At 37.2% G+C, this 122,949-nt stretch overlaps 2 protein-coding genes and 1 pseudogene across 2 annotated transcripts in view; 2 read left to right on the top strand and 1 right to left on the bottom strand.

The window, feature by feature from the left end:
* Positions 1-14,801: 14,801 nt before the first annotated feature.
* Positions 14,802-16,071, bottom strand: LOC128590374 (MORN repeat-containing protein 4-like; annotated as a pseudogene).
* A 17,635-nt stretch (positions 16,072-33,706) lies between these two features.
* FAP (fibroblast activation protein alpha) lies at positions 33,707-94,925 on the top strand. Its single transcript, XM_053597807.1, has 26 exons — positions 33,707-33,931; positions 34,260-34,344; positions 42,081-42,179; positions 43,050-43,144; positions 44,095-44,169; positions 44,951-45,003; positions 48,084-48,156; positions 48,840-48,960; positions 49,856-50,010; positions 52,661-52,764; positions 54,569-54,704; positions 58,598-58,642; positions 63,154-63,258; positions 63,357-63,427; positions 65,573-65,626; positions 67,302-67,426; positions 71,474-71,521; positions 76,592-76,690; positions 77,173-77,242; positions 77,989-78,183; positions 82,906-82,960; positions 90,670-90,769; positions 91,794-91,858; positions 92,391-92,463; positions 92,732-92,805; positions 94,534-94,925. Exons 1-26 carry the CDS (start codon positions 33,926-33,928, stop codon positions 94,633-94,635), a joined length of 2,283 nt encoding a protein of 760 aa, XP_053453782.1. The 5' UTR covers positions 33,707-33,925; the 3' UTR covers positions 94,636-94,925.
* A 19,830-nt stretch (positions 94,926-114,755) lies between these two features.
* Positions 114,756-122,949, top strand: part of GCG (glucagon) — a 10,540-nt gene continuing 2,346 nt past the window's right edge. Inside the window, exons 1-4 of the mRNA XM_053597332.1 lie at positions 114,756-114,989; positions 117,951-118,051; positions 119,993-120,154; positions 121,850-121,987. Coding sequence (XP_053453307.1) covers positions 114,756-114,989; positions 117,951-118,051; positions 119,993-120,154; positions 121,850-121,987 — 635 coding nt within the window. The remainder of the gene's footprint in view (positions 114,990-117,950; positions 118,052-119,992; positions 120,155-121,849; positions 121,988-122,949) is intronic.

Here is a 122,949-nt window from a genome sequence, read left to right as displayed (position 1 = left end):
AAATTATATATTGCTTTGGGCAGTATGGACATTTTAACAATGTTGATTCTTCCCAGCCATGAGCATGGTATGTTTTTCCATCTGTTAACATCTTTGGCTATTTCTTTTCTTAGAGTTTCATAGTTCTCTTTGTAGAGATCTTTCACGTCCTTTGTTAGGTATACTCCCAAATATTTCATCTTCTTTGGCACTACTGTGAAAGGAATAGAGTCGTTGACTGTTTGTTCGGCTTGGTTATTGTTGGTATATATAAAGGCTACAGATTTATGGGTGTTGATTTTGTAGCCTGAGACATTGCTATATTCCTTGATCACTTCTAAAAGTTTTGTAGTAGAATCCCTAGTGTTTTCCAGATATACGATCATATCGTCTGCGAAGAGTGAAAGTTTGATCTCTTCTGACCCTATGTGGATACCCTTGATCACCTTTTCTTCCCTAATTGCAATGGATAATACTTCCATTACAATGTTAAAGAGCAATGTAGACAATGGGCAACCTTGCCTCGTTCCTGATCTAAGTGGAAATGATTTCAGTTTAACTCCATTCAATACGATATTGGCTGTGGGTTTGCCATAGATGGCCTCTATTAGTTTAAAAAATGTCCCTTCTATACCACTTTTCTTAAGTGCTCTGATTATGAAGGGATGCTGGATATTATCAAAAGCTTTTTTTGCATCAATTGAAAGAATCATATGGTCTTTATTTTTAAGTTTGTTTATGTGTTGAATTACATTTATAGATTTACGTATGTTGAACCAGCCTTGAGACCCTGGGATAAATCCGACTTGGTCATGGTGTATAATTTTTTTGATGTGTTGTTGGATTCTGTTTGTTAGGATCTTATTGAGTATTTTAGCATCAATATTCATTAGTGATATTGGTCTATAATTTTCTTTTCTTGTTGGGTCTTTCCCTGGTTTGGGGATCAAGGTGGTATTTGCTTCATAGAATGTGCTGGGTAATATTCCTTCTTTTTCTATATTTTGGAAGAGGTTTAGTAGTATAGGTACTAGTTCTTCTTTAAATATTTGGTAGAATTCTGATGTAAAGCCATCTGGTCCTGGGCTTTTCTTTTTAGGGAGATTTTGTATAGTTGATGCTATTTCAGTACTTGATATAGGCCTGTTCAACATTTCCACTTCATTCTGGCTAAGTCGTGGTAGGTGGCGTGCTTCCAGGTATTGGTCGATTTCTTTCAGATTTTCATATTTGTGAGAGTGGAGTTTCTTGTAGTATTCGTTAAGGATTTTTTGAATTTCTGAGAGGTCTGTTGTTATTTCCTCCTAAACTTTTCTGATTGATGAAATTAGAGATTTTACTCTTTTTTTCCTGGTTAGATTGGCCAATGGTTTATCTTTTCAAAAAACCAGCTTTTGGATTTATTGATCTGTTGTATAATTCTTTTGTTTAAAATTTCATTTAATTCTGCTCTGATTTTGGTTATTTCTTTTCTTCTGCTGTGTTTGGGGTTAAAATGTTCTTCTTTCTCCAGTTGCTTGAGATGTTCCATTAAGTTATTGACTTCCTCTCTTTCTGTTTTCTTGTGGAAGGCTTTCCCTCTTAGGACTGCCTTTGCAGTATCCCAGAGGTTCTGGTAATTCATGTCTTGATTGTTGTTTTGTTCCAAAAATATGGTGATTTCCTTCTTAATCTCGTCTATAACCCATGTATACTTCAGCATAAGGTTGTTTAGCTTCCATGTTTTTGTATGGGTATGCAGGTATTGTTGTTATTGAGTTCAACCTTTATTCCATGATGGCCTGAGAAGATGCAAGGAATAATTTCTATTTCTTTAAATTTGCTGAAGTTAGATTTGTGGCCTAGGATGGGGTCGATTTTGGAGTATGTTCCGTGGGCTGATGAGAAGAATGTGTATTCAGTTTTGGGGGGATGAAATGTTCTGTGGATGTCTGTTAAGTCCAGATGTTGAATGGTTGAGTTTAAATCTAAAATTTCTTTGCTTAGCTTCTTTTTGAAGGATCTATCCAGCACTGCTAAAGGGGTGTTAAAATCTCCAACTACTATGGAACTGGAGGAAATCAAGTTGCTCATGTCTGTTAGAGTTTCTCTTATAAATTGAGGTGTGTTGTGGTTGGGTGCATAAATATTAATAATTGAGATCTCATCATATTGAGTATTACCTTTAACAAATATGAAGTGTCCATCCTTATCCTTAATTATTTTGGTTGGTTTAAAGCCTATTGCGTCTGCGAACAGGATTGCAACGCCTGCTTTTTTCTGCTTTCCATTTGCCTGGAATATAGATGACCATCCCTTCACCTTGAGTCTATATCTGTCTTTTAATGTAAGATGCGATTCTTGGATGCAGCAGATATCTGGCTTGAGTTTTTGTATCCAGTCCACCAACCTATGCCTCTTTAGAGGACAATTTAAACCATTCACATTAATTGAGAGTATTGATAAGCCTTTCGAGAGACCAGTGGACATTTTTAATCCTTTTGCGACTGTGGAAGTTGGAATTTGATCAAAAATGTTTTGGGCAGGTTTACTTTTGTGGTGGAGAATTACGCTGGTCTTTATGGAGTATAGGTCTAACAATGTCCTGGAGAGCTGGTTTAGTTGTGGCAAATTTCTTCACCATGTGAATGTTATTGAAGTATTTAATTTCTCCATCATAAATGAAGCTCAGTTTAGCTGGGTACAGGATCCTGGGTTGAAAGTTATTTTGTTTTAGGAGATTAAAAGTCGATGACCATTCTCTTCTAGCTTGAAAGGTTTCGGCAGAGAGATCTGCAGTTATTCTGATATTCTTCCCCTTGTAGGTAATGGTTTTCTTTTGTCTGGCAGCTTTCAGAATTTTCTCCTTCCTATTAACTTTAGTGAAATTGATTATGATGTGTCTGGGGGATGTCTTATTTGGGTTGAGTCGTGCTGGAGTTCTGAAACTGTCTGCTATCTGAATTTCGGAATCTCTTGGCATGTCTGGAAAGTTCTCCTTCATAATCTCATGGAGAAGAGACTCTGTGCCTTGTGAAGCTACTTCGTCACTTTTGGGGATCCCTATAAGACGAATATTGGTTTTCTTCAAATTATCCAAGAACTCTCTGAGAGAGTGGTCTGTTTTTGCTCTCCATTTCTCTTCTTCTTTGAGGGTTTGGGAGCATTTAAAAGCTTTGTCTTCAATGTCAGAAATCCTTTCTTCTGCTTGCTCCATTCTGTTACTGAGGGATTCTACTGTGTTTCTCAGATCTTTGAGGGCTGCAACTTCTTGTCTCAATGGAATTCAAATTCGATCTTATTTGCTATCCAGATTCTGAATTCGATTTCTGACATCTCAGCTATTTGTTGGTGCATGGGATCTTGTGCTGTGTCTGCCCCATTGATCCTTGGGGGAGTTGATCTACTGTGATTATTCATATTGCCAGAGTTTTTCTGTTGATTTTGCCTCATGCTTGTTTTTCACCGTTGCCTCTGGCTGTCCTCAGAGTTGGGGAGTGTCTCTCCAAGATTAGACCCCAGCGGGGTCACTCTTTTGTTGCTGGATCTTTGTAGGGAGTGATGCTGTGTAGTTCCTCTGGGGAGTTCTGGTTGTGGAAGCAGCTCTGGAGTGTGACACACCCAGATCCAGTAACAGGGTGGGAGGTGGTACGCATGGTTCTGGGATTGCCTGGCGCCCAGTGACTTTGGCACAGAGAGCCCAAGGCTCCAGCAGTCTCTGGCCAGGAGAAGGGCTCTGCGCAGAGGCAGGGAGGGCTTCGGAGGGCATGTGGCTACCAGAGTCCCTGGCCAGACGAGCTGGCCAGTGAGGAGGCAGGGAGGGTATAGGAGGGAGGACGCAGGGTTGCGTGGCTCCCGCAGTTCCTGTCAGGGTATGCGGATGTAGGCTGCTCAGTCACTAGGTTACTAGCTCCCACCTGATCCTTGCTCTGGGACCCTGAGGGCGGAGCTTGCCAGGACAGTTCTCTCACAATGGCTCCCTGCGGCCCAGAGCTGAACACTATTACCTGTGTCCTTCTCAGTGGCTCAGTCTGGGCCCCTAGACAATGCCCAAAGTTCTCTGCACTCCTGCTCACGCTCTTCCTAAGGCTGTTCAACTGAGTGCCAAGTCCAAAAACACTGAATCAGTTCACAGGTAAGGCCTTTCCGGTTTGTAGTCTCAGTGCTGCTTGTACTTATGGCTGCTGGTGGGATTAGGTCGATTAAACACATGCAACCACTTGCCAGTTTTCCACTATTTTTGTCCTCCTCTTGGGGTCCAGTGGTCACTTGTTGACTCCCTGTATCCTCAAAGGGATGATTATAGGCAGATCCCACCGTCCAGAGATGCCTGGAGTCTTATCTCCCCAGACTCACAGTGCCCAGTTGCAGGGAAGCTGTTACTCAGCCGCCATCTTGCTCCGCCTCTGAGATTTTTGATAAATGTCATTCTCACTGGAGTTAGGTGATACCTCATTGGGGTTTTGATTTGCATTTCCTTGGTGATTAGAGACTTTGAACATTTTTTTATATGTTTATTAGCCATTAAGTCTATCTTCTTTTGAAAAGCTTCTATTCATTTTTATGGGGTTGATTTTTTTATGCTAATTTGCATAAATTCTTTACAGATTCTGGTTATCAGCCCTTTATTGGATGTATAGCATGCAAATATTTTTCTCTCATTCTGTAGGTTGTCTATTCATTCTTTAATCATTTCCTTGGCTATGCAGAAACTTTTTAATTTTATCAGGTCCAATTTGTTATTTTTGTTGTTGCTGTGATTTCCTTTGGGGTCTTCTTCACAAATTCTTTGCCTAGGCTAGGCCAAAGTTTTTCTAACATTTTCTTCTAGGATTCTTATAGTGTCATACCTTAGGTTTAAGTCTGTTTTCCATCATGAATTAACTTATGTGAGTGGTGAGAGGTATAGATCCTGTTTCAACCTTCTACGTGTGACTATACAATTTTCCAAATACCAGGGATTGGGATTCTTATCCCAGTGTATGTTATTGTCTACTTTGTCAAAGATCAGATGGCAATATGAGGATGGTTTTGTATCTGGGTGTTCTGTGCTGATGCATTGGTTTATATTTCTGTTCTGATGCCAGTATCATGCTGTTTTGGTTATTATAGGCTGGTAGCAAAGCTTGAAATCTGTTAAAGTGATGCCTACTAATTTTTTCTTTAAGGTGGCTTTGGCTATTTGGGCTCTTTTCTGGTTCCAAAGGAAGCATAAAATTATACCAGATGTTTTCATAGTTGAATTTTAAAGACCTACAAAGAAGAACTGATACCTACATTGCAGAAAAAATTTCATAACATGGAGAAGGAAGGAATTCTCCCCAACTTGTTGAACAAAGCCATATCACCTTTATGCCAAAGCCATGAAAGAAATAAAAAAAAATACTACAGACCAATATTTCTATGAATATAGATGCAAAAATTATCAGTAAAAGTGTAGCAAACTGAGTTCAGAAAACATCAAGTGGGCTTCATCCTAGGGATGCAAAGATAGTTCAACATATGCAAATCTATAATGTGATTTACCATTTCAACAGAAGAAAACTAAAGATCATATGATCATCTCAATAGATGCAGAGAAAGCATTTGACAAAATCTAGCACCCTTTAATGATAAGAACTCTTAACAAAATAGGCATAGATGGAATATACCTCAAAATTATAAAAGCCATATACAACAAACCCATAGCCAACATCATTCTGAATGGGGAAAAATTGAAAGCATTAATGCTTAGATTTGGAACTAGACAAGTTTATCCACTCTCACCACTTCTCTTCAACATAGAGCTGAAAGTTCTACCCAGAGCAATCAGATAAGAAATGGGAATCAAGGATACCCAAAGGGAGACAGAAGAGGTCAAACTATTGCTTTTTGCTGATAATATGAACTTATATGTAGAAAAATCCAAGGATTATGCCAAGAGACTCGTGGAATTGATAAATAAATTCAGCAGAGTCTCAGGTTACAAAATTAGTGTACATAAATCAATATCATTCCTATATAATAATGACAGTCAAGCTGAGAATCAAATCAAAGACTCAATACCTTTCACAATAGCAGCACAGAAAATAAAATACCTAGGAATATATTCAACCAAAGAGGTAAAAGACTGGGAGAACTACAAGTGATTGTGGAAGGAAATCACAGAAGATGCCAACAAATGAAAAATATATCACGCTCATGGATTGGCAGAATCAACATTGTTAAAATGTCTATACTTGCCTTTGTAATTTTGTTCTTTTGCATGCCAGAAATAAATATTTAAACTAGTTTTTAATTAATTTAGATGCTCATGTTTAGTTTCCTCTAAATGCAACCCTCTGCTGACAGGCCATAAGGTGGCTTGCCTTCATTATACTAGCCATAATACTTTAAAGCTTTTCAGGTATATAAATAATATATAACTTAATCTAATAGCATGCACTTAAGTATTTATTAAATCAATGGCTCTGCATTTATTATTTCCAGTTCTATTGGGCCAAATAACAGCATGTCAATCTACATATCAGTTTCTGAATAGTCATTTTTGCATTCATCAAAGTAGGTTTAAAAACCTTTACTATTTTCCTCATGTCCCCATGCCTATCCTCAAATCTAAAGCCCCCTTCTGGGCAGATAGCTTTGTGTCTGAAAGGTTATTTATACTAATATCAGTCATTCATCTTTACTTTTCTCCTGTGTTAGTAGTAGTAGCAGCAGTAGCTACCCTTCTGTTGAACCTTAGTCTATTCCTGTGTTCTTGTTTTTATCCTTTTCTATTCCCCAGGCATCTTGCCTCAACAGTTATGCCCTCATCCCTCTCTCAACTTCTCAACCTATAAATAATCTTAAAACTTTAGATCCCCTTGCAAAATTTTATCTTGGATTTGGAACTAGACAAGTTTACCCACTTTTTAACAATGTCCCTTAAAAGGGCATCTATGATTATTAAGTCCATTTTCTCACTTCTTCTTTGATGAAGAGAAGGTCACTTTTCTTTAGCTCAATCATAGTTAATTAAAGTGGGCATTCATTATAAGGCACATTAAAAACATTTGTAAAGTGTCATAAGACACTGATCATTGGATGTTGTGAACAAAGATATACCTGGTACAACTCCATGCATTGCTCCATCTGCCACCTGAGGCAGAGCAAATTCTGACTGGGCATTCTTTTTTTCACAATGGTTATGAGTAATGATCTTACCTGGGCCAGAGGTAAGATCATGAATCTGGCCTGTTTTTAAGCTCTTTATCTAGGAGAACATGAGAAAATAGGGAAAGCCTCAGGACATCTTCTTAACAGGATGGATATGATCAGGGCTCAGGCATCTCACTGTTTTCCTCCCACCTCCAGCTGCATTCAGAGAATCCTGATGCTCCCATGACTGTTGCATCAGAAGTTACCATTCTCTTTTATTAGCTTACTTCCTCTCAGGGGTCCTCAAACTTTTTTTTTTATTGTTGGGGATTCATTGAGGGTACAATAAGCCAGGTTACACTGATTGCAATTGTTAGGCAAAGTCCCTCTTGCAATCATGTCTTTCCCCTTGACACACACCAAGGCCCCACACCCCTGGTCCTCAAACTTTTTAAACAGGGGGCCAGTTCACTGTCCCTCAGACCGCTGGAGAGCTGGACTATAGTTTAAAAAAAAAAAACTATGAACAAATTCCTATGCACATGGCACATATCTTATTTTGAAGTAAAAAAAAAAAAAAAAAACGGGAACAAATACAATCGCACCGCCTCATGTGGCCCGTGGGCCGTAGTTTGAGGCCCCCTGACTGAGTGTTGAATCTTATGGATATTGTTTTGACCACTGTATAATTACTTAGGCAAATACATTTTAGTAATACTTTTTAAATCATCCCATGTGTATACAATGAGACACCTTAGTGTATATTGACAGGAGAAGACAGGGTTTTAAAGAGACATTTAAGTTGAAAAAAAACAGTAATCTTCAGTTCATTATTACTATTTTATGTAGGCAATTGAATTAATCACTTAAAATTTTCTCCTTAAGTATGAAAATAATGTCCATTTTTGAAATTAGTATGTAAAACATTAATACAGCTCATCAAATATTATTCAGCTTAAGCCATAGCCTAAATGTACTCTAAAAACTGCATGGTTAAATATTTACTTCCTAAAAACAGTGGTCTGCTTCCCATTGCCCCACCCAGAATATGGGCTTTAGCTTGGAATTTAAAATTATGAACTGGAGAGATTAAAGATGGCGGCTAAGTAACAGCTTCCCTGCAACTGGGAACAGCGAGTCTGGGGAGAAAAGACTCCAGGCATCTCTGGCCGGTGGGATCTGCCTATAATCATCCCTTTGAGGATACAGGGAGCCAACAAGGGACTTCTGGACCCCAAGAGGAGGACAAAAACAGTGGAAAACTGGCAAGTGGTTGCATGTTTTCAATCGACCTAATCACGCCGGCAGCCATAAGTACAAGCAGCAGTGAGACTGCAAACCGGAAAGGCCTTGGCACTCAGTTGAACTGCCTTGGGGAGAGCTTGAGCAGGAGTGTGGAGAACTTTGGGCATTGTCTGGGGCCCCAGACTGAGCCACTGAGCTGGGCGCAGGAAGCCATTGTGAAAGAACTGCCCCGGCAAGCTCCGCCCTCAGGGTCTCAGAGCAAGGATTGGGCGGGTCAAAGTAACCTACTGACTGAGCAGCCTAAAGGTGGGGGCTCAGTTGCCTTACAGCCTTAATCCTTAGGGGCAGAGTGAGATGGTTTTGGCACACTGGAGCCTTGGGCTGTTGCCCTGGGTAGAGTGCCGTGACATCACAGCTCATAGCAACCTCAAACTCCTGGGCTTGGCGCTGCCCAGACCTCCATAGAGCTGTGCAGCGACCCCCGACCAGTGACCTGCACCCACCGGGCCTCCACATTCCCTGACCAGGAACTACAGGAGCCACACAACCCTGCATCCTCCCTCCTGTGTCCTCCCAGCTTCCACACTAGCCCATTCATCTGGACAGGGACTCTGGTAGCTGCGTGCCCTTTGGAGCCCTCCCTGCCTCTGCACAGAGCTCTTCTCCTGGCCAGAGACTGCTGGAGCCTTGGGCTCTCTGTGCCAAAGTCACTGGGCACCTGGCACTCCCAGAACCATGCGCACCACCACCAGCCCTGTTGCTGGATCCGGGTGTGTCACAACCGGAGCTGCTTCCACAACCAGAACTCCCTAGCTAGAGCAGCCCCAGAGGAACTACACAGGGTCACTCCCTACAAAGATCCAGCAACAATAGAGTGATCCCGCTGGGGTCTAATCTTGGAGAGACACCTCCCCAACTCTGAGGACAGCCAGAGGCAACGGTGAAAAACGATCATGAGGCAAAATCAACAGAAAAACGCTGGCACTATGAATAATCAGAGTAGATCAACTCCCCCAAGTATCAATGGGGTAGAAACAGCACAAGACCCCATGCACAAACAAATAGCTGAGATGTCAGAAATTAAATTCAGGATCTGGATAGTAAATAAGATCGAATTAGAATTCCAAAAGTTATCTCAAGAATTCAACGGATTCAAAGACCAAATGATATCTCTGCTGAAACCTTTCAAGCTAAAAGAGGATAGTCATTGATTTTTAATCTCCTAAAACAAAATAACTTTCAACCCAGGATACTGTACCCAGCTAAACTGAGTTTCATTTATGATGGAGAAATTAAATACTTCAATAACATTCACATGGTGAAGAAATTTGCCATAACTAAACCAGCTCTCCAGGATATTCTCAGACCTATCCTCCATAAAGACCAGCATAATTCTCCACCACAAAAATAAACCCAACCAGAAAATTTTGATCAAATTCCAACTTCCAAAGTTGCAAAAGGATTAAAAATGTCCACCAGACTCTCAAAAGACTTATCAATATTCTCAATTAATGTGAATGGTTTAAATTGTCCTCTAAAGAGGAGCAGGTTGGCTGACTGGATACAAAAACTCAAGCCAGATATATGCTGCATACAAGAATCACATCTTACATTAAAAGACAAATATAGACCCAAGGTGAAGGGATGGTCATCTATACTCCAGGCAAATGGAAAGCAGATAAAAGTGGGCGTTGCAATTCTATTCAAAGATGCAATAGGCTTTAAACCAACCAAAATAAGGTAGGATAAGGATGGACACTTCATATTTGTTAAAGGTAATACTCAATATGATGAGATTTCAATTAATAATATTTCTGTACCCAACCAGAACGCATCTCAATTTATAAGAGAAACTCTAACAGACATGAGCAACTTGATTTCCTCCGGTTCCATAGTAGTTGGAGATTTTAACACCCCTTTAGCAGTGCTGGATAGATCCTCCAAAAAGAAGCTAAGCAAAGAAATTTTAGATTTAAAATTAACTATTCAACACCTGGACTTAACAGACATCTATAGAATATTTCATCCCAACAAAACTAAATACACATTCTTTTCATCAGTCTACGGAACATACTCCAAATCGACCACATCCTGGGCCACAAATCTAACTTCACAAAATTTAAAATAATAGAAATTATTCCTTGTATCTTCTCAGACCATCATGGAATAAAAGTTGAACTCAATAAGAATAGGAACCTGCATACCCATACAAAAACATGGAAGCTAAACAACCTTATGCTGAAGGATAGATGGGTTATAGACGAGATTAAGAAGGAAATCACCAAATTTCTGGACCAAACAACAATTAAGACACAAATTATCAGAACCTGTGGGATACTACAAAGGCAGTCCTAAGAGGGAAATTTATAGCACTGCAAGCCTTCCGCAAGAAAATGGAAAGCAAGGAAGTTAATAACTTATTGGGGCATCTCAAGCAACTGGAGAAGGAAGAACACTTCAACCCCAAACCCAGCAGAAGAAAAGAAATAACCAAAATCAGAGCAGAATTAAATGAAATTGAAAACAAAAGAATTATGCAACAGATCAATAAATTCAAAAGTTGGTTTTTTGAAAAGATCAATAAAATAGATAAACCATTGGCCAACCTAACCAGAAAAAAAAGAGTAAAATCTCTAATTTCATCAATCAGAAATGGTAATGATAAAATAACAACAGACCCCTCAGAAACTCAAAAAATGCTTAAGGAATACTACAAGAAACTCTACTCTCAGAAATATGAAAATCTGAAAGAAATCGACCAATACCTGGAAGCACGCCACCTACCAAGACTTAGCCAGAATGAAGTGGAAATGTTGAACAGGCCTATATCAAGTTCTGAAATAGCATCAACTATACAAAATCTCCCTAAAAAGAAAAGCCCAGGACCAGATGGCTTTACATCAGAATTCTACCGAACCTTTAAAGAAGAACTAGTACCTATACTACTAAACCTCTTCCAAAATATAGAAAAAGAAGGAATGTTACCCAACACATTTTATGAAGCAAACATCACCTTGATCCCCAAACCAGGGAAAAACCCAACAAGAGAAGAAGATTATAGACCAATATCACTAATGAATATTGATGCTAAAATACTCAATAAGATCCTAACAAACAGAATCCAACAACACATCAAAAAAATTATATACCACGACCAAGTCGGATTTATCCCAGGGTCTCAAGGCTGGTTCAATATACGTAAATCTTTAAATGTAATTCAGCACATAAACAAACTAAAAAATAAGGACCATTCAGTGGGGAAAAGATTCCCTATTTAACAAATGGTGCTGGGTAAACTGGCTGGCAACCTGTAGAAGATTGAAACTGGACCCACACCTTTCACCATTAACTAAGATAGACTCTCACAGGATAAAAGATTTAAATTTAAGACATGAAACTATAAAAGTACTTGAAGAAAGTGCAGGGAAAACTCTTGAAGGAATCGGCCTGGGTGAATATTTTATGAGGAGGACTCCCCAGGCAATTGAAGCAGTATCAAAAATACACTACTGGGACCTGATCAAACTAAAAAGCTTCTGCACAGCCAAGAACATAGTAAGTAAAGCAAGCAGACGGCCCTCAGAATGGGAGAAAATATTTGCAGGTTATACCTCCAATAAAGGTTTAATAACCAGAATCCACAGAGAACTCAAACATATAAGCAAGAAAAGAACAAGTGATCCCATCTCAGGGTGGGCAAGGGACTTGAAGAGAAACTTCTCTAAAGAAGACAGACCCATGATCTATAAACACATGAAAAAAAGCTCATCATCCTTAATCATCAGAGAAATGCAAATCAAAACTACTTTGAGATATCACCTAACCCCAGTAAGAGTAGCCTACATAACAAAATCCCCAAACCAGAGATGTTGGCATGGATGTGGAGAAAAGGGCACATTTCTACACTGCTGGTGGGAATGCACACTAATACTTCCTTCTGGAAGGATGTTTGGAGAATACTTAGAGATCTAAAAATAGACCTGCCATTTGATCCTATAATTCCTTTACTAGGTTTATACCCAGAAGACCAAAATCACAATATAACAAAGACATCTGTACCACAATGTTTATTGCAGCTCAATTCATAATTGCTAAGTCATGGAAGAAGCCCAAGTGCCCATCGACCCACCAATGGACTAGCAAATTGGGGTACATGTATACCTCTCTATACATGTATACCATGGAATATTATGCAGCCTTACAGAATGATGGAGACTTTACCTCTTTCATGTTTACATGGATGGAGCTGGAACATATTCTTCTTAGCAAAGTATCTCAGGAATGGAAGAAAAATTATCCAATGTACTCAGCCCTACTATGAAGCTAAATTATAGCTTTCACATGAAGGCTGTAACCCAACTATAGCACAGGACTATGAGGAAAGGGCCAAGGAAGGAGAAGGGAGGGGGAAGTTAGGGTGGATGGAGGGTAATGGGTGGGGCCACACCTATGGTGCTTCTTAGAATGGGTACAGGCGAAACTTACTAAAAGCAGAATACAAATATCTGCATACAATAACTAAGAAAATGCCATGAAGGGTACATTGAACAGTTTGATCAGATTGTATATGAAACCAGCACATTGTACCCCTTGATTGCACTAATGTATACAGCCATGATTTAACAATAAAAAAATAAATAAATAAAAATAAAATAAATTTCTTGAGTCAACCAAAAAAAAAAAATCTCAAAACGACAGATTCTGGTGTGGCTCTGGAAAGAAAGGTATATTTATATACTGTTAGTGGGACTGCAAACTAGTATAGCCTCTGTGGAAAGTCATTTGGAGATACCTTGAAGAACTAATAGTAGACTGGTATTTGATCCAGCAATCCCAATGTTGGGTATTTATCCAAAGGTAAAAAAGTCATTTTATCAAAAATACATGTGCACTTAATGTTTATTAAAACACAGTCTCAAAGATGTAGAATCAATCTAAGTGCCTATCAGTACAAGAATGGATTAATAAAATTTGGTATATGCATACCATGGAGTACTATTCAGCCATAAAAAGATGGTGAACTAATATTTTTTATTTTTTATTTTATTTTATTTTTTTGGCTTTTTTATTTTATTTTGTTGCTTATTTTTTATTTCTTTACTTTTTTTTGTTGAGACAGGGTCCCACCCTATGCCCCTGAGCAAAGTGCAGTGGGTGTGGTAGCTCACCACAACCTCAGACTCAGGCTGCGGGCACCCCGCTGCCTCAGCCTCCGGAAGCCGCTGGGATTACAGGCGCTCGCCGCGGCGCCCGGCTGGGTTTTTCCATTTTTTTCATGAGTCGGGGTCTCACTGTCGCTTAGGCGAGTCGCGAACTCCTGAGCTCAAGCGATTCTCCCTCCTCAGCCTCCCACAGTGCTGGGATTACAGGCGTGAGCCACCGCGCCCAGCGAACTAATATTTTTTATAACAACCTGGATGGAACTCTAAGTAAAGTACTGCAAAAATGGAAAAAACAACATACGTACTTGGTATTGGTATTAAATTGCAACAAATCAATCAGCACCCATGTGCACATTTAGTAGTAAAATCAATGGAAAGTAAGCAGGTGGGAAGGGCTGAAGGGTAGTGGTTAATTCACACCTAATGGATACACTGCATGCTATCTAGGTAACAAGAACATTTATAACTTTGACTCAAACTTTACTGAAGCAATTCAGGTAACCAAAATATTTGTACCCCCAGAATATTCCAAAATTAAAAAATAAGATAAAATATTTAAAAAATTGCAAAAAGAAATTACATATTATGTAATTAGTAACTACTTTAATCCTTTTGACTCTGTGCTTACCAGGAAACCATTCAGTATAGTGTGAGAACTACCTTGCCACCTCTCTTATTCAAACTCCTCAAAATTATCTCCCTAAAATCATTTTGTATTGCTCTTTATCTCTCTGGCCCCTTCTACCTGGCTCTTTCTTTTATGATGTATATCAATACAGTTTTACTATGTTTCTTTCTTTCTTTTTTTGGCAGTTCTGGTGATTTGTTTATTCTTCAAATAAGAATACTTGTTTCTACAGTACAATTCAGAGAATAAATAGAGGCACACGGCTATAATTTCCACAAGAATCTGAGGAGACACTCAAGGTGAGGATGAGGGTCTGGGGGCCATGTTTGAGTGACAGGGTAACTGGGGGCCTCTGTGATGAACTGTGTAGGGATCCTGTCAGCCAAGGTTTGACCCCAGGCCTGACAGTCAAGCCTCATAGTAGAAGAGTTACAGTGCACCAAGTGCTCTTTTAGGTCCCCACATTCCAGGGGGTCCAATTCCACCGCAACCCCAGGGGCTGAGGTGAGTCTGATCTGCTGGTCCACTGAGAAGGAACTATGTCAGTCCAGGCCACCTTCACAGACGCAGTTCACTCCAGAAGTGACCCTAATATTCTCTTCCACCTGTGCCCTGGAGTGAGTCACAGATACAAGTTATAAAATTACTATTTATGTCATTTTCTTTCTTGTCCCACATCTAAGGAAGGAGAGAGGCACAAATAGGGATTATCTGCGTAACTCAGTGAAGGAAGACAGCTTATAAAGTCAAGGGAGAAGGAAACAGCACTTACGAAATCCTTCCCGGGGGAATAAGAAGAGACAAATGACAAAGTAGAAGCCTGGAGTCATGATTCCAACCAGCAGTGAATGCAGGGTATGGAAAACCTCTGGCCTTGACTTTCACAGGGCTACTATACTGTTTAAGTCACCCTTACCATTTTCCTTATTTCTCCATGGTAGTACAAGCACTGGTCCTAAGTTGGGGCTAGGATCAGCTACCCCAAATGTAGGCAGAATGAAGAAACCCCATATCACTTGGCAGAAAAGAAGGCATAAGGCCGCAGCAGATGCTGGCCATCCCAAGGAATTAGAGGGCTACAGAAGACACCGGGTAACCCGAGGTCTTAGAAACAGAGAATCAACAAGAAAAGGCAGCTCATCTATCTTCTATAGGGTCAGGGAAAGACACAGGTGGTAACAACTACCGCAGGGTCTATGGACCAGAACCCTCAAATCTCCTCCATGATCAAATTCCTGATTGGCAGGTGACAGAGGGCATCACAGGCTTCTGCTCCATGGCCACTGTCATCTCATCGCAGATCTGGTTCATTAGTTTATCTTGAATCAACAACAGGAGCGCTGGCTTTCCCTAGTACTTGTCAGCTGGTGCCCAGTCCCCATCAGGCGGAGAGGTTTCTGGCTGATTTGGAGGCCCTCTGGGCCTGCTGGACGACTGCGGAACACTTCTCATGCTGCAGCAGCTTGTTTTTCTCAAAGAGACCTTCATTGCGGGGTATTCCATGAGAGCCATCAGGGAAAGTCAGCAGGCCAAAACCATCTACTCTGCCATTTTAAAATTCCCCCTTAAAGGTCGTGTTGTCATGTCAAATGAAGACTCCAACGCCATTAAACTTGCCCTGGGCAAACTCCCCCTCATACCTTGAGCCATCTGAGAAGGTCAGTATCCCAAAGCCATTAAAGAGCCCATTCTCAAAATGACCCAGGTAAGTGCCACCATCTGCGAACAGCAGTTGACCAAAACCATGTCTGCGGCCCTCCTTCCACTCGCCATGATATTCCTCCCCCCTGGAGTAGGTGAAGGAACCTTTTGTCAGGGTCATGGTGACAGGTTACAGAAGAAAAGGATGAAAACTGGGCTTGACCTTTCGGGATGACTGTCACGCCCCGACACAGGGCTCCAGTGGCCCAGACCTTTACTCCGCGGGGTTCGCGTCTACCACCTTCCTCTCCACCATGTCCTCCAGTGCCAGCCTTTTTTTTTTTTTTAAGGCCTGCATGTAACAAAGTTAATTGAGGAAGAGAAAGGCAAGTTTACAGAACAAGACATAGGCTTACAGAACAGGATATGTTCACCAATGACAGTGAACGGGCCTCCATTGCCAGGGCAAGTAGGCAAAGAGGCCAAGAACCATGGTGTTTATTTCCTATCCTCTCTCTGTTCATTATCTCAAGCTTAATGGGTGCCTGAACCTCAAATGGTTTTTCAGTCTTAGGAGTGGGAATTAGAGGAGGAAGGAGGTGCTTTTTGTGAATAACTGTATGAATATTTTTAGTCTCTAGAATGTCAGAAAACAATGGTACCAGTTATCAATTTATTATCTCATCTCCAAATTCAACCTTTTTGTTTGCTCTCTAAAATGTATCTGGGCCCTTTAAATATTTTCACTTTTCTCCCTGGCATGACTTTAGGCTTTGCAAGCAGCCGGTGTTGGAGAGATACTGCAGGAAGAAATGGTTTTGTTTCTTGGTTCTTCTGTGATTGTTTAGCCAGCTTCTGCAATGTAGGTGAGTTCTCTGGCATCCACCTTCTACAGTCCATGTGGCTTTCTCCAGAGGCAAGCTCTGACAGTGCACTGCAGCCAGCAGTATTGGGTGGCCAGCAACTTTGCCTGCACCTACTCATGCAGTTTTGTGTATGGTGCCTCAAGTGAGACATCTCTTGTGAACAGCTTTTCCTGGGACCATAAAGGGCGTATTTTCAGCAAGTTCCAGTGGAACCACAGCAACTTCTTCACTATTCAGTGACCCACACCCACAATTGCTGTCTCTAGTAAAGTCTGGATCTTAGCCTTGCTTGTTCTCTTTCAGCTGTAGGGGTAGTGGTTGGTTCATATAACTGCTATTTCCATATTCTTTTAGAGTTCCTTTTACTTCTTATGAGTTAGTCCTCAGTTACTCCAATACTGTTAGTTAATGATCATTCATATTAAACTTAACTTGTTCAGATTACTATGCAGTTTCTCCCTCCAGACTAGACTCAGACTGATACAATAATAACTAAAGTAATATGAGAATTAGTTCATATAAAGTTATAATTTTCAAATATCCAATTACTCTTACTTATGAGCGTATTTCACATAGGAAATGACTCAAGCACATCTGACCGATTCTCTAACCAAATAATTTAGAAATAGGACAGGATGTATTTTACAGCTAGATAGCTTCATTTCCTTAATCCAAATAACCAGTTTCATAATACTACAAACCGAACCCAAAATTTCTATCTTATATTAAAGACAATGTTACTTAACTTCCATACCTAGGCCTGTGCTTCCACTGCTCCTCTGTGTTCAAAACATCCAAGTTACCACTTATAAAGGTAAAATAAAACTGTAGAGAATATTGAATCATCAAAACATGATTGATGGAAAGGAAATCAATATCTATTTAATGTAGCATTTGTGCTAGTTGCCATCATTTGTTTTGTACACAAATTATTTATTTAAAGATTTTTTATTTTTACCCCAAGACATATAAATGGTCCCTTGAGAATCCCAAAGCAAACAAAACTCTGTTCTCTTACAAAGAATCACTATGTTCTGGTTCTGTGCACAGAAATCCTCAAGGGAGTGATTTGTCCAAAATAGCCAATTCTTAAAAATAACGCTTTTTTTCTTATAAAATCTGCATATTTACATGCAGTAGAAGTACTTAGAATCTAATGGCCTAAGTTAGAAAATGTAGCTTTAAAAAAAAAAAAAAAGCATATTTTTTTTTAAGAAGCCACCAGAACAAGTATTTGTAAATAAAATTGTCTTTTTAGGAGGCTGCATTCTAATTCTAGTTATACTGCACGTCCTTACAAAGTCTTTGGATCTCTTTGATTGTAAGACCTTCAGAGAATACCAAGGTTAATGTACAAAATGTACAGATTGGTGGACATAAATAGATAATTGATTGATGGATGATAGAAAAATATATGAAAGGTAGATAGACATAGGTGAAGATGTATATCATGGAAGTGAGATGTTACATTTGGCTTTAGATATTAACAACAGATATTAATAACAGATTATTACTATTTCATTCACTGGGTTTGGCTCTAGATGACATCAGCTTATTTTCAAATCCAAAAGAGAAAATATCTGTTAGGCTATTCCAAGAAAAATAATATGTATTGCACTCTGCAGGCCATTTCACAGGAAACATTTCAAAAAGTTTTGAACAAAAACAGCAGTATTAGACTATGTAATTTCTACTACACTTAAAAAACTCAATCATTAACATAAATTTACAATTCTTATATGAACATGTCACTTCCTGGGTCCATCGCAAACTGACCACATATAGTTATTATTATTACTCTGCCCCATCAGGTTAGATTTCTTACCATTTCCTTCTGTGCATAATAATTTCTGCCAATTAAAAATCATGCAGTATTTCACAGTAAAGTCTCACCATCTCTAAGAAGTAGTCTCTGATTAAACCCCTGTGTTAATCTTCCCTTCTTCATTTCGGTTTCCTTCACACATCATGCTTTTAATCTTTACACACTGGCGAACATTTTTTACATATTACCTTAGAATTATTTCAGTAGTTTTAGATATTTTATGTTTTGTGTCTCTGATACATCTATCATTTTGTCTGTTCTCCTCCTCAACATTCCTCTATTTCATATGCTCATTCCCCAATGGATCTACTCAACATTTATTTATTCACCAATAGTTAATACAGAAAATAGACATGGCATAGCACAGAATAAAAAGTTTAAGGAGGAACTCTAAATAGAAGTGACATTTTAGGGGGTGACTTTCAACACAAGAAGATCTTAAAGAGTGGAGGAAAAAGGCTTCCCAGACAAAAAAACAACATAGGCTGAGTCTCAAATGAAGAAAGGTTTGTCTACTCAAGGAACTGAGAAAAGGCCAGGGTGGTTGAAGTATGACGAGTTAGGAGAATGACCTAAAATGAGGTTAGAAAGAAGGGTGGGGCCAAGTCACACAGGGCTTTGTTGGCACTGTCTTGAGTTGAATTTTAGTCTGAAGGGAATCAGAAGCCTTTGATGATTTTCATCAGGAAAGATACAAAAATTTATTCACTCTCCAGCTACTCTGATGAAGTTGTTAAAAGGGACAAAATAGAAGCAGAGAGAGCAATTAGATGGTACTAGGTAGTCTGTTGGTATGGATTAAGGTGATGGAAATGGAATGAATTAGAAAGGAATATAACTGGTGGCATATTTGTTGATAGAATGGATAAGGGGGAATCAAAAAAAAGGGAAATAAAGGATGAATCTGATAAAAGGATGGGCCTACCCTTTGTTATCTCAGTGAATTTAATATATACAATTAAATTACCTTAAGTACTTCTTAGGGAAGACAAGTGACGATACTCAGGGATGAGAATAATGCTCTCCTAAACAAAGCCAAGGATGGAACATGATGTTCCAGTGGACAGAGAAAGGATTTCAGTCGCATTGCTCACCATCTTCATGACCACAGAAAATCACCTAACCTCTTAAATATGTTTCCTTTTTTTATGGGAGAGTTACAGCAACATCAGGGGTTTGGGTACTGAGATCAGACTGCCGAGGCTTTATTCTGTCTCTTTACAGAATAAAGATTCTGTAAATAAAGATTCTTATCCTTTTAGACAAAATACTTACCTTTACTCCTATTCTGTAAATCTACATCATAATAATAACAATCCCCTCTTATGTGTTTATAGTGTAGGTTAAATGAGATATTATAGTTAATGCATTTAGAGCAGTGTCTGGTGCATAGTTAACATTCAATAAATGTTCATGGCTAGCTGCTCTGAAATGGATTGTTGAGAGGATTAAATGAGAAAATGTGTGTACAGCAGAGAAAAACATTACAGTATGAATTTCAGAAAACTGTATTTGTCTTAGAAACAAGCGTGTGCAAACACACACACATAGAACTGCTTTGTTTTAGAAACTTCCTAATGGGTGTGTTTATTTGTTAAGATGAAGTTTTTCTATGACTCATTAGAAATGAATCAAAGAAATAACTAAACTGTTTTTGCATAAAATAGGATAGTTAGAAGGAGCTAGAGGGCAGACAGAGAAAATATTGAAGAAACAGGGAGTCCGGGAGCAAAGCAGGAGGCCACAGCCCAAGTAGAAGAAATGACTAGTGGAAATTCCACCATCATTGTCCCAAAACACTAGTAAATCCACTACTTACTTACTTGAGACGGTGTTATTTGGCACTAGCAGAGAGGCCTGTCTGGCAGGGCAATGTAGAAAAGATGATGGAGTGTGCACACAGAAGGAAAAGTGGATGCAGAGAACTCTGAATAACAAATGTTAAAACACATTTTACAGTGACTGGCTCAGGGGAATCATTCAATCAATATTAATTTCCTTTTCTGACTGGGGTATAGGATGTAGTCTTTCACCTTGTGGATTTAGCAAATTGGTCGAGAGGTTAATAATTATAGGTATAAAATTCTTAGAAAAAATGTAAGTATAAACAATAACATGGCATATAAATTATAGATGTTGTCTATAGTCAGAAAAGTCAGGGATCCATCAAGAAAAGTGCTAGATTATTTGAGAAAAGCTCCTGAATTAGAATGAATAAGGAATTCAGATAATATCTCAGGTATCTGATGTGTTCAATACACATTTACTTAAAATAATTTGAAGACTGAGAAAGGGTAAGAAGAGTGTTCCAAATGGAGGGAAGGAGGAAGAAGGAAGAAAGATGAGCATATATGTTGCGTTCTGCTGGAATGCCATCCTGTGTCTGGGTTTGATTAGTAACTAATATGAAATCATGCCAGTCCCTTGAGAAGGGAAATGACATGTTTTAGCAAAGATAGCCTACACAGAGTTAATAGGCTGCCTCAAAGATTGAAGAGGAAAAAAATGGAAGGAAAAGGATTAAGGAAAAAGTTGGTTGCAGTCACCCTGGCTGAGGATGATGAAAATCTGGACTTGGTCATCGGCAGTGGGGATGGGAGTGGGAGGAATGAGTAGCTCTGAATGATGTTAAAATAAAATCATGAGCTGGGGAAAACACGGTTAGCATGAAATTGATGATAATAAGTAAAATAAATATAAAAGGATAGCACAGTTGGTAATAGAAATAAATGCAAGTAATTTCTTTGCAGTAACTTATTTTTGCTCTAAACATGACTCATAGTTCTGCTTGGTCATCATTGAGTGCCACATGTAGTCATATTCCTGGCATATGAAATAACTATTTTATTGTACCCAAAACTTTCTCACCGGGCTCCAGCTATTTCCTAGTAAATCCATTTTGAGCTATGGCAGATATGATTCTCTTGTCCTGAGGAAAAGGTTTAAAGTGAGTAATAATCTCTTTTGATTGTGAATAAAATTAATCATTTTACTTCCCAGAGATTCTAGTTTCTTAGAAGAGTGACACAAAAAATCTTAAGTACTTCCTGTGTGTGTTTCACTCTACCAGTGAGGGCAATTAGTTGTATGACCCAGATGTTATCATGTTCTCCACTATGAACTGAATTTTACTCCTTCCCATTCATACATCCAAGTCCTAACCCACTCTGTAATAGTATTTGGAAATGGGGCCTATGGGAAGTTTAGATAAAGTCATAAAGATGGGGCCCTTATGATGGGATTAGTGTTTTTGTAAAAGAAGACACCAGAGCTACCCCTTCCTCCTTAGTCCCCTCTGCTTCATGAGAACATGGGGAAGGTGGCCTTCTGCAAGCGAGGAAGAGAGCCCTTACCAGAACCTGACCATGCTGCTGCCCTGATCTTAGACTTCCAGCCTCTGGAACTGTAAGGAGAAAATAAATTTCTATTATTATGCCACCTAGTCTGTGGTATTTGTTACAGCAGCCTAAGCTAAGAGCTAAGTGAAGAGCATTTGGATTACCAATCCAGAAAGACCTGAGAAATAAATTTCTGAGGATTAGGAAGAGGAGGTTTTGTAATCCCCATTCTGTGGTTTTTTCCCAGTACTGCTCCACTTTAGGCTGTGGCCTGAGATAATGACTCTGCTTGCATCTTTCCAGTCAAAATCTGTTTCCTGGAAACCCAGAGTAAGAGAGAATGTAAAGTAGTCTCTCTTTTACCAGGGTATCATCATAAACAGTGTTCAAGGTGAGAGGAAAAGCAAACTTAAGTGTTGATTCACTTTTGTGTCTTAAAATTACCCTTCCCCACATATGAGTAAGGCCAATGCTCCCTCTGACCCTCCTCTCTTCTAGTCTGCTCACTCCCATTATCTTCCTTTTCCTATATTGGACCTTTTCCAAAGGCCCAAGCGACAACTGAGTAGAGGGCATAGGAATGTCTGAGATTGAGCAAGGCATTGGGGTGAAACATGAGCAAATCATTACCACATGAAAATGATATCAATCTATCAACTGCCAGATATTGCAGCCTATCCATTTACTGACACCATCTACATACTGTCTTTCCTTAACCTTTCTTGGCTCTCCAGGGCCAATCTGCCTGGGTGGAGATGCCGTGCAGTTCTGCAGTTAAAATTAGTAAGCTTCATCGTTTCACTGGAGGCATGGCCTTCTGCATCTTCCTTCTTTCTCAGGGAGGTCACACCTTTCTACTCTGTATATTTATATCCCCACGCTGGTGCCTGTGCGTTTCTGTCTCCCCAGAACACTCTCTTCACTATTAGCACTTGAGGGTTTTAGATTGGCAGGCTGGTTCAACCCTTTGAACCTTTAAGAGATGGAGGGTGGGGAGATTAAGATCCCCTTTGTCTTAAAACTTGGGCTTGTCTGTCACACAAAGACCTGCCAACAGCAGTGGCAGTCGCATAATAGGACAAAAAGTGAATGCCTGAGCAGATTGTGTGGTTCCAGAGTCCACCTCCTCCTGCCTACTGCTTCCTCCTTCACAACTCCTCCCCCTCCCGGAGCAGCGTCCACCAGTCTGAGTCTGAGGAGGAGGCAGTGTGAAAGGGAAGACTCGCTTGTGCCACCTGGAGGAGAAGCCCAATCCTGGGGCGGCCTGATGGTCCAGATGGCCCTGCTGGATTTCCAGAGCACAGGGGTCCCCACACATCAGCTTAGCATTGCCCCTAAATCCGTATTAGGCTAAGTTGATCACCAGAAGCATGGGAAATGGCTTGTCAAAAAAAGGTCTTACGTTTTAGCATATGAACCCAAAGGTTTTTCTAGATTACTAGCATTTCCAGAATGTAATCAAGTGATTTTCCTTATAATGAATTATAATGTTCTGATACTAATATATATTTTTTATAAAAACTACAAATGGCTAGAAAAGTTAAAGTGGAACGCAGTATGGATTAGATTATGCATTTGTTCAAATTTCACTGATTTAAATGTTAAATACGAACAGACATGGAGCTCAACTAATTCTTGCTTTCCTGATCCGTAAAACAGATACTTCTCATAAATAGCTGGTCATCTGTCCTTGGCTCTCAGAAAAAAATAACTGAATAGCTGCAGTAAAGTCTCCTATTACTAATTCTCCACGTTATAATTTAAAAACCAAACAAACTGCAATGCCTGTTGAAAGGCACCCTGAAGCAGAGCGCAAGATTAAATGACCAGTTTATAGATAATAATGATTAACACCTGATTGTTTAACCAAAAAAAAGAATTCGACCCTTCCCTGGCCACACCTGGAAGCTCTTGCCTTCCGTGTTCAGCAGAAAAGCTCCTGTCCCCGTGACCTCCTCTACTCATCCATTCAGGTCGCTACTTATTAAACACCAGCTGTATGCCCAGAATTTTTCCTAAGCTCTTGGGAGCTATCAGTGAAACAAACAAATGGAAGAGAGACCATCAGCGATAAGAATAATAAATAAATACATGTTATAGGATGTTGGAAAGCAGTAGGTTCTCTGGAGAAAATAAGATAAGAAAACTGAAAGCCAATGGGAATCCATTTTAAATGGGTAAGTAGGCCTCATTGAGAAGGTGACATTTGAGCAAGGATGTAAGCCCATTTTGTTAAAGTCTTTGTTATTTTCTTATTTATAAATTTTATATTTCTATCATTATCATTATTTTTCCTGATGCCTTCTATCAGACACATAAGAAAAAAATTGGATTTTTTTGTAGGCTAAACACTATATAGCCTCAGGTCAGAGCCAGTTGGGGTTTTTTTCATGATAGGGTATGATTTACCTCTTGAAAATACAAGGGGCCTGGCCTTACTCATGGTAAAAGTAGTTGGATACCTAAATGATGCAATGTTAAGATGTGCTACAAAAAGTCAAGTCCCTTTAGTCCCAAAAGTTAAGTCCCAGGCCCTTCACTGACTTAAAAATCTACTTGCTGAAACAGTTACATAATCTTCCTATCAGCCAGCCATGCTGCCCAAATTCACTGTTAAGGTGTTCATTATTTTAAAGCATGGCATTTTTTAGCTATTCTCTTTTAAAATTCAAACTTGTCATGGGAATAGGACTCAAGAAAAAGTAAGCAAGTTCATGAAGGCAAACGGCTATATCTGTGGCATGTGCTGGCAGGTTTGTGGACAGAGGACCCCAAGCTTACTCTGGTATACCTAAGGCCAAACTGGGGCACATGGAGTGGAAGAAGGCCAGGAGGGAGAGCAGGCAAGGATCAGAAGCTCCTATACTTGGTCTGGTACACTTCACACTGGAAACACACAGGAATATTTGTTACTTCCACAAAGAAAAATGCTCTCCTACAACTTTCATAATCAACTAGCCTTCTAATCTAATTTTATTTTCTCACTGGAACACCATATTTTCGGCCTCTGAGAAAATAACACACCAAGGGTTGGGTATGGTAGGAGCAGAGCTGCCTGCCTCAGCAGAAAGAAGTATTTTATCACTGAAATTGTTTAAAATTGCTGGGCATGGTGATAATCAAAACAGACCAACTTTCAGCGGGATTTAGTATTGTTTGTAAACATACTCTAGAAGACCATCCACTCCTTTTCTTACTGTTTTAGTGGTGCCCACTAGGCCCCACTGTGATGCCCTCTTGATACCCATGGCTATAAGGCATGTGTTCCCAGTGCTTCCACCATGAGCATACCTACTTTAACATTTCCTTCCTCCCCTCCACAAAACTAAGATCATATTGTACATACCAAACAACATATTGTAGACTTTTTCCATGTCAACAAATTTAGACCTAAATCATTCATTTTCATATGTTACATAATTTATTTGTCTAATTTTTTCTGGATGGATTCTTAAATAGCTTTCACTTCTACATATTGCAAACCAAATTTCAACAAATATTCTTGTAAGTGCATCTTTATACCCTTATCCAATGCTATCCTTAAAGAACATTCCTAGAATTAGAATTGCTATGTCAAAGAGTATGCATAGCTTTGAGATTTACTCCTAAACTGCACTGTGGAAAGTTTTCACGCCAGCTGGTTCTGAGAGCACCAGTTTCTCTGCAGCCTTATTACCTCTGGGAATCTCTAGTCTTTTTAATTTCTGCTATTCCAACAAATAAAAGCTATCGCATTTGAATATTTTATGTTGCATTTATTTGATTTTTGTACTAGTGAGCATTTTTAGTTTTTATTTGTACCTTTGTGATTTGTGGACTTGCCTGGGTGAACTACCTGCTTTTGTTCCTTACTCATTTTTTTAAAAATTATGCCATGGAACAAATGTTCCCAACAGGGAAGAAAAGATCAAGCACAACTTTTAACCCATAGCATGTGACTATTTAGGAGTGGGCCTAATATCCATTATATGAATTTTAAATTTATTTTTTGAACTTCTGAAATTACATGAAAAATTACATGGTGTCTGAATTTCTACCAACATGCATATTCCCCTCCTCCAAGGGATCCTCAGTATTATTTGCAGATGGCATGGCAGGGACTGCTACATCTACCTCCAGTGCTTACTCTGTTCTTCACAAGGGGAGACGTCTCGTTGCCTACTTCGGGAGATGAGAGCGTGAGCTCTCCTGCCCTCTATCTACCCTGCTTCACTGCCTTTCACTTCCCAACTTTTGTTACATGTATATTTATTTTTGTACTTGTCAAGATTTATAATTTCCCTGACAATAAACATATCTTTTGTGATTTGTCCTTAGTAAATTATACACATTTAAAAACCAATCACAGATTAAATTATTATGACTACGTAAGCATTGCTCTTCAGCTAAGCAGTTCGGCAGGATAACAAACTGACAAACATCTAAGTGGTGCCAATTCTCATGCTGTTCAGTGGGGAATGTTAAGTTTTTACTTCCACATTCTGTAAAGTACCACTGAGGATATTGTGACTGATGGGACTCTTTTGATTACAAATAGTCGGAAAAATAACCCAAACTTAGAAAAAAATTACTCAGAAGAATAGATTCCACTTCAGAAGAGGCTGGAGCACAGGAGCTCACATTATGCTGTTAGTAACGGGCTTCTTTATTTGCTTTTCTCTGAGTGAAAGCTGTAGTGTATTACCTCTTCGTGTTGCTGAAATACAGCCTAAATATCCTTCCTACAAAGGAATGCTTGGAGTATAAACGTGAAATAATCACATTTCAGAAAGTATCTTTAAGTTGTGTTCTCACACTCCTTTGGCTCCGTGGACCCCAGTGTGATTAGTGTTTGAAACACTGTTTTTTTGCACAGCAGCAGCTGATGGGTGCCGGCAAGTTTGTTGTCAGTCTGATTCTTCCTTGTTTTGTAGGGGATTTGTTTTTTTCTCAGGAAGAATGTAGAACGTCACAATAATGTGACTCAATGTGAATGTTTTTTCATATTTTGTTCTGGGCTTCTTGTGGGCCCTGACAATGTATTTTCTTTTTCATTTTAAGCATTTCTCTTGCATTTGTTCTACAACAGGCTCTCCTCCTCAGCTTTCTTTGACCTTTATTCCTCAAACTTCCTATATTTATATTCCATGCCTCTTTTCTGTAATATTATCCATCTTTGTCTTTCTATTCTGAGCCACTCCTTCAATTTTATTTCCTTAAATCTGTATTGATTTAAAAAAATAATAATATTTTCAAGAGCATATTAGTTAGGTTTCTCTGGAGAAACAGAGCCAATATTATATAGATAGGTAGAAAGATACATAGGTAAGATGAGATTCATTATGAGAATTAGCTTATGGAGTTATGGAAACTAAAGAGGGAGAAGGGCACTGGTTTAAATCCTGGAGTCAGAGGGTCCAAGAATGAGGATCCTAGAAAAGGATGAAGTGGAAGTTCAAGAAGAAACAAACAGTTCATTTCCTTCCTTTGCCTTTTGATCTATTTAGACCCTCACCAGATTGATTGATGCCCCCCCCCAACATTGGCAAGCACTGACAGTCTTAGTCCATTGATTCAAACACTAATTTTTTTCAGAGATAATATTTTACCAAACTATCTGGGCGTCCCTTTAACCTAGTCAAGTTGACACATAAACTTATCATCACAGAAAGTATTTTTTAATGTTACTTTTTCATGACTTGGTGTCTAAACTGTGGCAATATCTTATCCAATCTCACTGAGAATGCTCATTCGAGCTTTGAAACAAGTCTCCTGTTTCCAGAATTATCTCCAAGGTCACTTTTTCTGTTTTCCTTAAGTGTCTTTTGTTTTTTTCTGTTTATTTCTCTCAGCTTTTAAAATTTTTTCTTTTGTGTTTTAGCATTTTGATTTTTTTTTTTTTTGAGAGTCTCAAGCTGTTGCCCTGGGTAGAGTGCCATGGTGTCACAGCTCACACCAACCTCAAACTCCTAGGTTTAAGCAATTCTCTTGCCTCAGCCTCCCAAGTAGCTAGCATTTCGATTTTTCTTAGTTTTTTTTTAAATTATTATTATTGCCTACTTATTTTTTTTTCATAGCACATACAGAAGAGGTAAGAATGGAGATACGCTGGTGTGCAGCTGGCGGGTTTAAGTATAAAAGGTCAGGAAGCCATTAGGCTGCAGGGGTGGTTGACTCCCAAACTCACTCCTTTAGTACTCTCCAGTAGCAGCTCTTAAGATTAAATAGATTTTTTTTGCCTGGGATACATGCCTGGCTACAGATTGTTTTGTACCCACAGGTGAAGAGTCATGTCCAATCTGTCGTCTTTTTTTCAGCTCCATCTCTCTGACCCTTAGTGGTAAATGCTGCATCCACTCTGAAACGGCTTCATGCTCCTGCCAGGCAAGGTTGTTCCTTTCTCCGTGTGTCTCAGGCAGCTGCCATTTCTGTTCTGCTTTATGCACTGATGACACTTTCTCCATTCTCTTCATGGTTGTATGTCTGTATCCTTCTCTTCCGTTACAAACAGTTCAATAGTGTTTCAAAAGACAAAGAGATCAATGCACATATTCAGGTTGCCACCATGATTAGAAATCGCTTCCACTCCTTTTTTTTTTTTTTAAGATGTAGTATCTGGCTCTGTCACCCAGGCTGGAATGCAATGGTGCCATCATAGCTCACCAGCACCTAGAACTCCTGGGCTCAAGCAATTCTTCTACCTCAGCCTTCTGAGGAGCTAGGGCTACTTTTGCACATCACCACACCTGGCTAATTTAAAAAATATTTTAGAACAGGGCCTCACTATGTTGCTAAGGCTGTTTTTAACTCCTGGCCTCAAGAGATCCTCCCATTTTAACCTCCTAGCTTCTCTGTAGCTGGGATTAAAGACCCCCCAGAGGGATGAGAAACCTACAGCCCTCTGATTTCAAGATTGTTCTTTTTTTAAGCCCAAAGGGACAAGAAAATCTTCATTTTTCTCTGCTTCACACCATTTAATAAAAGGATTTGTTCTGTAAAATTTGGATCCAGTCCAAAAGTCGTACTTAAAGACCTAGAGGCCACATGTGGCCTTAATGCAGAAGGTCCCCACTCCCCTTACTTGAATTGGAATCTTAAACTGAAACCTGCTTCTACCTGGTAAAAACTTTTTACCTTCCACTGTTATTCAGTTACTTCTGGGACACATCAGGTTACCCATGCCCATTTTTTTCTTTCTTATGTTTTCACTTTCTCCTAGTTCCCGTCTAGCTTGTACAACCCAATCACTATACGTCTAAATAACCCTCCTGTCAGAATCTTAAACATAGATCAATCAAATTGTGTTACAGTGTAAGACTGTCTGGGTTTATGACCTGTCTCCGCCACATAGCTGTGTGACTTTGGGGAAGTTACTTACATTTCCTGTGCATTGATGTTTTCATCTGTAAAATGTGGATGATAATGGTACTAATCATAATAGTACTAATGATAATAATAGAATGAAAGGAGAGAATACACGCTAAGTATTTACAAAACTGCCAGTAAAGATTAACCAGCAGGGTGGCGCCTGTGGCTCAGTCGGTAAGGCACCGGCCACATATACCGAGGGTGACGGGTTCAAACCCGGCCCTGGCCAAACTGCAACCAAAAAATAGTCGGGCGTTGTGGTGGGCACCTGTAGTCCCAGCTACTCGGGAGGCTGAGGCAAGAGAATCGCTTAAGCCCAGGAGTTGGAGGTTGCTGTGAGCTGTGTGAGGCCACGGCACTCTACCGAGGACCATAAAGTGAGACTCTGTCTCTACAAAAAAAAAAAAAAAAGATTAACCAGCAATACTAACATGCTCTAACCTAAAAATTCTAGTGAAATAGCCATCTACTTTAATAAGTTGTGTTAAAGTGTATAAAGTACTCACATATTCAATTTATACTGTTTAATCAGTCTTCCTATTGATTAACCCCTTTTAAAGAGATGTAATAGTTACATTTTAAATGACATCAAAGTGCTGATTCCCAGCCACAATGGGTTGTTTCTGTCCCTTTTCTAATCCAACTTTGGTGGTTAACATTCTGGGACTCCATGGAGAACTTGCCCTAACTTTGATAGGACGAGGAACCACTGACATCTAATTACGATAGTCATGAAGGTCGTAGGTACCGTTACAAAGTGGGAGGCATGTTGCTTTATTATTCTTCCTTATGTAACAATTGTGGTTTTAGAAATTAGATGAGATTCGAAATGTAGTTTAAGCTAAATCATTCCTCACGGATGCTATGTTATGTCTCTGCTATAACTATATGATGGCCATTTATGAATTTTGAAAACCTCAGGACTCTTCTAGTTTGGATCTCAAAAATATCTTTGATGATGGGCATTTTGATGAATCCCTTGATTTAAAAAATCCCTGGAAGCAGTTCTTTTAATGCCAGGATTATAAATATTTCTCTGATCATTGGACTCTAATTCTAACAAAATTGTTACCAAATTAATATTCTGGATACATTACATACAGAGTGAGAGTGTGTTCTTTGGGGATATTTGTAACAGTGTACTCTGAAGATGTAAGGATCATGGGCATGTTAGGTCCAATGATTCTACTATCACACCCCTGAAGGTGTCTTACAGTAGAAAATCAGTGAGATGTCAATTAAAAAATGTTTTAAATATTGATTACTTTCAAATCAACTTCAGGAAGTATCATAGAGAAGCAGGGCAATAGGGTATTATTGGGTCCTGTTAGAATCTCAGACAAGTTATTTAATTTTTCTGGGCTGTATCCTAGTTAGTAAAATGAGTTTTGGTATGAATTAAATGAAATAATGTATTAAAGCACTTCATATGTAACAGTGAATGAGAAATGTTTATCAAATCTGAAGAATCAAATGGACAGGCTTTTAGGAACTTATAGGCTTTTTAGAAGAAATTTTGTATATTAAATAGCATAAAATTAAGACTTATGTTGGCTTCATTCATGCTCTCTTACCCCTTTCTTGTCCTTAAATTATTTGTTATAGCTTTTGGTAAATAAATAGATCTGTCTTTCTTTATCTCCCCACCCTAAAATAAAATGATATCCTTAGTTTGCTCTGTCAGCATGGTCTTCTATTAACACTCTGGGAATAAATAGCTGACTGTGTTTCTGGGGAAACATAAATCAAAATCATTTTTAGCATTTTTTCATTGGCTACTATGAAATAATTCTCGTAAGATCTGCTCACAACGCAAGGGTTTATGTTAGTAGCTCACTTACTCAGCTTACCAGGATATAGGACATTCCAAAGTAAGCCTTATAGGATCCCTCTCTGAATGAGCTCAGCTGATGAGACTCTACTATTCCAATTCTTACCCTTAAATGTTTACATGCCAAAGCCATCCTTTCTGGTTTTATAGCATTTTAATAGAGCTGCTTTCTGAGAACACTTTCAGTCCTGACAAATTTTAGACTTGAATTAAGGATTAATGTGTGTCCTTTCTGGCCCCCCTCCCAGGTCCATGCAGAGTTCACCAACCTCAATGGAGTAGGGCACAGGCCCCATATGCCGGAGGTGGCGGGTTCAAAACCAGCCCTGGCCAAAAACTGCAAAAAAAAAAAAAAAATGGTTACAATAGAAGGCACTCTTTCTACTAAACGCAAACCACCTTCAGGCTCATTCTCAGCAAGCATTTCAGGAAGCAAAAAGAAGCAAATAGGTAAGACTTTACCTGCCATGCATGAACTAGACTGTAAGCTCCTTGATGATATAGGCTGCATCTGATTTATTTTTGTTTCCCCCTCAAAAATGTTGACTAGATATCAACTAACTGTATGTGTATAAGAATAAGTACCAATTTCTTTAATGTTTAAAAAAAGTTAGCAAAAGCATTTTCCTTTTGACTCCGAAAGAAGAAAAATCCAGTAAAGCTGTTACAGTATTTTTTAAAAATCCAAATTTTAAAAGAGTCCTTGTTTGGATGAAGATTAGAAAATGCACACATTAGCCCAAAGGAATGGACATTCATAACTCTGTTATAAACAATACTTCCCTAAACCATGAAATCAGATGGAAAAACTCTTGACATCCTTATTTCTGTAGACAGTCTCGTTTTTCTTAAAACAATTCAAACCAGTAAGAATTTTCCAGAAGTTACAGTTTGACTCACCCAACCTTCCAAGGAAAACACAAACAAAATTTAAAGAAACATGTTTCCCTCTCATAATTTTTCTCCCTTATGAACAGTTTCAACTTAATGGTATCCCTCTTAAAGTTCCCCAATTTCCCCACACAGCCTGTCAAATGAGTCTCTTTTGGGCACCCAGGCTCAGCTGCAGAATCCTACGTGGTACTCAGTCATATCCCAATACATTTTTAATTGCTAAAGCTAACAAGTATGTATTTTAATTATACTTTAATCATTTAGTATAATTTTTCTGCAGAATAGAAAGTCTTGGAAATCACGCTTTAAAAACTACCTGTGGACTCTGGGGTTTTGGCAGGCTGAGACAGAACTTCTGAGAACATGCTACATAAATATTCCAAAGAAGGTAATTAATCTGAGAGAACCCACACAGAAATCGTTCATTTGGGACCTGGCTGATGGCTTTCATCCTGGATTTGAAGATTTTGCAGTTGCATGGAGTTATCTACAAGAGTATAACATGTCTTGGATATTATTCTTAAGGATTACTTCCATTTATAAAGAGATGGCTCCACCAACTAGAAAGGAGGGTGCTCCTCCAGAAGCTGCCATGCGTACATTTCTCTGCCAATAAGAGCTTAATGACTCATTTTCCTCAACAGAGTTTTCATAAGGCTGGAATTCAGGGGGGCAGGGTGTCTAGAGAATGTCTGAAAGGAAGTTCCTAAGCTACCGTCCTGCTCTTTGCTGGAGAAAGCATCTCATGACAGCCAGACCAGTTGACTAAAAGCAAATAGCAACAGACTTCAGTACCATTTCCTCATAACTCTTCATGTATAATCCATGAAAGGTCGCTATGAAATTTGTTTTAGTCAGGCTGAGAACATCATAAACTTCCCAGGAGAAAATTATTAGGAAAAAAAAATTAAAGGCACATAAACTGTGTTTATGCAGAACTACAGAATCTATTCAAGATTCTGAATGCATTGAAATAGCCAGAATGCTCCAAGAAACTGTTGTGTGGGGGTGGGGTGGGGTGGGGGGTTGGGGGTTGTTTAATTCAGTTAACCATTCTATTAATCTGTCAAGATGACCAATTGCTTTGGAATTGTGTAGATTTAGCCAAGATGAAATTGTACATAAGACTTACTTCTCTTGTCAGATGCTTTTTTTTTTATTTATTTTAAAGTTTTTTGTAATTACTAAATGTTCTCCTCTCTCTCAGAAGATATTCTGAGAGGAAAGCAAAAATATCACTCTTGCAAAGCCATTTCCATTCTTCCAAAGGTCTGCTGGTAAATTATTCTTACTGATCTTTCCATCTTTCTAGCCTGTGCATACACACCTAACCCATACTAAATTTCACCAGATGGCATTTTATTTCTTTAAAGTAAAGCAGCCGTGGGTTTAGACAGTTGAATTTTTAAACTTCTGTATTTACTGAAAGTGCATATGGTGCTATATGGACAAAGAAATTGTGCTGAAAGAAAAACATTTCTGTCTGCAATACCTCATAATCTCCCAGAGGAAGAAAAAAAGTGCAGTTATATGGTGTATTTCTCACAAAATCTTGTGTGACTTCAATGTTCTTCCTCTATTAAAAATTAGATACACGTATAGTGTGCATACTTGAAAGTTTCATTATTTTAAATTCATCTTTTGGTTGCAAATAGGAAGATTATACAAGACCCAATAACTTGCCAGAGGAGTCCATGAGTGATTTCTGGAAGAAAATGAAACATGAGCCTAAACTTGTAAAAAAAAAAAAAAACTAAAACTAAAAACCTCTGTATGTCAACGTAAGCAGATGTTGGTGTAGAATTTACAAGGATGAGAAGGCTATAAAACCTCCCTTGAGCCACTCGCAGTTCATTTGAGGGCCAAGAACGCCCCCAAAATCTGTTTCTAATTTTACAGAAATCTTTTGAAATTTGGCACGGTATTCAAAAGTCCGTGGAAAGGAAAAACCTTGTCCTGGCTTCAGCTTCCAACTAAGAAGACAGGCTTGCTTCTTTTCAACGGTTTTCACAGATCCAGTGACCCACGCTCTGAAATCAGAATTAGCTAACTTTCAAAAACATCTGGAAAAATGAAGGTTAGTATATGCAGCCTCAGGTGCTGCTAAATAATCAGGGTCGCCTACATTTAATGTGATTGGAGTTTTCTATTGTTTAGAAAGTGAGGATTTGTATATAAGCATTTACTTCCTGGAGTCGGTTGGGATTAGGAAATTGCTCTAAGTATACTAAAGAAACATTTGTCCCTGCAGAAATGGAGAAGTTCCAGCAATTATAGCCAGATCAGTGGAAGACAAACAAAAGCTTTGTGGGGAGGGAAAAATGGATTTCAGTGTAAACAAAATCTTGCCATTTCAACTATTTAGCAGGAAATGTGTATATGCCTAACTTTCTTATTTTATGTAGACATGGTTAAAAATTGTATTTGGAGTTGCCACTTCTGCTGTGCTTGCTTTACTGGTGATGTGTATTGTCTTACGTCCTTCAAGAGGTAAGCACTTTCTCTGATTTACTCTAAATGCCTAGAATAGCTTGGAAAATGCACTAAATGCGTGATCGCAAGTGGTTGAACATTTCATAAGTGCTAATGTTCCAAAGTAAGTCTGTTATTTCTAAGAAGACATGTAAGCTCACAGATACGTTGTTGTGCAAGACCAGAAATACTGAGGAATTTCAGGCATGGGTAGGAAGAGATTTACACTGTTATTTCAGCAACGGAAAAACCTAACGACTACTCTGTGTCACCCCCACACCCCCCAAAATATATGCTAAATACAAGCTTTGACAGACCTTGAGAGACAGTATTTTTAACTAACATTGCTTTTCATTATTAGGTTTGTTTCATGGAAAGTAAAATGAGTAAGAATGGAAAAGTTAAAACAGAACTTATGGAGTTTTTATTACAGAATCATCTTTTCCAACATTATGGGAGGAAATTGAGAATAGAGATCTCAGGAATATCTGTATGGAAAAGTGAAATTGTTCTAGAAGTGGCAGCCCCGAACAATCACATTAGAAGACTAAATATTGTTGATCAAGCACTGTAAACTGGATTCTCTCACAAAAGGCTTAGACTGATATTGATCTCATTTTGCTGAAAATTAGAGGATGCCCTGAATTGATGTTGGAGCTAGTCTGAATGTAAATTAAGACTCTGATGGATAATGCAATGACATTTGGGGAATGTTTTTTTAATAAGAGTATTTATGAAGAGACGCTTAAGCTTGGAAAACAGAAAGTAAATATAACAATAACAGGCCTTTTGTCTTGGGTCTAGGCATTGGGGAAAAAATTATGCCAAAAAATACTAAAAGTTTATGATAACTGATGTGGGAAATTCTTTGCTTAAAATTAAATGATAGTAAAGGAAGATTGAAGACACAACTTCAGCTAAAGGATGTGTAAGTCCTGAATGGCTGTTGCTTTAAAAGAATGAAACACCAAAAAACATTTTCAAAAATTGAAAATGATCATAGGATTCTCATAAAATTATGAAATAAATAGGCTAACTAATAAGATAAAGGCTTACATCTTAGTGTTAATTTTCAGTCTTTATTTCTGCTGTCTGCTGGCACAAGATTGTTTGGGGGCTATTGAGATACAGGCAGTGTGTAGGTCTGTATCTTTTATAGACTTTAAAATTGTTTCAGACCAGTTTCTCGACTTAGTGATTTTGGAGCCATTTTTCCCTCATACCAGCAGTTATTAGGTGGTAGTGAGGTCCTATTAACCCTTTGAACACTCAACCACTGAAGATTAGCTCCTAATTTTTAAAGAAACCCTATGGTGCTTGAATTAGACACTCTGTTCTCTCAGAAATAAATGTTCTTGGAGCAAGAGTGTTGAGAAGCTGCCTCTATGTCCACAGGGAAGGACTGGATTGTACTTTGGAATTTGGTCTATAATTTCTAATAAGAAATATATCATATTTATACATTTACAAATAGTATATAAGTATACACACACAGACATTTGTGTAATTATGTATAATTCCAGTCCTTACCTTCTTTCCAAGTTTAGATATGTATAGCATACACATAAATATATTATTATAAATGATGTACCACATACTAGTCGGACAACATAGTTTTCTGTTTTCAACCAACACAATAACTCTTAAAGTTCTTTTCTAATAAGGTGAAATTAAACTTGAGAAAAATTTTAGTACACATTCAAAAATAGAAAAATTGCAAATAAGATGAGAACTGGTTTCTTTGTTTTGTTTTTTTTTCCCTCTTTTTTTAACCATTCTCTTTCTTTACTATATGTGCTGAGAAACTTCTTAAAATGTCACCTAAATAGCTTGTAAATGGCACAAGTCATTCCCCTATCTTCCTGGGCAGAACAAGGGGAAGAAGCCATTCTTTTCTAGAGTCAGTGCCACAGGTGGCCCTGAGGTCAGGTGCCGTCCCCTCCTCCTTCTGACTTTCCTCCTTTCTTTTCACACCCAACTCCTCCATCATCTTCAGGCTGGCCTGTCAGGTCCAGGCTTCACTCGCATTTGCCCAGTGCCTATGAAAATAGGATCCCAGGTGGCAAAGCAGGAACAGGAAGGAGGAAAGGGGAAAAAACCCCGGAGAATTCAAAGCCAAGTGAACTCCTACTTAGCCTGCTCCTGCACCTCATCAGAAATCCCCTTACTTCACATTGATCTACCTTAGTGCCCTGGGATCCTTAGCCCAGCCTTTTATGCATCAGTCTTCTTTAGAGGAAGGTAAAGACACACTTAAGAAGCATTCATTCATTATTAACATCTTAATGTATATGTCCCACTAGCCACCTGCCCACTGTTGTGCCATTGGTACAGCCATCAGGATTTCCCTCTAAAAGGTGGAGAAATACAGATTCAGTGTTTTGTGCATCCAAAGGTGCATGGTCCTCACCATCGATACCAGAGAAGGGTTTCTATCATTTTCCACTGAATCTAAGTAAAAGAAAAAAGTAGGCTTTTCCAGGAAGGGAGAGGGTCCCAGGAGAACCAGGCGCAGGATTAAAAGAGTTTTGGAGGAATTAAGCAGGATCTAAGGAAAAAATATGAATGTGTAGAAATGAAATGAGAACGATGCATTTAGCTCACTTACATAATAGCCAATATAAGGAACAACTTTGTTTCAAACTTCAATATACAGCATTTTTATTTTTGCCCAAAATGGAAAACACACATGGGCTTCTACCTTTTGGTCCCAGGCTGTTGTTCTTGGCTTCAGCCTACATCCCTTCAGTGATCTCTTTTCTCTCTTCTACCTCCATTTACTTTTCTCTCTCTTAAGGTTCTTCCCAAGCATCACTCCTCTTTCTGTGTATAAATTTTGAAGAAAAGGTTCAGAAAGATCATAGGCATAAAAGAACTTTGCAGTTGGGTAAATAAATCAAGTTTGCAGATTTTATTTCTTTAATTTTTACTTGTATTTTTAAATCACAGGAGATGAAACTTGGTAAATTCTCTTTGAGTTTTGTCAAATCCCAAGCAATTTTAAAAATAGTCTAAGTCTTTAGAGAGGTGGAAAACTTGCAGCCTTGGGGCCACATATGGCCTTCTGGATCCTTGGGTATAGCCTTTGACTTAATCCAAATTTTACAGAATAAATTCTTGAGGTGCCAGGGGGGTTTATCTCAGATTTCCCAAGAAAATTGTATTAATAAAGAATGTTCAGTCATAGAGATACTTTGAGAAATACATATTCCAAAGCTCAGAAATGTGGAATAAAGATTAAAAAATTTTAAGAACCAGAGATAACCAAACTGAGCCTTTAAATATAGCAATAACTAATGCAGTAGACACTTAACGAAATGATCTTTTCATAGAAAAGTTAATCAGATATTAATCAGTCTTTTGAAAATTTATTTTCTAATATATATAGAGAGAAGAACTTTTTTCTTGTTTCTGGTATCCTTGTAAATTGACTAAAATTACCAAGTACAACCAAAATAACTTACATTTATTAACCTTTATTCTTATTAATAACAAAAAAGAATAACATGGTTTAGTACCTAAATTAAATAATTTTTTCATTTAGGTTATGTTTTTATATTTGGTGGAAAAACCAATGTGTTAGGACTCTTTAAATGAATAGTATAACAACTGTATGTCCAAAAATTAGGTAACTTAGATGGAATAGAAAAATTTCTAGAAAGATGCTAATTGCCAAAATTACTCATGTAAAAACTCCCCATTAAAAAAAATCATAGGCCCAGACGGCTTCACTGATAAATTCTACCAAACATTTATCAATCTTTCACAAACTTTCCAAAAAATAGAACACTTCCTAACACATTCTATAAGGCTAGCATTGCCCTGATGCTAAAAACAGACAAAGATGTCACAAGAAGAGAAAATTACAAACCCAGTGTCTCTCATGAGTATAGATGCAAAAATTCTCAACAAAATACTAGCAAGCCAAATCCAGCAAGTGGGATTTATCCCAAAAATACAAGGTTAGTTTAAACATTTGAAAATGAATTAATATAATAAACCTTATTAATAGAAAAAAATGACAGAAACCCCATAATCATTAAAAAAGCTTACAGAAATTTGACAAAATCCAGCACCTTTCCATGATAAAAATACTCAACAGACTAGAAGTAGGAGAAACTTTTCAACCTGATGGAAGGCATCTACCACACACACACACACAACACACAAAGTCAGAGCTAAAATCACAAGAAAGATTCAATACTTTAAGATAAATAACAGGACAAGGAGTCTTCTCTCCTCACTTCTTTTCAACATTGTATTGGTCTAATCAGGGTGATGAGAAAAGAAAAAAAAGAAAAGTATCCATCCTGGAAAGGAAGAAGTAAAATTATCTCTATCTGCAGATAACATAATCTTGTTTACAGAAAATCCTAAAAAATCTACTAAAAAACTATTATAGATAATAATCACCTTCAGGGAAGTGCAGGGCACAAGACCAATATAAAAAAATCAATGGTATTTCTGTACCAGTGGTTCTCAACCTTCCTAATGCCGCAATGTATTTTCATTATTAAAAAGGAGTCATGACCCACAGGTTGAGAACCACTGTTCTATACATTTTCAATGAACATATGCATAATTTTTGCAATATCTGACATCACACAGATAAGCAAAACAGGCCTTAAATAATCTGCACATGGTCCAGAGGCCATAGGTTGGATATCCCTAAATAGAGGTTTATTTAAAACCCAGCTTTGCTATGTCTGAATGTTACTTACTTCTCTAGTTTTCGTCTCCTAATCTATAAAATGGTGTTCATGATAGTACTTGTTTCACAGGGTGGCTGTGAGCATTTAACACATAGTGTTTAGTACTTGTGAGAATTTAAGTAAAATATAACACTTTCTAGTACAAAGCTACCTCAGATCGATTTTTTTCAAAGTTGTCATTAGCTTGTAAGTATATTTCCAACCCCATTATTTCCTATTCCTGCCCCCTGTGATGCTCACTCCTGAAACAAACGTGACCAGAGGTGCGATGGTTGGAAATGATACCTTCTCACAGATAGAATCCCTACAGAACCAGCAGAAGGATGGTGTGGTGTGCCTGTAGCCCATGCCGCTTTCATTGGAGTGGCCTCATCACCATCAATTCCAAATCAAATGCCAAAGTGAGAGCACTTAGCAAAACATATTTTTCTCATTTGGTTTATGATGACTGTAAGCACTAACATCAGATGTCTCTGCTCTGATGCTTAATTCTAAATTTTCTGGAATAGACAATTGAATGGCAAAAACAGAAATAGAATCCTAATAAAGATGAAGTGCAAAGTTTTAAGAAAGAATTAGAATAGTGAATCGTTATTTGCTTGTGAATCATTTCTGTGAATTGTAATTTCTTGGATTTCTAATTGAAATGATTTTCAGCTTTGCCATAATAAGCTGAAAATGCAAAGAATTGAAGCATAGCTAATTAGAGCATTTAAGCAGTATGTGAGTAACTATGCCAAAGATGGGCCAAATCGAATTTAAGGGCACTCTTAGGAATTAAGTGTTAACCAAGTAAGTGTCAGTTATGTGTAGAGGAGTGATATGCTTTGAGAATTAATTTTTACTTCTGTTCAACTATTAGAGTTTTAAAGTTATAGATGCCAAAGCTAATCTTCCAAAATCATCAAATAATCATATTTCAATATTAAAACATTATTTGCAAAGAGACATGAAAATCTATTCATCCAGTAATTATTAATGGAATATTTGGCAGGTGATGGGAACTTATTTAGTGTGTTTGTTGCTGTGGAGAATTATTTTATAATAATCTACACATACGCACACATTCAAAACACTAGAAAACAATGATTCTAGGTCTTTCTCTGAAATCTCACTATTATCTGGGGCCAAAGCAGGCCCCTTGCCTTTTCTCCACTTTTTCAGAGTCAGCGGAAAGAATCCATTTGGAGGCAATGAGCAAGATCCCTGAATAGGGGTGTAAACGTCAAAGGACACCATTGACATTCCTTGCGAACCATGGTCAACGCTTAGTTGTGTGGAATTTGTTTTCCATGAAGTGTAGAGGCTAAGTGTATCATCCACTTAGCAGGAGATGATAGTCAAGGAGGGAATTCACTGACAGACACTGGAATACACTGAACGGAAAGGATTCAGTGAAATAATTAAATTGGGATTTTTGCAAAAGAATCTTCAGGGGCTTGGGAAAAACTAAAACTACCAAGACACCATCCCCAAATCAGTAGCTTTGAGATAAGTTACTAGGAATCTGTTTTTTAAATAAATATTCCAAGTGGATCTAAGGACTAAATTTTGATATCAATAAATAATTAAATGAAGGCATGTTGAGGTAAAAAGAGTATATACATGAAATTTACAATGTGGATTAGTGGGTAGAAAGTCCCGGGAAAAATAATCAGAAACAGGTTAACACAAAATCTGTCGAGGGCGGCGCCTGTGGCTCAAGGAGTAGGGCGCCGGTCCCATATGCCAGAGGTGGCGGGTTCAAACCTAGCCCCGGCCAAAATCCAAAAAAAAAAAGAATTTCCACAAAATCTGTCGAGTTCAATTATTTATTCATCTAACAAATACTTGTTGTGCTCCCACCTGTGTCAGGCATTATCCTAGCTGCTGGGCACATATAAGTCGAAAAAAATTCATGGATAGAGACCTATGCCTTATAAAGTCATTGTCTATATAAATGGAGATTTAAAAATTTCATGTTCAATAAATTTAGATAAATGTTGAGAAATCAAAAAGCCAGCAGTATCTTTAAAGTGCCAATTGGAAGGTCATATCTGTTGGTGATAGATATGGTGGTCAAAATTGATAATGTAGTGAAACATGACTATATTTATGAATTCTTGATATGTACAAAGGATCAGAGCTTGGATCAAAAATTCTAAATAAACTTTTTAATCTTATTTCTATTCTAACATGTGACCGAATGCAACATCTCATAGTAAATATATTACTTTGTTTATAAACATGTAGTCATTTTCAACAGGATTAGAAGAATGCCTAATATAAATTTCTCCCTTTATATTTGGGACAAATTCAATTGTACCCAACCTGACACCAACATAATTGCACTGTCTAAGCCCTGGCTACATCACACATGAGATAGCTTACAAAAATATTGTGAGGTTAGTAGTAGTCATCCTATCCCATCTGTGCCAAGAACCCTATTTCCATATAAATGTAGCTGGCTCATCAAGATATGGTTTTCATACATTTACTCACCACTTCTTGGGTGATTGCAAGGATTATTCTCATTATGGCAATTAGTAGTGCATTAGTACATGTTTAAAATTGCTTTATAGATATTTTGAGTCATAATAGGACATATGCTAAGTTCTCTATATAGGATTTCTGGCATTTACAGCTACTATGCATTGATATAAAATAAATGAAGTAATATGAAATACACTATTAAGTATAACCTTTCTGGGTAATCTAAATTAGGGGGTTAAAAGAATAAATAACTAATCCTTAGAATCTTTTTGAGAAATCTGGTAAGTACCAAGATGCCTTTTAATAAGGCCCTTTCAGCAACTTTCCCTTTCCTTTACATTTCCCCACCAGTTTTCCCTTCTGGGCAATCAACCTACCTTCCTAAAGCCTTGTTATCCTACCTACAGTAAAAAAAAATAATACTGCTAATAATGGTAATTATTATGATAATTAAGATAGAACTTAAGCAAACACTTAGCAAAAGAACAGATTAAGGCCAAGCTTAGAATTTATTTGCATTCTTAACCTTCTTTTTTTTTTAACAAGATTATATTTCCTTCTGCCCCAAAGTTCACAACCCTGAAGGAAATACAACGAGACCCCTCACACTGAAAGATATTTTAAATGGGACATTTTCTTATAAAACATTTTTTCCAAACTGGATTTCAGGTAAATGGATTATTTCTTTATCTCTTGGGGATTTTAAAAATGTATTTCGTTTTGTTTTCATTTTAGTGCCAATGCGTCCTACAGTAACTGAAGGCAAATCAGTTGATCAATAGTGATGAGGCTACCACGAGATTAAACAGAATAGGAGATTAAACAGGAAATACATTGTTGAATAATTTGAGCGCCTGGTGCAGCTTTTGAGAATAGAAAGCATTCAAATATTCAGGGCAGGTTATGAGAATTTTACTAAAACAAGCAAACAAAAATTCTACTGTTAATCCAGAGAATCTGGAAAATAGACAAAATCCCATTTTGACAACAAACCCTTTAAGGATCATTAAATTGTTATTTGCATATTCTTTTCAAAATAGAATGTTATCGAATGTCTAATCAAATAATAGTGAGAGCAACAAAATAGTTTATGACACTTTAGTTGCTATTTAAGTGCCACTAAACAAAGTTGAATATTATTTTTTCCTTAGAAAATGACATATAAAGTGTGTTTTAAAATAAATCAAACACAACCAAAATGTAACTTATCTTATCATTGCAAAAGAAGCGTACCATTTAAATTTAGCTTATCCTCTTCATAACTCAGAGAAAACAAAATTTTATTCCTAAGCACCCTGAATCAGTTAGAATTGGGCTGCTGCTAGCACATACGGCTTCTTTGTGTGAAGCAGAAAAAAGCACACTTTCCTCGTTTCCACTACCAATTTATTACCTTAAATCTGACAAAGCAATATACACTGGATGAGTAGTAGAAACAAAGTGGGTCTGTGCAATAAGAGAGGGTTTTGCTGTTGTTGTTCGAAATGTATTTTCTGCTAAAAGATCATTTTCAAGTTTTGTTTTCTTTCTTGCTTAAAGGACAAGAATACCTTCATCAATCAGCAGATAATAATGTAGTACTGTATAACATTGAAACAGGAGAATCATACACCATTTTGAGTAATAACACCATGGTATGCATCCGACGTCATCTTCCTCCTTAGAGAGCTTTGCCAGCTCTTCCCCCAAGAACAGGTTTCAAAGTCTTAACCCTTGATCTGGACCTAAACTGTCTTCCCAGCCCTGTCTCCCACTAAAGTCCTCCAATTCTCTCTTCTACTCACACTAGCCTCTAGTCCTTGCCTTCTTTTGAAGCACATGGGAGCTTTCTTCCTCTGTGGAACTACTATAGCATAAGATGGTTAAAAACTCTGTTCTTAGTATCAGGCAAATTGAGGTTCACATTCTGGCTTCGTCACTTACTAGTCACTTACTAGTCTTGCAACATTGGGTAAGGGTCTACACTACATCAATCTCTCTATGCCTCCGTTTCTTCTGCTGTAAAGTGGGAATAATAATACCTCTTTAGGTTCATGTAAGAATTAAATAACAATTTAAAGTGCTTGGGACAATGCCTAACATAGAATAAATGCTTTATAAATGGTAGCTAGGGTGGATGGGCACATACTGCTCTGTTCTCCTGAGCTCTCAATCCTCCTACTTTCTTCACTCCAATAAGCCTACTAATCTTTTAAAACCAAGCTCAGATAATACACTCCTGCTCTGTGCATCCAATTATCCTGTTGGGATTCACTCATTTCCTCCTTAATGATTTTGCAATGCTATATTGAATCTCTTTCATAGAACTTTCTAATTTGTAATATGTTACTCCTTTACAAGTTTGACACCATAAGTTCTTAAAATCATGTTATGTCTAATCTATTACATCCTCCCTCCATAGTGTCTAATAAATTTCTTTGTAGGTAGACCATAAATATTTTTTAATAGTATTGAAAGAATATGTATATAGGAGTGTATCGGCGATATAGCATTCTTTCAGAAGTACAAATTTACAGAACTAGAAATTTACATGGCTCTTGTTATTATGTTTTCTGTATTCTAATCAACTTCTTCATAATTTCAGAAAAGTACCAATGCTTCAAATTATGGCTTATCACCTGACCGGCAATTTGCATATCTAGAAAGTGATTATTCAAAGGTACCAGTTATTTAATTTGAGTACATCTGAATATATCTTCTACTAATCCACAAGTTGGTTTTTAAAAGTAAGATAAAGTCAGAGTCTGTCTTTAAATGTTTGGCCTTGGTCACCAACAGTCTTCAGAAAGACAAGTTTTTGTTGAGTTTGAAAGCCCTTTAAGAATTAGAATCCAAAATAATACTTGCCTCATTCACTAACCACAACACAAACATGCTTAATGAGAAGAAGAATAGCTTTGTTCAAGAGGAATTGTAAGCTAAATATCTCCTATTCATTTTAAAATTTTCTATTATTTAAAAACTATACTGAAAGGCAATCATTGTGTAACAAAACCATATGTTAAATATGTTATTCTCTCACCCAGTTTTAAAGGGTATCATAATAGTGAATTATGCAAGTATAGAATAATCCTTATAGCCTCTGGAAATCATATTGGTTTTACTTCAATACAGGTAAAACATAAAGGGAAAATTCCTAGGACAGAGTGTATCAAAGATAAGCTTTTTATGTTAGGAAATGTCTTTGGATATGCTTTTTATGGAGCGAGGGTTGAATCATTGCTGAGATTAGTTCTGGAACTCAGACAAACAGCACTAAAGTCCACAGTAGAACTCTTTAAATGAAGACTTGTTTGGAATTGAAACATATTCTTCCTAGTGCCTTGTAAAAGTAGTCCTTTTATAATTCCGAACTTGGAATTGGATGATATGTGATTATATATTATTGATGGAAGCTTTTTAAAAACTGTAATTTGTCTCACCTCTTTTCTTTCTGACAGCTTTGGAGATACTCTTACACAGCAACGTATCACATCTATGACCTTAGGAATAGGTAAACCATCAACTCTATTCATTAATACTGCTTAAATCTAATTCCTAACCTTTTTTATTCCAAGCTGATTTGAGGTTAAGACTACATTATCTTGTTCCTGATCTTAGTTTCTACTAAATTTAGTTTCTATCACCTGTAGATAAATTGTGATACAGGTGCTATTTTATGTATATGTATGTTTTAATAATTTGAACTATTTACCACTTTTAAAAAAAGTAAATCAATATTCGGGTAGGGCAGTGGTTCTCAACATTCCTAATGCTGCAACCCTTTAACACAGTTCCTGTGGGTCGCGACCCACAGGTTGAGAACCGTTGGGGTAGGACTGAAGGAGAGAATGCCTGGCAGAAGGAAGAGTATTTAAGGTCCAAAGAAGAAGGAGAGTATAGAATGCTCAGGAAACTCAAATTAGGTCAGTTAATTGAAATTGGAGGAATCTGCTGACTGGTGGGAGGTGGTACAAGGTTGGAAAGTGTCAAATAATAATGAAGAAACCATTAAAAATAGTTTAGATCTCTTTCTGATGACAATAGTGAATCACTCAAGTGTTTAAATGGGAAATGACATGATCAGATTTACACCTTAGAAAAATCACTCTGGCTAACTGTGGATAATGAATTGGTTGAGTTACCCTCTTTGATGTTATATAAAAGGGGAACATAATTATGTGGCTTAAAGAAGTGTTCAAAAAATTCTTCTAGTCTATTTATCCTTTTGTGTAGCAAAAACACAAACATTCAAATTATCTACTTGTTTTAGTTGTATAGAAAGGAATAACTCTGATCTTCTTAAATGATCAAATTAAGAAATAGGAAGTAAATCTAAATCCATCTAATTCATTCTGAATTTTTCTCCTCTCTGCATCCACATTTATCTTCAAATTCAAGAACTATTTATTGAGCAACTGCTATGTGAAATGTATATGGGGGAGGGAAATACAAATGAGCTGAAAACGCTAACCCTACACTCAAGAAACTTTTAGACCAGTGAGGTGGGAGGGAATCTTAGACTTTCAGTACGATTTCTTAAAGCTTAATTGTGTCCTTGTTTTCCTTTTAATCATTTTGAAATTCTCTATCTTGAGTTTTCCCAAATCAAACAGCATTCCAAAAGAAGAGACAAGACTAACATTTTAATCATAGTTTGTAAAGGCTTTGTAACCTAGAATCACACTACACAAGGCAATTGTATAATGCAATTGTACATGAACTTTATAGCCATCCTGTATTTTTAGCTCATCTACATTACATTGTACTAAGACACTGTTTTTATTTTGCTTTGTTTTATTTTCTGTACAACTCTCTAATTTTCCAGATTTTTTTTTTGTCAGATAAATACAGCACAATTTAGTAAGTGAGGGATGACCAATTTGTTGAGATTCAAGGCATGACTTAACTACTAATTCCAAGTCTTTTATAAGCCTTGGAAGACTCTCTGAAAATCTAGCACAGAGAAAATAAAGATAGTTCTAGTTTCAACCTAGGTAAGAAACACTGAGAAGATGCTTTGTAAAGCGTCCTTCCTCCTCTTCCTTCTCTTTTACCTTTAGTGACTCAGAAAACAAAAGAAATGGCAGCTGTCATGGCTGGCCAGTCATGATGAGACATGCACTTAGCTTTCCAGTTTAGGGCTGTCTGCATGATTGCATGGATAAGTCCACCGCATATGGAGAACTGAGACAATGTTATAGTGTCAAAGGTAACATGAACACTGGCTTGAGACAGAGCTGTCAACCAGGTGAAGAACGTTTTCTCTCTGGGTCATTCCCTGGACTGTGACCTCACATCTCTTTCAGTATGTTTCCCACCGCCCAGGCGCCTGGTGCTCATACACTGCCCTCTGGTGGCGGGGATTCCCACTGCACCACCAATGGTCACCATCACTATTTCTCTAGTCAAAACTGTGCCCCGTTCCTTCCTTGCTTGCTGCAACTTATATTCTAGTACCTAGTAAGTTAAATCAAGGTAATGTGTATTACAGATCTTCACAGACCCAAGTGTTAAAAGAATGGGAAAGGTTGGAATGTCAGGCATGTGTCAGGTCTAAGTTGGAGAGATTTTTCTGAGGGGGTAGGTGAGACTTTTTCTTCTGGCTTTTCAAAGTATACTTGAAGGCAGGTCTCATTTTGCCTTTCCATAAAAACAGTCTTGATAAAACTCCTCATACAATCTTCAAGAAGGCAGAGGTCAAAACTTAAACATGGCATCCTATGACTTTTTAACACTTATAAAAGTCTGTATACACTCTTGTTGAAGAACTACAAAAGCCCCACAGTGCAAGTCATTCATTTGAGTATTTGTGGAGTGACTCTAAGCATTAAAGTGAGATTTTCGGCCAATAGAATATTTGAAATTTCCCCATGGGTGGAGGACTTTGCAGGCTTAAGGCATACTGCCTGGTATACGATCCATTTTTCAGTTTAGCTTGAGATCAGATGTTCCTTTCCTTTTCTGATTTCAAGTCAGATCCCTGGAGAGATTGTCAAATGGCATCTGATTTTCAAAAATTTGAAATGCATATGCATTCACAGAGATGGGGATTGTGAATGAGAATGTGGATGAGCACATATTAAACTTCAGCACAATTATAGAATTTCAGAGTTGGAAGGCACTTCAGTGACCATCTCAGTCTGGTGTGTGCAAATTTTATAGTCCCCGGGGGTTTAAAAGATTGGAGTTTAACTTGAGGTCTGCCAAGTATTAGCAGTATTACCTTAAAAAGTCATATCATCTTTCTACACCTCATATCTATTTTCTATAAAATTAGAGGGTTCTATCGGATAATCTTTAGAGCTGTTTCCAATTTCATAGTCTATAAGTATTTAATCCATTCATGTCACTATAATGGTCAGAAAACTGAGACCCAGAAAAGTTAAGCGACTCTCAAATAACTAGTGAAATAATGGCAACCATCACCCACATCTCCAGTCCTCCAGTGTTTTTACTGTTAGGTTTGTAGACACATTTTTAATTTGTTTTGTTTTTTAATTTGTATTGTTTGTTTATTTTGTTTGTTTGTACAGACTTTTTTGGGCATTGAACAGCAAGGTTTGTTGTTTTTCTTTCTTTCTTTCCTTCTAGTGAATTTGTAAGAGGAAATGAGCTTCCTCGTCCAATTCAGTATTTATGCTGGTCGCCTGTTGGGAGTAAATTAGTAAGTGTTTAAATTTTTGAAATGTTTAATCATGTAAATAAAAGAGGAGCCATTTGATTTTGGCCTTTGTTAAATTTCCCTGCCTGAAAGAAAAAAAAATACATTCATGACTATTTTAGTGGTTAAAAATGGGAAGAGTTTTGATAAATTGAAACCCATCTGAGAATTCCGCAAAATCTCAAGCTCATGGATAGACTTCTTTAAATATCGCAGTCAAAAACTTTATCCTTATACTCAGCCAGAATGCGTTGTGCCAGAAAGCTCAGGAAAAATATGGTTTTCACAAGTTTCCCAGACTAGCTTCAGACAACATGAAATTTTGTCCAAGCTCTTATTTAAGGACTCTAAATAAAGATTAGATCTGGCTAGCTATTAATATTCAGAGATTTATTCAACTTTCTGTCAATATAGATAATTATTTGGGGGTTATAAAACAACTAAAAAAATAGTAGACTTTATGCTTTGTTGGATACAGATTTTAAAAATCATACTTGATATTAATGTGAGTTGGTTATGTTCTTTGACCTATTAAAATGATATTTTAGTAGTGAATCTCTTTTGTATCTAGATGAGCACTCTTTTCAAAGGCACTAGGGGAATAATTTTAAAAAATATGTGCCCTTAATTGCATTTACTACGGAATTTGACTAACTTACTATTGACTAACTTATCACTACTTCTAGGCATATGTCTATCAAAACAATATTTATTTCAAACAAAGACCAGGAGATCCACCTTTTCAAATAACATATAATGGAAGAGAAAATAAAATATTTAATGGAATCCCAGACTGGGTTTATGAAGGTAAGCTATATTCTTTTCTTATTGCTGTTGTTTTAAGTCTTAAATCTAAAGTAATTTCATACATTGAATAAGATTTAGATGAGCTATATCTTATTTCAATGAATAGGAGCGTTTGTGAAAGATGTTATTAAGCTATAAACAGGACATACATTTTTCAGAAGACTGGTAGAATTTGTTTTTATAAACATTGCCATGAAGTAGTGGTAATAACTTATATTTCAAAAGGTATATTATCCTCAGGTGTTATGTTAGTACATTTTCTCTTTTTTTTTTTTTCAGAAAGAAATATTTTTTCAAAACTAAACTGTTTATACTTTAAATAGTTTCTATTTTGGGAAATTATTTTTAGTTTTTGATACTTTCTTGATTTTGTCCTTATTCTAATTCATGTGGAATCCAGGACTTTACTTTAAAAAAAAGAAACAACTTGTCATCTCTGTCTTTATAAACAATACATATACACAACTAAACTAACTCTGTTTTTGTTTTTTTTTTGGGGGGGGTGTTAATATTCCCTGGAGAGAAATTCAACTTTCAGAGTTTTTGTCACTCTGTAGTACAATTACAATTTTCCCTGCGTTGGCTACTTTAGGTGACTATAGAAACCAGAAGCTGCTCTGAAAAGAAAAATTAATTATTGCTAAGATGTTTATTACTTATTTAAGAAATTAAATTTCTGTCAATTTCTCATGAAACTAATTGATGTTTGATATGAGATATCAGGTTAAATTATTCCTTTTAACTCAGATTATTTTTTAATAACCAAAGTACGACGTATGTCATAGCCACACTAAAAAAATTTATTTCCATCGATACATAGCTATTTAAAAGTATTTATAATGATTTTTTAAAGTCAGATGTAATTATAATTAATATGCTAGCATTTATTTTTCAGAGGAAATGCTTGCTACAAAATACGCTCTCTGGTGGTCTCCTAATGGAAAATTTTTGGCATATGCAGAATTTAATGATACAGATATCCCAGTCATTGCCTATTCTTATTATGGTGACGAACAGTATCCTAGAACAATAAACATTCCATACCCAAAGGTATGTTGAATATTTTTAGTAAACGCTTTCATTTCCCTGGTGTCAAAATGAGCAACCATTGCCATGAATGGAGGTGGGATCAACAAGTTTGGAGGCTTCTTATCCTTGTGCATTGTAAGGCAAACATTGTACTGTGCCTTATTATTTATGTGGACATCTGTTGCTTTGGACATCTGGTTGTGCTGGATGAAATAGTCTTTGCAAAATCCATTGCAGAATCTTTGAAAAACATATGGTCTAGATCATGGAGGAAAAACAAGCTTAACTTAATTTTAATTTTTTTCATATTTCATGCTCCAAATTCAGGGTAAAGTTCTGTTTTGCAATTCCCTCTTAAGTTCTCATGTAAATGCAAACTAGAATGTAAAATACGAATGCTAGATCTGATGTTCCTGCCAGGTAGAAGCAATCATGAGTTATGGTCTTTCCCTGGGAGCCTAGGTAGGTTATATTTGTAAGCCTTAGTTTTTTCCTTGAGGGAATTAGACACGGTGTCATCCCAGAGTTTCTTGCACATTTAACATTCTGGAGTTCTCATCGTACGTCGTTTTTATTCAGTCTCCTGTCTGGAGAGAGGAGACCTGAGTATGCAATAGGAGAATGACCAGGTCTCAGTGAAGAAGCACTGGATCCTAATTTCGGTTTAGACAAGAAATCTAAAAAAGTGAAATCAAATCATAAATTTACCTCCTGCTCAAGGAAACATGTGATTTCGAAATGCAGTTTTTTTGTTCTTTGGTCCTCACTGTTTTTACTCACCAAGGTGAGCACTGCCATGGACGGCTATAGTGACAAGATACGGAATACACATGAATGGATTTTGATGCAAGCCAGAGTGGCCATAGAGAGAGAAATGGAATCGCAGAGAGTCTACCAGGCATCCTGAAACTTTTTTTTTTTTTTTTTTTTTTTGGCCGGGGCTGGGCTTGAACCCGCCACCTCTGGCATATGGGACCGGCGCCCTACCCGTTGAGCCACAGGTGCCGCCCATCCTGAAACTTTTTAAACAGGGGGCCAATTCACTGTCCCTCCGACCGTTGGAGGGCCAGACTATAGTTTAAAAAAAAAAAACTATGAACAAATTTCTATGCACACGGCCCATATCTTATTTTGAAGTAAAAAAACAAAACAGGAACAAATACAATCACACTGCCGCATGTGGCCCCTGGGCCGTAGTTTGAGGACCCCTGGTACGGATGTAAAGTTATTTGAGAAAAGGCAATGGATAGGAGATGAGTGTGTAGATAGGATACCCCTCGAGAGTTGTGTACAAAGTCTGGTCTATTTGGGACCTACCGTGTAAAAGAACTTGGACCTACCATGTAAAAGAACTCAGATCTTTGAAACAGATGAGGAAACCCAGAACCAAAGAGTGACTGATGGCTCAGTGCCCGTTGCACAGTGGTTACAGTGCCGGCCACATGCATCAAGGCTGGCAGGTTCAAACCCAGCCCGGGCCAGCTAAACAACAATGACAACTGCGACAAAAATATTGGTGGGCGTTGTGGCAGCCACCTGTCATCCCAGCTACTTGGGAGGCTGAGGCAAGAGAATTGCTTAAGCCCAAGAGTTTGAGGTTGCTCTGAGCTGTGACACCACAGCACTCTACCCAGAGCAACATAGTGAGACTCTGTCTCAAAAAAAAAGAGCAACCCACAAAGACTGACTGACACTGATAGGGAAGTTGGAACCCAAATTCTCATGTTTCTTTGAAGATTAAAGTCTCTGAAATATTGGGCATTCAGTGGAGAAGTGGAATAATTCCAAAGAATCCAGCTAAACCTGGGGTGAAACAGAGAGGTCCGGAGAGAAACTAAACACTTCTTTGGATGAATTCATACAGCAATGAGTCATTCGCTGACGACTGTGTATCTAAATTTTGTGAATTTAAATTTTATTACAACTGTAAGATTTTCTTTTCCTACAGTAAAATAACAGAGGAACTCTAAGAAACTGTTTAAGCATGAGCTACACTGTCGTGTAAATTCTAGGCATACAGTAGAACGCAAAAAAGCATCCAGTAAAGCACACAGTGACACAATAAGCAAGGGAAGTGTAAATCCCACGGACACTTTGTTTGGAGGTGAAATTTTTCTCCTTTTTTGTGGACGGCAGCTCTAGTAATGCAAACAGCTAGGAAACTGACATTTGGTGATTGTCTAGACAAAATCTTATTGCAAAAGCAAAAAGTATCCTTCACTTATTTATTATTTCCATTCTCCTCCCAAACCAATCTCCTTCTTCACTCCCCTGAGCACACAAAGATGTTACTATTAATTATTACTAATAATAAGTGATGAAATTGAGAGGGATAATTGAGTTACTAATGAAAATGAGAAGGCTCTATCTCAGAAATCAAAAAAGAAAATATGGATTACAGCAGTTTTCATATTCAAATCATGTTTTCCCTATAAATCAAAGCTCTCTCAGTAGGCATTTAAAATATATATTTTCACTCTAGTTAACACAATGTTTGTAATGGCCCTGCAAGTAAAGTTGAAATGAAGTCATGTTATAAATAGAATGTTTTCAACAATAATGTCTTTAATATTATTAGCTTATAAAAATATATCGAAATTTCTAATGTATCTTTGAAACATTGGTGATAACTGAAATTGTATGAGCTTATATATCTCCATTTTCTTGGCAGGCTGGGGCTAAGAATCCTGTTGTTCGGATATTTATTATCGATACCACTTACCCTGGGCATGTGGGACCCATGGAAGTGCCAGTTCCAGCAATGATAGCCTCAAGGTAATTAACCTCAGATGCCCCCCAGCTTTTAAACTAAATTTTAACACTGAATTGTTTTACTCAGGGTTAATACTCTTTTCTAGTGAGTTTATGACATGCCTGCTATAAACAAAAAGAAGTAGTTTGCTAAGTAGCATGCAAAGCTAAATGCATGCAACATTTAAAATAATAAGCTCTTTCAATTTTTTTTAATTTGCGTTTTTAGGCATAGAAAGGTGACCACAGTGGTCAGTCTAAGTGCAGCTTTCCTCATATATGGAGACGTGAACTTGGGACCCACAGGCAAGATAGTAAAAGTTATATACATCTCTCACCTGGCTTCGTACAAGTCTGGCCTACCTTCTTTCAAGCCAGGGTTTGTAGGGCTGTGTGAATCACGTGTGCATGATAAATAAGAAGATAGGCTAACCTGCTATCAGTATTAGTGTTTTCACTAGGAAGTGGTCTATTCTCAATTATTTGGTTGTAGGGTGGTCTGTTTGGAGATTGACTGTAGGCAGACAGGCATGTGAAACATTCTTGCTCCCCCACCATGAGGTCCTGTGTAGATCTTGTCTGATTAGTCCTGATCACAGTAATCTTCCAGGCCCCCCATCAGAACTTTGTGGTCTATCTGGTTGAAGCAAATAAGGGGAAGGTGTTCTTGAGCTCTGCCTGTCACCCAACACCTCATGGGCCAAGGCTTAGGTCTTCTCCCCAGGACCAAATGGTTGATTAGCAAGAGGGAAAACAAAACCCCATCAAGGCATGGAGGCCTCTGCTGGACCTTGCCAGGATGAACTCACTGTTGAATAAGCAAAAATAACTTTAAGTTTTTGAATAATCTGCTATCCCTCACCCCAATCTACTTGATAAGAACTTGAGTGAATACATTATATTTTTAAAGTGTCATTCTCCTTAGGTGGCAAATGGCATGGTGGAAAGAACACAATATAAGTAGTCAAGAGGCTTGTTCGAGTTTCTGTGCAATATTAACAATATAATAGTAACAGCTAAAATGTTTTGAACACATTGTGTAGCAGGCGCTTTAAGCACTCCCACCCCACTCTTTACCGCAACTTTTAAAATTGTTGATATTATTATTCCCATTTTATATAGAAATAAAATAGTTAAATAACTGGCCTAAGTTATACAACTGGTAGAACATAAATCCAGAATATTCGCCTGAGACCTAGTCCAGCTCTGTGGTTTCTTTCACATTGATGTACAGAATTCTGTGGTTCATTTTACATTGGTGTTCTCTGCCTACAAGAGCCAAGTAATCCTTGCTGCTGTTCACTGGAATCTAGTATGTGCCGAACTTTATTTGAGTTACTTTCTGTACTTCCCGGGATATTAACCTGAATTTCAATACCTGACCTAAAACTCTGCTAAAACTCAGCTTCCTACACCAACTCACCTGGTGACAGAAATGTTCTTTTCACCACACTTAGAGCTCTCTCAACTAATTAAAAAGTGAAAGATGAGTTTACTTGTGTAAAATACCTGGTTTAATGATTCTTCTCTCCCGCAGATTGACCAGTAGCTTTGACCTTATGTCTTAAATTCTTTTGTAAGATTTACAACTCCAGAAATGGGGAGAAAGCTTAAGTATGAAATAATTCCATTAGACGAATAAACTCTTTTTAAAAAATCAAAAGACACATTTAAACTTTCTCTCCAGGGAAAAAAGAAAGTTCTGTCTTCCTACCTACTGAATTATTCCATAGTAATAAAATACATCTTCTGGAAAACAACAATTAAGAAATTATTTGAATGTGAAATTGGCTTATGGTTGTAATTGTCTGTTCTCATTTATTTGCAGTGATTATTATTTCAGTTGGCTTACATGGGTGACTGAATACCGAATATGTCTGCAGTGGCTAAAAAGAGTCCAGAATGTTTCAGTCTTGTCTATCTGTGATTTCAGGGAAGACTGGCAGATGTGGGATTGTCCAAAGGTAGGTAGGGCGTATTAAAGTCACAGATGTGTATTTCTGAAGATGAAGACACAATGGTGAGAAATAATTTATAGCTAACATTTTATATTTTAAAGCCAGAATTACTGCATTCGACCCCTAATAGCTTTGCAAAAAAAAGCACGATGTATTCACAAGTCCATGATGTTATTAAATAGGATGCCTCTTATTTTCTTGAATGATTTAAACCTTGAAATTGAATAATGAAAAGGACGATGTGATATTGGAAAAATCAGGTATCTAGCTTTCAAGACTGCAATGCATCCTTTTGAGATTATAATGACATAAACAGTCCAAAAAAAGCAAAATAATGAAGCTGAAAACACAGGATGATCCTATCAAGGAAATAGATTTCTTTCATAAAAAAAAAAACAGAGAAGAAATGCAAACATGTTCTATTCAGTGTCAAAAATAAAAATTGCAAAAGAAATAAATATCGTTTTCAAAAGCCAAATATTTTTATTCTAAAATTAAAAGTAAATAACTAAAATCATGACATGAAATATTAGATCAAATTATCCTGTTACCTGGTTATCTTAGGAGAGTGTCCCATATGTGCTAATTTTAGGAGGGGGGAGGGGAATCCTCTTGACAACTAGGCACAGATTTACTGTTGAGTTTTGTTTCTATTGCTAATCCAAACATAATCTGTTGAAATAATGAGTCAGAAAAATTACTTCACCAATCAAAAAGCTTTAAACTAAGCCTGATCTTAATTACTCATATTAGAAACAAAGAAATATAAAACATTTTCTTTAAATAGGAAATTTGATGGCTACATTTCCTCAGACTTCTAATTATGAAGAAATGTTTCATTAAACCAGATATAGTGTAAACCTAATTTAGAAAGAAGAAAAGCAGAGCAATCAAAGTAAATTACTAAGTTTCATCTAGAAATTAGGACATTATGTTTTGCAAGGAAAAAGTCATATGAATCTGTTTGGAAATACGTCAGGACTATAATAGTCAGCATTACTCAAGCTAAAAATATTTTTTAAAATCACCACTGTGTCTGTGAGAGGCTTGACTAATTTTGATGGAATATGCTAGAAGCTTATTTTTATCTTATATATATTTGATATACAAAGCAGAAACATTTTGGCTTTAATGCAGTGTCATAGGCAAAGAAAGGATAGACTAATTTTGATTATGCTAATTAATTAGAACTATCGGTCTGATTACTCAGCCTTGCAGTGACTGTATCTTTAATGTTTTCATTGAATTTAAGTATTAGGAACTAGTACTTTAATTTTATTAGTTTGAAACTATGAGATTTATCATTTAGACACACTTTTTAGCTCTTAAAGCTAGACATTTAAAATCTGTGATTGCTTTGGAATCTGAAATTCTAATTTATCAAAATCTTAGACAACATTAGTCCAAACTGACAGAACATTTAAGATGCTCATTCAATGAGGTGTGGAAATCCCTGGAATATAAACTTTAGTTTTACAGCCAGAAAATAATGATTAAATTTAGATGATCATGTTTGAATAACCTTAGGATTTCTAAACACCTCTGTCTCAAAATAGTCTGATAAATACATGGGACACATTTTCAGATTTGCAACCAAGTGTTGAATTTTCCAGCAACAACACTCACACATTGCCTGAGCACGTGTGCATGTGTGTGTGAGCATGCACTTTAAAAACAAATAGTGTTGGGCAGTGCCTGTGGCTCAAAGGAGTAGGGCGCTGGGCTCATATACCAGAGGTGGTGGGTTCAAACCCAGCCCCCAAAACTGCAAAAAAACTAAAAATAAAAATAAAAAAATAATGTTTAAGATGAAGTGACCTAGTAACATTTTATTCATGTTGGAAGTCATACTCAAAAAAAAGAAAAAAAAGAGACAAAGAAACTTTCGATAGTTCCTTGTAATACAGTTATATTAGAGAGATTTACTAAGAAATTTATAGTTAGGGGAAGAAACATCTTTTATATTATTCTTCCCCCTCTGAGAAGGAGATTAAAGCTAATTTTATCTTTATGCCAAAAAATAATAAATCAAAAAAGTTTTGCTATTTTTTCAAGTCTTGTCTTAACTTGTTGTCTCTGAGGCATTGGACTATCCTCCAAGAGAAAATTCAAACTATGTTCTTAAAATTTGTTATTCCCCTGCCTTTTAGGACAATACATCCTCTCATGATTCTCTTCTACTTCAGTGACTGTTCTTTTCCTTTCCAGCTCTTCTTCTGACTTCTCTAGAACTCTTATTATTCTCCAAGTTTATATATTTGCAAGGTAGGCTAACTGCTATAACAACAACAACAAAACCTCCTATAATTCAGTGGGTTGAGACAGTAGAAATTTTTACACATTCATGTAACCATCCACTAGTGAGTCCAGGTAAGTGGGGTCTGGTGAGGGGTGGGGGATGGAGTACTCTGCTCCATACAGTTATTTAGGAACCCAGGCTATAGCATTTCTGCTAACTTCATCCAGAGGCTTTCAACACTATTCTAAGGTTATTCAAACTTGAGCATCAAAATCCAACTGATTTTCTTTTAAAAAAAAGAATGAAGGAGATAGTTTATGAAAGGTTTTTGTGGGCTGGGCCAAGAAGTACCATAGGTCATTTCTGCTCACATACCATTGGCTAGAAATTATCATATGACCATGTGCAACTTGTGGGGAGGCCAAAAAGTGCAGCCTACTATGGTGATGGCAGAAAGAGGATGTGGTCTGCTGATTATACTGCTGTCTCTGTCTCAGTTCTTGGGCTCTTTGGGTGATTTTTTTTTTTTTTTTTTTTTGAGACAGAGTCTCAAGCTGTCACCCTGCTTAGAGTGCCATGGCAACATCATAGCTCACAGCAACCTCCAACTCTTGGGCTCAAGCGGACCTCTTGCCTTAGTTTTTTGAAGTTTTCTTTTAGTAGAGATGGGGTCTCGCTCTGGCTCAGGCTGGTCTCAAACCCATGAGCTCAAGCAATCCACCCACTTTGACCTCCCAGAGTGCTGGGATTATAGGCGTGAATCACCATGCCCTGCCACTTTGGGTGATTTTTATCTATCCAATGCTTTCTGTTATTACTCTCCAATAACTCTTAAACTTATTTCTGAGGATATGAACTTCTGATATCTGTGACTACATCTCCTCTGTTCCTTCTTCACTACCATGACCTTGATCTGGACCTTTATCATTCTTTTCCCTAATATTACAATAGTTTTCTAATTGGTCTCTCTGTCTCTTTCCATCTTACCCACTTCTAATTTATTCTCTGTATCATGTTCACAATTATATTTCTCAAATCGTTTATTTGAATTCCTACAAAGGATTTGCCTATGAGAGAAGTTCAAACTTCTTAGGGTGGCATCAAATTTCTCCAAAGATCTTGTGAATAAATATGTATCCTCTCTCATCTTCTAACTCTTCCCTGCGGTGACCCTCACTCAGCCATATTGAGCCACCTATGGTTTACTAAGCTAGTCTTGTCCCTCTGCTATTCATTCTGCCTAGAATGTTCTTTCTTCTAATTATGTATCTAGAAATGTCTATTCATCCTTTTAGGATCACCAAATACCACATATATTCAGTAAATGATCAATGATATTATGCTAAAATATAAATCAAAATATGATTCAGTACAAATCTTAAAATTTATGGTTTCTTAATAAGAATGATGAAAGAAAGAATTTAACCTAAACTCCACTGTGAAAGTTCTTTTTACCTACACCACACCACGTGCTTGGGTGGTACTGGTCTCTGTGGAAATCATGATAATTCCACCTCATCGCTAACCAGAATTTAGGCAGATCTGCATTAAGATTCAATGCTTAGATTATCCATGTTAGATAAGAGTTTTAATGTCTGGATTGTATTTAGGTAGAAATGTTCTCCTAATACCATGTTAAATGTGCTTTTTTGTCTTTTAGGCCCAGGAGCATATAGAAGAAAGCAGAACTGGATGGGCTGGTGGAGTATGATTTTGTTATCTTTTATTTGTTTTTTAATGAAATTTTATAGATTCTCAACTAACAAGGGACCATTTCAATCTACTCAAACTGACAGTACATATTTTCATAGAAAATATAACAAGGCGAAAAACACAAAGGTAGTGATCTCTTCAGTAATATTTTGCCAGTTGATTTCAATGTCTTTATTTTTACAGATTCCCTTAAGAACAAAGCATATTTCTCATGTCACAACCTTAAGTTTATCAGCTGACCCCTTGGTATCTATAACTAGTATTACTTCTTAAACAAATATAATAAATATTATTTTTCAAAAAGGAATATAGTCCTTGATCTCTAAAACTCTTTTTAATAATTATTAGGCAATTGAATCTAGAACAAAATAAGTACAATGGGTATCCTCATAATTTAGGTTAATCCACCTCATATTAAATTTCAAATAAACTGTCCTGAATTTCACATATATATATTCAGTCTAGTAATCAAGTAAAGATTTGATACCAAATAGGACAGTGTGTGTTTTGTTATAGCTTGTGATCACTTGTATCTGGAAATTTTGGATAGGTTTACTTGGTGATTTATGAGGAATTTTTAGTACAAAAATTAATTATAGCTTATACCCTATAAGAAGAACACAAAATAGGACAGAGAAGAGGTGAATGTTGTGTGGATGTTACCTATTACCACCAATATATGATTGGATTTAGCAAAGATTTGAGGGGAGAGGATGCTTCTCTGATATTTTGGCATATTATGCAACAAACAGGAAATTCTTTGTACTTGGTTTAACATATTAACCCCAAATCTAAGGACAATAGGAATTCAGAAGCCAATTAGAAAATGATAAATTCTATAAAATTTAAACTTAAAGTGGTTAGAGAGAAAGTAAATTGTAAAGTAAAAATCTTGTACACATTTCTGAATCCAGAAATTTTGGCTTACATCCCATTGTATTCACATTGTCTTCAATAAAAGATGCTTCAGTTTTACTCACCGACTGAGGAATAGTTATTGTTTTATTAATTACATATAGTAAATATAAGTTATATTCTGAAATAACAAGGTAATAAGGATAAGTGTGTAATTCAGGGGGAAAAATGTGAAAATCATGTTTGAATGAACTTTTTCCCACTGTAAGCATTGAATATCACAGGAAAAAATTAGCAGTATTCAATGAAAAAAAATTCTCTAAATATTGTGGATTCTTTATCCATCAGAAGCTCACCTTCTAGAAAGACAATTCTTAGATCAATATTTGAAATTTTGAAGTAAGGGGAAGATTAATCTACAAATTCACACCTATTGCAAAGATTTATGTTAATAGTAAAGAACAAGAAAGAGAAAGAATGCTTGAAAACATCATTCAGTTGTGTTCTCCTTTATGATAATATAAGTAGATTTACTATAAAGTTCACTTTTAAAACATTGCTCTTTTGCCCTGTAAAGAACAGGCAAAAAATGAGGATTTAATAATAAAAAAAAATAATAACTAGCGTTAACTCCTTAAATTTGGAGAACAAACATGGAAGACACAAAATCATGGTGTCAACTGCTTTGGCTTCACAGTCACACTCAAATTATTTTAAAATAATTAAACAATATACTACATTTTTCTCCAGGCTATTGGCTGAATCCCTCAATTAAGAAAATTGAATTTTCCACTTGATGTTTGAAAGTTTGTGGTTTTGCCTGAATGGGCACCTAGTTTAGACCTCAGCTTAAAGTCATCATTTAGCCACTATGACAAGATATTACATGGTAGTAAATAATCTTATCTTCCAAGTAAAATATTTTCAATGGCTTTACACTTCACATACAGATGAGTAATCTTTTAGTAAATCTAAGTATGATAAAAAGACCTAAGTAAGGGCCTTGTTAAAATTGAACACAGCCTAGTGCCTACGCTTATCTAGGGTTCAGGTGTAACTTGCTGTGAGAAGCACTTAACTCAGAATGCATTATGGCCAACTCTGGCAAAATGCATAGGGAAAAATTTCACACCCTCTTTACTTCTTCCAAGTTACCTGTTCATCTAACATAGCTATCTTCACTATGTGCAATGAGAGGAGACAAGATAACAGTCTTTGCTTAGCAAAAATATTCTTCCTGTTTGTTTGAATCTGATATCTTAAAACATACCACTCTGCCCTGTTATTTTTTAATTTTCAAGGAAAATAAAATTTTAACTTTTAATCTATGTTAAAACCATTTAAAAAGTCTTTTAATTAATGGACTGCAGGATTACAAAGAATTCTTTTTTGTTTTACTGTGGTACCTGAAAACTTTTGCAACCCAGGTTTTATTATATTTTAGTGATTAACACAACATAAAAATGAATTTTTGTCTTTTACACTGAGGATTAAGACAGAGACAAAAGATCTATATTAATGTAGAAATTCCATCTACAAAACTGCTAATCAGAGTTTCCTATCCTAAGCCTCTTGGTTATTAATTTCATTTAGAGGCATTAGTCCCAAGGCTGGTCTTATTAATGAAACTAATGAAGGAATCATGTAGGGAGACAACAGTTTCTCATCATTTCATTTTCCACTTTGTTAAGATTTGTTAAAAGAAAAACTTCAGATAAAATAAATTTAGCAGAGTTTATTTGAGCAAAGAACAATTCATAAATCAGGCTTTCCTCTGTGTTTGGCCAATTTAAACTTGTTGCTCATGTTGCTGGCCAAACAGAAGCAAAGTGGAGATATATCGATTCTATATCAGTGTACTAAGACTTAGGACATGGTATTATTTCCTAGAGCCACTGTAATAAATTACTGTAAATTTAGTGGCTTAAAACAACAGAAATTGTTCTTTGTTTAAAACAACTCCCACCTTAAGATATAGAGAATACTCCCACCATTATGAAGACTAGAAGTCTGAAATCATGGTGTCAACAAAGCCATGCTCCCTCTCAATGCTCCACAGGAGAATCTTCCCTAGCCTTTTCCAGCTTCTGATGGCTTCTGGAAATGCTTGGTTTTTCTTGGGTTCCAGCTGCATCACTCTAATCCCTGGTTCTGGCTTCACACAGATCTTTCTGCCAAGTCTGTCAGTCTCGCTTTGGGTCCTCTCCCCTTCTTATGGGATGTTGGGTTTAGGGCCCATCCTAATCCAGTATGATCACATCTGCAAAGACCCTATTTCTCAATGGGATGACATTCTGCAGCATTGGGTGGAAATGAATTTTGGGGAAACAGTGTTCAACCCACTACACATGACACATCAAATAAGTTGCAATGTCATGCAATCACAATCATTTTGAAAAATAAGGATTTATTTTATCAAAAAGTCATCATGTATCAGATCATTAAAGGAGCCTACAGTGACTTCTCTGTTCTTTTCTTCCTCAAAATGGATCTCAGCCTAGGTCTCAGCAGGATATACATCTCTAAATAGGTGATACTGATAGTTTTTATTTGTTATTTCTTTCCTCGGGTATAAAAGAGCATAACATCTTGCTCCACTGTCATACAGAAGGATACCAATTGAACAGAGTGGGTTTTAAATTGTGGGATTATCTGCTCTGTGTGATATAGAATAGCTCTTTCAAATTGGTCATTCTTTTGCCAATTTGCCATCATTTTATTTCACCAAACAATAATCAGAGGGGGATAAAAAAAATGCCAGCAAATGTAATTAACATTTAGAGAAACATGAAACTATTGGCTAAAATTTAATATAAGGACATTTGCAGATTTTTTGTTATATATACCATTTAGAATGTGGAGATGAGGTTTGTTCTGTTTCAAGGCACACTGGAGTGTCTGGAACTCCTTAGCTAATTCCAGCAGGTACCTCAGGGAGTTCCCCGGAAGAGGTCAAACTAGAACAATGAGAGGAATCTGCTCCCTGATCTCAAGGATTAAAACTCTCTCATTGGGCAACAATGTTCTCTCAAGCCCAGAAGCCCCTCCCTACCATTAAAAACTGTGGTTAGCAGCCACAGTTTATTAAATCATTGGCATTAGGTGCTTCACATCAGACTTGCATCAGGGATTAAAAAGGCCATAACCCGTACTAAGCGTCACATTTCAGTCAAGTATCTCATTTTAAAGTTTGCTTCGGTTAAATACCAATATCCATTTGTCATTCTTTCCCCATTTCTTTTCATTTCTTTTTTTTTTTTTGGCCAGGGCCCGGTTTGAACCTGCCACCTCCAGTATATGGGGCCGGTGCCCTACTACTTTGAGCCACAGGCACCGCCCCCCTTTTGTCATTCTTTCAACTCTGTTTCAAACCACATAACCTCAGAACATAGAAATTTGATCAAATTAAATCTTGTAAACCCAGGGAGATACAAGAGCAGCCGGGCAGTAGTTAGAATGTGCAAATACCTGTTAGAACCAGTGGAAAAGCTGTCTATCTGCAAGAATGGAATATCAGATGTGAATGACAGAAGATAGGGGAGGAAGGCGTTCTGATTCCTATACACATGATCACACGTTCCTTTAAAAAAAAATCTATGGTTTTAGTTCCGTTTGTCTTTGAATATAACCTCTGTTAATTTTTTTCAGTTCTTTGTTTCAACACCAGTTTTCAGCTCTGATGCCATTTCATACTACAAAATATTTAGCGACAAGGATGGCTACAAACATATTCACTATATCAAAGACACTGTGGTACGTTCCTTCCAAGATTTATCTCTTCAAAGATCATTCACTTGAGGTTGCTCAAATAACGCTCAGCTTCACACAACATAATGTTTGTCTTTTTATAGGAAAATGCTATTCAAATTACAAGTGGCAAGTGGGAGGCCATAAATATATTCAGAGTAACACAGGATTCACTGTAAGTATTGCACGAAGCACGATGCACCATTCAGGTTTTAATTGGCACCAATGGACATACGAATGATACTGTACCGTCGCTTTTGGTTAAGAGCATTCTTGTTACTCTATAGTTTAGTTCAGGCGATTCTGAGTTCATTTAAGATTATACATTCCTTAAGATATAATCAACATGATTTCCTTTTGGAAAATCATGATAATCATTTCTATTCTGATGCTTGGTAGATAATTACATAAAAAGTATGCAAATTTAAAAATAATTACTTGTTTTAAAGGAAAATTGTGCTCTTTCACACTGGAAGCAATGAGCAAGCTTAAAATTCCATGGAGGGAAGCCATGGATATGGAGAGTCTTCTGTAGTGATTCAGTGTTATGTAAGTTTAAGATTATTTTTTATAACAGCTATCTTTATTGAAAAATTAGTACATACCAGATACTATAAAGTAGAATTGGTCATTCTAAGTTTACAGATGAGAAAACCAAATTTGAAGGCCACACAATGGCAGACTAGGATTCAAACCAAAACATATTAAACCTCAGGCTCTTACTGTTAACTTCAAGATGGGATTTCTTTCTTCCGGTTCTTTATGTCACTTCTGATATAGTCTACTTCCAGGGGTCCTTTCTTACTGCTCACAATCTGTCTCCTGTTACCTAGAATTCTAGGATCAATAGGAGGAAGCCATTAGTCTGGTATCACTTGATGAAACCCTATTTGCAATCTATTTCCAATGCACTGAATTCTTTGAATAGAGGGAAAAGGAGCTCGGACATTCAATGGAGCAGACAATGGGAGTGACAAGGAAAAAAAAAAGTGGGAGATTAATTTCAATATGTTGAGGAAATGGGAAAAACTGAGGGCAAGAGATCAAACTCTGGTCCTAACAGAGACCTAGGTGATAGTGGTCTGAACTAGAGCAATAGCAATGAGTTAGAGACTGTAGGGACAAAACCAGGGCCCCTTCTTTGATTGCATGCTTAGCACTTAGCACAGTGGCTGATACAGAGGAGCAGTTCAACACACATTCCCTAAATGAAATAGAGGAAGGGGCAGTTGGTAGAGTGTGGAGGCTGAAAGGGGCTGGTAAATTACTGGCTGTGAAAGAAAAGAGAGAAGAGCGAACATGTATTCTCCTGCAAGGGTTAGAAGCAAGACAATGAGGAAACCTTCCCATAGCAAGCAAGCAGCAGGGGGCTCTGGGGGAAGATGCTGAGTAGTTTATTCACAGGTTGCTGGAGATGTTTTATGTGGGAAAGGCAAGTGATGACTGGAGTCACGTGATATCAGTAAAGATGCGTGGAAAGATGCTGATTTAAGGCATAACTCTGATGCCAGAAATGAGTTGTATTCTGCTGCCTTTTTATTTCACTTGGAACTAAAAAGATTTTCATGATACTGCAGATATAGAAGTACTGGACGGCTGAACCATCCTGAGAATTAAACCAAACTTTTGTTATTCCAATTTTTTCACACCTTATTATGTTCTTCCTGAAAAAACAAAAATGACAGTTTGTGATACTCAGATAAACTCACAGAGGAGTGAAAAATCACCTCTGTAAACTGGATTTCCTACTTCATGACTTTATTAAAACGGGTTAGAACTGGCACCTGGATACTTCAATAACAAAAACGCTCTCTGGTGATTTGTTTTATTTCTGGGTAAATTAACATGCCCTTTGCATGGTATCCACTGTGGGTGAATTTCTCTGATTTGTAGCAAATATATCTACTGTCAAGGCTTCTGTAAAATAAATTCAAAGTGTGTTCAGAAGCATAGGCAAAATTAAGTAATGGAATACAGAGAAACCAGTAAAATATTATCAATCATGGAAAAGCAAAAGTGTGATATTAATCAAATATTCTAGTTTATTTTGCATGGCTCATAATTAATGAATCAGAATATAATATTCCTATAAATAAAAGGAGTTTTCAGCATAATTTTGTTTTCCTTTGATCATTTGGAAGTCAGAGTACCCAAAATTCAGTTATGAATGGCAGTTATTTACATATGTAAGTGCCAATAATAAATAACTTCATTAGATAAACATTTGCCTATATTGTTTAGTACATTAGTATTAGTACTGACAATTCTATTATCTGTTATTCCTCAATACTTACTTATTTATTTTTGAATGGATTTTCAGGTTTTATTCTAGCAATGAATTTGAGGGTTACCCTGGAAGAAGAAATATCTACAGGTAATTTGCATCAATTCATCCTGGTATTTATATATTCTGATATTTGAACAAAAATAAGTCAGAGTTCTCAGGAGATGTAGAATATTTTTTAAAGTGTGAAATTTAATCAAAAATCATTTATGAAATTAAGATAAAACATTTGGAGAATGTTGTAAACTACATCAGTATAATAAACACACACTCTCAAAATGTTAGCCAACTCAAAATATTTGTTTTCAGAAGGGAAAAACAAGAAATTTTAATGCTCATATAAATACTAAATACTATTTCGGTACTAAATACTTCAACTAAATTTAGAGGTAGTTGAGGACATTTATTTATTTAACACATATGTATGGAGTACTTATCATATACCAGGCAGCGTTTTTATTCCCACGATGTGTGATTTCTTTTACTATGGCACACTTTGGCATAACCATCACTGCTCCCATATTACTGTTTAAGTTCAGTCCAGGTGTCCCCTTGATGCAAAAAATGGTGCCCTCAACCATTCCTTCAGTATGTGGAAATTAAAATGATAGTTACCATGTGTGGGTAGACTATGGCAGGAACGTTTTGTCTGATTTACATACGCAATTTCATTAAATTCCCACAGGTCTATGAAACAGGTAATGCTGTTGAAGCCGGGATTTGTAGCCTTGCAGAGTGCACTCTGAGTCCTTACTGTTCACTCCCAAATATGAATATAAATACTAACCATTATGGAGAAAATAAGAACCTTCCCTTCTGTCATATTCCTCTGTTCCTTCTTGGATCGTAATCTCACCTTATCTGTTAGGGAGACTCTCTCTCCAGAACCACAAATGTCTCCAGACACTTTCTACCACATCCAGGGTGGGGTGAGGGCAGCAGCAGTAACTGACGGCCACAGTCTCAGAGGTGGCAGGGGTAACTCTGACAGCCACAACAGGGTTCCAACCTGGCCCTCACACTGCCATAACACCACCTAGTCGCCTTCAAATGAGATTCTGATGCTGAGGGCTTGGGAGTAAGGTCCGTGAGTCTACACATTAAAGATAAATCACCCCATTCAGGAACTATGCCAAGGGCTCTGCTGAGGCAGGGTTGAGACCAGTGTGGTAGGTGCAGACCGGCTTACAGAGTATGTGGAGAGAGCAATCTCAGGCTGAGTATCCATGAGCCCAGATTTCCTGCTGAAAGGAGTGGAAAGCGCAGGAGGCACTTAGAACCATGGTTTCTTATTTCCACTTTGCTTGTTATTAATTCCTCTTTCCAGATACATATGAAAGGAACAGGGACTCCTTTCTTGGTAATACTTGCCAGATTTTCCTCGCATGTTTTGCCATGGGGTGGGAAAAGGAAGATGAAGAACTCTGCCTTCCCAGCCACTTTGTAAAGTGTGAGAGATTAATGGTTATGGGAAACAGCTCTCCCACTCCCTTTGAGGTCTTAGATATTTCTCCTACCCTGGGAAAACCACAGTAAGCTTCTCGCGGAATGTTTGTGTGTGTTTGTGTGTATTAAGGAAAAGATGGATCGAAAATCAAGATACATCAAAATACTGTGATTCCCCTTTACTTTAAACGATATTGGCAACAGAAAAATAGAGTGGGTTTGATGTCAATATGTAAATTAGTCACTTTACACGGAGTAGTACATTTTGATAAATACAATCTCAAAATTTCAGCTTAGTTTTATTTTCATTTCCCTCTAGAATTAGCATTGGAAGCTATCCTCCAAGCAAGAAGTGTGTTACTTGCCATCTAAGGAAAGAAAGGTGCCAGTATTACACAGCAAGTTTCAGCGACTACGCCAAGTACTATGCACTTGTCTGCTATGGTAGGTAATGGTCCTAACAGAAGCACTGCCTGCCATCCCCACTGTCATTCTTGTCATCCTCATCACCACCAGCTGATTAATTCTTAGATACAGTTAGTGAGCACTTGTTATATGTAAGGATTAGCTCATGCTTCTAGGGAAAAAATGAACGGAAGATGGGAAGGTATTATTATCCCTACTTTTTTGCAGTTGAGGAAGCTGAGAGTAACTTGCCAATCGTCCGCACTGCTGTTAAGTTGCAGCCAAGATTGAAGCAAGTGTCTGTTGCCTCTAAATCCCGTGCTTTTCACCACCATGTTCCGTAGCACTGCGACGTTGCCTGCACACGCAGTCTACCAGCAGTCTACAGCAGGCAGGTCATAAAAAGATGTTTTCTCTGATGAAATGGTTGCTGAACTTTGGCCCCAGTTGCCTGAAGAAATTGCAAAGTCCCAGAGCCGGGGGGTGGGGGTGGGGTGGGGTGGGGATGGGGGGGTGGGGGTGGGGAAGAGAAACAATGGCCTAGAATCCTGAGGTCCTGCCCTTGCAGGCCAGTCTTTCTTCAAAGTATAATTTCAATGGGGATAGAAAAGGAACCTTTGTCACAGAGTAAGTCCTTTCTAAATTTAGAAAACATTGTTAAGTAATTTATTCAGATACAAAAACTAATAAAATACACAAGACCTTTCCTGGTTGTTATAGCCCATGTGTATAATTAGTGGATAATTTCTTTCCATATAATTTTATTTTAGTTTTTCATCTTTTATTTTTTTATTTTTTACCTCTTATTTTATCCAATTTTATCTGTATCTTGAACATGTGGCAAGCAATAAAACAAGTTACATTAAGAGATCATTATGGGTCAAAAAAACATACAAGCATTGAATATTCATCATTGAGATTTGAAACACTGACTTGATAAATCTCTAATTCTCGCATCTCTATCTCCTCCCAAATTTGGGACAGGGAGGTAAAGCCCTAGGCTAGAGATATTACAAAATGCATGCTATCTTCCTGTTTGGGGTATCAGCACCCCATGTGGGGGGTGGGTGATTTAGTGAACTGGTGGAATCTCTGAGGGCTTGCCATCCCTGCTCAGTTGCAGAGGCTGCAAGGTTCCTGTAAAGTGAATCAGAATAAAGGCCGCCCTAACACAGCTCTTCCCTCAAGCCAGCCACCATCTATGGCTTCCCTTCATCCAATCCAGTTTCAGAACCTGAGCTTCATTTCATTTGACTATGTGGACGTGAATAAGCATTTTAACCTGAATGCTCCTTTAAGATGGCATACGTTGTCAGTTTGAAATTACACTTCCATAAAATGTTTGGTCAGTGGCATCTTTGAAATGTCAGGAGATTGTTGTTCATGACCATATGTATGGATTGTGGTTACTGGCATTTAAAGGTATACATTAAATGTCCCTCTCAAATTATATGCAACATTTTTCAACCCCAGCTACATATTTATGAAACATGGAATGCAAGCTTACGTGCCAGGATCATAGTATCATTGAACTAACAGCACTGATTCATCGCAGTACTCGGATTTCTCCCCCCGAAAGGCAGGGACTGCTTTCTTTGAATCCTTGTGTTTATAAGACCAAAAAGAATGTTTAATACATTACGGGCATCTGATGTTTGTGGAATAAACCTAGGTGTTAGGGAATATCAAAGTGTTGCTGTCTTATGTATTTACTGATAAAGGCATCAGTGACACTTCACTTACATAAACGCCTTGACACATACAGGCACTCTGCATTTGTACAATGCTTTAAGGCTTTGGGAAAGCACAATGCCACATTTTATGTCACTTTGTCTGCCTAACACCTACTTGAGCCTAAGTGCCCACTGAAGAGATAAGAAGAAATCAAAGACTAAGCTCTCCTCAAAAGTTGGTGGAAGAGTCCTTTCTAGAACTTGAATCGCCTGACTTTTCCACCACTCACTCTTCCTTGGCAGTATGGTAATTTCCCATTTAGCAAAAAATATACTGTGTGGGAAGCATCACATCGTCTGGTGTTTTTGAAGCTCCAGTAAAATGAGTCACTGCGCCATCATAGGAAAAACCTTGAAATCTTTCCCTTTAGGACTAAGAGTAAAGCCCCATTATGTAACTTCAAACTCTCCCGAGGGACAGTGAGTAAGTCTTAGATGGCAGGATTAAAACAGGTAAAATCACATTGGTGAAGCTGACGGAACAAAAGCAACACAGGGTAGGTTTCTAGACGACTGATGCTTAAACCACTAGGAACACACCCTCAGGCCCCCGTTTCAAGAGCAGTCAGTCATTGGTTTGTCTCATTATTTAGATAAAAAATAAATTAATAAAAATATGCAAGTGTTCATTACTGGAACTGCATGACCTTGAAATTTTCAGATAATAAATAATATTAAAATTTTAGATCATAAAATCAGATAATAAAATTTCCGATAATAAATCATATTCTGATTTATTAGAGTATAGAAATTTAGATTCGTGTCTCAAGTCTTTGCATTCTGGCCAAACATGTAATATGAATGTGTGTCCCTTTTGATAACTTTAAAGAAAAACTGCAATTACAGTCTATAAAATTCAACAGAACTTTTTCGTTTTCGTTTTCGTTTTGAGGGCACCTACTAAATAAGAGACTTTTGTGCCATTCCAAAATTAGACTGAAGAGTCAGGCAGGAAATCAAAATATTAGCTTTTTACCCACAAAGGCCAGCTGGAAAATGTGGCTAAGGTATGTGGCTTCACCAATATTGTACCCAGAATTATGATTATTCACACAAATGTGGGTGCAACATGACAGCCACAGGCTTCCTCCATGGAGTCTGGCACTGTCACAGGTATAGCACTGAGCAACAGATCAAAAGCATGATCTCTGCAAGCAGAAAGATGCCAGGACAGAGAGACAGAGCTACTCACACCACCCAAATCATCTCAGAACTCCTCTGCTTTGCACAGGGCGAAGGGGATGGGCTAATGGCCCCTCCACAGAGATGCAAGCATCCGCATCTGGGTGTCAAAGGAACATCTACTCCCAACTTCTGCATCTGTTGCTTTTAACCCATTGATGGCCTGAGCAAATTTATCCTATCAAAATATATTTCCAGGTATTATTTAATTCTATAGTTTAAGCAAAGAATAGTCAGTGTTCATTGGTAGAACTTGTTAAAATGGCCAGTTTCTGCACAGAGAATCTGGATTCTATGTTGGAATTATGTAATGGGCACTGGCGTGCCAGCCAGAACCCACATCTTCAGGACTGACTCACTTCTTTCTCCAGCTGCTGAGCATGCTAGTGGCTGGCAGCTCACAGCCGAGCTCCTCTCTGGAGCTTGCTCTCCTCCATGTCCAGTGATTAGCCATGTCTAATCACTGCTCCATGCTGGGGGTAAAGCCTGGCTTGTTGCTCCATTACAGGCAACTCTGCAGGCCATCTAGGGCTCTCTGTGACAGCACTGAGCCCACCTGCCCTGCTTGTCCTCCCCTTCCCCCTCAGGTGTGCATCTCAATACCACTCCATCACCCAATAAAATTTAAACCTCTTTCCAGGTCTGTTGCCCAGGGAACATGACCTGCCACAGCATATTTTAAAAGGAAACATAGTTCATCTAAATTTCTGCACATATGAATTACATTGGGGGAAAAAAGATGCTGAATTTTACCCACCAAAATAAAGTGAACATTAATCCAAGAAGCCAGATCAAAAATATTAATACAGTCTGGTACTGGTGAAGGTTATTTGATGATAAGTGGACCAGTACAGAATTTCTTCTCAGAGGGCCGCTTGCCACTGAAGCTTCTGGGGTGCTTTTGTGTAATTAGATATTAACTATTCAGGATTGCTCTTGGAAAAGTGCACTGGCAATGCTTCTTGCACATCTTTATTTTTTTTTTTTGAATTGGGCTCTGATGTCATGTGTTGTTTAAATGAGACTTACAGGGTGATGTTTTCATGGAAAAAAAATAGCTGCAGAATTAAAAGATACACTTGAGCTTGACACTAAAACTTCCAGCAGTCCTTGTTGAACCTAAGTGTTCTTTTAACATGAAGCTGTGCTTTTTTTTTCACCCTGCACACAGGACCAGGCCTCCCCATTTCCACCCTTCATGATGGCCACACCGATCAAGGTACTCTCTCTAGCATGCTGTTGTCTTTCTAAGGTCAATTCTCTGTGATATTCCACTAGAGGAAGCAGGATGGTTTCCCCACTGACAAAGGGGACTGCAATGGAATCCTGTTATCACACAACTTACTACGGCATATGTGGGTATTATTATTTAGGTCAAACATGATCATGTGAAATTTAATAATTATTTGCAGTGAGAACCTGATATAACACAAATGAGTTATATCAGAGGGTTTAATTCTGTCTTCCCCAATCAGCCTTATAAAAAGCACATACTATTAGAATTGTAAAGAAACTTAGCATACAGCATACTTGCTACAATTTCCCTCCCAAAATAGAATTCCTAGTTTTGGGGTTTTTTTTTGGTGGGGAGGGTATATGTTGTTTTGTGCGCTTTTTGTTTTCGTTTTCTTTTGTAACATGGCAAACTGGAGACAAATTCTAGATGGAACTTCCACAGTTCAGAGCAGAGAGTGACTATCACGCCAGCTTTTTTTGCTTTAACAGCTACATCACATCGTTGCCACATATGAAAGGCCTGAAATTTGGAGGCTCTTTCCATTTTCGACTGCTATCAAGACAGCCCTGCTCTATCTTATATTTGTGATATTGGTTCAAAATAGTTCACAGCTCAAAGATGACCGTTTTTGCTCTCGACAGTTATCCAAGTGTATAATTGCTCTGATACTTTTCTGCTGGTTCTCCATTATCTTTTGATTTACTATTAAACAACATTATAGGGATGGAGCTGTTGGAGACCAGGGACAATGGAGCAGATGCCACTTCCTTCAGCACTGAGGTCTGCGATTGTCCCTGGACAGCCTTCTTGACACGTCAGGAGACTGCTTTGGGATTAGTTTCACTGCCTGCTCAATGGCTCAAGTATAGGTGAAAATAAAGTAATGAAAAAAAAAAGGAGTCAATGCAGGAGCTCTGGACAGGACAGGCCTTATAATAATGGGACAGTGAATTCAGTTCCATGTTAACGTTTTTGTAACCTTGTGTGTAATAATGAAATACATGTAAGAATAACAGGTTAATATTTCTTTATTTGGCCCATCTCAACTTGCAGTGATGGTTTAGAGCAATATTGTTTTCAAGTCTGTAAAGTTTTGTTTTAGAAATCACCAAAGATGTATTAATTTCCATTTTATCATGACTGCAAAATACAAGTCAACTTCTTTTTTCCTATAGCCTGGATTTCTACTTTCTTAATATTCATAGTAGATTCTCGGCAGACACCAATCTTTGTCCTGCTTTTGGAGTTTTCTTGCTTCATTCATTACTTAAAAAAATAGGTACAATATTCACATCATTCTCCTATATGTCATATGTAATTATATATTTTCTAACTCGTAGAACTCAAATTCTTTCAGAGCACAATTCCACAATTTGGTGCATGATGAAATTCTGATATGCTCATTAGAAATGTATACCCTCAGGCCCTCCCCAGAGAGTCCAGTTCAGTAGCTCCTAGATTATGCTGGATTGTAAATAAATGTTCAGCTGCTGTTTTAGAACAGATGCTGTGTCTTCTATATTTTTAGTTTTTTCAGACATTTTACATTGCATTTGGTGCCAGAAATCTTCATTCAACAAATACCATATAACATCTGTAAGTTGACCACCCAAGGGACAGTAATAAACTAGTCAACATAAGGCACTAAGCCTACTGTTTTGATACGTATATGTGGTGCATGTCTGATCTTTGAAAATTAGGTCATCTTAAGGAGCTAGCCAGTAGGGAGATGGTCAGCTATAGAGTTTCTACTGTATTTTATTAAGCAAATCTCATATTAAGCCAAAGACTGTGCCAAGTACCAGATCTATAAAATTAGACATTGTTTCTACCCTTAAGGAGATTATAGATCAGTGGGGAGAACAAATGTGTGAATGAGAAGTTACAATATAGTGGGGTCAAGTTTTAAGATGAGGGAAACAGAAAGCATGGAAGCTCATAGGGCATGCACCCCTGCTAGGTTTGGGGGTTAGGAAATGATTCCTGACCATAGCTACATCAAAACCGAGACTTGCTAATAAGAAGGAAGGATTGACAATGTTTGGATGGTTGGTTAGATACAGTTTTCATTGAAAGAGAGGACCTACTGTGGACTGCAGGTTTTGAGGGAGATGACAAATTTTGTTTTCAATGTTGAGCTTAAAGAATTGATGTCCTATCCAGGTGGAGGTGTTCTCTAGTGACATAGTCTTTGATCTAGATGTCAGAAGACCAGTTGGGACTGAAGATAAAGATCAAGAAATTACTAGTTTATGGAACACATTGTTATTAAGGCCCTGGACGTGGATGAGATTAGCAGAGTGGGAAGAATAGGGTAGCTAGAGTTAGTGGAAAAAGAGCCTAGAACAAAGCTGGACAACCAACACTTGAGAAATGGAGAAAGAAAAATGAGCGTGTTAAGGAGACTGAGAGGGAACTATAGGAAGACCTTGAGAGTGTGGTGCCGTGAAAGGCAGGGGAGGAGAAAATCTCAAGGAGGAAGTGCACAGCTATTTCAGCTGCTGCAGAGAGTGAAGCAAGACCTGCTTAAAATTAATAGACTTAGCAGGAAGATCGACATCACCTCAGTCAGAACAGTTTCAGTGGAGCAGTGGAGGTGGAAGCCAGAATGAAGTGAGGTTAGGCCTGCATAAATAAAAGAAAGACACAGTGTGTCCAAGAAGTCTGATTGTGATGAAAGGAGAGGAGAGATGTCATTTTGGTTGTAAAGGATTGATGGAGGTTTAATTTTGTTTTTGAAAGATGATAAACATTTGAGTATGATTAAAAGCTGATGAAAGAAATTAGGAGAAAAAGGGAGTTGAAGACATAGAGGAAGGAAGCCCCTAAGAAATTGGGAGAGGATGGAATCAAAGACAGGTGATGGGATTCATCGCATGTGCTGTGATAGGAGAGAATGAAGAAATGATTGATGTGATTGCATGAGAATTTGTAGACATTATGGAACACAATGCAATGGCTTAATTTTCTCTGTAAAGAGGGGTAAGGTCATTTCAAAATACTTTATAATACTTGAACCAGATATTATGAAAACCCAGAAGAGTTGGGACTTGACAACAAGGCTCAACTGGGTTTAATTGCTTTGGACACAGCAAACACTCATTTACCAATTGGATGAATGAACTCATTTATCAACTTTTCCACAGATTCTTCTTATTTAATTAATAAGCAATATAACATTTTAATGTGATTTAAACAAAAATCAAATATAAGAATAATTATTCTTACAACTTGATGTCATAATGAAGAGTCTATGAATACGTGCAGAGCACATGCTCCCAGGTGCTAGGTACAGAGTATGCAATGATGCGTGAAAGAAGGTTAATTGGTACATTCTAGACTATTCCTTGCTAGGTTGCGGGCTTTTAATGTGAAACCCCATAGAGAACCCACAGAATAACCCCAGTTATTCCCTTCACAGTTCTATGAAACTCCATTTGCACTTTAAGAGGTGGAAAAATTGCCCACTCTTTATCCATAAAAATGCAACTCTGGACTATAGAAGAATTAGTAAACTTTTGAATTAAATTTGAAATTTCATTAAGTCATGAATTGGGGAAGCTCATTAACTAGGCATAGAATGGAGAAGGAGTCAAAGTTATAACAATGTAACACTACCTGGATATTATCTTCAACTTTTAGTATCTGTCGTAGAATAATACAAATAGTAATCAACCAATCAGTCAGCCATTCTGTGGACTTGATCCACACAGAACTCCCTTCCTCCATGACACTCCACATATGGACTTCACCCAGGAAAATAAAGAGTTGGCTCTACTGCACTTAGAATTGTAGATTCCTTTTACATTTCTGGTTTTAATTTTTAAAGTATCACAAGTATCTCTTTCCTGATAAATTACCCAAAGTTAATGTGAAATTCATTATGTATCTTATACAAACCATACCCAAAACATCTATACTTGTGCTAAGATTAAATATAACGTGCTGGAGCAAAATGCCATGAGTATATGAAAACTGAGAGTTACAAGAGAAGTGATTTGGCAAACTTAATATACGTACTCCTCCAGTTCCCTATGGCCAGAGAGCATTCTTTCAAAAAGACATAAAAACAAGAAGTCTATGGGACGTCTTTTGTAGGGATAGCTACATCTCACAAGGCATCCAGATCCTCTTTTAAAACACAGTATAAAGCTATAAATTCCATAAATTATATGAAAGACTAACTTTTCTCTAGAAGATATTAGTGTTAATTCCAGTTAAAAAAAATAAAACCTACAAAAAACCCTGTATTTCTAGAAAGTTTTTTATATATATCACCGATCTGCAGATTCAGGAGATCAATGGATTTGTTCAGTTTCAAAATTTAAAGTGTGAAAGAAAACCAAGCTCAAGTATAAACAGCAGTTTAAAAGATTTTTTAAAGGTGTAAGACAGAAAGAGAGCAGAATATGTCATATTGTTGTTTTTACTAAGATATATAACAACTTGGAAAGGAAGGTTTTGAAGAAATAGTATACAAAGTAATTCAGGTACTGAAAAAGAGAGAATATCCTACATTAATTAAGTACAATAGGAAAAAAAAGAAAGGAAGAAATGTAAAACAATCACAGAAATAGTATTTGACTTTCACCTTGAAATTTTAAAAAAAACAAGTCTTGTAACTACACAATTCATTATTTTAAATTGGAGACCTCAGCAATCTAAATCTTATTTCTTCTTCTTCTTTTTTTTTTTTTGACAGATGTTAAAAAAATATCACCTACTCAGTTTGGTCATGACTTTTAAGTTGAAAAACAAACAGTAGGAGATAGTAAAACGTGATTAAATAAACATTGTGGTTTCGGTGATTCTGCTTAAAATGTGTTTTGATGCCATAAGGATCAGTTTAGGAGACAATAATTAAAATGTGATGTCCTCATAAAGTCATATCTGCTCTAAAAGCTGGATTACAAGTATGTTTGTCAATATGAAACTTCTTAAGCCTTATACAGCTTCAGCCTCATCCAAATTAAAATTGAAGGAGTTTTAAGAATGAAAATTTTTAATTGAAATACAATTAATTTAAAATGAACATTTTATTTTTTTTTTAAGAAATTAAAATCCTGGAAGAAAACAAGGAATTGGAAAATGCTCTGAAAAATATCCAGCTGCCTAAAGAGGAAATTAAGAAACTTGAAGAGGATGAAATTAGTAAGATCTTCTAAAAACTTCTCATTTATAGAAATGAAGCTTCCTACTTTTCTTTAAAAAATTATAGGGTAAATGTTACAGTCCAAACTCTATAGTATAATATATTTTAGGGTCTTATTTAAAACAATCTTACTGTAGCAATATTTAGTCTTACTAAATATCTTTAGTATGTTTGTGAATGTAGCTGATCTTATACTTTTCCCTAGCTCCCTTTCAACACTGACATTTTTTAAAAAGAGCTCATCTAATTTTAATTTTAGAATGGGTGCTTCTAGAACAAACAGTAATTTTTAAGATTTCTAATCATTTATTAACATAAAATAGTTATTAAAAGTCAATTTAAAATAAATCCTCAATTCTTAACAGTTTAGTAGCTGTAAATTGAGTTTATGGCATATATTGTCATTAAAGAATATAAATGATGCCATGAGTATTATGGAATGAAATTTCTCTCTCTCTCTCTTTTTTTTTTTTCTTCAAAGCTTTATGGTACAAGATGATTCTTCCTCCTCAATTTGACAGATCAAAGAAGTATCCCTTGCTAATTCAAGCGTATGTAATATTTTCTTTGGTGTAAAAACTATTTACTGAAAATATGTTGGATGAAATACACATTTATGAAATAGAATGAACCATTCTCCTTGGTAACAGTTCCTATTGATGCTGTTTTTATATATTCCGCAACTAATCAGAGTAAATAAAATATGGCTATTTAAAACGGATTGAGGAAGTTTTGAGATTTTAGATGGACTTGCTTGCATTTGCTGTGTTGAATTTTCTCTGGATGGCAAATTGCCGAATGTGTCAGAATACCTTTGAGATAGAGAAATTGCAGCCAAAAAAATATTGTAAATCATCTTAACGTCTTATGTAATTGAGTTAGAAATGAAATAAAGGAATAGAATACATTTAGTGGAATCACACCCAAAATCAGTGCTGACCTACACACAATTTGCTTAAAACACCATGCATTTTTTTTAGTATATCTTATGTCTGCTTTTAGCAAGTGGCAGGTGGCAGAAATGACGAAAAACCCACACATATTCCTTGAAATGCCAACCCTAGATGTATCCGTTTTGGGGAATAGGAGAGGCTGTGTCCCAAAACAACTTCCTTGTAGCAAACCTCTGGGAAAAGCCTGGTCTCCTCTTGATTTTGAGCCAGCTCTAACGCCATTGTTATTTTATCACATAATTGTACTGGGAATTGCTAAAAGCAATGCTTGGCTATAATGGGAGGTTGAGTTCTATAAAAGAAACAGAGATTCCTTTCATTTTTATTTATTTTTTTCTTTTTAGGTATGGGGGTCCCTGCAGTCAGAGTGTAAGGTCTGTATTTTCTGTTAATTGGATATCTTATCTTGCAAGTAAGGAAGGGATGGTCATTGCCTTGGTGGATGGTCGAGGAACGGCTTTCCAAGGTGACAAACTCCTGTATGCAGTGTATCGAAAGCTGGGTGTTTATGAAGTTGAAGACCAGATTACAGCTGTCAGGTGAGCACCTTCTCACTCAAGCAGATATCAAAACACAACAAATGTCACGCAATCATTATTGCATTTCTCCATTTTCTTAAGGACTTAATTCTTTTTGTCTCTTTTCTTAACTTGGCCTAAACCTACCATTAATCTTAAAGGGACATTTTTGCCAAATACCAGAAACGTTATTCATGGAAGAGGGCTATTAAATGTGTAGAAAAATGTTTCCTAGTGCTAAAAGACCCTCTAGTGATAACCTTTAGGAAACTAAATAGATATTTGCTCAAGCATTGAACATTCTACCTCCTATGTTTAGACATGGCTCAAGAGTTCATCAGTACTACTTTATTTTGGGTGTTGGACATTCATTTGTGCTAAAACTAGCTGTCAATTGACTATTGATAGCAATCATTTGACTATTTTCATTTGACCAAAAAAATCATTTTCCATAACAGAAATTACATTATGAAAACATTTAGAGGATGGATAGATTCATTATCTGACTTTTCCTTCCCAACTATATTTTCAACCACATTTTCTGGTTCCATCATCTTTTCCTGAAAGAAAAAGAAAATTATCACCTAAGTGTTGCTTCTTTAGAAACAGTGTGCAGGATTCTTCTGGCTATGTCTCTTTAGTTGTTAGATTTCTGTTATTATGGTGTGAATAGATGAAGTTAGAGAACAGTGGTTTACGAGTGTAAAAGCTCACAGGCTAATTGCATTCTCAGTCATGGATGCTTCTAAATGTGTGATAGCTAAAGGTGAAACACTTTCACAGGCAAACAGAATGTTAGAAAGTTCATTAGGATGTTTCTTTTATCATTTTAATATCATTCATTGTTACTGATTTCAATGCAACATGCACAACCCAGATCGTATTTAATAGCTAGGAGCCGGGCTTAGACAACACTTTTCTTTATTTCTGTCTTTAAACAAAGCAGAAGAGTTTAGACTCACAAGTAATTATACAGAAAGGAATTATAACTCATTTATTTTCTAATGTTTCTTCTAGTCCGTGAACAGTCATATACACACACACAAAAATGTTCAATTAAAAGCGAAGTCCATTTGAGTACAATATGACTGATTAGTAAGTAGGTTACTAACATTAAAATCAGTAGCCTCCACTTACTCCAAACTTCTAGGAGGCTGGCTTCCTCTTTCTTACCGATCCTGAGTTTTCGCCTTTCCACTATTAACTTGCTTGGGGGAGATAGTTCAAAGAAAAACTCCACTGAGGAATCAGTGCCTCAGTGGAGGAACTACTGTGCCTAAATGAGGATATTAGCACAATTGTCAGAATTAAAGCCTTAATTCCTTCCGTAGGAGATTCTTTTATTTTTTTGCAGTTTTTAGCTGGGGCTGTGTTTGAACCCGCCACCTCCGGTATATGGGGTCGGCGCCCTACTCCTTTCCTTTGAGCCACAGGCGCCGCCCTAAAGTCGTAATTCCTTAAGGGAATTTTTTTTTGGGGGGCTGTGGCTCACATCTATTTTATTTCAGCCATGCAATAAACATCAAGGACAAAGGACATGTAATCCTGGGACTACATAAAAACAGATGAAAATTATATCTCACTTATAATTCAATTAGATCTTTTCTAAAGCTGGTAGAGCTAAAAAAAAAAAAATGGTTTCTTTTGACATTAGTTAAAACAGAATCATCCTGATTGTGATCATGATCATTACCATCATCAAAACTTACCAATAACACCTAAATGCATCATTATACTTTGGTGCATTTATTTGCCACTGCAAATGCAGCATTTATACTTAAGAAGAAGAAATATTTTCTTAATTTTTTTCTTGGATGAAATGAAATTTTAAACCTGAACAATAATCTTCAACATATATGACACAAACCTTCACTAACTCACAGTGATGCCGATTTTCTTTGGCATTTAGGGTTGAAAATGAACTAGAGATGGTAATTGGATACCTTTATTTTCTTTGAGCCATTTTTATGATGTGATTTGACGAAAGTTTTCCTGCTGTAGAGCAGACATATGTTCACTCATTTTCTCAGCTATTCAATAACATATCAAATATTAATGTATGTCATTACAGTACACTCTGTATAAAACTGTGCAATTTACAATCTCTGCTTTCAGTGCATTTACAATCTGGTAAAAGGGATAAGCACCTGCCCTCTGAGGGGACAGCATTGCTGTTACATGGAACTTTCAGTAAACACCCCAGTGAACATGGGCAGCTGTGTGGCCCATGGAAAGCGAATAAGCAGCAAGGGAGATGACAGCCAGGGCTGGCCTTGGTTGTACTTGAAATCATTATTATGCAAGTATGAAAAGGAAGTCTTGGAACCCAGTGCTTTGAGAAAACAGAAGCTAAAAAGGATAGACTTATAATGATAATCCTGGGAATGATTCAACCACACATCTCCCAAAAAAGTGTTTTAGAAATCAGCGCCTGCCTGACCTGGGAAATTGTGATTATAATCCCTATTTTGTAGCCCTCAAATTTCCACCCAGAGAATGAAATTTGTTCCTTTGAATCTCTTATAAAATGCAATCTGGCTAAACTTTCTATATGCCAAAAGAAAATCATATGTATATATTCAGAAACAACAGTAAATACTAGTTAAGGCCAATAAATAGATTTAAACAAGGAAAAGCGGGGGTTTGGGTGGGGAAAAAGTCACTCAACCTCATAACTTTTGTCTGTACAAAAGAGAATGCTTTAAAGGAGATGCATGTACAGTCACAAACGTAGGTGAAACTGAGACCTGAGTTCTTCAGGCTTCCCTGCACATGGTACATATGTGAGACCCGTAAAACTTTGGTGATTGTAAGGGCAATTCTGCTCATTTGGGCCTTATTTAGCATTTGCGGTGTTCCCACAATTTTGAAATTTTACATAACTTGAGAGTGGGAAGAAATATTCTATCATGCTGTTGTAGGTGGCATCAATAAGAAGATTTCTGAAACAGGATAATAATTGATCACCAGGATTCTAACTTGACCTTGCCCAGGGCCATTTTTATGTCAGAAGAGTTATAAAGTCCAATTCAGCCTCCAAAATTAGAAAACATCCTTTTCATTTGTTACTAACATTTTGTTGATTTAACCACATTTATCAATAGCATTTCTGATAACCCTCCTAGAAACGTCAGAATTTGAAAGTGAATTTTATAGTGCCTTGTTGATCTCAAAGTGCTCGGATTATCTAGCTAACCTTTAACCTAGTCCTGTCACATTAAGTGTTAATGTTTCATTTCCACCTTCACTATTGCTCTATCATTTCCTGTAAATGTCATCCTTCCAGAATAAACCTAGGAAGAAAGCTGTTAAGAATTTCCTGTCCTCATGTATCACCTGTTATTTGCTTTTTACCCAGATGCAAGGCAGTGTGATTGCTAACTTCTCGGAGATCATAAAATCACCACTGATTTTATGGCTCAGAATTATCTTCCAGCACTTGTAGCAAGATTATCTTTTTTTTAACAAGAAAGTGGATCTTCTCTTCTTTCCTTTGGTTTTTGAAGTTTGTGTAAGAATTGCTCAAGTGCCACAATTGGCCGCCCGTTCTCTCTGCTCTGCCACGAGCAGCATCCACACAGGTAGCAACTTTCCGTTTGCTATTGCATTTCTTCCTTGTAGACTCCTCAGTGTCCTTCAGAATCAGTGTCGGGTAAGCTGTGACTAACGGGGCCTCTTCCCATCTGTTTGTCCCGGGCATTTGCCCAACTCCTCTGTGCATCGGAAACGTGCATGTTGAATCAATGCAAGGAGTGAAATGGTTGCTGTGAAATCCCTTTAAGAAACTACATTATTCAACTAATGAAAATCACTCAGTCCCACTTCCAGGGAGCTGATGAGAAAGGGCATTCAATGGTAACTGAATGGAACACAACAGAGCAGATTCTCCTGGGGCTATAATCTGGCTTTGTTCTCCCCCCTCCTCTCTTGCTGTTGCAGACAGTGGCTTCAGCAATGGCTTCTCCAGTTTGCTTCTTTCTACCCCTGCTTCTGCTTCTGTTTCTCTGCGATTTTATCAAACCATTCCCCAAACCCATCACAATCGCCCTAGGACACCAACCAAGAGGGGAACATGCTATAAATTAGTTTGAAACACTTGTTTTGACTTTGAGGATTTCCCATGACTTTTTCGAGGCTGTCCTTTTTCAGCATGACCCTTTGCTTCTAAGGAAAGATTTGTTTTCAAATAGAGGATCTTCTGTGGTGGAGCTAAAACAAATCATTTCTACTTCCTAAAAGATATCTGTTATTACTCGTATTGAGGGTGCCTAAAGGGGGCGGAGAGGAAGGATATATGTTTCTTCTCAAATGTGACTAAAAATGAAATGATGGTTAACAACTAAGCAAACAAGATGATAAGAAAGTAATCAAATTTAAAACAGCGACAACAAAAAAATCTTCTTTTCCCAAAGCTGGGGATAAGGAAATTTGGTCCTGCTTGTGGAGATGCCATTCTCATGACCCTTCCGAGTATCGGTAACTGGCCGTACAGTGATGGCCCCACCAGCTCCGAGGGCATTATCAATAACTGTGCAATAGAATCTGAGAGGATTCTCTGATCCTTTTGCAGAAAACATGATAATATTATTTTAATTATTTGTAAATGTAGCCTTATTATGCATGTGTTTAAACAAAGAAACTGTAGCGTTTCTATTAAATCTTCGAATTAAATATGCTTGTGTAATGAAGTAAATGTCATGTGTACACACTTAAAATTCTAAAAATTTGTTTCTTTTACTTTAGAAAATTCATAGAAATGGGTTTCATTGATGAAAAAAGAATAGCCATATGGGGCTGGGTGAGTTGTTTTATATGTTTTATGCCTGTTATTCAGTTCAGCAATCATCATTTTCTAAAGTGTTCGTTTATAAGATTTCTCATGAAATGTTAATGGTACAACATAATTTAATCTGTCAGTGGAAACAGTCAATTTGGGTAATCTGGGCTTCAAAGTGGTGGTTTAAAGTGTTTGTTTCTTTAATTCGATCTTTTATTTTCTTCCCTGTACAGCAGGGAACTCATAATTGAAAATTTTTTACTTATTTCTTTGGTACTAGATTATAGCATATTGAATGGAACCATATTCATCAGAGGTTTAATTTACTTTGTTATTTTAGAGTTAAATATATATCTTTTATATTTATGTTTTCTGAAAATCTGAGCTAAAGTTTAAAATTACAGGAACTTTTGAATATGAATTCTTTAGTACCTAACCTAGCATAATCACAGCTTGGCTGTTTGATACATACTTCTCTCTCTCTCTACACACACACACACACACACACACACACACACACACACACACATATATTTGGCAATCAAAGAGTTTTATTAGATCTCATGTTAATTTATGTAACTGGACAGAAGGATTATTTGGTTTCCTAATTATAGGTCATGGAGATAATTTTCCATTTCTGAGGAACTGTGCAGGTTTTGAAAATACATATTAAAGAGAAGTGGCAAAACTTATCGGCTATGGGCAATGAAGTTACTGGAAAGTTTAGAGAAATATTGGAAAGAATTTAGATTTGCCCATTATAAATTATGATAATTACCCTTCAAAGAAGATTTCTTGTTTCACTTTTTGGTCTGAATTTGTACATTTGCAAGTCAATTTGCAGGCGTTTGCGCTTGGGTTGTTTTTCTTGGCTGTTTTCTATGGGAGCGGCCTGCACAAAATGAAGGGAATAAAACCCAATATTGAAGGGAATCTGCAGAATTCAGCTCAACTCTCCGCTCAGTGACCAGATGAAGAGCTGTTATGAATTCAAGGAAAGTTGTTACTTCAAGCCATTTGGTCCTTCTTAAAACTATCAAATGTTAAATATCTAAACAGAATGGAATTCAAATGAGTAGAAATAAATGCAATATTTTTGTAGCGAAATATTTCAGATAAGACCTTTCCTATCATCCATTTTTATAAAATTTCCTAAAGTAAATCCTTGGAAAATTCTCCTTTCAAGCTGAACATTTACATGTAATCATTAACATTTCTCTTGGATTTAGATTTTGCTTTTACTGCAGGCTTTGAAATAACCATAAAGTAGAACTTTTTATTTCATTTATAGAACATTCTAGGTATTAGTTTGGTAGAGAACCATCTATGTGGGATGATTTAAAGAACCCACTCATCACCCAAAAATACATCCCTATCAGCCTGAAATTCTTCAATAAGAGATTTTCACCACATATCATCATGCAAATGCCATGGAAATAGTATATTAGACCCCCTTTACCGCTCACTTTCCAACAGGGCAGGGATTTGTGTGGGAGCCCCTGAGAGCATGTTTGAGAGAAGAAAGTAATAAATGGACTGGGAAGGGGTTTATTTTCTGTCCACACCTGGACAGACCCAATCAGCAGGATGAACCAGTGGTAGAAAAAGACTTTAAGACTATACTGGTTATTTTTACAGTTCTTCAGATTTAAGACTGATCCATATTTATAGATCTGTGCACCTGACTATTGACTTGTTCATTCTTTCATCTGCATAGTAAATTTTCAATTAGGTCTTTTACCGGGCTCTTTGGAGGATAAAAAATGGGTAAGTTTATAGGCCTGGCCTTCTGGGGGTTAGTGGGAAACAGATGATCAAAAGAACGGGAGCTCGGCAGGTTTCCAAGTGTTATGAGAGATGTAACTTACATGGAGTACAAAGGAAGACGAGTGGTTAATTACAGCTATGGGAGCTAGGGAAGGATTCAGAAATGGGTTAGCATTTGAGGCGAGTGAAGAGAGCTGAGTAACAGGGCATTCAAGGTGAAAACTATATTCCCAGGTCCTGAGTTAACAATGAGGGTGATGTGCATGAGTTGGTCAGGAATGCCTGAAACTTGAAAATCTGAAGTATCACAAGGAAAGTGTAGGGAATGAGTCTGAGTAAGCAGGTAGCCAGGTAACAGAGGGTCTTTTAAAGCACATAAAAGAAAGGGCTCTGTGACATCTTTCTCTTCATTCTTCTCTGCCTCTATAGTCATTAGACTTCATTAGCTCTTTAATTGTTAGTGTTTTTCTGGGTCTAGCCTTGACCCTAACTACTTTTCATTTCCTTGGGCAAACACTTGTTCCAGAATGATTATGACATTCAGATCCCTGCCACCAGCACCTGCCTTTTCTGAGCACCAGTGCTTATTGGTCATGTCCCCTAAATGTATTACATGTGCCTCAAGCTTTGTGTATCCAAGATAATCTTGTTAAAGTTTACTTCAAAGCAAGTCTTCATCTCACTAAAGGCCTCATCACACACCTAGTCAGCCAAATGAGAAAGAGGAGAACCATTTTCCATCCCCCCCTTTTGCTGACTCAGCCAACATTCTGTTGGTTATAAGTTCTGTCGATTCTACCTTTAAACATTTAAGTCTGTTTTCATTATCCCCACTTGTATCACCCTAATTTGAGTTTCTTCATATGTACTTTAAATCAGAACTTTCCAGATTTAGCTTGCATAAACCTCACCTGGAGGGCTTGTTAAGCCACAGCTCCCAGAGCCCCACCACCAGAGATTGTGATTTAGTGCACCTGGGTGGGGTCCAGCAGTTTGCATTTTTGACAAGATTCCAGGTAACCCAGATGCTGCTGGTCCATGCGTCATAGATTGGGTAGCACCAATTTAAAATATTCTAGTTGCTTTTTAACTGTCCTCAGTGCATTCGTCTCACATGTTCCAGCATTGCTAATGGAGTTATCAATCCAAAACAAAATTTTCCACGTTGCTTTTCTGCTTATGTATTTTATGGGGCTCCACATTGCCCACAACATAAAGCCCAAATACATTTCTTTGTGTGCAAGGCTCTTGGTCTCCTGTCTCCAACTTACGTGTCCAGTCTCATCTCTCTGCACTTCTCCCTACACCTTGTGAGTAATTGAAATTATGCCTGCGCATCCCTGTTCCCATGATTTTGTATGTGCTGTTCCCTACAACTACAATGTCCATTCTCTTCTTCCATTCCCCATCTCTCTTTCCTTCCAAAAAGGAAAATTCACACTTGTTCTTTAGTACCCAACTTAGATATAACCTTTTTGTTCCACTAGCTCTTCATATTTCTCATAATAGGAATTACCATGTTTTATCTTGTCTATTGGATTCTCCCATAAGAATGTAAGCTCATCAAGGTGATGGACTATTCTTATTTTAGTTTTGTTTCTAAAATATTTAGCACAATATTTGGCCATGTCAAGCATCTGCGATGCTTTGTCAACTGAATTTAATTCTGTAAGTTAATGTCCCCAAAATGTGTCCCACTAGTTAACAAGAGATTTTTTTCAGGAGAAGGTTCTGTGTTCTAATAATTTGGCAAATCATGAATGCTATATACCGAATAGGATTTGGTTCCATAATTCTTTGTTCCTCTCCCATTCCATCCCCAAACACCCGTTAACGATATTTTACATGGACACTTCTCTGAGAAGTGCTCTTGAAGTTAGTCAGTAGTAGTGTTGGGGGTTTAGAAAGATAATCTTGATTGCAAGTGGAGAATGGGCTATAGGAAGGAAGAGGATGGGCAGAGAGACTAGGAAAGTGGTCATACTAGGCACAAGTATCAAAGACCCGAGTTTAGGCAATGAAGTAGCAGTTGGGAGGAGGTCATAACTCTACATTCTCTTGCTGTATAATAAGCAGGGCTCTTAAGAAAACTGGAGATGAGGAAGAGGAAGACATTGAGAAGGACCCTAATTTAGCTATTACTGTGTTTCATATCATGGAAGAAAGTGTCTGAATCTATGAAGGACTAGGCACTTTAGTGGTCTGAGAAATACATGATACCTAACCAGACAACAGTTTTTGAAGTCAATTGGTCAATAAGCTGCAAATCCCACATTTTCCTCCATTATGCAGTTCACAAAGTAGGGAGAAAACAGTTTAATCTTCCCTTTTCATTTTTCTGGTTCACATAAACCAAAACCCAGTAGCTCTCATTTAGCTGCTTGGTAAATATCCACTATGTGCCCACCATGGTGCCTAATAAGTATCTGGTTATGACAGTGTTTCTTAGCGAAGGTGACTGCCCTTCAGGGTATATTTGGCAACATCTGGAGACATTTTTAATTGTCACACTGGTGAGTGCTACTGGTATCTAGTGGATAGAGGCCAGCGTGGCTGTTAAAAATCACACAATGCACAGGACAGCACCCCGTAACAAAGAATTATCCAGCCCAACAGTGTCAGGGTAGCCAAACATCAGTGTGCAATGAAACACTGAAGCAATTATTCTGACAATTGAAGAGCAGCGAGAGTTTTGCCTAAATTATTAGAATAACAGCCTCATTTCTGGGCTTTGCTTTGTTAATATAGGCCTAGCCAGGTGGTGTTGAATAAGCATTAGTTCATGATTTAATCTTAGTTCCTTTCTCTTCCAGTGACTAATTATAAGCAATTTGAATTGCTATGTGTGATCAACGATGTAAAAGTAGGACAAATGCACCTCTAATGAGGCTATATTAGATTCTGAACTTAAAGTTCTCCCAAAAGAGGTTTCCCTAATGTGGGGATATAAGAAAATGGCGTGGGTTGCTGAGTCAGGTGTCCTGGGTTTGAGTTCAAGCTCTGCTGCTTACTGACTCCACAGCCACTGTAAGTGTACTCTGAGCCTCAGTTTCCTCATTGTGAAATGCAGCAAGAATTTCCATACTAAGATACTCTGAAGAATAGCTGAGTTAATAGCAAAGTTACATATTCCTCCAATATTTACTCTATTCTTACTGTATGTCAGATCAAATGCTCAGTGCTAGGAAAACATTCATTGATAAGACAAAAATCTTTCTACCCTTATGGAGCTGGGAATGGTTGGGTAAAAGACAATAAGCAAGATAAATAAAACGTGTAGAATATTAAATGATGTTAAGTATCATGGAGAAAAACAAAAGAAAATAAGACAGGCGGATGCTGCAGGGTTGGTACAATTTTAATTTAGAAGGACAGGGATATCTTATGTGAAGTGACATTTGACATTTGAAGAGAGAAGTTAGACATGCCAGTTTTTGTGGAAAGAGCATTCCAAGCAAAAGGTTGCAGCATTTGCAAATGTCCTGAGGCTAGAAGTGACTTGGACAGTTCAAAGGATATCAGGAGAGCTAATGAGCAAGAGGGGAGAAATAGACGAGGAGATGTGAGTGGGAGAAGGACAAAAGATTGCATGGGATCACAAAGACCATTGTAGTAACATGACCTAACAAATGTTGGCCCGTTATTATTATTGCCTATCAGTGAAATGTTCCAGTGTGCATCGTGGCTCAAATGAGAGTGTTCCATAAACCCTCCTTCAAAATTCCGTGCCCTTCTAAGAATGTTTTTAAAAATATCCTTCATTTAAACAAAATGGCAAGGCATCTAAGTGCAAAGGACAGAATTCTAGAATTCTTATGGCCAATCTGCTCTGTAGGTTCTTTTCTTGCAGCAGCCACCCACTCTGCCTGGGAGCCCCACTCATGAGGAGAGCAGGAAAAAGTCAATTTGGGTTTTCTTTTTTCCCCCCCTCTTCATTTCTACAATAGGAATAGCTTTTCCAAGCTGCCTGAGAATTTAAAGCACACCTTTTTTTTTTTTTTTTTTTGTGCTGCTAACACAGTATCTTTTGCTTACAGATTCCTAGAGAAAATTTGTATGCATTCTGAAAGGAAGAAACTTTTATTGAAATATAGCACTTTCACCTAATCACTAAGTGTAGATTAGTAATTCCTAAGAGTGAACAGAAGTGTTTACCAACCTTTTTACAATATGCAAAAACTTTTAATTTCAGATCTCACTTTATGCTATTTCCTCTATGACATGAAAAGAAGCAGGAACCAGTATTTTTACTTGTTGTGAACACACTTTCCCAATAGACCTATAAACAATAAAATTTTTCTAAAGGTCTCTGGCTTACTCTGCTCTCATTTGAACTTAACATTAAGAGGGAGGGAAAGCTCTTAATTTCAGTGAGAGATGCTCCTAACCTCCTAATCAAAACAAATGATTTTCATGTTGTAGTGAAAGTTTGAAGCAGATAGGGAATTTTCATTTACTAAAATGATCTTCAAACCCAAACATTTCTTCTGTTTTTAAAATACATTTTTCCCCCATTAAAACAAGGTTTCGTTCTCTCCCAGTACAATAAAAAGAAGCTATGGCATAATTGGGGCTGCCTCTTTTGTGTTTTGAAGCTAAGGGTCCTCAATAAAATTCACGAGAGCTAGAAACATAAAACTGTAAGGCAGTTCGAAAATGGTATTCAACTGTTGAATTCAGCAAGATCGTTCATCTTCCTCTCCCCTGCCACATATTTCACGGATTAAGAATAGACCCCTGCCAGTAACCTAGTGTCATCACCCTGTCCCTCTGTCTCTCCCTCTCACTCTTACTCCTTTTCTGAAGAGTGACTTTTCTGTGGTAAAGGGTGATATGATCTGTCCTGACGTGAAGGAAGTGATTCCCAGAAATTTGTGACAATAAGGTCCTATAAGCAAGCTGTGGCTTTAGTTGGAGAGTCACTCTATCCTCTTCTAATTTTTAGTGACGTCCCTGCATCAGGCCAAGAATAGACACTGAGAATCACTTCCTAATCTAGTGCACACAGTTTTTTTTTTCTTTCTTTTTTTGGTCCATGTCCCAGAAGACTGCTTAGTCCTCCCAGTTCCCAGGAGAAGCACCTCTCTCCCAGCGTGCTTGTACAGACTAATTTGCATTTCAGGAGGAAGTGGAGCTTATTGTGATACCCTCTTCCTATTAGGAAAAGGTTCACATTTCCAAGGGACGTTGGAAAGGTTTCTTTCTGTTTACAGGCTCCCGTTTCTCCATCATCTCTCTAGTCCTTGGAGAAGGAATTTGCTGAGAGATAAACCTACTCCCGATGCTGCAATTTGTATCCTCTCTTGTATTTCTTTGCTTTTCCATTAAATTTGTGGGAAGAAAACACAGAATTTTCGAAGACACCAATGACTTTTCCTCCTTTAAACTGCTATTTCAAAAATCCTAAAAACAGAATATGTATCACTATGTCAGACACACAGACTCCGGCCACGACTTAAATTATCCAAAAGATCGTTATGTCCTTCCTTTGGTATTCTATTGTGAAAATAAATAAGTAAATATATAGCTTTGCTTTCTGCTTCACAAAGCTTTTGAAAACTGTGAAGAAGTACCTTATATTTACATTTTGGTAATAATTTCCTTTTCTCTGTGCATCTCTTTCAAATAAAATCTTTTTTGTTCTGGCAAGATCCTAGTGGAAAAGATAGAGAAAAGACATTTTTTGGTAGAAAAATTGCAATTATCTCTCTCTCTCTTAAACTATTCCTACTGTGTTTTAGGAGGGTCTATTCTGGCCTATAAACCAAGTACTTCTAATTTATTAGAGATGAAATCACTGTTATGTGGCAGAGCTTGCTGCCAAGTGTGAAAAATAGACATTTAATCTACCCTTAGCTGAATCTCCCAGCTTCCTTCAGTCCTGATTGTAGAGTTGCTATAAACATATGGAGGGAAGCTTATGAAAGGAAATCTGGGACTGACTCATAACAATGTCTTTACAGTCCTATGGAGGTTATGTTTCATCACTGGCCCTTGCATCCGGAACTGGTCTTTTCAAATGTGGGATAGCTGTGGCTCCAGTCTCCAGCTGGGAATATTACGGTATGGAAACATTTCATAAATGTTGCCCTGAAAACATTTAACACGTAATTACTCTATATTTAAGGTTGCTAGGAAAATGAATTATGCAGTAAAATTCACCCCAGCATCACTGGGGAAAATATAATCTGTAAACAAGGTCGTTTATATGATTTATTATAATCACGTTGTAACAATCAAAGAAATCTCATGAGTGAGGAAGAGCTCTTCCATAGTCCAATATACCTTGTTTTCTTCCAAAAACCTTGAGCCCCTGCTGAACTGAATCTTTAAAATCAGAGCTAACTCTGTCTTTGCAGGCACAGAGTTGCAGCAAAATTGCCTTTGAAGCACATAATTGACTATGCAAAGTCAGGCCAGGGGCCAAGCAATTCACCTCCATGCCACGGTTTGCAACTGCTGGCTCCATTGTTCCAGAAATCAGAGAAACAAAATGTGTGTGTGAGTGTGTGTACGTACTCCACCTGTGCCTATTTTCACAATTAACATCAATGAGGGATGATTATTTGGAAGTAACTCTAATAATTGTACAAAAATTAGCTTTTATCATGTCCTCATCCCTGTGTGGGGGTAGAAATGAGATAATTGTGACCTATAAGGACTCTTTATTCAGGGAAAAAAAAAAAAGTATATGTGTTTGAGGGTAGGAGAAGTTGGAAAAGTGGATTTGGGCGATGTACTTTGGTTCCAGATGAAGTAAAACAACAGTAAAAGTACTCGAGGTAGCTGGTTTTGTGATTTCTTTTAAAATAAATTGAGGTCATTCTATGGGTCATTTTTAACCTTATCATTCCCCTCAGGGAGATAGAATTGATAAAGATTAAGATCGGCCCTAGAAAGGTAATGTTTAGTTGCTCCTGGCTCTATAATCTCTTCGAGGCCAATCATTTTAGCAAAGTAAGGCAAGGATTTACCCCCAAGACCTCTACATGAGAGATTTGGGCACAGTTATTAAACAAGAAGGTATTGCCAGTTAATGAAATGACATGTATCACACATAAGCAACATATTCTTATCTATTTTATAGCATCTATTTACACAGAGAGATTCATGGGTCTCCCGACAAAGGACGACAATCTTGAGCACTATAAAGTAAGCATTTCCCTTTTTATCGAGGTCATTAATTTATTTCAGATGTGCTAAATAACTTTAAAGCAGTAATTCAGAGTTGACAGCTTTAATCCTGGGTCCCTAAGCAAATATGATGATCTTTTGTTAAGTGCAAAGCACATCCCCGGGAGAGGATTTTACTCCTTTCGGATTCTATTTTTTCTTTCTCCACCCTCTCTAACCTATTCTTTCTTTCTCCCTCCTTCCCTAACCTCCCTTTTTCTGATCTTTCTCCCCACCCCCCAACCCCTACACAGCTTGAGCGGGCATCATTTATGCCTAAGGTCTCACTCATATGTAACATATGACACATAAACTTTCAGTTTTTCAAACTAAGAATCAGATGGAAGTAATGCAAATGATGATGAAAATGTGTTGCTCTGACTCTTAAATATTTATCAACCAAAGCAATACATAATTTCAGTATTGGTGCTAAGTCCATTGCACAATGATTTAGCTAGTTTTCTATTAGAACTTGCAGCAACTAAAATGTTAATTTTTTTCTCTTTTCCAGAATTCAACTGTGATGGCAAGAGCAGAATATTTCAGAAATGTAGACTATCTTCTCATCCACGGAACAGCAGATGGTGAGGTTTAAGCAAGACTCTTACACATAAAAATACTGAGCCAGCATCACTTTGTTTAAGAAACATTAAGCATCCTCCTATGCCTATGCTCAGGGTCAGTACCTAAGAGTCAGGGACATTTCCATATCTGAGTGTGATTACTCACTGCTGACAATGTCAAATGCATGACTAGATAATTGTTGGTGTTCATTTCCAGGCAGTACATTGTCACTCTGTGCTTTCTGGTATTTAGCAGCACTTTAACTCTCTCCCTTTCTCTTTGTTGCAGATAATGTGCACTTTCAAAACTCAGCACAGATTGCTAAAGCTCTGGTTAATGCACAAGTGGATTTCCAGGCGATGGTATATAATTTTGTTTGACTCATGTTCATGGTCTTAGAACCCCAAGCTAGAAGGTCGGGGTTTTATTTTTTATTTACTTTTTAAATTATTTTGGTAAAACCTGGGAGCAAAGCTGCAGGGTAGAGAAGGAAGAACATTAACAAATGAATCTTGGATCTTTCATTAACTCCTTGAAAGACCCTAGGCAAGCCAGATCGCCTCTGGGGTTCCCAGTTGAGTCATATAAAATAAAGGAGTTCACAAGATTAAATGATCTTCTAGCTCAAACATCCAGTCGTTCTGCAATCGCTTGTACAAAAGTGTAGCTGTGTGCTTGGAGTCCCTGCAAAGCCTAGGAGTCCCGACACAGCTAGAAGATTCTGTTTGTTTAGTAAGAAGCAATTGTAGAATGTTATGAGAAAGCTCAAAGGCTCCCTGAAGTCTTACAGCTCCATTCAGGGTTAGAGAACCTTTTCTTCCCCATATTCTCAGCACCTGGCACATGCCTGGCCCATCACAGATGCTCAGATTTTTATGGAGTGAATGAATGAGCTACATGTAAAACCCAGGTTGCATGAGAAGTGGAAAATGGAAACAGAGAAGAAAATGTGGCACCAGCTAAGGCAAGGGGGGCCATCCTTGGCAACTACTTCTTCCCTCACTAATCCCCCCTCAATTGTTTATATTGAACAAAAACCCAGAAAAGGAGATCCCCATTTGGGGGAAATGTTTTTTAAAAAAATTTACAGGCTGGGAAGGGAAGGGAGAAGTAGGAGAAAGTTGGTGATGTGGCATATAAATACAGTTTGATAGAAGGAATATGTTCTAGTATTTGATAGTACAGTAGGGAAATTATAGTTAACAATAATTCATTGTATATCTCAAAATAGCTATAAGAGAAGAACTGTAATGTTCCCAACTCCAAGAAAAGATAAATATTTGAAGTGATATATATCTCAATTACCCTGACTTGATCATTATACATGGTATGTAGGTATCAAAATATCACATGTACCCCAGAGATATGTACAACTATTATATATCAATTTTAAAATTACAAAGGGCAAGGTGAGATTTTTCTGATTGTTTTTATTGTGACTCTCAAGGTAAATTCAGCTTAGCAAATATGTATCATTATATAATGACCACTGACCCCTTTAAGAGTGAAAATGATCTTACTGGCATCTCTCCAATAATAAAGTTTAAAGGTATAACACTATCGCCCCCCTTTTTACAATGCTATCTTAACTCCTAAACAAGATATTTATGGTTATATGTCGATACATTATATTGTGGATTTTCTACAACAGAGAGAAATTATATTCATAAGCTAAAAGCCTCATGGAATTTTTGAACTACAAGGAGTCAGGGAAAATTCAAATCCAACTCCTTTGTTTTTCAAATGAAGAAACCAAGCTCCAGAGAAGCAAAGTAACAGACCCAACACACCAATTCCGGAACCCATGCCTTCTGATCCTGATCCTGTGGGGTCCGTGAAACTCAGCCACTGAGATCTAAAATACAAATTAAAGACTATGAAACAGTAGTGAAGTTTAATAAAAGCTCTTGAAATCATCCTGCTCTAAATACAATATTTACATATAAGCTATTTTACTTTTCTAGTGTCTTTTGATAAAATTTCTCTGCAATATTAGAAAATGTACCAACTCCTGAGAGGACAAAAAAAGTCAAATCTAGATGCATTTTGTGACTACATGAATAAAACAGGTTTGTTTCTTTGTATTTCAGTGGTACTCGGACCAGAACCACGGCTTGTCCGGCCTGTCCACGAACCACTTATACACTCATATGACTCACTTTCTAAAGCAATGTTTTTCTTTGTCAGACTAAAAATGCCACAGTTGCAAGCCTGTATCACAATCTGAAAACTTCCTATACATGTCTCAGACAGTTTGCTTGTTCTACTTTTTATGTTGTAAAATGCTGGTATAAACGAATGTTGTTCTGAAGGTTCGTAAAAAATGAAGAGGACTCGGAAGTTCAAGCTAAATATTGTTTACATTTTCTGGTACTCTGTGAAAGATGAGAAATGGGAGCCGTGCACTTGGCCTTGGACGCAGATGGTGTTTTATCCACCTGTTCATCTGAGGAAAGAAAATAAAGTCAGGAGTTCAAGTGCTGTATGTTGTCTGTGCTCATTGATGTCAGGTTCCAGGTTCCATGACAGGAAGAAGTGTTTGTCAAGACAAGCACATGAATAGTATTAGGGTGGTCATGGGGGAGAAGGATCCAGAGCAGTTTTAGATTTTTGTAATGAGAGCGCCAAATAGTGGAGCAAACAGCTTTAAGTAGGCAACAGCATTGTTCAGAGAAGGCAATGAATCATGCTTGAGATGTTTGCACTCGATGCTGTCCCTCCAAGAAATGTTTATTACATTTCTCTCAGAAGATTTCTTCAACATTGCCAGAAACTTTTGCTAAGGGTAGAGTCAGACTTTTGAATTCAGGCTCTTTTTAAGAAATGCTTCAAATTTGGAAATGTTCCTATTTTGAATCCTTTTTTAGAATTAGTAATAGTAACTTCTTTCAGATTGTTAACCCATAACCTAACTGAACAAAATAGTACAAAAATAAGTAAAATAGACACCAATAGCTAGAGAGGAAAGTTTTAAAACTATGCGTTTTTTGTGGCTTTAGTTCTACATTAGAAAGTATATTTTGGGAAAAAGCTTCTGTAATGTCTGCACTCCCCAAAGTAATGTTCTACCAGTAACTGCCACCATCCATTAGAAACTATGGGTGGCCTGCCACCTCTGTGATTACCACAGAATGAAAAAGATCCAAACCACATCACCAGAAGATATTTCTTGAGTGAATGTGGGAGGTAGCCACCAAGCCACTGTCTGTTTCTCAGCCCTGGACTACCCTGGACAAGTCTGCCCATCCCTTGCTCGTTGCTTTCTCTCCAGTTGCAGGTGGAGTATATTCATGCCCTCCTTCAGGTTCTATAGGCAGGAGAACCAGTCCAGGCATGAAGGACCTCAGAGATCAGAGATCACATTCTTCTCTGGAGCCTTCAAACTTTTACCAGGCCTGCACTGCTGCCACTTCTGCTTTCTGAACCATGCCTCCCACTCAGGCCACACATCCCCATCTCCCACATCAGGAAGTGGGGCTGTGTGGTGGCCATGGATCCAGAACAACGCTTGCCCAAACTCAGAACTGGTCACAGCTCGTTTGGTCCACTTGTGTGCGGTGGCTGACACACCGAGGGTGAACGGACACTGGCACCTTCTCTCTCTGTTCTGCACAGAGCAGCCTGCAAAGCAAGCCCAGATTTCCTGGTAGTTTTCTTGGCATTCATTCTAACTAGGGAAAGGAGGATAACCAAGTCATTTTCTAATACTGCATCTGGGGAGACCATAAGGTCGTTACAAAGAGGAAGAAGAACAGGAATCTTCTTCCTCCAACTTATTTTCTGCCTTTGTGGAATTTGCAAAGCTGGATTCTAATATCTGCGTGTAATCAGTGGTCTCCACCTCTGGCCTTTGTTCCCACTGCCACAGAGGCAACTTCTAGGAGACAAATCTAATCGTGTCACTTTCCCACTTAGAAAGCTCCAGTGATTCACCATTGTCTACAAAATAATTTTCAAACTTAGCTGGGTGGCACATAGAGCCCTTGGCCATCTGTCCCATTGAAGATTTTCTAAACCCTTCTAACATCAACCTCCATAGGTCCTCTCTTTCCTCAAATATGTTCTTCCTGTCTCTGCATGCTGTGAAATCTTAGCAGCGCTGCCCAGTGCAGTAAGTAGCCAGGAACCACATGTGGTTATTTAAATTTAAATGAGTTAAAATTAGATAAAATTACAAGTCAGTTCTTCAGACACCCTACTCAGTGGCCACATGTGGCTAGTGACTGCCACGTAGGATAGTAAAGGAACCATGTTTGTATCATCAGAGAAAGTGCTATTGGACAGTTCCGCCCTACAGGAATCTTCATAGGCTGTGACTTAGAATGTCTCAGAAATTCACCAGTTGTTGACTGAATGAGTATCTCAGTGTTCATAGCAAACTCAAGTTTTCTACATTACTATTGATGAACCCTTCTCTGACTTCCCCCAGGTAGAATCACCCAGGTGCTCCTCAAAACTCTCAGGATGTCTTCATTTATTTACTCATTCAACAAACATGTATTGAGTCTCACTGTGTACAAGACACTGGGCAAGGCCAGGCGTGGTGGCTCATGCCTGTCATCCCAGCACTTTGGGAGGCCAAGATGAGTAAATTGCCTGAGCTCAGAAGTTCGAGACCAGCCAGAGCAAGAGAGAGACTTCATCTGTAAAACATAGCTGGGCATTGTGGCAGGTACCTGTAGTCCCAGCTACTTGGGAGACCAATGCAAGAGGATCACTTGAGCTCAAGAGTTTGAGGTTGCTGTGAGCTATGATGTCACAGAATTCTACCCAGGGCAATAAAATGAGACTGTCTCAAAGAAACAAAAACAGACACCGTGTAAGTCTTTGAGGAGGCAGTAGAGAGCAAGGCAGCAACCTGGTGGCAATTTTTTAAATGTTCACATTTTCTTCAGCTTTGTTAGATTCTTCTTTTGGCTTAGAAGATAAAAGGTGCATAAAGTGCAAAGAAAGAGATTCTAAGGAGAAGATGCCAAGCCAAAAAGACTGCTTGAAAAACATCTTGCGTTTTCTATTTGCATGAAGCTACATTGCAATAGTAATTATCTTTTGCTATGTCTTATTCTTAAATATGGATTTGGAGAGGAAGGTGACCCAATACTCTAACTAAAGCTGCAAAGCATAATTATCCTACACATATAATAAACTTGAGATTTCCTTTCATTCATTTATTCATTGAATGCAATTCTAAGCCACTATTTTAAGTACTATAGATGACCAAAAAAAAAAAAAAAAAAAAATTCTAGTAAGTATAAGAAAGAAGCTATAAAACAATTCATTTCTAAAAATCATCTCAAATTGTAGTCTCACAATGCTGACTTTACAGCTATTTTTAAAAGGTTTCAAAATTCTACGTGACCATCTAATATTCCTTAAAGTGAAAGAGAAAAAAGCATCAAGCAAATGAGTATTTGGTTAAATTTAACACAAATGAGAGGACTTTTATTTCTTTAATCTACTCAATTTATAATACGTGTTACTTATTTCCTTCAAAAAACATTTATTGAATACCTATGCTTTGCATGGGAGTGTTCTGGGTACTGCAGGGGTTACAAAGATGAATATATGTGACAGTTTCTCCATTTCTAGACTGTTTCAGTAAAGGCGACTTAACGAATCTGATTTTCCCAACATTTGAGCATTTTTCAGAAACTGACAGATCTTTATGCAAATGTTGTTGCCAAGCTGTTTGTAATGGTGAAATTATACTTTGACAGTAACTCTTTAAAATATATTAAACCCGGCTAAGGTTTTTTTGGAAATGTTGCCAATTAAGTGACTTTAATGAGCTTCTTGATGGTAATGTAATTAAAATTCAGATGTTCTAATTGTAAAAAAAAAAAAAATTAGTTCTGGGAAAGTTAACAGTAAAATAAGCAAATGTAAAATGAATTAGGACTAATTTAAATGGTGATAATGTGGTCTTCTGAGAAGACTCTACCAAAACAATGCTTTCAATTATGCTGTTTGTAAAGAAGAAAGAAGGCACCTAGCAGAGATTTTGAATTTATCCAGTAAAGCAGGTATTTTGAGTTTATCCAGTAAGACAGATTGAAAAATTCTGAACACAGTAAATCTTTCTCAGCCCATGAAGGAGAATTGCTAAAACGTTTCCTTGGCATTATGGACAGGTACTTTGGCAATTGAAAGTGGAAATAATTCTTAATTCAGGGAGAAATAAATGATTAGACCTTACCAAGCTATTCATGGGGAAACGATCTGGCTTCTAGCAAAAGCCTCTAATGACCACCTGCTCTGATAACTGGCATGCAATTCTAACATGCTGGTCATACACACTTCTATTTGACACACAGGTAATATTTTGGCAAGCTAGAGCAATATGATTTTATTTCATTGGCTTCTAATTAATACTCTATTTTTTACTTACTTAAAAATTGCTTTGAGAGTAATCTGTTTAAACAAATATTCATTGCTACAGCATTTCCTCGCTTTGCTGTGTGACTACAGAGTGTATCCTGCAGATAAGAGAGAGGTACTGGCAAGGCAGGGTCATGCCACAATGGCTCAACAACTCATGTTCCTTCTTTTTTAATTACTGTTAGTTGACAAGCAAAGACAAGAGTATCTGTTTGCTAGATACTAATTGTCGGAGGAAGAAATTTTTCTTATAGCTACGGAAGGTGAATTTTTGGAAAAAAATCTGAAATACTGAATAGAATATAAAAAGAATGGCATTATAAAAATCTACTAGCCATTCACGCAGTTTAGTTTTTTATTGAAACATCTTTTCAGATATTCATGGAACTAATAAAAAATTGTAGATGTCATAAAATTTCCTTACATATTGCCTTGGCACTGAGCTAAATTTCCACCTTTACAGAAATGATAATTGAAAGTGCTGATGCTTTAATAAACAAAAGTGCTTTGTATACTACCTACAAGAAATAATTCTGCTCTCTTATTTTCTTCAGAAGATTAAAGCAATACGTTGCAATATTATAAATTTCTGTTTTTCAAATGAAATACAACGTAGCTCACATGTCAATCTTTTAAATAGCACACGGTCGCCATAGCTCATTTTGGAGGCAGCACTGTAGAGGGTAAGGGCATCAAGGCTGAAGTCAGATGATCTGGTTTGAATCCGAGTTCAGTAACACACTAGCTGTATAATTTTGACCTATTTTCACAAGTTCTCTCTGCTTCAGTTTCCTTATATGTGAAATGGAAATAATAGTTTCTGCCCTGTGGAATTGATTATAGATTTAAAAATAGCTATATCTTGCTTCTTGACTTTTTGACTAAGTGTAAAATAGTTACATGTCATTTGTAGAGCTAACAGTGCCTGGAATATAGGAAGTATTTTGTAGGTGTTTTGTCAGATACATAAAATAAACCACTTTTTAGTGATCATTTTCCAACAATTAATTCTTAAGAAATTAATAGACTGAGTCAGAAGCCAATAGTTTCTTTCCCATCTCAGTAAATTTAATGTGTCAGAATTATCAGTCTCTATTTCTAAAACAAGGTGGGTTTTAAGGAATTACCAATATTGAAGTCATGAGTATCCAGGGAAGCTCATCTACCTTGGTACTTACCTTGAGTTGTTCATCCTTGCATCTTGTCATCTAAGGAGTCTGCCATTTGAGAGTCATGATTGAAACATGTTTGGAGAAGGCAAACTGCCAGGGCAATGTGTGGATTAAGGGTATGCGCAGGGCCTTCCCCTCTGGCTCTCTCTCCACCGCTCTCTCACTGCCTGCCAAACGCTGGCCTCCTCTGTGGTTTCTGTGCAGACAAGCCGATGTTTGATTCATGGCCTAGAACCTCTTTTCATTTGGCAGCATCCTTCTCATCTAGGCGTTCTCAGTCCAGGTGTCACTGCCTTAGAGGGAATTTCCTTAATCCCTGGATTTACCTAGATTTACAGCTGCTTCCACTATAGCCAGAGACTTCCAACCACATTATCTCATCTTTGTTTTCTTGATAGCACTTAGGAGCTATCAGAAATTGTTCCATTTCTGTACGTCCTCGTTACCTCTTTCACCTTTTCAAATACAATCTCCCTATGATTATACAGCTTGTCTGTCTTTTTACTTCTCTGCCTCCAGGGCCTAGGCAATACATAGAATTAGGTAGAAGGAGCTCAAGAAATACTTACAGAATATGCCCACAGATTCTGTGGTTAAGAGAACCCACAGAAGTAGAATCCTTATTTGCAACCTTACGGTGGAAACATATCCACCCTTTCTGGAACTTAGTATATAATAGGAACTTGCTACTATCCCCCTCAAAGCGAAGAGAAAGAAAAATTTCTGAGCAGTAGGCAGTCTGGTCAGGAGAACAGGGTTAGAAAGGACATGAATTTTAGCCAGAGATCTAAAAGAAGTTGGTCTTTGAAACAAAAATAATTTGGATTAGGAAATGGAAACAGCCTACTGCACTGTCCTAACTTAGATACTCGCTGCCTCTAGATGAATCACTGCCGGGACACTGCAGACTGAGGAAGCTTGGCACAGAATGTTCAGGCTGGAAAGACTCAAATAAATCTCTGAAATGTTATTGATTACTTTAGCAGCTTTTATTTAAAAAAAAAAAAACCACTAGTTTTATTTGGTGATGTAATATCTTTTGTAACAACCTGTAGTATCTTTTGAACTGGAGACCTGTCTTCTAAGTGAAGTATCACAAGAATGGAAAAAGAAACACCACATGTATTCAATACTAAATTGGAACTAGTCGATCAACACTTATGTGCACATATGGAAGCAAAACTCAACGGGAGTCAAGAAGGTGGGAGAGGGGAAGAGGGTTTGAGTTATTTCACACCTACCCAGTACAATACACACATTCTTGGTAAAGAGCACACTTACAACTTTGACTTAAAATGTACAAAAGTAAATTATGCAACTAAAATGTGAACAAAGGTTACATAAACAATAAAGATAAGTATGCTCTGAATAAAAAAACCTCACTAGTTTTAAAAATATGTTTTATTTATTAATTATTTTTCAAGTACTAATAGTCTCTTTTACATTACTAAACAAGAATACCCGTGCATTATACAGGTTCTATCTCAGATCAGGTTGTAATTTCTAACCTAAAAGTTTGGATCTTTTAAATTCATATTTTAAGCTAGCAGTTATAAAAAAACAAGTCAGTGAAATACACTTTCTGAAAGTTATCCATTTTAGATGATATTTTTCTTGATAACCATTTAACATGGGTGAATTAAATTGTCTAGTACCCCACTGAGTGTGGCTTTGTGTACTTGCAAAACTGCCCAACAGAATCAAGAGGACTGAGTTCCAATGCTTATGATTTGGGCAAGCTCTTTCTCTTCCTTTGATTTAATTACTCCTCTTTGTCCCATAGCTGGCAGGCTAGACCCACGATTTTCAAACCCTGCTTTGCAAGGCCTAAGAATTCTTCTGTGTCCATGTAGGAGATAGTCCAAGGCAATTCCTAAACCCTAAATCATTATTCCAAAATTTGAGGCCTGTGCATTGGATAGATAGGAGTTATTCCATGTGTTAATTTATTCCTCTTTCTTCACGTTCTCAGCATTTTCAGGAATCACAGAGGTTATACCATTTTCTCTCAATATGGAGCTCATGTGGATCTCTTTTGAAGCTCTATTTATAGGGATAGAGTGGAAAATCCTTGCAAGTTTGCTTGGATAACAATCATAGATCTTAGAAATATAGAGGTTGAAGGCTTCTCTCTGATGTCAGCAGTAAATGTGAGGCCAGGGACCCTCCGTGGCACCTTCCTTGATGCTGGTATCGCCATCCATCATCTTCTTTGATGAGCCCGATTTTGAGTTAAATCAATGGTTGAAAATCTTGTAATAATTGGGTGCAGAAGTTCACACCCAATTATTCAGCACTCTGGGAGGCCTAGGTGGGTGGATTGCTTGAGCTCATGCGTTCGAGACCAGCGTGAGCAAAAGCTAGACCTCCATCTCTACTAAAAATAGAAAAACTGGCTCGGTGCCTGTAGCTTCGTGGTTAGGGTGATGGCCACATATACCAGGGCTGGTGGGTTTGAACCCTGTTCAGGCCTGCTAAACAACAATGGCAACTAAAACAACAATAGCCAGGCATTGTGGTAGGTGCTTGCAGTCCCAGCTACTTGGGAGGCTAAGGCAATAGAATTGCTTAAGCCCAGGAGTTTGAGGTTGCTGTGAGCTATGATGCTACAGCACTCTACTGAGGGCAACATAATGATACTTTGTTTCAAAAAAAAAAAAAGAAAGAAAGGAAAGAAAAGAAAAGAAAAAAAAATCTTGTAATAGATAAACATAACCAATTCTCTGGAACAAAGCGCCCAACTGAAGCAACAGGTGAGTCCAGGCAAACAATCAGAATGAATGAGGCAATCAAGGAAGGGCTCAGTGAGATGCCAGGTAGACAGAGGTGGGACTCTGGTGAGCTGGTGAACACATCTGAAGGGATAACAATTCTGGGTCCAAACTGTTACCCTGAAAAAATATAGGCCTATTGTTGCCAGACCTTCTGACTTTTGTCAAGAAAAAACAGAGAAAACTGGATTTTTAAATGTAAACTCTCAAGTTTGAACCCTTGGCAACTAATTTACATGAACAGAAAACTCATCTATGTGCCAGATTTGATCTGTGGGTATCAATTTCTATTTCAAATAATAATTTGATTGCTTTCTTTTGAATATGAATTGTATACCAGGTGCCCAATATATTTCTTCCATTTAACTTTCAAAATCCTGGCATGGTGGCTCATGCCTGTAATCCCAGCACTCTGGGAAGCTGAGGTGTGAGGATCACTTGAGGTCAGGAGACCGCCTGAGCAAGAGCAAGACTCCATCTCTACAAAAAATACAAAAGTTATCCAGCAGTGGTGTCAGGGGCCTCTAGTTCCAGGTACTTAGGAAACTCAGGCAGGAAGATTTTTGAGCCCAGGAGTGTGTACTCCAGCCAGGGTGACAGAGGGAAACCCTGACTAAAAACAACAACAACAACAACAACAACAACAAAACCTGAAAAAAGTCTTTGTATATTAGAAATTATAATATATATCTTTCTGATTAGGAAAATAGGATGTGAGTTATGGAACTCACCTAAGAGTCTGTAAATCTACTGAACCATGGTCTTCCTACCACCATCATGCCTCTCTGTAAAACTGGCAGTGCCTCTCATCAGATGTTCCAGAAGGAATGTATGGAATGCATTTTCAGATGGCTTTGTGACCTATTACTGTCACTAAACAAATGTTCAATACAGAGTATAAATAAACACAACCTTAGTAGCAGGCCCTTATCAGCCATCGGACTGTTAATAAAATAGCTATTAAGTGACTACTAAATAAACATTTGTAGGTTGCTTTCAACAATGGAGTTTTGCACCTCCTTCTATAACTTAATAACTTCTACTGAGTCTACATCTTGTTCCAGGCCTGAACGGAATAGAGCTCAGAAAAGGCAAGCCATCCAGTATGCAAATCCGATTCGTGACTGGACTTGCGCTCCTTCACGTCTCCGCTCTGAGGTTGCCCTGCACTGTGTCTTCCCACGCTTGCTCTCTTGCCAACTCCCACACCATGGCCATGGAACTATAGATGGGGGCAGGGTGGGGGTAGAGCCTCCACCATATCTCACAGGAACGGTCCCCAGATTGACATCTGGTGCGTCATGCCAACGGCACTCAGGCTGCCAAAGGAGAGGCTCCAGAAATAAAGAACAATGAATGTGTAAACCTGAGGCTTTGTTCCTCCAGAGCAGGTTTTTAGAATAACTAAATGTAAAATCTTAAAGATTCCGGGTAAAATAAGTCTTTTTGTCTCTGCCCTGTTTTTGGTTAGTGACTGTCATTTATGCTTTTAAAAAGTCACACGCAAATCTCTAGGCTGTGGAAGTACTTCCCACATATCCGGAGTACTTTTATTATTTACGTTTTCAAATTACAGTATCAGGAGTCATAAAATATTGTTTACATAATCTTCTTTAGCGAAAATCCCTGCCCAGTGAAACCTGTTATAGGAAATCCCAGTATTAGTTACTTGATGCACACTTAAAGCCTTTTGTTTGATAATTCCTCTTAACAAAAAAGAAGGAATTTATCTCTATCAAAGTGTTGAAATTTTATAGTATTGATAACTAGGATCTATAGAGAACTCAAATTAATCCACATTAAAAAAGCCAACAATCCCATACATCAATGGGCAAGAGACATGAATAGAACTTTCTCTAAAGATGACAGACGAATGGCTAACAAACACATGAAAAAATGTTCATCATCTCTATATATTAGAGGAATGCAAATCAAAACAACCCTGAGATATCATCTAACCCCAGTGAGAATGGCCCACATCACAAAATCTCAAAACTGCAGATGCTGGCGTGGATGTGGAGAGAAGGGAACACTTTTACACTGCTGGTGGGACTGCAAACTAGTACAACCTTTCTGGAAGGAAGTATGGAGAAACCTCAAAGCACTCAACCTAGACCTCCCATTTGATCCTGCAATCCCATTACTGGGCATCTACCCAGAAGGAAAAAAATCCTTTTATCATAAGGACACTTGTACTAGACTGTTTATTGCAGCTCAATTTACAATCACCAAAATGTGGAAACAGCCTAAATGCCCACCAACCCAGGAATGGATTAACAAGCTGTGGTATATGTATACCATGGAATACTATTCAGCCATTAAAAAAAATGGAGACTTTACATCCTTCGTATTAACCTGGCTGGAAGTGGAAGACATTATTCTTAGTAAAGCATCACAAGAATGGAGAAGCACGAATCCTATGTACTCAATTTTGATATGAGGACAATTAATGACAATTAAGGTTATGGGGGGGGAAAGCAGAAAGAGGGACGGAGGGAGGGGTGTGGGGCCTTGGTGTGTGTCACACTTTATGGGGGCAAGACATGATTGCAAGAGGGACTTTACCTAACAATTGCAATCAGTGTAACCTGGCTTATTGTACCCTCAATGAATCCCCAACAATAAAAAAAAATAATAAATAAAATAAAATAAAAATAAAAAATAAAAAATAAAGAAATTTTATAGTAAACTTTATAAATAGCAACTCAATATTCACATTATCTTCTGTCATATTTCCCAGAAAATAAAGTCATGGAAACCATTAATATAAGTGTTAAGATATCTAATTTATTAAAATGTGTAATTTTTGTCATTAAAACATTATTCATTTTGGGTAAAGAACTTCATGTATATTATATACACATTTTGTATACCTGATTTATAGCTATAGCTATATATGCATACATATTGCATATATGCAATATATACAAAAAACTTCATCTATATGATCTAGTATCTAGAATATATGAAGAACTCTTTTTTTTTTTTTTTTTGGCCAGGGCTGGGTTTGAACCCGCCACCTCCGGCATATGGGACCGGCGTCCTACTCCTTGAGCTACAGGTGCCGCCCCATGAAGAACTCTTATAATTTAACCAAAAAAAGATAAACAACACAATTCTAAAGTGGGTAAAGGCCTGGAATAGACATTTCTCCAAGCAGATATATTATACAAAGCTCATGAAAAGATGCTTAACATTCTTGATCATTAGGGTAATACAAATCAAAACCACAATTAAATATTTTATGCCTATAAAGACAGCTATAATAATTTAAAAAAATAAGATAAATGTTGTCAAGGATTTGAAACCCTTATACATTCCTGGTGGAAATTTAAAATGGTTCATCTATTGTGGAAAACAGGTTAGTAGCTCCTTAAAAAGTTGAGTACAGAGTTACTGTATCACCCAATTCTATTCCTACCCATATGCTTAAAATAATTGAAGACAGCTACTCAAACAAATATGCATACATGTTCATAAAAGCATTATTCACCATAGCCAAAGAGTGGAAACACTCCAAATGTCCATCAGGGGTGAATGGATGAACTAAGTCTGTTAGATACAGACAATGGAATAATATTCAGTCATAAAAAGGAATGGAGTATTGACATATACCATATTGCATGACTTCACTTATGTGAAATGTTCAGAATAGGTAAATTTATAGAGACAGAATGGAGGCTGGTGGTTTCCACAGGTGCAGGGATAGGGAAATGAGGAGAAACTGCTCATTGAGTGTGGGTTTTTGGTTTGGAGTGATGAAACTGTTTTGGTACCTAATAAAGTGTGGTTACAACACATTGTGAATGAACAAAATACTACTGCATTGTTCACGTTAAATGGTTGATTTTGTTATATAAATTTCACTGCAGTTTTTTAAAATTCTGTTTTTATTTAAAAAAAACTTTGTTGTAGTAATTTTAAGTACAAGTAATCAATAACAAGTATTCTATTATTTCTAGATCTGCACACTCAAGTTTCTGATATAAGAAAATAGTATATTCCAGAAAATTAGTCTCTTGTGTACTTTAGAAATATCTATTTTGATCCATTTTCATTGCCAGTAAAAGGATTGTTTTTATTCTCAATTAGAGAAAAAAATTAAGATTTCAGTTAGACTTATTTTAACCATTGTCACTCACACCACCATACCTCTGTACAAAGCAGAGAGGAAACCCATAGGACTCACCCCCTCATCACTTCACATCCCCATCATATGCCCCACAAGCACTCAAAACGCTTAAACTGTCCAAATTTAAGAAAATCCTTTTTCTGACTCCCACATTCTGGTCTTCCAGCTTCCTGCTCAACTGCCCTCAGCAGAGCAGCTCTTCCAAAGAGACTTTTTAAAACATCCAGCCTCCTCTTGCCTCCTTCTTATTGACAACCCACTTCAGTCTAGAGAAAAGTATAAGGATGGGCCCTTCTCCTTGCCAAGACCTGCCCCACCCCTGGACTCTCAATCCTATGCTCTTTTAATGCCCTCTGTGAAATAATGGAGCCGTTGAAAAGGATGAAAAGTCAATCGTGTGATATATCCAAAACTCATGGATCTGATTCTTAAAAAACGGAATCTCCACTGTTGCTTTGGAAGGCAGTTGGCAGTTCCTCAAGAAGTTAAACATAGAGTTATCATATAAGCCAGCAATTCTACTCCTAGGTATTTACACAAGAGAATTAAAAAACACAGTCCAGAAAAAAATTTGTACATGAATGTTCATAGCAGCATTATTCATAATAGCCAAAAAGTGGAAACAACCCAGATGTCCATCAACTGATGAATGGGTAAACAAAATGTGGAAATACATATAATGGAATAATTTTCAGCCATAAAAAGGAATGAAGTACTGATTCCTGCTACAACATGGATGAATCTTGAAAATATTATGCTAAGTAAAAAGACGTCAGACACAAAAGTCTACATATTGAGTGATTCTGTTTATATGAAATGTACAGAACAGGCAAATATGCATAGAGAGAAAGGAGATTTGTAGTTGTCAAAAGCTGGAAAGGGGGAAGGAGAGAGGCTGCTAATGGGTAGGGAGTTTTCTTTGGGGGTGATGAAAAAGTTCTAGTATTAGATAGTGGCAATGGTTATACAATGTTCTGGATGTACTTAAAACCACTGAATCATACACATTAAAAAAAAAACTAAACTTAGAAATACCCCAATTTGCCAATTGTTTAGTATTTAGATGTCTTGCTATCTTAGCTATCTGGTGGCTGTGAACGGATTCAGACAGCAGTCAAAGCAGATTCTGAAGCGCTTAGGAGATTCTGCATAAACTACCAGACTACTTTGCCAAGCCTTGCTCTAGAAAGGGAGGGTGGTCTTGTAAAGAGGTACAGATGTGACTTTAAGGAACTTGGTTGCCTGTTCTAAGCCTCTATCTTATTATCTGTAAAATGAAGGCAAAAATATTTAACTTTCTGTGTCTTATGAAGATTAGACAGTAACATACTCAGAGAGCTTTGCCTTTGGTTGGTATTCAGTCAGTGTCAGCTATTTCTTTTTCTTAGGGGGCTTGCTTCTCATCCTTGAGTTGCAAAAAACTGTGGCTTCAAAATATAGAATTTTTTTTCTATTTTATTCAAGTTATTATTGTAAGCAACTAAGTAAGTTACTAAGTAAGCAACTAAGCAGCTGGTTGGTGTTGTGTGCTAATCACCCAGGTGCTTAGTGAAGCGTAGCTTGCAGTTCATAATTTTTACTTGATTTTTTGCATCCATGTTTTTGCATCCACTGTTCTTAAACAATACATTTATTTAAGGCAAGTGTCCATAAAAACATTAGATTTAAATTGATGCTTAATAAGTCAAACCAATTTTAAGATAGTCATTGCATCACCTTTATTTATTTTTTTACTATACAATATGCCTAGTAGTTGTGGGAAGGTGTAAAAGCCATAGTCTTTGACTTCCAGGGTTTGGTTGATCAGTATTATGGAGGAGGATGCTGGTGATCATGGACCAGATATATGACAAAGAGAGAAGGAAGAATGGAATGGAGGGAGAATATCTTTCTGCTTAGAAAGGGCTTACAGTTAATACTTTACTGTACTTTATGGAGAGAAAAGGATTTTTACTGAAGTGGAAGTAAAAAGTCAGATTCCACATCCTTTGACAAGACAGCAACAAAGCAGCAATTTGCTTTTCAACAAGAGTCAGCATTAGAACAGAGTACAGAGGACTTCTTCCCCTAGAAATTTTTCTGACTGCAGAAATAAATCATTTTGGTAATTAATTCCAAAATGAAAATGCAGAAATTCATTCTCTGAGCTTGAAGAATAAGATAACCAAACAATGGGTTATAAGAAATTAAACAAAGCTTTGCTTAAAAGTAGGGTAACAGCCTAGAAGTCTTCATAAATTGTCCTTCCCTCTATGCTTATATCATTTCAATATCATCAGGAAACCAAGCATATCTTTACAATATATCTGATAAAATGTGAATTGGCAACACTGAACAAGTTTCAGGCAGGGGGCAAGCCTTATTACAAGGCATAATGAATAGGAAAAAGTGTTTAAAACTCTGTTTTGCATTTTTTGCATTTTTTTAGTGTACAGATTTCAAATTTTAAATTTTCTAATGGCTGAAGTTACTTCCTTTTACAGAAGACTTAAAAAATTGCAATGTTTTAATTGGTTCACATTAAAGACTCTTAGAAGCTTGAAGGAAAAAAGTCTTTCCAGATGAGCAAGAGGTTGGATAAGTGTAATGACATATGGTTTGTTTTTTATAGCTACAATATGCAAAAAATAGCAGCATAACACATGTATTCAATGATATATATGTATTTATACATATAAATATATATTCTGCTTGTAAATTTTGAGATAAGATTCTTTTGTACAAATATGATTTTGTTTTCTTTCTCTTTCTTGTTCCCTCTAGGAATAAAAATAACAACTGAAACTTAGAACAATTTTAAACATCTCATTATACCGGGGATCTTGCAAAAGATAAAATCAACAAATGCAAAGCCATGATGCCACACGGTCCCCTGCACAGACTTGTGAGCGGGCTATCTACAGGGTCTTGGAGCCTCAGGGCAGGAAGACTGTCCATGGATCTTCTCAGGGAATCTTCCCCCTACCCCAGCAGGCTTCCTCAGAATCATTCCAGATGGATGGGTCATGAAGTGATTTTTAAATATCTCTCAGGAAGGGTATTTCTCACATCCTCTGGCATACTCAGAACTTCCCAGGAAGTTCTTCCTCTGTTGCCCCTGGAGCCCCCCAGTCCCACTAAGTCACTCATAGAGATGTGAAGGGCATTGAGTTATTATGTTCTATATACTTAGTTTTTTAATTTTCAAAGGCTGTTATTAAATGACCATCTACCCTTTTCAAAGATTTAGAAAACTCAGTTAAAAACTCAGTTTCTCTCAAATGTTATACATAATTTTTTCATTAGCATAATTATTATTTTATCTTTCAAAAGCTCACCACCTATTTTCGAAGACTCTTGTTATGGAGAAAAGTCTTCTAACCCAAGAAGAGCACAGTATATTAAGATTACCTCTGAGAATAGAAATGGACCTCAGACTCCTCAGGAAAGCTTGGCTGACCGCTACTGGAGTTTCATCTAACAGAGCTGAGGTGTAACCTAGGAACAGGTATTGAACAACATTGATAAACAGGGAGCTGCAATCGTGATTCCATTACCTTAAAATGGCGGCTTCCTTTCCTTGCCCTCGCTGCAGCTGTTTTCCTCTATCTCAGCCTGAGCTGTCATTTTACCCCAAGGCTTTTTCCCTCCAGTGCCTCTGAACTTCACTTACTTTACTGCACTAATACTTGGTAACTGAGAGGTCCAACTCATAAGCTTCCCAAGTGACAACTGATTGATTAGCGCCGATGCCCCATCCTCACGCTCATCTTACGATCATTTTATCTTAACTTTTTAGTATGGAAAGTTTTAAACATATATAAAGTGAGAAGAACCACATAATAAACCCTGTTTATCCATCAGCCAACTTCAACAATCATCTGAATTCTGCTGCACTTGTATCATCTGTACCTCCGCCTACACCTCAGACTTTTTTTTTAACTGTTCATTTGTTCCTTTTAGGTAAAATTTACATAAATTAAAAACCACAAATCCTAGCTGTACTATTTTGACAATTGGATAAACCTGGCAACACATACCCTTATCACAATATAGAATATTTCCATCTCCTCAGAAAGTCCTCCCCCACCCCCCACGCAAATCTCCCCCATCTTCTTCCAAGAAACAACCACAATTCTGACTTTTTTAAACCTTAGTTTTGCCTATTCTTGAACTTCTATAATTGGATTCACGCAGTATATAGCTTTTTGCATCCATCTTCTTTTACACACCATGATGTCTGTGAGATTTACCCATGTTGCTTCCTATATCAGTTCTTGATTCATTTCTGTTGTTGCTGAATAGTAGTCTGTCGTATGAATTCCATATGATGATTTGTTTAATGTTTCTCTTATTGATGGAAAGCTCATTGGTCTCCAGTTTTTAACTATTACTAATAATGCTTCTGTGAACATTTTTCTGCAAGTCTTCTTGTAGATATATGTGTTCATTTCTGCTGAATAAAATACTTAGGATTAGATTGCTAGGTCAAAGGGTAGCTATAAATTTATGTTCCAAGTTCAACCTTTTTCCAAGGTATTTGTACTGGCACTCCTTTTCAAGTTGCATGTTTTGTTTGTTTTGAATGGGTAATAGAATCAGATGGTCAAAAAATGCAAACCACATAACGTTTTGTAAATACAGTAGAATCTTCGTAGTTGACCACCTCCTTAAGTTGACCTAATTTTCATAGATCAGACATGCACCACATGTACACATCAGTACAGAACTCTAGTTCCTTATATTGACCACCTCCGTACGTTGGCCAGATTGTTACAGTCCCTTGGGTGATCCACTTCAGAGATTCTACTGTGTGTGTATACATATGTACACAGAGAGAGCAAGAGTAAAGGAGAGAGAATATTCCTTGCACCCTGTCTACCCCACTCCTCCTCACTGCCCCCTACAGGCAAAGGCTTACACTGGTTTCTTGTGTATTCTTCCAATTTTTAAAATGTAATTATGAGCAAATAAACATATATTTTCCCCATTCCACTTCTAACACAAAATGTAGCCTACTATATACCTATTTTTAACCTTCTTTTCTTCAACTAACAATATATCTTGAAGACTTTCCATATTAGTAAAAAAGAGCTTCCTCATTCTTTTTCTAAACAGTGTTTTGTTGATGGGCCCTTGGATTATTCCAACTGGTTACTAATTATATACAGCCTTGTACATACATAATTACATATATATGCAAAAATACACATGGGATAAATTTTCGGAATAGTGTGTTAGCCTTAATTAGTGTGTTAACTCTTAGGCCAAGAGTTATAGACATTTGTAATTTTGATAAGTATTACAAATCACCTTCCAAAGGGGTCATAATCCTTTGTACTCCCATACATGAGAGTCTTCCTTGCCCATAGACTTGCCACCAAAGTGCACGGCGAAGCTGGATCTTTGCCATTCTCAAATAGTCCAACCTAAGTATTCCAAACAGTTACAGAAAGTAAACATATAATAACCCCACACACTAGGAGGTCCTACATAGGTCCAACGACATAATTTGTGGGGCCAAGGGCAAAAACAAAAATGTGGAGCCGTGCTGAAAAATTATTAAGAATTTGAGGATAGTAAAAGGAAAACCTTAAGGCAAGCATGAAACACTGTACAACTGCACAGGTTGTGAGCCCATGGAAGTTGGCCTCAGTACTGAGCATTATGAAGAAGTCATATATGACACTAGTCACATAAATATAGGGCTTCCACTTTCCTTGCCTCATGTCTAAATAATCAAATAATTGCAGTGATGAGAACTGAAGGCCAAGTCAAGTCTAGAGGCTGGTGCTGAGGTAGTCACTGGAAAAAGATCTGCACATCCAAATTGCAGTTGATGTTAGCCTTAATTTCTGACAATACGGTGCCCATTAAGAAACCTGATTTGACCCTCCAAGAAAGGAGAGCAATGGGACTCTTAATGTTTCTGTATCTTCAGAATCCTTATCATTATTTTATTGAAGGGCCCCAAGAATCAGTGCTATTAGACTAGAAGTGAAGTTATAGAAAATTTCTCAAAAGAATTTGAGATAGTCACTTCTAAAATAATAGAAAGCAATTTGGGAAGAGGGGAAGTAATACATTTTGTAGTGATACATTGGGAAAGAGTATTTACTGAGATTCCAGTTCTGTGATAAAGACTTTATATACTTCATTTGTAGTGTTCTCTTCGTAGGCTGCTCTACAAACAGGCAATGTCTGAAAAGGAAGGAGAGAGACAGAGACAGAGGCTCAGAGACAGAAAGAAACATCTACTCAGACAGACAACAGTAAAAATCAAACGGAAACTGCCAGAACAATTAATAAAAATATAGCTTATATATTTATAAATCTTGTATCCAGAGAGAAAGACAATTTAATCATGTATTAAATCACTCCACACTTTGAAACCATTACTGCATTTACAGGTGTCACCCTACTGACCTAAGACCTGACGTCTTTCTCTGCTCTTTCACCCCCTCTGCTGGTAGTGCCAAGATGCAGTCCTCAGATCAAGATAACAGCAGTACCCAGGTGATAAAGTGAGATGGATATCTTATACAGGTGTGCTTCTCAAATTTTAATATGCGTGTGAATTGTTAAAATACAAGATGGGCATGAGATTCTTTACTTATAGCATGTTGTCAGGTGATTCTTGTCCTTGGACCACACTTTGAATAGCAAAGCTTTATACCATCAATAAATCACCAGCACAAGAATCCCTCAATGAGGTCTACCAACTTGACATGGACGGAACTGATCTCTATGGCCTTTAAGTAACTGTACATTCAATAGTTGGTCTGATGCACAAATTGTACAATTGTTTATTTTGAATATTTCTTCAGTTGCCTCAATGATTTACTTCCTTACAAGTGATCAGGTACATCACACAATTGATTATATTGGAATATTGGAATCTAGTTAGGAAGTATTGTAATGATTCTGTCATATGGAATAAGATTTTAATTTTAGAAGGGACATTTACCCACCATCTCATTTTGCAAATTAGGAGGCAGAGGCACAGGAGAGTAAGTGACTTGCCCATAGTGACATGGCTTGTTGGTAGCAGCAAGACTAAAGTCTAATAATGCTGGCAGTAATTCTTACGCTGTCTGTCCATATTATTTCCCATTTTCCTATCTCTCTAAAGTGACCATAATCATTTTTCTGAATCTTATAGATTTTTAAAGGACTAAGTAGTAAGGTCATGAAAGTCAGGAACTATGACAATATGCATCTCCCCTCAACAGTTTTACTCCCATCTCATTCCTTTGTAGTTAGTACCCCAGTCTCTCATCAGTAAAATTAGAGTTTAAACACACTGTAGAAGGAAAAAGAAGTCTTAGACACTCTTTTGTCATCATCACCCATCTTGGATGTTTAATCTTCATTGTGCCTCATCCTTTTATTTGAATCCAGTTCTTAAAACAGCTTCTTAAAATCTTAAGTGACATTCTTAAATTCCCCCATGAAGATAACAAAAATTAATTCCACATAGTGGGAAGTGATGAGAGGATTTTTAATAAGTATGTTTTAAATGAATGATTTCTTACTTGGGTAAATGAATGAATGAATTATTATATTCAGGTAAACTCATCATGGCTAAGCAGCAAACCAAAGGACCAGTAAGAACCTCACATGAGGTTCCTCACGTAATAGGCTGGCCATGGGCTATGTAATTTCAGTCTTTTGTCTTCAACATTGAAATTTAGAGAACTTAGAGAACTTTAGTTTTCATACCTCACTGAGGATAGAAGGTGAATTTCCAAATTGCTCTTTCCATTCCAAACCACCCCCCCACCAAAAAAAAAAAAAAAAAGAAAGAAAGAAAAGAGAAAAAAAGAGACAAGAGTAAATAGTTTCCGGGTCTCTGAAGTCTCACCCAATATAAGCATAGAATGCAGATGAGCAAAGTGAGTAGGCGAGGGAAATCATTTGTAATAAAAACTCATTATTTACAGATGAGAAATTTATATTGTCAGCGTAAAATCTGTGAGGCTAAACAGAGCTGGAGAGTATATAAAGCAGTGCACTCTAGGGCAGAAGTGCAGAGCTCAGGACACCGAGCACATCCCGAGTCCCCTAAAGGGCTCGCTCTCTTTCTGCTCTGTGCCACTCTGCTGTGTCAGAAGGTAAGACTAACATCGGTTGATTTTAAAATTTTAAGTCCTGCTTTGGGGACACTATTTTTAAGGGAGCAATGTATTATGAATTAAAGTGTTATTCTTCTATCTTATACTTTATTAGCAATTATAGGCAGGGAAGAATTGAGAAGAAAAAGGTTACATCAAATACATTTACATGTATTTTAACATAGCAATGCTGCAAAGTGAGTCTTAGAAATAATTATATACAAAGAAATAAAATAGAAAAAAAATTTAAATCAATGCTGTTGTCACAAAACTTTGTTAAGAAAACTGTGTTTTAAAATAAGTGGTAACATTTTGAAAAATTATTTTTCCTTGGATTTGAGAGATGTGCTTACTTCTTTGAACAGAAGGCGCCTTTTAAATTGAGCAGAACTGTGTCCATTAGAGAAACTATAACAGCAATTGCTCTTTGACAATTAAAACCTCTGGTTTTCTAAAGTAGTAGATTCAATGTCATCTTTCAAATATTCAAATTTCTTATGAAAAGTCTATCAAAAAATCAAAGCCCATGAAATTAGTGCTTTGTAAATAAGAAAGCGTACATGGTGCCGAGAACAAGTATTATCCTTGGGGATTTCTTGGATGAATCCAAAGCCATCGATTAATAATTATTTGCTATGTATTAAGAGCCAATAGTAATAAAATCTAAAATAGCCACACTGTAGAATAAAATTTTAATACTTCTTGTTAGAAAAAAGAATAAGATGTTCTGAAGAACCCAGTTAAACTCCAGAAAACAAAGAACAAATTTATGAAGATCCTCAATAGGTAAATGATTAAGTGGCCTGTTTTTCCATGCATTCTCAGGACCTATTAGATGAAATAAGCTAATCCATTTAAAAAGTATTTACGTGACCTGTAATGCCAATATATGTTTAGGAATACAATATTGCATAATGTCTTCTTTCCTAGGTCTAAGATTAATCTTTCTAAAAGACTTTCTACATTTTTTTGTTGCTGTATTTTCCTTTTAAATCCAAGCAGAAATTTGTGGTTCTTAGAAAACTTCAGACTCTCCTTAGACCCCCTAAAGAGGGGTAGAATAATTGGGAATTCTTTTCTTATTGAATAAGATTTGACGCTAAAATGCCATAAATATTTACTTTCTCAGCACTGGTATTCAAATATTTAAATAATTCTATCCTTAACTTTTTTCATGATTCCATAGACTTTCACAAAATGAATGAATGAGATTTTAAAAAGTCAGTTCTTTCAGTAGGATTAATTTGACTGCTTGTACTAGACATTCAACATTCATTTCTTTATGGTTGCTTCTTCTTCCATAAGCTCCCAAAGTGGCAGAATAACATCTACTCTAAATCTACCTCAATGGAACATAACAAAAGATATTGCAAATGCCTTAGGGACTCGAGGTAGAAGGAATTATTTGGTACTAAGTTGACAGTTTTCAGTTTGTTCCAAGAAACTTTTCAGTAGTGGCATAATCTTAAATACAAGTGTTTAGTTTTTAAATGTTCCTGAAAGCATGGATATCATAACTGACAGTTATAATCAGAAATACTACCTAGATATATGGTAAGTTTTCCAAAATCTGCCAGCTGGGTAAACTGAAACATAACAAAATGCCAAATTAGTAATTTAATGTTGATGGATTAAGAAAGGTGAATATGTAATTCCAGTTATGTTGCTTTATCTAATTAGTCACCTAATCTCCACAAGCTTAATATTTTAAAGAAAAAAGTTACCACTACAGGTATCACATTCTCTCTGTTTTAGTGCCAGAGATAGATAGTTAATGTGGCTAGGATGTTAAAGAAGAGATTGATAATTAAAAATGATAATATTTGTAAAATATTTATTCCAAAACAAATGTCATTTACTAAAAATACTCATTATTTATGGATAAGCATACTCCAATTGAAATGCCCACTATTTAAAAAAAAAAAAAGTGTTGGGATTGAAAGTAGCAGAGAGAACCCCACAACTGGACTTGAGGTTTCCATTCAGAAAATAGAAAAGCTGCTCTGTGGGCACATTTTGCTCCACAATCATGGATCCCAGTCCCTCTCCACGCTGCATTGTTGAGTCCTTGGCATCCTGTGACTTCATGGGACATCTGCTTGTGATATAAAGGACAAGCAATCAGGTGTGTCCTACAACCAAGTCTACAGTGTCACTAGCAGTGAATGATACATCCTGGACTAAGTCCAGTTATAAACCCACCTGGGGACTTCCAAGACTTCAGAAACAAGCGCTAATTTTCTTTTTGATACAAGTCTTTTAGTTTCTTAGTCGTGATTGTTCACGTTGCCAGAAGCATTAGTTCTTGTTGCAAATTGCTTGTCTTTAAAATGATTTTTTTCCCTTTAATTTAGAACAGGTCAAAGCACCCTAAAATACCTCAAATCTGTTGGCCGCTTTATAATTACAAAGTCTAGACCAAGTTACACTATTTAAAATATAAATGAATAATACATCTGAACCGACAGCTGGTATGCCAAGTTGTAGCCCGAGGCTGCTTTAAGATGGTTGCAATGCAGTATAATGTAAATGCCTGGAAGTGAAGGACTATTAATTGAAAGCCAGACTGATAGTGAAGGGGGTGGCATGATGGATAAAGTGCCATTCAGGCTAACCATATGTAGCATATCATCTACAGTGAGTATTTTAAATGTTTATCGTGGACATTTTTAATTTCCAGTCTGGAAACGAGCCTTCTAATCATTAACAGAAGTGTCCTACATTAATGAAAAAGCTTAATGGTGGAATACATCTTTTGTATTCTTTCTTGCCTCCAAAAAATCTAGGGTAATAATACAATCCAATATTTGAAATTCAGCTTGAAATATAATCAGAATAAAATTGATAACTAGGTTTTTCTTTCTATTTGTAATATCAACCTAGTCAAAGTCGAACTCATTTAGCCTGACATGTTTAAAAACGGTCGTCTGTTTCCCTTTCCCCAACTCTGTGTTCTGACAGGCAGCAAAGATGAAAAGCGTTTACTTTGTGGCTGGATTGTTTGTGATGCTGGTACAAGGCACCTGGCAACGTTCCCTTCAAAACACAGAAGAGAAATCCAGGTATTAAATCTTTAGCTTTAATACATAGCACTGTGGTTAAAATAAAGCTTGTGGAAGCCATGATTAGTTAGTAGGGTTTCAGTAATTCAAATTAATACTCTGCACAATTTTTGCATTATCATTGTGATAAAGCCACACTTTTCTGAAGTATAGACCAGAGTGTGTGTTTTTGCATAACCAAAGGGGTGAGAAATGTTGAAAAATATTTTTATGAGAAATTATAGTTCTTCGATTTCTTCCGATGATCCTATCCATTCCCCACTCACACACTACATAGTAGAGTATTTTATTCACATCAACTCTTTTCTCTTTTTTATTCCTTTTAAAAATGGGCATGTTTCTTGCTAATTGTAAAAGTCATACACGTTCATGATGAAAATGCTAAAAATGTTCAAAAAATTGGAAGTACTCAAAAGTCCACTGTTCAAAGAAAATTATTTAAAATAAAAAGGTTAGTGTATTATTTTTCTGTATTTACATATTCTGTACATAAACATACCTGAGCTTACTATATAGCTTTGCATCATGCTTTTTTTTAATATTGTATTATTAGCTTTTTATTTTATCATTACAAATATCTGCTTAGTGTAGCTATAATGTAAAGCTGCATACTATTAGATCTTATAAATGTATCATGTTCATTTAACTATTCCTCTTATTGGACATTAAGAGGTCTTCAAATTTTACCACAAAGAATTTTGCAAATAACATTTCTTATGTACACGTTTCCCAACATTTCTTACTATTTTTTGCAGTTCTACTTGTAGAAATACTGTGTTGAAGGGTTTGAATGAGTTTAAACCTTTTATAATATCTTACCAACTTGTGTTCCAGAAAATTCATACACATGCACACTCCCATCAGCAGTACAGAGTGCTCCTCCCCAGTATTTAATCTTTGCTAATTTGACAGGTAAAAATCATATTTCATTTTGAGTATTACTCACACTGACTATTTTCCCATATGTTTACCATGCCAACCAACTGTTGATTACTGGCATGTGGATGATTCACTGCTCCATTTCAGATTAGCAAGTGTCTTCTTTCTTGTGTTTCTTTGAACTTTCAGTTGTTTTCCTTCCACTATTAGCTGCCATGTAATTAGGTAAGTGCTCTGTTTATATATATATGTGTATATATATATATATATTTTTGAGACAGAGTCTCACTATGTCACCTTGGGTAGAGTGCTGTGGCATCACAGCTCACAGCAACCTCAAACTCTTGGGCTTAAGCAGTTCTCTGACCTCAGCCTCCCAAGTAGCCGGGACTACAGGTGCCCACCACAACATGCAGCTTTTGTAGTGTAGTAGTAGTTGTTGTTGTTGTTGTAGTTGTCTCTGTTGTTTAGCAGGCCCGGGCCAGTTTCGAACCCACCAGCCCTGGTGCATGTGGCCTGCGCCCTAACCACTGAGCTACGAGCACCAAGCCTGTTTTATATTAATACACGCAAAACAGGGGCGGTGCCTATGGCTCAAAGGAGTAGGGCACAAGTCTCATATGCCAGAGGTGGCAGGTTCAAACCCAGCCCTGGCCAAATACTGAAAAAAAAAAGAAAAAAAAATACACGCGAAACAGAATTAGGAGCAAAAATCTGCCACCTAAACAAATGATTTGAGATTCTTCACTCTTTTAAAATATTCAAGTCACTGCTCTCTTCTGTCTTTATTAGCATAATCATGAGTAGATTAATTAGCAGAAAAGATTTATTTAATCCTATTGGGGAAAAAATGTCAGTTTAGAAACTCTCTACTAGAGTGTGGAATAAGAATGTATTCAACTATGCTGAGACTATGAGATTCCCTGACAAACTAAGATCTCTCTAAACTGCCTACTGAAATATGACTGCTTCATGTCACCCTGGGTTTGCAGTGAAGATGCTTCTGAAGTGAGTCTGTTCTCAAAGGGAGATTCATGTTGCACTAATCACTGTTCTTCACAGATTGTTCTCAGCTGCCCAGACAGACCCGCTCATTGAGCCTGGTCAGATGAATGAAGACAAGCGCCATTCGCAGGGCACCTTTACCAGTGACTACAGCAAGTATCTGGACTCCAGGCGTGCCCAAGATTTTGTGCAGTGGTTGATGAATACCAAGAGAAACAGGTAAAATTTAAACCTGATCCAAAACTTGCACACAAATAAATATACTGAATATATCTACAATTTCTCATGACTTAAGTCATCATACTCATCAAATAGTGTCCATAAACTCTCAATTTTGATGATTTTCAAGGTTGGTATGTTATACTTTGTGTTATGCCTCTGAGTCTCACCCCTCACCCCTCCAAACCTCTTACCCACCTGCCAATGAAACGTAGACTTTAAATTATCTTTAAATTATCTTTATCTTTAAATTATCTTCAAATTATCTTAACTGTCTTAGTAATATCTACCTTCTTAACCCCTTTTCTCTTAAAGTTGAAAACTGATCTTTGTGGACTTTGCAGGGTTAAGAATTTAATTTCTACTCCCAAAATAGAGCATATATAACATTTCCTTCTGGGGTTCAAACCTATGACTGTGATCATATTAAAATTATCCCCTAGCCAAGGGTAAGGAATGGAAACAGATGCATTCCTTTTCTTGTAGAATAAAATCTAAGATATGCATGTAAAAATTACAGCCTAGCTGCACCGCATAAAGAGAGAAGGCAGCAAGTAAGTACACAAGCCTATCGTAAGACATACATTTTAATGTTGGATTTTCTTTGACGAGTGTTGGGGTTTTGCTGCATCTAGGCTATTGGAGGAAATTATCCGCAAGGGTTTCACAGAGATGGTGGAATTTCACAATTTTTTTTGGAGAGTGGCCCACAGGGGAAGGAAGTTATGCATACAAAGTAGCTGAAAGAATCTGAAAATCAGGAAAAGGACATGGATTTGTCTGGAGAGAGTGGAAAAGGGAGAGGGAATGAGAGAGAGACGGAGAGAGAGCTCGAGCGAGAAGGAAGAATAGAAGAAATAGAGTTTGTAACCAAAGTTTCTGAAAGTGGAGCGTCGGACTGCAGGAAGATGGCTGTCGTGAGGAGAACAGACTTTGGGAGAGGCTCCTGTCAAGGACTATAGTGAAATGTGAGAAATCACAAATTTCAAAAAAATGAAAACAACTGTCCTCATCTTCTAGAGTGGGAATGCCACAATTTGTTACATTAATGTAAAGTGATCCTCACTCCAGGGCAGTGTCTGCTGTATGTTTTGGATGACACCTTGCAGGGGTGATACACAGAGGGTGGACTGGCAGCAGCTGCGGGTCACCTCCTCAGCTCGCTCTGCACACATTTGAGGCTTAGGTGGGCTCAGCGCCCTTGTTTTCCTCTTTGCTAGCAGAACGTATTTTCTTTAATCCACTATCACATGGTCCTTTGGATGACATTTTGAAGTAATCCTTTGCTTTCTCTTGAATCAATTAACTAATTCTAATCCCATACTTACTAATAACAGCTGCCTTGCTCACTAGCATAGCACAGCATATAGCTAAACCCACCAACCCATCAAGACTAAAGTAAAAAAAGGTGCAGATTGAATAACCAGTGACATAGATAAGAAGGGGGAGGTAGAACTGGGTATGCAGGGAAGGGAGGAGAGATTAGCACCTGCATTGTAATTAGCCCTATCCCATCAATCTTCAATCCAGAAAAGGAATGTAGCTTCAAAAAAAAATCCCCCAGCCACCCTCTCCTCCTAAACTTCCTACACCCTTTCTATATAGAATCCCGAACCCGAAGTTGCCACTACTTATAGGTGAGAACCATATTGCCAAAGAAACAGATCTTCAATTTAACTTTCACATTTCTTTCAGGAATAACATTGCCAAACGTCATGATGAATTTGAGAGACATGCTGAAGGGACCTTTACCAGTGATGTAAGTTCTTATTTGGAAGGCCAAGCTGCCAAGGAATTCATCGCTTGGCTGGTGAAAGGCCGAGGAAGGCGAGAGTAAGTCTGTACATTCTTACTTGACTTTTTTTTTTCCTTGATGCATAAAATTTAAGACTCCAGTTATCTATATCTGGGTCTGGATTACAGAAGCAATTAGTATAATCTCACAACTCAAAGAAAGAACTTCTATTGGTGAAAAAGTGTAATCTGTGTCATTTTGGTAAGGAGTATTAAAATAGAGCCATATAAGTTCCATTTTTATTTCTCTTTACAGCTGTGTTGTTATGGTAGGGATGAATTTCTTGTCCAAGCTGGGACACCTCTGAGAGTAAACACTGTGCTTCTGATAACTACCTGAGACAAGCTTAAGCTAGGATTGTCCCAGGAAAATCAGAGATGAGGGAAAAAGAAGAAAGAGTGCTGAAAACTTTTAATATTTAAGTATTTAAATAAAACTTCTAATATTTAAAGTTTGACTTTAAATATTTACATATGTGATCAACACATACTTATGTGTTAATAAACGTTCCGATAAAAATGTGAAGACTGAAAAGAACCAAACATAAGATGTTAATAAAGTGACACGAAAAGTACAAATATGCAGAAACATCTACATATTTAACAATGATTTTTTTAATGATAGATTCCCATTAAATAATCAAGGCTGAAAATGAGACTAAGACCATTAGTTACTTGCTTGGATCTTAACACAAAAGACCTCTGAACCATTTCATTTTCTTGGAACCATTTCGATTGGCATTTGAAATATGAGAGCCAAGAAATTTCCGTTCAACTTTTACTTTTAAATTAGATTTACAACAAGTTTACTGAGACTTAATCAGATCTCAAGATGAAAGGGAAGTAGGTATCATGGCTGATTTTTAAAACATTAACAATCTAACTTACAAAACCAATGGTAAAGTAATTACATTTGAGGATATTTTATGGTATTTTAAGGGGATACTGAAAAGTCTTCTATGGGAAACCAGTAAAAGAAAAAATATATATATATATATTTC

The sequence above is a fragment of the Nycticebus coucang genome, chromosome 7 (genome assembly GCF_027406575.1).
Source record: "Nycticebus coucang isolate mNycCou1 chromosome 7, mNycCou1.pri, whole genome shotgun sequence".
Lineage (NCBI taxonomy): Eukaryota > Metazoa > Chordata > Mammalia > Primates > Lorisidae > Nycticebus > Nycticebus coucang.
The sequence above is the reverse complement of the archived record's forward strand: the minus strand, read 5'-3'. Positions and strand labels throughout refer to the sequence as shown.

Bases quoted from the DNA above. Each gene is read 5' to 3' on its own strand.
- FAP (XM_053597807.1), top strand. The intron at 48,961-49,855 runs GTAAGCTATATT...TTTATTTTTCAG, and splicing joins CCCAGACTGGGTTTATGAAG to AGGAAATGCTTGCTACAAAA. The intron at 82,961-90,669 runs GTGAGTTGTTTT...ATGTCTTTACAG, and splicing joins GAATAGCCATATGGGGCTGG to TCCTATGGAGGTTATGTTTC.